This window comes from Colias eurytheme, chromosome 15, assembly GCF_061535395.1.
Source record: "Colias eurytheme isolate Ceu_HAF_F1 chromosome 15, ilColEury1 Martin Lab GWU primary, whole genome shotgun sequence".
NCBI classification, from domain to species: domain Eukaryota; kingdom Metazoa; phylum Arthropoda; class Insecta; order Lepidoptera; family Pieridae; genus Colias; species Colias eurytheme.
This window is the reverse complement of record NC_142994.1, coordinates 1,691,380-1,835,558: the sequence shown is the minus strand read 5'-3', so window position 1 is coordinate 1,835,558 and position 144,179 is coordinate 1,691,380. Positions and strand designations below refer to the sequence as shown.

Below are 144,179 nucleotides of genomic sequence, written 5' to 3'. Positions count from 1 at the left end.
GTTTGACTGCCTTCCATAGTAAATTTTCGTCATTATTTACTCAATAATATATGAGCTCGTTAAATATAGGAGTTTCTGAACACAACATGTAATAAGATGCGCAATAAAAAGCGATATTATTATTATACATTCGCAGCCAACAAAATAGACATGTAAATATATTTTATGAGCTTACATTGCAATCTTAAATTATGTATGTGTGCCATTGAATACAAAGTGTGTATTAGTGTTGATGTATTCTATATTGTGTAGTGTTCTAGATGTTTCTATGTATTCTTTATGGGGATATCAATGCGTGTATTATTTCTTAGGTTGTTTTGTTAGCATTTGAACCACACCGTTTATAATATTATGATATAATATATCGTAAATACCTTTCATATTATGAAAGGTATTTACTGCATTTTAGTTATTGCCTGAACGTTTTTTTTAAGTGGTCGAAGAGATTCTAAATTGAACATGGAATCAATCAAGTAAAAACTTGTTTTTTTCCATTTCATAAAATTCGGATTGAATTTCCAGTTAAAATAGCTGTAGGTTCTTATACAAAATTATTGATGTCTTCCATACCAAAATATGTATTACATACACATTATAATAAACAATGAATATTAACTAATTAATACATCTTAACAGTACTTATCTCAAAATAACAAAACAATATTTCATCCTAATATCAACAAAATCAAAACATTTCCATTCTTCGCTCCACTATTTCAACAACAAACAGATATATTTTCCGGCCATTTCCCACCATGTGGACCCTTTATTTCTATTTATTTCTATTTACTTGCATTCACTTGTTTAATGTTTTGTAAGGTTGGTACTCCATAAATCACTCAGAACAAAAGGCGGCAACAGGAATAAAATGCAAAGGGAAAAAATTTATCTTTTTTTATTCTTTGCGGAATAGAAACGTCGGTATTACTCTTTTATCAGGAAGCCAATGGGTATTTTATTTTCCGTATTCTTTATTAGGACGCTGTTTGCGGTAATAAGCTTAGAGCGTTGATCTTTCTTTTTAAATGGGAAACACGGTGTTTTGTAGTATTGTAAAGTAGAAAGTAATAAACTTCTTGTAGCCGTTTAATCTAATCGCTGCTTTGTCTTTTCTTTGCGGTGTTATTTATAAAAATGGGAGTAAAAAAGAGGTAAATGAAAAAATGAGTCAATGAAAATGAAAAAAAAAAATGAAAAATTATTTATTTCAGCAAAAACACAGTATGTAACAAAACAAAGTTTAACAACATCATATTTTGCTGTCACTTATTATACAATATAATTATTAACTGTAGCTCCCACACTAAGAGAACTTGTGTCGTGGGAGCTGGTACGATTATAAAGAATGGATTTGCTCGTGGTACCGTAATTGTTGATTAAAAAAGATTTAAAATAACTAATTTAAATATAAGATATGAATTGAGTACAACTAATGAACTAAATTTAAAAAATAAATATAAATAAATAGATACCTAACTATATAAATAAATAAAATAAGTTAAATAAGTACATAAATTAAAGTTAAAATAAATAAAATTATATGATACATATACAATAAAATGTAAATAAACAATAATGTATATTAATTTAATGTATTGAGACAAGAAGCTTTTCTGTTTGTGTGTAATTTAATGATTTTAAATAGCATGTAATAACTTTTTTAGCTTTAAAAATAGAAAAACTCTTAATGTTACATTTTAAATTTATTTTATTATATATAAAGATGCCAATGTATGGGTTCATGCGCTTAGCGAATGTTGAGTGTGTAGTTATGTTTGGAATTTTGAAGACACGCTTTTTTACAAGATCTTTGTAATCAACTAAATTTAAGATAGATTTATGGGTGGAAAGAGAGCTATAGAGGATGAAAAGCTGCCGCACCGTCAGAACGTCACTGTCTTTATAAAGTTCAGAGGTTGGGTATCTGAAGGGCTTGCATAACATTGTTTTTAGGACCGCTCGTTGAGCTCTTTCAAGGCCGATAAGTGATGTTTTCGCAGCCCCGCCCCAAGAGTTAATACAATAAGTGATAATGGATTGGCAAAGAGCATAATAAACATTCCTAAGCAGATCAGTTTTAGCAGAATTCCGAATTTTTTTTATTATACCTGAAATTTTACGGACACGATCAGAGAGCAGATGTATGTGACTCTTAAAGTTCAAATTTTCATCCAACATGATACCCAGGTATTTTACCTTTTGAGCTCTTTTAATTGAAAGATTAGCCGTCCCTGTTTGCGGAAACTCTATCATGTCGCATAAAGAGGGTGCCGAAACTGAAGTTTTATGAAAACAAATATAATTGGTTTTATCTACATTTAGTGTTAGTAAATTGCGTTCGAGCCATGAATTAATTTGAGTCATACCTTTTTGAGCGGTAGACACAGCCTCATCCCAATTTTCACCGCAGAATATGACAGCTGTATCGTCTGCGTAGCAGAGAATATCCGCGTTAGATAGAGGGACCTTGTGAATGTCGTCCATATTAAGTATAAATAGGGTGGGGCCTAAGATGCTACCTTGTGGGACTCCAAAATTGACCTCTCTCGTTGAGCTTCTTTGGTCTCCAATTTTAACACACTGAAGCCTTCCCTTCAGATAGCTCTCAAACCACAGAAGTGCGTGGCCTTTGATACCGCATCCATCAAGCTTTCTAAGCAGTAATGGAATAGAAACGGTATCAAATGCCTTTGCAAGGTCGAGAAATACACAAAGACAGCTTCTTCTGCAATCTAAATGCGAAGCAACAATTGACGTGAGGAGGGAGACTGCATCGGCTGTGCTTTTCTTCCGTCTAAAACCAAATTGATGGTTTGAGATTAGGTTATTACTCTCTAAGTATTTAACCAAACGAGAATTTACTATTTTTTCGAGAATTTTTGAGAAGACACCCAATAAAGAAATAGGCCTGTAATTATTCGGGTTGTCACGTTCCCCCGCTTTGTGAATTGGGGATACTGAGGCAATTTTCCAACTATCAGGGAAAATTCCCTGTGATAAACTAAGATTATATATTGAGGTTAGGGGGCCGAGGATCTCTTGACGGATCCGCTTAACCAGTAAATTGTTCAGGCCGTCAATACCCGGAGCTTTGTTGTTCTCCAGTTGCATTATCAAAGATTCCACTTCATGTATGTTAGTTGGTGTCATAAAGAATGAGTTTACGGGAGAATTATTAAAACAAATTGTAGAAGCTAAATCTTCTTGAGTGACTTTAATCTTCTCTAATATCTGTGTTGCGTAAGATTCTCCAATAGAAGTAAAATGTTTGTTGCATGCTTCAAGGGACTGAGAAGGATTTAAACAGTGGATGTTCAAGAGCTCTGACGGTTCTCTTTTAGAAATAGATAAATTACAAATATTCTTTACGGCTTCCCAGGTTTTTTTTGGATTGCCCGCACTAATATGTTTGTTAATATTGTAAGAGTATTGAATGTCAAATGTGATATTATGTCTTGAGTTATTTTAGGGCCTTACTAAATCATAGATTATATAGATTTAAGTAAAACAAAAATACACAGAAATGCTTTTTAAAACAATTCGTAAAAATAAATTTAAAATAGCATTTATGTGAACATGAACAAAAATACAAAAAAATCGTCTACAAGTATGTTAAAACACCGTTTATATGCGGTCCAAAACAATTACTCCTTTCAACTCGTAAATTTTCTTGCTTCGTTAACCGCATTGTTAAATATTTTTAACACTAGCATTGTGGTTTTCTTTTAAAATAAAGTAACAATGCTAGCGCCCCTTTATTTTTCATTTAAATTCAAAACCATGTCGTGTGGAAAGCAAGAAAAGCTAAGAAATTATACGGTTATATCATTATAAATAAACATATAATCTAATTATAAAAATAAGGTTTCGTTTACTGTTCGTGCCATTCAGCTCTGGAACGCCTTGCCGGAAAGTATCCGACGTGCACAAACGCTTAGTTCTTTTAAGTCCCTATTGAAAGCTCATTATCTAGCCATGCAATAGTTGTATTAGTAATAATTTATGTATAATTATAATTTTTGTATATATATATATATATATATATTTATATATATTGTAGTTTGTGTAGTGTATAATACAAGTATATTTATATAACTATGTGGTATCTATGTACAGTATATGTAGTTTATGTAGTATGTAGGCATTTTTTTAAATATATTCTTTCTTTTATTTCTTTTTTGCGCTATCCTTATTCTTCTTCTCACATTTCCTTTCCTACCAGGTTGCCTGGCAGAGATTGCTGTGTAGCAATAAGGCCGCCTATTGTGCAAAATTTTTGTACCTCACTAATTTGTACCAAATTTCCTATATTGTTTTGTACAATGAAGTGTTATAAATAAATAAATAAATAAAATAAGGTATTTAAATTATTTGTTTCATTGTGGATCATCATTAAAAAAACACATGCGCTATAGAAAATAATATATTTGCTTTTGCCAGTGGTTCTTCCATTTTAATTTGTCAAAATTCTGACCACTCTATTCAAAGCAACAATTCCCGCTTCCACTGCAACCAAAAAGCAATTTGCTTAGGTATATCGAATGAATTAAGCAAAGTCAATATAACCTAAATATCATTAACCGTCCGATCTAAACAGTGAGAAATTTCGGCAACTAATCCCTCGAGAGAGGTCGTTAGCCCCACTGCTTCAATTTCGATTCCATGAATAATAATAAGATCTATAACAACGATAATGGCTTGGCTAACTTAAATTAATTGGCTTCGGAATTTACATCCAGGTTTTATATTGGACTTGATGCTAGGAAGTGTTGTTAAATGAAAAGGTTAAAGCGTAATAAGATATTTATGAAGACTCTCTTTCCACAGCTTTTAGAGTTCCGTATCCAAAAGACGAAACGGGACCCCAATACTGACTTCGCTTTCCGTGTGTCTGACCGTCTATAACCAGTATCACGTTCATCTTATAAACCGTGACAAACAGACAATTGAAATTTTCAAAGAAGATTTATTTGATTTGGCATGGTAATGAACTGGATGCGTGACCCGGGTCTGATTAAGGTTTCAGCAGTTGGTATTATGCTAATTTCTACGAAACCCTTAGTCGCGAGTCCAACTCGCACTTACCGATCTTATTACTTCATAATACATATTACATCTCCTTATAACATTATTTTATTTGGCAAAACACACTCTATTATCCGAACAAAAAATGGTCCGTACATTCGACTAATTAATGATACGTCATGTCACGTCATGTAGCTTTGCCCACAAAAATATCGGCTTTTGATGACAAATGTGGTTCAGGCATTGTTTGTGATTGAGCGAAACATACGTCTCCAGGGATCTGCTATAATATATCAATAGTCCGGGAGCCAGCAGCAGATTTTATGACCAAGTTCCTCTCAAGCGGTAATTAGTAAAATGCATCAAAGTAAAGTATTATGAAGCCTCGTGAACGTCAGCTGGAGCTCGGTTGGGGGGAAGAGCGGCTGTAGCCTCCCGTATCAGCTGACGGTTTTTCCACCAAGATACAGCCAGCTGACATATATATTTATCCACAGTTACATATAAGCTATCATCAGGTAAATTTTTGTTTGAGAGGAAATAACGGAAAATAAATTTTTCTTTAAATTTAACTTTCATGTTCGAGACACCAGCTGACGTATAATACACCATGTTGTAACCAGCTGACTATTTTTTTTCGTTGAGATATTGGGTTAGCTACAATTTGACAAATTTTTAGCTGAGAGGAAATGAATGAATGAATGTATTTTTTTTCCTATGTGCGTGGGAGGCTACAACCGCTCACCCCCCCAACCGAGCGCCAGCTGACGTTCACGAGGCTTTATAATACTATACTCTCATGCGTCTGACGAATTATCTCTTGAGAGGAAATAGTTAACCAAATTTTGCACCTGGCTCCCTAACCACAATTTCTTTGGTCTGTCTTTAAAACATTTTTGGATGTTTTTTTTAATAAGAAAATTATTATAGTTATGATGACTGCAATGAATCTTAGATCGGATCGAAACAGTGGACGCTCTTTTAAACGGGAAGACGTATTTACTATTTAACATCTGTTTCTTTGTTTAATAATATTTGGCAACAGAAGTAAACACATGTATGTTTTTCCATTCCTTCTACAAGGAGTCGATTTCACAATTTCTCCATAATATCTGTCCGTAAAATAATGTTCAAATAAGAAAATGAATAGAGTTTAGCTAGATTCAAATCAAACATAACAAACTATTAAATGAAACTCCATCCACAAATATTCTTCGAGATTTCTTAGCTTAACCTAATATCACGGTCACTGAAGATCACGATGCTCATATTTTTCCACAATCGATTCGGGATAGTACAAACAATATAGGTTTTTGATTAAAGAAAGAATAAGCTGTTTACTAGTTACTTGAACAAATGTTTTTATAATTATTAAATAATAAATATTTCAGGACAATTTTCACACACGGCACAATCTGATCCCATACTAAGCTTTCGCTTGTGTAATGGAAACCAGATGGCTAATAAAAATTATATATATAATTTTTAAATAAATACTTATAATAAAGATAATTAACACCCAGACACAGTGCAAACATCTATGTTCATCACACAAATATTTGCCCCGGATGGGAATCGAACCCACGACCTCTGGCTTGGAAGGCAGCTCCACTACCAACCAAGCCAACCGGTCAGCAAAAGCAAGAATGCTATGATTATGTTTAATGGTACCGGAAAATTACAAAATAAACAGATTTTTAATGAACGTTGTAAATTCTTAGGTATGAAAAATGCTTATTCTAATAATACCGACAAATCTCGAGGGTATCTTTAAGAGTATTTTTGCTGAAATTCCAAATTTCCACCTAATCCTTTCCGGGAAGATTATATCGGAGATTAGATTGTTTTGAAATTTTCTTTTGTAATATTGTACTTGCTTTATCATTTTAATCTCTGTTTCTACGTTCTTTATTGAAGGTTCTTATTAGAGACAACGTTGTTTGAAAAAAATATTTTTTCTGGATTATACGAATTGTTGGATTAAATGCTACAATGAATTAATCGCTTTTGAGATCCCATCGCGTCTTTAAACGACGACGTTCACAAAAATGACGGACGTCCTAAATTCGTATCATATTATTTATTTATTTTTTGATATTTTTTTTAATATTTATATGTATCTTCTACGTGTATTATAAGCTAAGAACCATCAACCATCTTAGGTATACGTTTAAAAGCTTATTTTAAGGTAACGTTACTTTTTGAAATTAAGACAAAACCAAACATTGAAGCATCGTACTTACACATTTTATTAAACCTTTAGGTGATGAAACATAAACACGCGTTTTTAAAAGAATGATTAATAGCACACAATTACCCCTAACGTAATATAATTACATACTCCTCTAAAGTACACACTTCAAGGGAATTAGCAGAAGCAATTTCATCGACAGTAATAGCAAGTGAATATGTAATTAGACGTTAAATCGAGTAGCTATTGGTCTTTCGTATCAAGCTGTTTATTTAGTACTCGTACGTGAGGTAATGTAAACATTTGCAGCGGCTATCTTGGTTCTACAGAATTTAGACAAACGGAATTTTTTATTTTCGTTTCGGTTTAAGTAGGTAATACTGGACTATCGTTTTATTTTAGTTATAATTATAAAGTAAAAACTGAATTAGCTAAAATTTTTAGGCGATATTGTAAATAGACCACCTACATTGAAGTATCAGCTTTCAAATAAGAACTGAAACATCAAAATCGGTTCACCCAGTCCAAAGTTTTGAGGTAAACCAACCTTAAAATAATACATAGGAATTGAATACGTCCTCTTTTTTTGAAATTGTTATAAATGATGGGGAACATTGAGTTTAATGAGCTTTATTGCGGAAAGCGCTAATTCATCACAATTGCTTCTATTGCCTAACCTCTTTCTCGACAATTGATGATAAAAAAGTGTATGCGTGTGCAATTGCTCATTTATATATTTAAGTGTCTGAGGGGTGTTGCGGATAAAAATGTTATAAAATCGGTGTATTTTGCGCTCTGCCAATCCCTCCTATCATATTGTATAACTTCTTGGGGAGGAGCACCTAAAACATTTATATTAAAATTAGAAAGAGCCCAGAGAGCTATTCTTAAGGTTGGATCTCACCTACCGTTTTATCATCCAACTACCGCCCTCTACGAAAAATGTGATGTTTTAACAGTTCGTCAACTCTTTGTTCTTCACACAATTCTTAAACAGCACAATTTGCTTGTATATGATTCTCATAAATTTAAAAATATGCGTCGACTAGACAGAATATGTGATCAATTTACCCCTAACACTTCATTCACGCGTCGTTTCTTTTGTTTTCAAGGCAGTCACTTATATAATAAGTTAAACGGTAAATTATGTATTTATCCAATGACGGCAAGTGCTTGTAAATTAATTACCTCAAAATGGCTCAAAAGTCTGGATTATGATTGTACTGAGAACTTAATACGTTGCGCAAATCGCTTTAAGTAATTTTGTAGCAAATTTACATGCAAACTAACAAACAGATTCTACACATAAACGTACACACAAACACACGCACACACACAAACACACACACACACACGCACACACAGCCATACACACACACAACCACATCCCTACTCTTATATTCTACACATAGGGTTATATATTGTTAAATTCGTTATTTTATTTTTTTTTCCTTTTGTTTATTTTTCTCATACATAATTAAATTCTCTAAATTAAGCGGTTCGTTTTGGGGAGTGCCTGGCGATCTGCACTACAGGCTACGGCCTATCGCAGACACCAGTCCTCTTGGTCTATGTTTACGTGCAAATTTTGTTAATATAGTTATAAGGTTTTTGAGGAGAATAAATGATTATTTATATTTATATATTTATATTTATATTGCAGTTGATAGTAAAAAATATTTAGCATTTCCTTGTCTATATCGTTTGAGTATACATTTAACTGACTCTCCTTCTTCAACTCTTCATTAGTACTGTTGATACACATGATCATTTTTGATTAAGGCCTTTAGCGTTGCAGTAATAAAGCAAGGTATTTATCAAGGGCCAATTAAAAATCATTGCTTCTATTACAATCTTATACTCTTCTTCATATAATATACTAGCTGCACTTCGCGGTTTCACCCGCGTGGCTCCGCTGCTGTTGGTCTTAGCGTATATAGCCTTCCTCGATAAATGAGCTATCTAACACGGAAATTTTTTTTCAAATCGGACCAGTAGTTCCTCTGATTAGCGCGTTCAAACAAACAAACTCTTCGGCTTTATAATATTATAAGTATAGATTTTATTCATTTAATATATTTTACAACAATAATGCTTATTAATTGATTAAAAACGGATAAGACCATTGTTATCAGAGGAATGAAGATAGCATTTTGCAGGATATCAGAGTATTTTGCATGCTAAGCGCTCCTTTGACCCACTTCTCTACAGAGTGTTACTGTAAATATAAATTGCGTTTTAAAAAGAAACTTATACAGATTAAACTAACTTAAAATGCAAATTGCCTGCTGAGAACTTAACGGGTAATGGTACAACTAGTCATTTTTAAGCACTAACTATCCGTTAAAAGTTATTCCAAGTTACCGCAACTTATGTTCTTTGTGAGTTCAACTTTTTCTACTGTCTTCGTAGTTTAGGACAAGTTAATTTGGAAAATGTCACTTGGAAGGATAAAAATAGAAATTCATCTTATAAACTCAGAGGCCGAGATAAGAAAAGAAGGTAAAGTGAAAATATCCAAATTAAAAAACTTGGTGAAATTTGTAGTTCTGGATCAAATCACTCTCAACTATTACTTCTATATATTAAAACTGTAGTATTAAGATTTTGTTATTTAAATATTTATGCGTATGCTGTTTTTTTGCTTTAATTGACATTCTGCTTCAATAAAAAATATTACTAGAAAATAACGATATTCCTTCTCGACATTTGCGATATGATTTTAATTGTATTTTTATTTCAGGTGGAGCTGGGTGAAGCAGCTAGCATAAAAAAGTGTTATATCTTACGTACCTAAGCAATCTTTAAAATTATTAAAATTTTCAATAGAATAATATAGTACAGTGCTGTCACCAAATATATGAAAATTTAAGAATGTCGCCCGATACCCTCTGGGGACATGACCGCGGTACGTGATAGATACTCTGCTATATGTAATCCATGTGATATAGTTTACTGGAAAGGGCAAAATAAAATAAGAGATATCTAAACAAAACCTATCCTACTAATATTATAAATGCGAAAGTTTGCGAGGATGGATGTTTGTTACTCTTTCATGCAAATACTACAGAACCGATTACAATGAAATTTAGTATGTAGGTAGCTGAAGACCCAGAATAAAACATAGGCTACTTTTAACCCTGAAATCCCACAGTAACGGGAATTATGCGGGTTTTTCTTTGAAAATGCGGGCGAAGCCGCAGGTAGAAATTTAAGAAAGTTAAGAAATAATATTGTAAAAATCTATATCTACATCTGGAAACGTTATATGCAGCATGGCCTTTCTTATTTATAAATTGCGTGAAAGCCTATTATTACACCTCTTTATAGTGCTTTAAACTATTTTATATATAAAAATTAATCGCAAAATGTGTTGGTAAGCGCATAACTCGAAAACGGCTGAACCGATTTCGATAATTCTTTTTTTATTATATTCCTGGAAGTACGAGGATGGTTCTTATGTAGAGAAAACGTAAACATGTACCACGGGCGAAGCCGGGGCGGACCGCTAGTAGAAAATATTTATGAAAATAATGCACTAAATATACACCATTTCATCTGAACATATAATACGCAAACCTTACAAGATTAAAATTGTAAGTAAACGATTGATAAACATCATACTAAAATTCTCGTCAATAATGTTCCAGAAGATATTGGTTTTCTTGGAAGAAATTTCAATAAATAACTTCAGTTGTAAAAATCACATCTAGTCGGTTTTAAATAAGATAAAACTGATTAGAATACAAGCGCTTTTCTTAGTAATATAAATTTAACGATATGAAAATGGCTTTTATTTATAAAAGAAATGTTCTTTTCCAGGTATTTTTATATCCACGGGTACAATTTCAATGTCGAGCTGTATTTATGATCCTATTTCAGTCACCTCGTTGTTTATTTCTGATAAAATATCAAGTATTTACAGTTTTTTTCTTGTACTCGTTGATAAAAAAGTACAACTAAGAAACAATTTTAACAAAGTAACTTTTACACAAATAACTAACTTAACTTAACTTTAACTTTTTATCACTCGATTAGAATTTTTTTATTCCAAAAAAAACGGACAAATGCGAGTCGGACTCGCGCACGAAGGGTTCCGTACTGTGAAAACCCTTATATATTTTTATTATTCTTAATATATTTTTTGTTATAGCGACAACGGGAACACATTTGTGAAAATTTCAGCTTTCTAGCTATCACGGTTTATGAGATACATCCTGAGACAGACAGACAGCGGAGGCTTAGTAATACGGTCCTCTTTTACCCTTAGGATACGGAACCCTTAAAATACGATATAATATTGCTACCTAATCCTAATAATTATGTTCTTTTAATAACTGCATTTATTATAATTACAATAAGAACACTCCAATTTAACAATAAAATTAAATAATTTGGAAAATCCAAAAGTGCACACCTCATAATTTTTTTTTAATAATTATTTATTAATTATTATTTTTGTTTATTTAATAACAATTAAACCACATCGAATCAGACCCTGAAAAATGAAAGGGTTCTATTCCTGAGCATACTCAAGCGTAAGAGAAAAAAAAAGACTCGATTAGTAAAGTATTTCGGTCGCTATCGTGTTAACAAGAAAAAGGATCCGCACATACAGACACACGGACGTCCAAGACAGAACTTTTTTAAACTGTTTTTTAACTAGTTTAAATAACAAAAATGACATCAAAAATATCATGAATGTTAAAAATAGTGTTTTTTCTTAATATGTGTGTGTATGTATTATCTTACAAGTGCAATGTATGATACATAAAGACATTTTAAGTTTGAAAAATCAGATGTTTTGCGCGAAGCGACAGTAGTACCCACCTCAACGCTTCGCTTATGAGGCGTGCAATAATTACATACACTACTATCATTAATATTAAAGTCAATTACTCCAATTTCTACCCACAGAGGCTTTTTCTGTAAATCGATGGAACCAATTTGTAAATTACCGTAATGAATAAATCGATACTAAAACAATTATACTCGTATGGTCTAGACTCTGTTTTATTAGCCTTTTGGGTATATTAGCTAAAGTGATTACAATTATTGTTACGGCTTCATTAAGTATTTTTATTATTTACATTGTATTCTTATAAGTGCAATAAATCGATGCGATGGAAGCCATGACAATACTAACGACACGATAATATAAAAAAATGATTGGCTGGTTTTTACCAGATTGCATGTAAATTTTCAGAAAAATTTTTTTTTTGTGATAACGATTTATTTTATCTCTTCTCTAAACCATTAAATTATAACCGATATAATTGTAAAACACGTAAAATTCTATCATTATCGGATCAATCCGTACAATCAAACAGATCCAAAAATACACATACACATCATTAGCACGAAAAACGTGAGACCAATGTCAAACAATCGAGTATTCAATCGACCTTGCTACGAGGTAATTAACCTCAAATAAGAAGTACTCGTTGTCAATATCGATAACCAATTAAACGGAATTAATGAACTGACACAATGAAATGAAAATCAAATTACATTTTGTATTCTGCATTGTTGTAGGGCTGGCGCTTACTTAGAATTATTATATTAGTATGAATATAATAATTTTAGACGAGCAGTAAATCCCTAGTCTCTCCTCCCTCCCTAGTTAGATGAAACATTAAATAAATCAGTATACATTATTAAGATAATATTCATTCACATTCACACTTACCTTCGTTGTTATTTTATAAACGTACATATCTACGTGTAGTAGTTAAAGTTTGTCCATCAATACATTGATCAAGAAAGTTATCTTATATTTATTAGATTCAATAGATTTTAAAATAATTTAGGGCAAAATTTAATACATAATTAAATGTTTAATTAATCAAAACGAATATAAGACATTATAAAATTACCTACTAAAATATTATTGATTCATTTCCTCAACAAAATAGGGGTCTTATTTGGCAAATCGATAGTCTTCATATAAATTTCTGCTAAAAGTCGTGCCGTCAATGTTTATTGATTGCGATATGTTTTTTTTGTGCGTAATGTTCAATAATAAGTCATAAGTATGTTAATAGAATATTTTCGAGAGTTAGCGTTTCTAGAAATGTTTAGAATCGACTAATTAATGTGAAACTAAAAAAAAATCGCAAATCTTGCAGCAAATTCATAAAAAAAAATTAACGTTATTTATAAAATTGAAATAAAGTACTAAATGAAGAAGTGACAACCCTGATTTCAATCCCCGATTCAATCGTTCGCTATCATGAGAATATAGTATTTTATTTCTTGATATTGAAGAATTTTAAATAGCTTATTGAAATGTAAGTTGGATTTTATTTAAATATTGAAATTGGTAGCAAGATGTTTTACAAATTTTTGTATGAATTTTTAATACGATATTTCGTCAATCGTTTGAGTTTTGAATAAAGATTAAAGAGATAAGAGCGGAGAAAATTGGAAATAACTATTCAGAAAAACTGTCAATCAGCTCTGGAAAATCTTTTTGATAAAATATAAAAATAAATGACAATATGACTGTAATAAGTACATAAAGTAAAATATTTTTTGGTTTAAAGATTTTTGTTAAAATCAAGCAAGATTTAAAAATACAGTATACGCCGAAAGATTTACACCACTAAAGCGACAGGAATAGATTTTCTTTATCTATAGTATTACAAGAAAAAGCAATTTACAAACGCTTAAATTAAAAGGTAAAATCCTCGTGAAACTCCAAACCACAGTACAAAACAATTAGCATTCATAAATGGCAACTAAAGTACTTAATTTTGGTAATTTTACACACTGTATCATTACATTTTGGAAAACGCGGAGTTAATTTTGCATGTAGGTTTATTAACACAAAATGAGATAATTTGACCTATCGATGTATGTTACTCGTATTGTAACTATATTATTAGCATTAATAGTGAATGTTCTTATCCCTGAGATTACTTTGAAATAAGCCAAAAGACAAAAACAATATAGGTTTTAAGTACCTGACTAAAGTACTTAGGACCTAAATATAAAGTAGAAATTATTTATGCTATAATTTTAATATGTTTAACAATCTGTCAACCTTTCAAGATTTAAGTATTTTATTTATTATTCTCTGTCTAAATTCTGTCAAAAATTGACATTATTTTGTACTTACAACAATTTGCAACTTTCAATCATAAAACGATAATATTTAATTAATAATTGGCACAAAAACATAATACACTACATTGTATAATTAATATTTAAATACATACTAATTCCAAAATGATGTCCTTCTCAAGTCACTCTCTTCTTAAAAGATACGAAAACCCTATTATATATAAAATTTTTATATGAAAAGAAAAAAGACGTAACTACCCAGACTTAAAAATAACATAATAATTCTTCATCGCACTAAAGATCTGAAATAAGGCATAATGTAAAATGAAACTAATCACCACTCTAAGCGATCAATCAAATCAACTTTTATTCGCTACTAACTTCTTCAATTGAAATAAAAAAGTCCTTAAGGACATCACGACACTTTCAAGGTTCATAGAGGTCGAATGTGAAAAGAGAATATCTTAAAAATATATTGTTTAACTGAAATATCAGTATCCTATGATCAATGATTATTCTTCTAAAAGTTTTTAAACGTATTTTCATTTCATTTAATCGAATCTAAAACATCTATTTTAAGTGTATAAAGAAGTCGTGTCTGTTACTTTACATAATATTTTAACTCAAATGATTTTTATTAGAATTTGAAAAGCTACAAAAGATAGAGCTATAGATAAATTAATAATGCATATAAATAAAATTCAAGTGTCGTGTGTCAAATGCGAATAATTAAAAAAAAACGAATGCATGCCTTTAAAAAAAAACAGTCATAATAATATGTTTCAGGATAAAACAAGTAATAACTGCGTTAAAAACAACCGACTTCAAACTTGCACTCGCAACATTTACAAATATGCAGACAAAAATGCTCATAAAATAAAAACTACTGGACCTATCCAAATAAAATTTTTATGGGACCAATTCGACACCATCCCGCATCTAACAAAAAAAGAATCACGTAAATCGGTTCAGAAACCTCGGAGTAATCGGTGTACATACATATATAAAAAAAACAAAAAAAAACATACCGGCCGAATTGATAACCTCCTCCTTTTTTTGAAGTCGGTTAATAAAAATCAGCGAACGAATTATAGGTATAACCAGTACCCTAACAATTTTACTCATATTTTCCAAAAATGATTATAAAAACATATTTATTTTGAACGCAGTCTTGGGCATTAGCTAGTTATAAATAAAGTCTTCTTACCAGTCTAATAAACATAGCCTAGGTTCAGAGCTTCCAACTGTGTAATGTATTACCTCCATCTTGCACCTAATCTCCAAATATCCCGCTATTTATCTACGAAATTCACACCCTAAACACCGTAATAACGCTATCTAATAATAGTTTAATGAAGTGAGTCGATTTCTAAGGTTAGATTAGTTGTTGTTTGGTATTTAGGTTGTGTTTGCCAGGGTTTGTACATATGGTATGTTCTTTAGCATTGTGTATATCGTATAGATATAGTTTAGCTGGATTAATTTAAAGCGGAGAGGTATAATAGAGGGCTTAATAATAAAGTGTTAATATGTACATCACGCCAAATTACAATACAATATAACCTTTACAAACATATCCTTCTAAAAACCTATTGAGTGACGACGATTTCTATAAATAAAAGATTTTAAAACCATTTACAAACACTTAACATTTTCCTAATTTACATATTCAGAAGTGTACCTATAATGCGAAACTATAAATAGAAAAATTTATCTAATAAACGAATAAATTGTACTAAAACATAAAGAAACTATTTAACTGCACTTAAAAGTCACTTCGCATTTGCTGACAATGTTTAAACACAATCTATTTAAACATTTAACGCATTACTTTAATACGTTTAAAAGAAAATTGAATATTCTAAACTCTCCCATTTCACTTTCAATAATTTGCACAAAATCATTTAAAAAAAAAAGTGTGTGCGTGTAACCTTTACGCGCGATTGAAGTAAAACGCACATGTCAATATAACCTTGTTATTGAATATTATAAAATGTCGCAATTGTCAGAAAATTTATTTTTAATTTACTTATTTTAAAAGTAATAAATAAACAAGTATATTTAGAGATTTTCAAAAAATTTTGCAATTTAAAATAATGTTTTTAAAACTGTTGAATTTTTCATTCACTTTGCTATTCACAATTGATCCGTTTGAAAATTTGAAAATAAATAATCCTAATTGATTATGATATTTGCCACTAGCTGGCGTATAAGTCAAGAAGCGTGTAGTATATGACATACACTTACAACCAATCAGAATTATTATTTTTAAATGGCGGAAACTACACAGCGTTACTTCCGTCAGAAAAAAAATCTGAGTTACTCCCTAGTCGCGCCTAAAGAAGTTTTACTTCAATTAAACTTTAATAAATTCATCACAAAGGAACCTAATCGCAATTATTCGATCACCATAAATCATAAATCAACGGGAGATTAATATTTACGAATATTTATCACATCAAAAAGATATTAGTCGAATTTGTACTGACGTTCAGCCATGTTTACTTACATGGAATGACAATGTTGTGATTGATTACAACCAGTACTGGCTTTAATTTCTGAAATAAATCGATCGTGCAAAGCGAGGATTCTATAGAGAAAGACGTGGAAAAACACGCTTATTTTTTGTTAAGCTAAATTGCAAAATTCCTACTTATAAATGCATAAGTAGTAGTGCTTCTTCAGGCCTGAACCACTGACCCATTTGCATGAAATTCGGTACAAATATAGTTGAGACCTGAAATAGGACACTAGATGGTTTTATCCCGGGAATCGCACGAGAGCGGGAACTATCCGGAGTTTCCTTTCAAACAGATCTGATACCTGGTGGTACGTCTGATTGTAAGATATCACCACCGCTTATAAACACACCTGAAAATTTGCAGAGGCCTCTGGCCCTACCTCGACAAATGTAGCAAATGTTTTTTTATTATTTTTTATTGTGAATTGGAAAGCGCTTGACCACGCTGAGCTGTGGTATTAAATGGTACGCGCTTCTCTAGAAGGTACCTGTTCACTCTACGCTTACAGGTAAAACAGCGAGGCACAGCTAGTTTGCTATAAGTATACGAGACTGGTCTTTCAACGAGATTAATAAGATGAAAAAAGACATTGGAAGAGAATGGAACTGTTAGTATTCACAATCCCTTGAGAGTCGATTCTGCCTTCACGTAGCCAATGTTCATTCCCATCGCTTCTTTTCATATTTAAAAATGTTAATTTATAATGTAAGCTGTACCAATAATAAAATTGGATTGTCTGTGTGTTATGTTAAAATGAACGCTTTTTATTAAATGCATAATATGGATTATAATAATAATAAATAAATTTATATAATCTTATATATAAAAATGAATCGCAAAATGTGTTGGTAAGCGCATAACTCGAGAACGGCTGAACCGATTTCGATAATTCTTTTTTTATTATATTCCTTGAAGTACGACGATGGTTCTTATGTAGAGAAAACGTAAATATGTACCACGGGCGAAGCCGGGGCGGACCGCTAGTAATAAATAAATTTATATAAATAAATTTTCTGTCTTTGAAAAAGCTGAACCAATTTTGACGGGACTTTCACTGTCAGATATCTCAGCTCCTTTTTATTTTGGTAACTCACACACAAGTCACAAGGATGAGGTAAATTAGGATAAAAAGGAAAAACTCATTAACGCGGGTAAAACCGTGGGACGCAGCTAGTCTATAATAAAATAAGGCATAAAATCTAATTAACATCGAAAAACACTCGGACGTCTTAAGAATGGTCAAAAGATTATGATCCTAAAAACGGATCGGCTAGTACAATTCCCATGTTAATATTCATGAAATTTAAATTGGATACCTACCAATGACTGTTAAAGCTTTCACAGATTTGAGGTTTGATATCCAGCTTAATTTTAGCAGCCATGATTAGAATTACGGATCACTAGTGTTGGGATAATAAAATGATATCACTTTTAATTACGGTCCTAATGTTGCCAGTAATGGATATTAGTATTATTGCAATTTGCATATAAATATATTAATTAGAATGATTGCGTATTTCAATATTAGTGGTTGTGTCGCTACACTGGATTGATATAATAAATTAGTTGTGTAATAGTGAGTAGGCTGATAAGCTTGCTTCATTAGTTGTTATTGACCAGTTGTATGAAATATCATCTGCCTTCTGGGTTCTGGCAGAATAAACAGCGTCATGAGTCAGCCGACTCATGACATATGCTGAGCCAGGACCCTTTCACAGCCATAACACTTATTAGCAACCTATTTACTTATTTATTTATTATGTATTAAATTGTCATAGTTATGTGTTTTTGTGTTTTTTTATTTGTATTTTTTCTATGTTAAGTATTGTGATTGTCAGTTGTAATAATGTGTTATTTTTGTGAATAAATATTTGTCTATTGTCTATATTTGTCTAAATATACATATTACATTGTATTATTATTGATTATAGCTTACGAAATCTCTCTTAATTTAGCGTCCCTTTAAAGCAAAACATAACGCTGGTTAATTTAATACAGGTAGACAGCCAAATTTCTTGTTATGCCAAAGGGACTGCTCGGGAATGCTCGCTAAGTGCGAGTTGGTAGACCTATCTAACCGTGATCTCTAGACCTCCAGATCCTCGATCATGACCTTCAGCAGATAATATGATGGGATGTAAGTATATGGTATAATTTGTACACAAATAACTCTACTATTTCATTGATTTGAAAGTCTTAAAAAATAAGATAATATATAAAATAAATATAACTAAAGTATCATCTCATTAAATCTAAAATGATGTTTATTCACAGTTCTTTCACAAAACCCAATTAAATAATAACGTAACGCTCTCACTAAAGTTTCCAAGTAAAACCAAGGTATCCAACTAGTATTAAATAGTAGAAGATAGGCGCTCAAGGTGCACCTAATTGTATTTACAGTTGCAGGAAGTGACCTAAATCCTTGCAACGCTTCGGAATTGCATTAACGACGCTCCTGACTTGAATCGTATTCTGGAGTCTTAAAATGCAATATTATTGAACGTTCTAGAACATCTTTACAAAATTGTACTGTAAAATATCGATAGTACATTTTAAATTTTAACTTGTTAAATTAAAACAAGATGTCAGCTATTCCTTTCATGTTTTATTTGTCAAAATATTACTTGTTGGTTGTCTCGACTGACTTCTATATCAACCAGTTAAATCGGTTCTCCCTTTCTGAAACAGAAGTAAAGAAACATATTATATAAACATAATCTTATATACATAGGAACAAAAGCCTATCTTTGTATCGTTAAATCTATAAATATTAATAAGCGGTTGAAAAAATAATAACTACGACAGACACACATTGTATGAAATACAGATTAAATATTCAGCCATCCACCCCCTTTTTATTATAATTACCACACGTCTCCAATATCATTTGTTCTTTAACCGAAACAAGAATATCGCTTTTAAATAGCGCAAGCTGTTAGCACAAGAGAACAAAGCTTCAAAACTGAAATAGGCCAATCGCAGGCACCTGAATGGAAGCACTTAGCCCAATGATCTTACAGATGGAACGTAATGGACTATTCAATGCTATCACTACTGTATTGGTATTAGATAATGTTCTACTGGCTCTACAAAGAAACAACTAGTCACAAGTAAGTAGATAGCTATTTGAAATCTTTTGGAATGAATTTATTGAAAGGCAGCTATATATATACACTGCGCCTAACTATATAAGCAAAGATATAATATGATTTTTGTTAAGCTACTTAAATTAATATTTATTGTGATAAATTCCTTACTAATAACATTCATATTACTATAGCTTACTTATTCAAGAGATGAAAATATTTATAACGTTACCAATAATCAACATAAATTATTGTGTTGCAAAGCTAAATAAAATCGTTAATTTTTAAAATAATTGAATTGTAAAAATTTTATTTACAATGTGCTTGTAAAATAATCGATACTAATATTATAAAGCTGAAAAGTTTGTTTCTTTGTTTGAACTCGCTAATCTCAGAAACTACTGGTCCGATTTGAAAAATTCTTTCGGTGTCAGATAGCCCATTCATCAAGGAAGGCAGGCTATTTAACATCACGCTAAAACCAACAGGAGCGGACTTACGCGGGTGAAACCGTCGAGCGCATCTAGTCTGTAATAAAATGTGACCTTCCTTAATTTCCAGAATTCGTTACATTAACGAGAAGAACTGATAGTATTATACAAATTGAATTGTTGAAAATTTTGCACGTGAACATAAGTCGTTGATTCTTAGAAAATATACTTAGCTATAAGCTACGAGAGTAGGAAACTCTCAGTGTTTCTCCTAATAATAATTAACATCAAAATAGGGCGATGAACTTAAATGTTGTAGTAATGATGAATAAGTATTGTATTAAGAAGCTTTTATGTATTGTATTACGCACATATATTATTATCACTACATAGTATAAAACAAAGTCGCCTTTTCTGTCCCTATGTCCCTATGTATGCTCTGTCTGTCTGTCCCTATTTATACCTACTTACATATTTAAAACTACGAAACGGAATTTGATGTGGTTTTTATAGGTTTTGGTATGTAATTTGTTTAGATTAAGACAAAACGAAGTCGCAATATAAATCAAAATGTAATGAACTGTTTTGTAAAATATTATAATTTTCTTTGCTACTTGCATTTTCTCAACGACACTTTTCAGCTATAAATCTACTATCACTACCACCAATCCCTTAACCTATCAAATCAAGTACTCATCCTTGACTTCAATATCCAATCCTGTCACACAATCAACACTGAAACAATGAAGAATATTCAATATACCATTCTCAATTGTAAAACATGGTGACGAATATAGGCCAGGCGCATTGGTACAGAAATATTTACAGTGCCATCACTGAATACGGTCCTCGAAGTTTAATCTCGTATGAGCCAAATCTGATCGAGATAGTTCCTTGTATTGTTTTATAGATGTTAACAGTTTTATAGTATCGCTTAGTATTCTATTGGTTCTTTTTGGATAGTAACATTATGGATGCTATTTAAGATCACACTATTCATTAAAAGGGATTGTTTTTTTATAGGATTTTTAAGCTATTGCATAGCTTCTATCGCGGGCCTTGAGCGCGTGGACCGAATCCAGAAATTCTGTAACGAAAAAACCTCACGCTCCCCACTCCGACGGGCACGGAGGTGTGGCTTGAAGGCATAGCATGCAATAGCTTTACCGCGGCAGTCCCCGATTGCCACACGTCTTTTTTAAATATTAATGATTGTTATCTAGAAGAAGAGCTAAAACAACTTCTGACAAGTTTTTCACTATATAGAAACTATTTTTCGAGCAATAGATTAATATAAATTAACCTAGTTGTTGCGCGACGAAATCTCGAAAACGGTTCTTATAAAAGCCTAGCTGAATAAAATAATTTGAGCATGACAGTAAATTTTTAAGATAAAAACTTACGTTACAAAATACAATAAAATCATTTAATAAAGCCACTGCTTCATTAAAACAACAAAACATAAATTCCACCCCACGTTTCGAATAGATGAAGATCGGTCACTCCACTACCCATACATTTCGCTGAACAAAATAGAATTGTATATGACGCAATCCCATTTTACTATTCCCCACAAATCCGCTCAGATTTACAACAGACAAGGAAATATTTTTTCACTCACCCTTACCTATATGAACGACTGCGTATAAATTTTCAATGGAACTCACATATTTTCATAGATTCCAGAATATTCGAATATATTGTAGCGCACAATTCGTTTCCTTGATACTGTTCCGTTGAGTATTGTTACGTTTTTTGTAAGTTATTTTTTCCGGAATGTATGAGGTGGAAGCTTAATTGAATTAGCGTATGTTTTATGTTTATTCACTTAGTAACACACAATTCTATTTTAATATTGTAAAGTAAAATAATTTCGAAGAAAATCTAAAACTTTATAATATCATTTAATTTACTTAATATATTTAATTAATATCATTTTGTTATACAGTATGGGGCATATTCATTTTTTATATTATAGGTATTCTCGTTAATAAGTTTTTTACAAAGTATATACCTACTTCAAGGTAATTAGAAGCTTAACCGGACGTAGTACATTATACGAATATGAGAAAATGACAATTATAATATCCAAAAATTATAATACAAATTAGTACCAACCGTTAACCGAATTTATATGAAACTAGCGGTCCGCCCCGGCTTCGCCCGTGGTACATATTTACGTTTTCTCTACATAAAAACCATTTTCGTACTTCAAGGAATATAATAAAAAAAAAATTATCGAAATCGGTTCAGCCGTTCTCGAGTTATGCGCTTACCAACACATTTTGCGATTCATTTTTATATATAAGAAGAAGATTATACCAAGAGACATATTCCCATGTCAACCATACCCTGAGGGAAATGTTCTATGTCACTCTTTGCACATAAACATCCTATGTAGGTACTTGTCTATTTTATACATACACCAAAAAGGCTTGTTTTGTACAAACTACTACGGAAAAATATAATGTAGTTTACGTTATTGTGAACATTGTACACGTGTTGCAATGGATGTTTCACTTTTTTATTCTTTCTTGGATAAGTTCTTTAATATTGTCATACAAGAATTTTATGTGGACGAACCATTTTCAAACTATGAAAGATTACCTAAAGTTAATGCTATCGTAACTCGATTGATACAAAATCTTACGATTTGCATTATCTATAGCTAATATTCAAAATCAGCTATTAGATTTGGATATGCAATTTTTATATCTAACAATATTACCACTTCTGATCATATTATAATAAGTTGAACAATCTTAACACTAAATTGACTCTAAAACCTCTCTCAATGCAACACTAATATTATTCAAAGCAAACACAGGTTTCCATCACGAACATTCACTCAATCAGCACTCTACATTTCAAATAAAATAACCATATTTTTCAATAAAAATTAAACGAGCACGCACAATCGTAAAATCAGTTCCCGTTCAAATAGCAATAAGTAGCGACAGCAAAACTGACGCTACATTTCAAATAAAAATCGTCAAGTGCGAGTTGAAATCGCGACACTAAAGGTTCCGTACAAGCAAAGAACAACTGAAAAAAATAGACACCCATCTAATAAATGACGTTTTTTTATTATTTGTTGTTATAGTGCTAACAGAAATATTCCATCTCTTAAAATATCCACTATAATATGATATCTATCACGAAATAAAGCATGGTGACAGACGAATTGACAGCGAAGTCTCATGGGCCCTCTACACTACAAGCAGCGTTGGCCCAACAAATGATCATCAATGTTTGCCGCCATTACGGCGATTATAAAAGCACACATGATGACCGATCCGATATAATTACCGATCCAATATTATTACCGATATTATTTTCATTTAGGGCGTCTACAAGTCTACAGTCTGTGTAGACTGTAGACTTGACTTCATGATAGTGTTATCATGATTGCCTTTTTACCTTTTGAGTACGGAACCCTAAAAATCTGCATTTTGTTTGTCATCAACATCACAACTAAAAGCGTATTTTTTGTTCATACAGCGTGAGTCACTTTTAATTGTGTTACAGCTGTTATTATATAGAATGTACATAGTTATCTTTTTAAAAATGAATCTCAAATGAAATACTGTCAGCGTTTTGTAATATTTTTTTTACTTTTAGTCGTTGTTATTTCATAAAAGCAGCATAATCACTCTTGTTTCAGAACATGTGACGTGAACAGATAACTAAAATACTTTGTCAGATACGTTTATTTGGAATTTAATGACATACTTATTTACTTCATAAACTAGGAAAAAAAAATAATAGGCTAAAATAATACTAACTAGGCTTAGGAATTAATATTTTACATTTATACTTAGTACATTATCTGTACATAAAAATAAAATATTTAATTAACCCTTAAAGCTTTTCTGTCACTTTTTTAGTACATGTACTTATTGCTGTGTAAATCTTGAACGTTCCGAAAAATCTAGAAAATTGACTACGTTGGAGAAAGTACGATAACAATCCTTTATTTTTCTCCTACATGCCAATTATAGAGAACATTTCGTTCGTGTGCTAGGTGACTGTTGAATTTAGTGATTCCCGGAATTAGTGATGGTTTGTGTTTCTGGTCAATAATAGATTTAATTAAATAGTTTCCATGTTTGATTGCTATTGATTTAACTTTCAGGTGAGATAAACTGTTGTTTTTGCTCTAAAGATTATGAAATATTCAAATAATTCTATGACAAAATATTCGAAATATAGCTGGTCCGTTTTTTGGGACAGTGCCGTAGATACAGGTAACTAAGAACCCATTGGCATGTCCCAAGAAACGGACGTTGCCATGATTCGTACTTTAATAAAATATCACTTTTATGGGAATTTCTTGCTTTAGAGTCTTTAATTATATGTAGAATTATTTTTAATTAAGTTCAAAATGACGAATATAATCTAAGACCAGTTAAATCTGTTGGATCGACAATAGAACCGGGAGTTTCTCGACCTCCACATGCATTTCGTCTAAATGTCCTAATCATCGGCCAAATATCACTTCACATTTTAGAAAAACCATTATTATTTGTAATAAATGAAACCAAAGGTTGCTTGACACGAAATAATAAATGTTATTTAACATTCCACACAACTAAATAGTGTGATTGAGCTCGAGAAGGCTCAATTATCATTTGTTAGGTATTTAGTTAAAATTAAAGAATTTTTTGTTATAATAGATAGTGAAAATACTGTGATACAATAAAACAATAAAATGCTACTTGAAATTGTTTTCAATTGTGTTATATTAGGTGAATTTTATTTTTTTTCATTCTTATTTTATAAGCTGTATGACAGCGTTGTCCGTTTTTTGAGACAGCAATGAAGACGGGGTTCTTGGCAAAGGCCGTTTTAACGGACATCCTGAAAAACCTACTTACAGAAAATTTGTTTTATTTTTTTCCTTACTATAGTATTTTTTAATCAATAACTATCACTAAAACCAATTCAGGTCAATCTGGGTACATTATTTCAGGGCTTGCCGTGTTAAGGGTTAATTATTATTTTCAAAGTGAACTTGCGCTTCCAACCGTGAAATAGTTACTCCTTGCTTCTTTTAGCCAAAATATTAATGTACCGCAGTAAACTATTCACAGCGCAATATACGAGATACTGAAACTTGTAATAAACATCTTCCACGTCCAATATTTCATCCGAGCCAAAGGGTGAAGATTAAAACTGCTTCATTAAAATAGCCTCTTGTATAGAAAATTAAACCGCGCCGTAAAATTTTTAATGAACCATTATTTTAACGGAAAAGTTACAAAGTTCCCACTAAGAGCGCAAGCTTTTTATTAAAACGTGTTTTAACTGTAGTAAGCCTTGTTTTATTATGTTTTTTAATTAATGTGAACTGATACTGCTTAATAACGCATGTAAAAATTTTGCGATATCTTTTTTATGTGTAATATCATAAAAAGTCGTTGAACATGACACTTTTTAGTTTTAAATTGTATTCAAAGGGTGAGGGATTCGCGTTTAAAGAGTATTGTGTTTCAGGAATAATAATTACAAGACAAAATGTGCGCTTTATTTGTATTTTTTAATACAACGTTTGCCAATACCAATTATTATCGGCAATTAAACTATTAACTTTTAGTGTAGCTGTGTGTAGGGAGATGAAATTAAAGATAGCGGCCAATTAAATTTTATATTTCTTCTAAATTACACAAAAATATACTATATAATTTTATTAACTACAATACGTGGGTCGGTGGCGAGAGTTACGGGACAACTCAGGGGCGACGCTATGTGACTGTGCGACGCGACCGAAAATCTTGCGTCAGCACAGCACCTACAAACTAAATGTTAAAAACATTATTAGTGTTTGTATATAACGTACATAATATTATAACACGTACTGTACTTTGCAGAAAGATTTGAGTTACTTTTTATAGTAAAAATGAATCATGAAGAAACGAAAATTATTTATATAGAGTTCTCACAAATATAATTTGACCGCCTCCTTGGTACTGTTGTAACGCGTGAGCGTAAACTGAGGAGTCCTGGGCTCTATACCAAATGGAGACGGAAAAAAGTCTAGGACTCGCAGGACAAAGAAGGTTGATCACCTAGGTACTTAACCCGAAAGAAAATCGATCAGTGAAACAGATATATGAAATACATCTGCCCCATACCCCATGGAGACACGGTACTTCTCTTTCTCACAAATAAAGAAAACTAACTACCTCTTTTCCATAAATATGAATTTTAATGTCACATAAATTAAAATTCATATTTCTGACCCTATAATATATTATAGGGAATTTATTTTCTAAGCTCTCATATGATGTTCCTATCAAAAGCATTGCGACCACGGATTCCAAACGGTGACTTTTGAAGGATATTTCTTTCGTTCTTAGACACTCCATTGCATTTGTCCATATCGGAGGTAAGGCAAGAACTATAAGCGATTTCCATATAAATAATACAATGGTATAGAAAAAGACAGTGAATAAAACGATATATAAATAAAACGATATCAAATTAATCTTTTTATTTTAATATTAATGATTTTTTTTCAAATACATATCAGTATTAAATATTATATTACTAGAACTAACTTTTATCACTTATAGCACACCCCGGACACTCCATACAAAATGATCGTTTTGACAGTCACACTGTAGAGACTGCAAATGTGTGTGTTAACGCTTTATGGTTGGCACATTTGTGACTAGCGTAAAAAAAAAATTCGCGTTTTTCTGATGAAATATATCCGTAAACAGCACAATATCTAACCATTTTCTACGAAAAACGATAATCACAAATCCAAAATAATAAAATTACTTTAAGTCATTTTGATTAATGTTGTCAATCTTCGTTGCGTATCGTCCTTGCAGAAAAATATGGCCCATTTTATGTCTGATCGCGCGGGGGTGAGGTAAGTTTAATTTTGGCGGGAGGCGGAGAGTGTCCGTTCTGTAGCGTTTAGCTACTATTATGTATTCTGTGCTTATAGTAAAAAATCTAAAAAAGACAATAATCGACTGAAACATCTTAAAAAACTTAATCGATAAAAACTTTTTTCTTTATTACGTTCTCTTACTGTGTAATTTTACTTTTTACCCGATATTTTTTACTTGTCTTTTAAACGTAGATCGAAAATAGCGGATTTTTTTTGTAATCCATTTCAAATTAATTGCTTCAATTCATACAGATGATCGCTTTGTAATCTTCACGATTCTGTTGGTAACAAGGATAAACTTGTTTAATTATATTTTTTGATGAAACATTTTCAATATTTCAACGAATAATTTATTAACATTGTAACGGATATTCCTATTTCCTACTAATATTATAAATGATGAGAAAGTTACTCTGTATGCCTGTCTCTTCTTCACGCCTAAACCACTGAAACTATATGGATGATAATATTTGATACTATGATAGTTTAAAACCTGAAGAAGAACATATTATTATAATACAACTGGGAACTTTGCGGACTTTTCTTCGAATTTTTAACCCAATATTATCACAAATTTAAAACCGACTTAAACTTTCCTATTTAATTACTCTATTTATTAAAAAAACGCACCAAAACCGTTGCGTAGTTTTCAAACTCAAACTCAAACTTTATTCAATTAGACTTCTTATAAAATCACTTTTGAATAGTCATAACATTTTTTACATTTACCACCGACTCGGAAAGCAGTATATATGGAGAAGAACCGGCAAGAAACTCCATAGTTACTCTTTTAAAATCATATCAATATTTTAAAGATTTAAGCATCCAAAAGGACACAGGGACAGAGAAAGCGACTTTGTTTTATACCATGTATTGATATAGTGATTTATACCTCTACTTCATACACCACGTGACATAGGCACAGAAACACCAAATTTTAATAACATAAGCCACCGCTTATGCCTGAAACCTATACCACATTATTACCATATCGTAGCCAGGTGTGGGAATAACTGAGTCGTCGCAATGCAGAGGGATCTCATACAGAATATCATAACATTGTGCTGGCCAGGGACGGAAATCAAAAAGTTTGTGCCACCAAATGTTTATTTTGCTATAATAAATTTAAAACTTGGTCTCAAATTTGTGATATAATGTGATACGAATTCTATATAGGTCACAAAGTTGTATGTTGTACATATTATAAGTTGAAAAAGGCTTTATGACTGTCGATGTGTATGCTATTCTATATAATATTATTATGTATTTATGACAGATAGTATACAATCTTTATCAATTAAAACAGCTTTGTTATACCTTGATTTTTTTCTTTTTTTTCATTATTATTGAATCGAGATGTGGCTGGTAAAAATACGATGGGCATGATTGGTGGCATAGGCAATAAATACCCATAGAAGAATAGCCTATGCAAAAGATACACAGAATGCAATCATCGTAGAAGAATATAGGTATCCATTTCAAATGTTTCCAATTCGGATTATTTATAAATATGCAATGGGTCATCTCAGATATGTATTGTTATTTTATTTTCATATTACATAGCAGATTTTTCGAATGTATGTTTCATCGCAAAATGTGCAATATGCGCACAGGTGTGAGCCGTTAAAATAAAAATGAATTTCCACCGGCAATCCTAGCGTGTTTATTTTGCGTTTTTTTATGGTAACAAGTGTATGGCCAATCTAAATTTCGATAACAGAGCAAAAAAATTTACAGAGATGGTAAATTCTACCGAAGTACCTATCGAAATTAACATCCTATTACAATACATAAAAAGGACCCTTAAATAAACTTTAGCCTATTTTCATCTAAAATGCGACTTTTTCACACACCTGTTTTGAATCACACCCTTAAGATCAGTAAGGAGTTCAAATAAAACAATAAGGACCGTTTCACTACAGATAATTATGTTCTGTAAAACATAGCTTAGCTACTTTAATATAAAAAAAACACGTCGAAAAGGTGTTAAACAGTCAGTGACTTTTTCAGAATGGTAGTAAGCTGCTAAATAAATTAATAAGAAAAAGACGTGTGGCACTCGGGGACTGCCGCGGTAAAGCTATTGCGTAGCATGCCTTCAAGCCACACCTCCGCGCCCGTCGGAGTGGGGAGCGTGAGGTTTTTCGTTACGCAATTTCTGGATACGGTCCCCGCGCTCAAGGCCCGCGATAGAAGCTATGCAATAGCTTAATAAAATAAACTGGCCACATATAATTCTCTTACAGTCAACAGTTACCGTTTCGAACGAATCTGACCATTCCATATCTCTTATAAGCACTGTTCCAATCAATACCACTGTTTCACACATCGTCATTACCCTGCCACAAGCGACTCCACGACACTGAATATCTATTCCTCCCGCCATAAATATTCAACTAGCTGGAGATGAAGTAACAGTTTTCAGTGCAGTTATATTTTATTCTCACTCCAGCCACTTGTTAGGGAACGTGACATTTACGGATGATTCATATTTTATGATCATCCCGTTATAGGGGCATATCTTTTTGATAATTAAAAGTACTACGGAAGAAATGGTTTTGTTAGTGTGAATTTTTATTTAGTTCGTCGTAGTTCATATATAATTCAGCTCTACATATAATATTATGTTTGTAAAAGTAGCTCTGTTGTATTTTTTCGTAAACCACTGAAGTGATTTTTATTATATATTATTATATTTGATACAGACATAAACTCGAGACTCTTTTTATAAAAAAAAAATATTAATTATACAAAATACTCTATCATTTATAACAGTTGTTACATAATTATTATATACTTTCTTGTCTTAAATTACTATAACAAGATGTCCTCAATACTATTTTGGTTGGCTGTACACTTGCATTGGACTGGATGTTTATTATCTAATATCTAATATATATTATAAAGGCGAAAGTTTGTAAGGATGTATGGATGTATGGATGTATTGATGTTTGTTACTCTTTCACGTAAAAACTACTGAACCGATTACAATGAAATTTAGCACACATATAGAGGGTAACTTGGATTAACACATAGGATAGTTTTTATCCCGGAAATCCCACGGGAACGGGAACTATGTGGGTTTTCCTTTGCAAACGCGGGCAAAGCCGCGGGCGGAAATCTAGTTTACTATACATACACCTAAGGTCAACAACCGATACTAGAAGATAATATTTTTGATTAAAGTTTTTTTCATTACTCAATGTTCTTTATTGATCCAAACAAAATGAATTCTTTAAATAACACCATCTATCTATTCAATACTAACCATCCGAGTCGAATAGCATGCTAAAACACTATGAAAACAAATTTCAAGGGTCATAAATTCAAGTGATTGCTCACTGCGATCCAAACTATGCAGTATCTTGGCAGAATACTTTTAATTTTCGCCAAGAGTTCGAAGGAAATGCAGCGTTCTTGATTCAACAATACCTTAAGTTTGTGCCAAAAAAGTTCCCTCTCCGAACCATTGCGTTGCTTCGTTAACCCGAATGGTACTACTTAGGAGATTGGAGATAAATTATAAAAGAGTACTCGACTCTCGGATTTATTAGAGCGTTAGTTTGTTCCGCCTTTCGTCTATTTAAACCGGCTACTCACCTACCTGCAGCAGGGGCAATATTGGAATTGCACCCTTAATTGGCTCCTTAATTGTATTCTGTATAGGCAAGCAGGGGCAATTTAGAGAACATATGAAATTGCTCCGACCGCCATGCAAACGAGATTGTTCCAATATTGCCCCTGCGGCAGGTACATGAGTAGCAAGCTTTAGTGTTTGGCTCCTGATCGGTGAATACGATATGCATTTTTGTTGTTTTTTACTTCATTTGCATTTCGGTAAGTTTATTCATGCGATTACCATAATAATAAAGTTTGTAAATATTCGTGGAGGGAGGCGGAGCAGTCATTGTATTTCCGATATATGATAGTGTACGTTGCAGATTCGATGGTCATGCAGAAAGCGTACAAATAAAAAATTTGAGCATGATTTTTGTTAAAAGAAGTATTAATGGCGAAAGAGACTATACATTTAAATAAAGATGAACATTATATTATGTTTCGTTAACAATTTGTTTCTAAATCTATACTAATATTATAAAGCTGAAGAGTTTGTTTGTTTGAACGCGCTAATCTCGGAAACTACTGGTCCGATTTGAAAAATTCTTTCGTTGTTAGATAGCTCATTTATCGAGGTAGGTATGTATCATCACGCTACGACCAACAGGAGTGGAGCCACGGGGGTGAAACCGCGCGGAGCAGCTAGTTTGGTATAGAGCATTAATCATACTATTATTATGTGAAATAATTATCGCGTACAAAAAGACAGAAATATAATAATATAATACACTAATAACATTATCTATTGTGACGTCAATCAGATGTGAATCTGCGATTGAAAGCTATTCATTTACATGGACGTCAGATAACTGATTTTGACCTCAGGTCATGACCTTATGTACTAATGAGTTAATAGATAATATTGCACTAAATTATAGCATTGGGAACAATGGAGCCTTGTAATTGAAGCTGGTACAATTAATCGTCATGACTTACTTCATGACAATTAGAATAATAGTTTTATCTATATAAGCATTTATTTAAATAATATAATATTATATAGTATGTTTATCAGCCATCTTGTATCCATAAAACAAACGAAAGCTGTATGGGATCTGGGGCCTTAGACAAAGTAACAATTAAAAAACGATAACGAAGTTAGAAAAGGCAAAAATGTATGGGATTGACATACGCCGCGTTAGATCACGTGGTCTATCTAATGTCAATCCCATACATTTTTCCTTTTCTAACTTCGTTATCGTTTTTTAATTGTTACTTTGTCTAAGGCCCCAGGTCGTGCCGTGTGTGAAAATTGTCCTGAAATATGAATTTATTATTTATTTATTTTAATAATTTAGAACGGTTTTCATATTATGTGAAGAGTTCAAAAATATCGAATTCCGTAAGTTAATATTTGACTATTATTTATTATTGAATAGAAAATGCAGGTTCTCACTGAAAGTTGTGGACACTTAATTAACCACAACTAAAAAGAAAAGTTTTACATTCGAACAATGGCAGTTGCAAAGAAAAAAATTACTCATTCATTTTCTGGGACTGGCGTTGGATACCAAACAAACTTGAAGAAAAGAGCTAAACTTAGAACGTTTTGAAAGCTATTTAATAATGTACGTTATCCTTTACTGCATAATTATTAAACATATTTTCCCCCGCGGCGTTTCTCGCATCGATTTTACCTTTTCGTACTACCTTCGCTTCATTTTCCCATGCATTATTCCTGAATGAATATTTAAAATGCTTTTTTTTAATTATTGCGACAAAACTTGTGCTTACTTTTATTATTATTTTAATTCTTATTTACTTAAAATGAGTAGATATATTATAATGTTAAAACTTTACCGTATTTACGGTGCCTTTATATAAAGTGACTAGCTGCTCCGCGCGGTTTCACCCCCGTGGCTCCACCCCTGTTGGTCGTAGCGTGATGACATATAGCCTATAACCTTCCTCGATAAATGGGCTATCTAACACCGAAAGAATTTTTCAAATCGGACCAGTAGTTCCCGAGATTAGCGCGTTCAAACAAACAAACAAACTCTTCAGCTTTATAATATTAGTATAGATATAAATTTATAAAGTGATATAAACTTTAAAATTAAAATGAAACGGAATCATTTATACCTGATATATTATTAGAGGGCTTGACAAGAAATGTATTAATAGCGATTTATTAATAATATAATATAGTATTTATATAGCAGATATTGGATTATTTAACACAAACAATACTACAATTTCACCCACTTCTACAATTACAAGGCTTCACATTAGAAATAGATTTCTATCTATATTAATAAATGGTTTCCAGTGTGCTTTGTTCAATCGAACAATTTATAACTATTGGAATAAAGCGGTTATTAATAACGTTTGACTAAAAGCTTAACTATTATCGTATTCTCTTTAAGCAACTGTAATACACGTCAATATCTGATTATGAAGGTAATTGAATATTACCCCCTAACTACCGTGTTATTTGCAAATCGTTGGTCTTTATAGTTGAACACTTATTGGTTTTATAGTACACTTTTAAGACCTATTATCGTGTTCCTAGTAAAATGTTTGTTTCATGAGTGCATTGCAGTTTGTACTGTAAGCAAAGATTGTTTGAAGTGCATTTTAATTGTTATGATTCTATAGACTGATTTATTTGCTTAAGCAACATAATTAGCAAGCTTTCTCATACTTTACTAGCCTAATCTCGCGGCTTCGCATGCAGTGAAACCGAATATAAATGCCGCTCATATTACATAACATGTGTGCGTTTTACAGAACATAATCTACATTTATGACAAATTTGATTGAGATCAGTTTCGCTGACTTTGGGTGAAACTATAACCTTGAAGACTTCCACTATCTTAAAAGTAGTAGCACAGGTAGTAGGATTACATTGTAACATGGATTACATTATAAGTCTACAAAACAACCGATCCCATTGCTATTATATCCTCACATACATAATTATAGGAACAGTAGTTTATCTTTTTAGTCCTGAAAATAAGCTAAAATTCCGTCACGTGTGCCCTTAAAAAGACAAAATATATCATTAAAAGACTCCATTTGTAACCGTATATCTGAAGTCATTCTTGGAGTCGATATATCTCGATTTAATGACGTGGAAATGAAATATATTGATTCTCGGCTCACAGAGTTAATATATTATTCGACCTTTGATTTGAACAAATCACTTTCTGTAATACGTTTTTATGATTAATAACAGGGTAAATATGGTTTAGCATTTCTAAATGTAAAGATTGTTTTTACTCAACTTATCCCTCACAAAAGGTTTTGGAAATTAATCAAAGTATGTTCGTTCATTTGTTTTTCCAGACGAAAATATTAAATATTCACAAACATTATTGCTACGTTTGTAGTACTATAATAACACAAATAATGAGGATAATAACCAGGTAGTAGTAGTTTTCATCACAATTTGTTTTAAATGATTAGAAGCTTTACATAATTTTATATATACTAACCTAATCTTAATCTTAATACTATTATAAAGGCGAAAGTTTGTATGGATGTATGGATGTTTGTTACTCTTTCACGTAAAAACTACTGAACCGATTACAATGAAATTTAGCACACATGTAGAGGGTAACTTGGATTAACACATAGGATAGGATTTATCCCGGAAATCCTACGGGAACAGGAACTATGCGGGTTTTCCTTTGAAAACGCGGGCGAAGCCGCGGGCGAAAATCTAGTAAATATTATATGCGATACATTGATTACCTACATAACAAGGCTGTAGTACCCTTAATCAGGTATTATTATGAATATGATATCGCTTTAGTCTTACAGATCCTTTATTGCACGAACTGACTTGTATTTCTATCAAGTAACTTAGCAGTACCGTTTGCAAGAGTTCAATTCATTAACATATCTTAGAAATTCAATTACCCCCCAGCATTCACAGTGACCGTTATGCGCTTACGGATCGTGAGCAGTAATGGATTGGCCAGCCTCATCATTCAGGCTAATGGTTCCCAATTTAACATTCGATGCCCGCAGATCCTAGCACATTGATTCGTACTCTAAGTCAAGAACCACATATATCTTGGAAATTTCGGGCGTTTTAATAGACTTGACGGTGTGATGGAAATGTACATTTTCGGTTTGGTCTCATTTGTGAATTGGTAGTCTGTTTTTAAATGATCAGTTTTGGAAGACTTTTAATATATTATGTCCTGTGGGAAATTATGTTATAGTTATGGTTTAAAATGGCAGGTCATAATATTGTAAAGGTATTTGATGTCAACTATATTGATCTGGCTATAATTTTACTAATTATCGTGTCGTGATTTTATTCTTGTAACTTTAATATTTCAACGAGGAAGTTCAATTCTAAGTAGGCGTACGGAACATTTTCTTTACATGATTTTAAGTTACCAATGAAATAAAATATCCAATATAAGTAAGTAGTCAAAAATTTTAATGACACATTTTCAACACGCAGTTATAAAGCACAAAGGAAGTAAGCCGAAATAAATTTATATCGAGATTCCCAGAAAAAATAAATGATCAAGCTTTAAATCTCTTTCCATTCACAAAATTTATACACACTGTTTTAAAATAGACCACTATTTTAAATCTCAATTTATCCAAAGCATTTAAACTACATTCATTGACTGAAGCCCGTTTTGTAAACACAATCCTAATTAAGCACTACCACGTTGTGGCAAGATTCCTAATTATTCGATATCTGCAGGTAATAGACCAAGCCTGGAGTAACAATATTGTTCATGCTAATCTAGGACGTATGCCCAGGTGTTTAGGGCTATAATTTTGTGATATAATTTGACGTGTGAAACGCACTATGTATTAACACCTATCATATTAAGATTAGCATAAAGGGATTTCTTGTTTATTCAGAGTATGTATGATATTTAGGTTAGTTCGGATAGAGGGCGCTCGTGTAGATAAATAGATATGGAAGCAGATTGTTATACTGTTGGTTTGACTTCTCTATTTGTATTTGGGTTTCGTGTAATTGACTTATGCCTTCAATACTATATGTTTACTGCATGCATATAAATTTTCAAGTATATGTAGTAGTTTGTGCAATGCATAAAATGCGACGTATGGTTATCCATTTTCTCAGGTTGGAAGTGATGGGTTTAAGCTGTTGTTAGAGTCTTCATAAGCTCTATAATCAATTTGCATTTTTCAATTTATATAAATTCATTTCTGTATCAAAATTAAAATATATATAATTAATAAAATAGTCATAAAATAGTACATGGAATATGCCTATTTGCTTTGACTCTATGTAAAGTTCAAATTACTTATAACATAAGTTGGGTGTTAGTGTAATAAAAAGTGCCTTATATATATGAGATTTTGATGCAAAAGTAGATTTATATTAATTCTTACGTAAATAAAATAATCTATTAAGAGTGTATAATAATTACATCCCATCTAGGAAAAGTCAATACAGCAATAATAAGCCCATCAAACACTCCAAATATAATACAACCAACCTGTTTTTATCTCCTTATGATTACTATAGAATTGCTCAAAGTATTAACGTCCATTCACGACTCAGAAGATCACAATTGGCGTAATAGCTTCATCACTGCTAAATGAACACGAAACCTTAAATCTCGTGAACTTTATGCCAAAGGACTAAGGTACAAATTCGCATAGCAAACCACAATAACTCCCAAGACAATAGACAATTATCCGAATAGTAAATCGAATAACGATCCGAAGGAATTGTAATAGAAAACGAGATATCGATGAAATTATTATTTCGTGGCTCCGGCGATGTTATCTTTCGACAGCCTTCAATAACTTTGAATGAGAGAAATGTGATTTTCATAATCGCTGTTTGATGAATCCAAAGTTATTATAAGGATTTATAATAACTGTTTAATTCATAGCCTTAAAATATTTGGGCCATTTTATTTTTCATTTAAAACATTTGAATCGAAATCTGAAAAACAGTTCGGATTTCTATGTAATCTCTTTTACTTTTATAGTTATTTAATTCAATACTTTTTTATTCCATTCAACTTTGTCAAAATAAGCCAAATATTTTCAATACGACCGAATCATTACGATATTAAATTTTAAAACACTCTTTATAATGAATTATGTAAATTCTTATCTTATAATGAATGCATGTTTTTGCTTCTTTATTAATTAAATAAAGCGTTTTATTTCATCAATAAATTAAATGGCACAATTACATTATTCATATTAAAGCCGTTCAACTCCATTTTTTGATCTCTTGATTGTCTCTTTACAATTCGTTTAAGTCGATATAATTTATATGATAAAGAAATTTATGAAAGGTAATTTACCAAACTACTTCAAAATAATATTGCTCCGGAATCATCGCCCAATAAATAAAATACATAAATAAAACACCAAGGGACGAGATAGTTTATAACTTTCATTGTCTCACGCTCGAACCAATAATAACTTACCTAATCAATTTTCCCGTGTGTTATGGTGAAACTTTTCTGTAACCATAAAAAAGAAAGGTAAATGGTTCTACGATAATTGAAAGATATCTCATATTGTTCGAAAGTTTGGACATAACGTCACCGATGATAAAAATAAATAACTTTGTTCTTGTGTCTTAAATTAATCCTATTTGTTAGGAACGTTGGTAAATACCTCACAAGTGTGAGGACAAAATAAAGTTCAATCTTTCTGGCATATTCATTCTACTAAGTACTTATCCTACTTATAGGTATTATAAGTGCGAAATTTTATATGAGGATGGATTGGTGGATGGATGGATGGATGTTTGTTACTCTTTCACGTAAATACTGCTCAACCGATTACAATGAAATTTGGTAGGTATGTAAGTAGCTGAAGACCCAGAATAAGATATAGCCTACATTTTATCTCGGGCATCCCTCAGGAACAGGAACTATACGGGTTTTTCTTTGAAAACGCAGGAATAATATAATAAAGAAACTCACTTGCATACATTGTTGTTGTGTTGTGAAGTCCCGTGTCCCCGTAGTGGGGTAGGGGGCAGATGCATTATTCATACATCTGTTTCACTGATCGATTTTCTTTAGGGACAAGTAGGTGATCAGCCTTCTGTGTCCTGCCAGACCGAGACATTTTTTTTTCGTCTCGACCGGGAATCGAACCCAGGACCCCTCGGTTCTACGCTCACGCGTGTACAACTGTACCAAGGAGGCGGCCTGTCACTTGCATACATACAAGTACATAAATCTAAAAAAAATACATCTATAAGAGCAATTATTATTAAATTTGATAAAAAAATACACGTGTAAATTTTATAGCATAATATGAGATTACATACAACTTTTATTTGATCTGATTTGCTAATAGGATTTTCATCTTTTATGGGCATTAATAGGGTTGTAAATAACTATTAAGGTTTTGCTTACGCTATACTTTAGTCCTAGTTATAAATGTTTAATCTATACTACTAATATTATAATCTAAAGAGTTTGTTTGATTGTTTGAACGCGCTCATCTCAGGAATTACTGGCCCGATTTGAAAAATTATTTTGGTGTAATAGCCCATTCATCGAGAAAGGCATAGGATATCATCACGCTAAGACCAACAGGAGTGGAGCAATGCGGGTGAGACCGCGAAGGACAGCTCGTCTTTTCTAAAATTAAAATAGTTTTTTTACGTTACTAGAATTTTAACTTATTATATTTTAACATAGTAATAATATAACGTAAAATTTATGTGTGATTTTTGTGATCATATTTTTTTTATTTAAGCTAATTAAATATTAATAATGCATTGTAAAAAACCTATAGCTTTACCTATAACTTACCAAATCTATAACATATTCACTTCTTTGTCAAGATTTTGTTTGTAAGATATTTGGTTTAATTTTTCCTGAATTTTGACTAATTATAATGTTTATCGCTTACTAAATAACTTTGTTCAATACCTTTATTTTGTTTGGACTTACATAGCATTCATAAAATTTCATTACTACCCATAAAAAATCCCTTACCCCACCGGATTAGCAAACCGATAAAGAAAATCGAATTCGTTAACAACACCTATAAAGACAATCGCCCCGTGCGTAAACAGCCTAACTTCCGAAGTCTCTTACGTAAATTGGATCTGTGAATAGATATCAGTGATTGAATTAGCCGCTTCATCGACGATATCTGTTACAACGGTTATTCGATCGCTCTGTGTGAAATAGCCTAAGTGGGAAATTGTTTCTGCAGACAAAGGAAATATGGTTGTTTTTCATGCTGTTTTGCTATCGTGGTGGAATTTCATTTTGATATTTCGTGTATTTAAGAATATTTCGTTTTCTCTTTTGTGTTTTTATAGTAGGTACCTTAGACGTAGGTAGGTCTAGACTATCGGAAAAATTCAATGTTATTATTTAAAACTAGCGGTCCGCCCCGGTTTCGCCCGTGGTACATATTTCGCAATAAGTGTTCTTTCTCAGGGTCTAAAGATTATTTGTGCCAAATTTCATCAAAATCGGTCCAGTAGTTTATGCGTGAAAACCAATACATACATACATACATACATAAATACAAACCTTTCCTCTTTATAATATTAGTATACGTATAGATATATCTATCACCACTGCTCCAATCGGTGAAGGAATACTTTACGACGATTCCAGCTGTAATTTTTTTATTTATTCATTTGGAGAACACACATGTACAATTACAATAATAATAATATAACATTATCGTTTTGGTTTTTAAATCGTAATGTAATTGATTACAATTACTTAAAAGTTTACGCTCGTGTGCTGTTGGACACCATGCTGCATAATACCTTGAAATCTCATGGGCGGCAAGAAATCACACAGAATTTTATGATGTGCATTCATGAAAATAGATATCATTATGGTGAAATAGTATAGTAGTAGAGTAAACCTACCAAATGGGTAAGCATTCAATAAATAAGTTGTCTGAAAAAAATTGTCTTTTTTATTATTACGTAAATAAATGTATTATTAGAATACTACATTAATTTACTAGGAAAACTTGAAAACAAGCTTTTTTTTTCTAAAATTGTCGATTTTCAATTATTTAGTTAATCACAATATCTTTTGTATGAAACATTTACATAAGAAACTTTTCCGAATTATCCACTAAACACAGATAATCAAAGGCATAAAGATTATGAAGATTTTGGTAAAAATACAACATGTAACGAAAATAGATGTTTGAACCCATATTTACGACTCACTGGTTTATGATAACTGGCGTCTTTGATCGTAAATTCGCTGATCGAGTGAATGTCGACGGTAAATGTAAATATTTAGCTCGCTTCGTGAAAAAAAAAGATACTTTGGTTTGGCAAAATCAGTTCTGTTTACCCCTTATTACTGTTTACTTACAAATCTTTGGAATTATTTGGTACACGAAAAGGATTTATTCAAATAAGCATTTTAGTGTGAATTTTTCTATAAATGAGCAAACGTCAGATCTTGCCTCAAATACTATCTACAAAGCAGCGATATCTCTAGTCTTGTAATAGAAATACATATCTGTAAAGTAACATAATAAAAAAAATACGTAGACTACTCCATATATTTTATTGTTTGATAAAGTCTGCAGTTAAGACTGTTAAAGCTAGGTTCATCACATATTTTTCCCTTATTTGTATTGTTTTCTTAAAATTCATTGGTACTATAATTCACATTGTACAAGGTATATAGGTGTGTAGTAGGTGATACTATTAATTCGTTTGACGTTACCTGATTCATTACTATTTAATCATAAATATGACTACAATATCTATGTATTATCTATGATGAAAAATGAAATTCAATGTAATGTAAAAAAACAAATTCAACTTACACGTAATTTATACCTACTTTAAGAATTTAAAGAATTAGATTTGAGATTTAATTCCATGCAAATGTTGAAATTCAGGATTTCGAAAAGTTTAAAAGGAATGCGGTCAATGCAGTTTGTGGAATAAAAATCGAGTTTTACTCCTTGTATTCCATGTCTGAAAGAAAAAATTATATGTACCAATTTGCCGAGAATCAATTAAGGTCAATTTAAAACGAATAAAAACGAACTTTTAATATTATTAAGCCTTCATCGTTATTTAATTTATATTTTAAATCAAATACAATAAAGTAAATCCTGAATTTTACTTGTATTAAAACATTTCCAGATATCACGTTTTGAAGGACCTTTCATGTCACGTGAAAGAAACTTTGTGTCGAAATTTTACGGGAATATAAAACTTTTCAAGTGTTACAATATTCATTTGAAATTGTTGCCACAGACTCAATGTAACAAAAAGTTCATGACAGACAAGGGACTAATATATTTGATCTGATTCTTAACATTATTGATACCTACACACACAAAAAGGACCGATTAAAAAGTTTTAAAATTATAGCAAAACTTCAAGAATACGCTATTTTTATAAGGTTATTTTTTAAACTGAATACTTAATACTTATTCATTGTGTTTAAGATAACATAACCAAAACCATGGGCATAAATAAGATTATACTTATTTTGTAGAACTATGACCCCTTAAAACTTACGAGACATATTATAATACTAGATTTCCGCCCGCGGCTTCGCCCGCGTTTGCAAAGGAAAACCCGCATAGTTCCCGTTCCCGTGGGATTTCCGGGATAAAAACTATCCTATATGTTAATCCAAGTTACCCTCTATATGTGTGCTAAATTTCATTGTAATCGGTTCAGTAGTTTTTACGTGAAAGAGTAACAAACATCCATACATCCATACATCCATACATCCATACATCCTTAGAAACTTTCGCCTTTATAATAGTATTAAGATGTATGTATTTCACATCTGTTTGTCCGTTCAACTGTTGTAGGTATATTCATCTAGATTCTAGAAGATCAGCCTTCTCAACTCTGCAACTTTAAGACTTAATAATCACATCCAATAGGAATCGAATTTACACTGCACTACAGATTGCTAAATAATTGCCGACTGTATCAAAAGTTATTGGATATATGTATAAAAAGTTATTGTTATTGGATAATTCCACAGAGCGTAGTCATTTTTAACCGACTTCAAAAAAAGGAGGAGGTTATCAATTCGGCCGGTATGTTTTTTTTTTATGTATGTACACCGATTACTCCGAGATTTCTGAATCGATTTACGTGATTCTTTTTTTGTTCGATGCGGGATGGTGTCGAATTGGTCCCATAAAAATTTTATTCGGATAGGCCCAGTAGTTTTTATTTTATGAGCATTTTTGTCTGTATTTGTAAATGTTGCAAGTACAAGTTTGAAGTCGGTTGTTTTTAACGCAGTTATGTAAGCTCATACTATACGCACCTTTCAATCATAATAATTATCACAAGAAGACCATCTCCCGTACTCTCGTATCTCAAGACTCCTGAATTATTCCCTTTGTTAAAAGTAATTTCGAGTTGTAATTGGCATACTTTAATATTCAAAGAGTACTGGGTAACAAAGCCGTCATTTCGAATTAAATTATATACTACAAGCTTATATACAACAATATAATCCCACTTATAAATGTGAAAATTCGTATGTTTGGATGTTAATTGTGGTATTAAATTTGATGTAAATTAACCCGAATTAATACAATCTTTATATATAAAAATGAATCGCAAAATGTGTTGGTAAGCGCATAACTCGAGAACGGCTGAACCGATTTCGATAATTCTTTTTTTATTATATTCCTTGAAGTACGAGGATGGTTTTTATGTAGAGAAAACGTAAATATGTACCACGGGCGAAGCCGGGGCGGACCGCTAGTACAATAATAATTTTCTGCTCGAGTAAAGTCGTGAACTCATGCGTCACTGAGTTCAACATTTAGCCAGCTTTTAAGTTTCAAGATTGATAACATAAAGTAAATTTTCTTCAGTTGTTGGACTTAGTTTTTAACTAACATATTTTTATATTAACCTGTCTATATTTTATGAATTATTTTATCTTATAAATTTATTAACGGCAAAACAAATTTATTACTATTATTTTCTAATCCTATTAAATACAATGAGAAACTATAAGACATTTTAAACAATAGCATTGTCATTCCGTTGATGGAATACTTGCTTGGTATAAAATATAATATTAGTCCAAGGTTACATCTATTTATAATATAATTATTTCATGTTTTTGTTTTTAAACGTATTGTGTACCTACTTAATTTAATGAAAATGAATAATTCTCAAATAACGACGATTAATAATTATTAGACTAAGGGCTGATTTTTCAATCCTCGGTTAAAACTTATTCATCGAAAACCATTTCAAAAAAAAATTGTAATTGTCCGTATTTGACAGTATACAGTTGACATTTTAATAATATGTTCGTGTAATACTTTATTGGACGAATAAATTTTAACCAAGCATTGAAAAATCGGCCCTAAGATTTAGGTCTCCTGTGAAGATTTGCAATTAATTTAGTCTCGGTTTGGCTAACACAAAGGGCTAATAGAAAGTAACAAGGACTTCAAAACTATAGTTATAATATTTTCCATTTTCAAAATTTAATCCATTTTGATAAAATTTGAATGGAACCTACTACACAGATCAAAACAAAGAAAAAAATTCGGTAAATACTGAAGAAACTTTATTCTTTTTGAAGTTTATCAAACAGCTTAGAACAGATTTCCTTATAATAAAACACGTGCTAACTGTAATAATATTTTCTCTATATCTTATAAAATATTTTAAAGCATTTCTTATGAATACTCCATATAGATTATAAGTGAGCTACAGCGCTTTTGAGAAATGTTATAGTTCATATTATATAATAATAGCTTAGCTCTTGAGTGTTCGTTATTTATCATGTTATTATGTGTAAGCCATAATGCTGCTCGGTTACAAGCTCGATTATTAAAAAGTACTTACCTATTTAAATAATCCGTTGTATCTATTTTATGTTATTAGTATAGACGCAGATAGAACAACGTGCAAATTAAATTTTATTTAAAGAAATAAAGATAAAACGCCCACAAAATTTTACACCGCCCACATTTAGAATCTAACACCAAGCTGCTACGAAACGGCTACGAAATGGCTACGAAAATTAGTGAACTCTACTACGGCTACGATAAAGGTGCTACGAATACAGACCACGTAGACATCATCCTGACGCGGCATAAATAACAAGTTGACCTAGAAAATCTAGGCAAATTACCGTAAAATACCTTCCAACACTTTTTACCGTATAATTACGTATAAATAATCTAGCTATACTTAACGGGGCGTATATATAGGGGTTATATTAATAAGTGAAATAAAATTGAAATAATTGAGTACTTAAACCACCTTTAACATTTGCTATGACTTTAAGTATAATGACTTTACGGATAGATATAGGTATTTAGTAAGAAATTATACATTGCTGAAATATGCAAAAATCAACGTTTAACACATTAGTGTGTTAAACGTTGATTTTTGCATATTATACTGCATATTGCATATAATTACTAGATAGCTCTTTGAAGTCTATAGTAGGTATTCGTAACGTCAATAATAAATAACAATTAGAGATATTTACAGGATTGTAGGAAGAAAATGAAACACAATTAAGTTTATAATGTATTTTATTTAAAATTATAATTAATACACATTCACTTAATTACATAATAATGATGTTGTTTGTTTGTTTGCAGTGTGGGACGGCCTTCAACGAGGTGGACAGACGACCTGATCAAAGTGGCGGGGAGCCACTGGAGTCAGGCTGCTGGTGATCGGTCGTTATAGAAATCTTTGGGGCAAGATTTCCCCACTATAAAAAAAAGGCCTATGTCCTGCAGTGGACGTCCTGAAAGGGTGGAATGATGATGATGATAATGTTGTTAATACGTAATTTGGTAAATCATGTTTAAACATAGCCCATAGCCTACTTTTTAATACCGAGGAGAACAAATTTACCTGTTATACGATTAAAATATTTATTATTCTTGTATACTGCCGACTCATCTAGGTGAAATAAATCTTGATGCATATCACTTCTCTACAGAGTTAAAATAAATCGTAAATCCATTTCGAGTGTTAGTAAAACTACCAAAATTTTAAGAGCACTCCTACATTTTAAAACTGGAACCGTTTTTTATATTTTGCGGTTCGAAAGGATTTCTAAAAAGTTTAGTTGAATAGATAAATATTTGAATTTCGAGTTTGAATGCATGCTAGTTGATATTTGTGTTAAAAATTAAACACGAAAGTTAAGGTGCTTCAGGGGTTTTTGTATACGAACTTAAATTGGGTTCACTGTCATTTCAAGGACCTTTGAGAGGTTACGTGGTACTAATTTAACCGTGTCACTCGCAAATGTCGGCAGTTGTCAGTCCACTGGTATAGTTGTAGACAGGTTAATCTATTTTATGTTCCCCTGGTAGGTTTTTATATATTCATAATTATTTTCGGTTTACAAGTGACTTAACTTTCTGAAAAAGTTCGAGTTGTTAAAGCTTAAATGGCAGTAGTGTGACTTATTATTTTTTTGTTTTTTTTTTTTAAATATTCAAAACTTTACCATTTTTAATTCGAAATGTGTTCGTTAGTCCTTATGCGTCCTTTATAAGCTATTTTACATCTCTTTTCAGCTCGTCTACATGGCGTTTTTATTTTTTGAACAAAATATTTTATTATACACCAGATTTAACTATATAATTTAGCATTTTTACAACCACATTAATGTAGCTAACCCGTGAGCGTAGAACCGGGGGGTCCTAGGTTCGATTCTCGGTGGAGACGAAGAAAGAAAAATGTCTCAGTCTGGCAGGACACAGAAGGCTTGATAACCTACTTGTCCCTAAAGAAAATCGATCAGTGAAACAGATGTACCTATGCATAATGCATCTGCCCCATACCCCACTAGGGGTCACGGGACTTCACTTAAAAATCCGGTAATTAATTAAAACATATTATCCTTAAATAAACTAATCACATGCTTCTATATCTACCTACCTATATCTCTTCATACTCAACTCCGTCTATTCACATAACCTAGAACTCATAATATTCCCGTAATTTAATAAGTAAATAATATTAAACGTGCATTCTACTGGAGCTCGTCTATTGCACGCCTCATAAGCGAAGCGTTGAGGTGGGTACTACTGTCACTTCGCGCAAAACATCTGATTTTTCAAACTTAAAATGTCTTTATGTATCATACATTGCACTTGTAAGATAATACATACACACACATATAAAGAAAAAACACTATTTTTAACGTTCATGATATTTTTGATGTCATTTTTGTTATTTAAACTAGTTAAAAAACAGTTTAAAAAAGTTCTGTCTTGGACGTCCGTGTGTCTGTATGTGCGGATCCTTTTTCTTGTTAACACGATAGCGACCGAAATACTTTACTAATCGAGTCTTTTTTTTTCTCTTACGCTTGAGTATGCTCAGGAATAGAACCCTTTCATTTTTCAGGGTCTGATTCGATGTGGTTTAATTGTTATTAAATAAACAAAAATAATAATTAATAAATATTTATTAAAAAAATATTATGAGGCGTGCACTTTTGGATTTTCCAAACTATTTACCTATTCACCTTAAGTTTTCCCATCACGCGCCTTCGTCAAAATTCTCATACGGTTTGATCGCGATATTAGGACAGTGTAAAACAAATGAGACATCCGTATAGGGAATTAGGTGTTCTGGATAGTGCATTTAATCGTTGCCTTATTTTGCTAGTTTATTATTTCTCATCTGCGCACTTACGTTTCAGCTGCGGTCACAATGTTGATGACAAATATTAGCTGCAGTAAAGTAATTGTTTATGATAACGTACGAATTATACATCTGAACAATAGGTAGGTACTGCAGCTGTGCTGGGCCGGCCGTCTGGCTTCCTAAACGGACCTTGTTACTGTTACCTCCGCAGGGCAACACAACCAGAGTTATACAACACATAATAGTTACCTTCTCCAGTTATAAATACCTACATTTCGTGTTCAAATCGCAAAATACTTACAAAATTAATAAATGACACTCTTCTTATACCAAAAAAAGTGAAAATATTAAAAAAAAATTAAATGATACCTACTGGCTATTCTAGTATTATACATCCGTGTGCAGGTAAGTGGGACTTCGCTCACGTCCGTCAGGTTGAGTCCGGAATTGTAAGCAGCTACGCACAAATGTAATGTTTTCATTCTAAACTAAATCTAACTCAAAATTACCTTTTATTTTCTACTTTCGGGAAATCGAATAAATGTATCTACATACTTTTTTTGTATGAAAGGTTAAGCTCAATTATAAAAACTTACGAAAAAAATATTGTTAATATTGCATTGTAAAGATTTATTGACACATATCATCGCAAAAAGAACTGAATCGATTTTGATAGATTTTTACGAATTGTTTAGAGTAGATAACCATATAAGGCTATTCACCCAGCCAATTGCGCGAATTTAAACTAGACATAAATTTTACCTAAGAATAAATAAGAATTATACGTAATATTTACCACATTACTGAACCAATATATGGATATTAAGCTTTCTATTTAATTTCATTCAGTAGATTTCGATACATTTTGTATGAAATGAAGAAATTGAGTCATAAATAGACTACCAGCTATAACACTAATGAGTTAAAACTCAACTTGACATTCAATACAATTTAACTCATATGTGGATTACGGTTTTATCGTCAATCGATCAAACTGTTATCTGTTAAAGTCCAAACTTCCAATAAAATTAATTACAAAAACGTATATACTGAATCGAAAATAATTTAATGATTCATGTTATTTAGTCCATATTCTTGTGATGATTACATTTCACACGCACGTCGGAGAACAATACAAATGATGACTGTTAATTTGAATAAGGATCATATACGAGCCTGAAACATGTTTGAAATATCATCTCAAGATGAATTAACCCTTCACTGCTTGAGAGCACGTTCCTATCATAACATAATATTTGCAACTGACAGTGAACCGTCAATTGAAAATTTGCGCAACCAATGAAGTACATAGACAATCAGCTGATTTATTCTCATAGCCACGGCAGAGGCGGTCAATAATTTAGCTTGGTAATTCAAGAGAGTCGGTCCGACGCATCTATTATTCAATTTGAAGTCCAAAACTCTCGGGAACGGTAATGCATTCGAAAATGTTCTCTAATTCGATCCCAGCACGGTTTCTCTTTGATTGATTGATGAATGGAATTGTTTATTTCCCTTTCGATTTTTATAAGAATTTATTGATAGTTCGCAACTGTTGATCGCGTGAGCTGGGTCGTGGATGATCTGTTTCTATGAGGGTTAAATGTCGTTATGGTTTCTTGAGGATGTGTAATGTTTCTTCTTTTCTATGGAAATTTAAACAATACATATTTATTAATAGTTGTAGTATCTTAAACAATTTATGGTATTACGTCACTCGCTATCGAGATATAATTCAATTTACATAACTACGGTTAAATAAGAATAAAATGTACCTATTCAACACTTACCTTACTAATAAAATAATATAATATCTCGAAGAAGATTATGTATCTTAATATCCAAAAGGAAAATATCTTGTTATATTCTTAACGTAACACAAAGAAAATGAAAATTTTCTTAGATGTGGGATATAAGTAATATGAAAACGTACATTTAATTCAACCTTCAGTGGTATTTAGTATTTTAAATGTTCTTATTTTTCCTACAGACATCACAAGAACGAAATATAATATTTTTGAATAAGCGATGTTCATAAAAGTTCGAGCAAGTTAATATTAAGAATAAAAATAAGATAGAAAGAATTCTTATTTGATATTTTGCTTTGAGAATTAGGAATAAATAACGGTAGACTTGTTATCTTCATGTCGAGGAGTCAATAAAATATTGTAGAAACATAAAAACTAGTTTTATGTTTCATGGAAGTGAATATATTATTTTCTTCTCATGTCAGTTAGTAGGTAATAAAATAACGATGCGCGTGTTTGTGCCAAAAATGTATTTTTTTGTTTTGTACTTTAATATCTGCTTCTGCTGATATGAGTATGAGATAGTGGAACATCATAAAAGTTAAGTATTTTCAGCGAATACGAAAGGCTTACAGAAAAAAAACTGTAATAAACAAAGTTTATGAGGAATGATGTGTGCGTTTGTTACTTTTTCACGCAAATAAACCGATGACCATGAAATTAAGATTATGAGAATTAAGTACACATATAGAGGGTAACTTGGATTAACACATAGGATAGGTTTTATCCCGGAAATCCCACGGGAACGGGGCATAGTTCCCGTTCCCGTGGGTTTTTCTTTGAAAACGCGGGCGAAGCCGCGGGCGGAAAGCTAGTTGTATATGGATTGGAAATTTGTATTGTTAGGAAAAACATTACATAAATAGGACTAAAACAATATTTTCCTATAATAATTGCATACTCATTTATAAGAAAAATGAATATTGTTGTTACCTTAGTTTCAGATCATCTTGCGAAGTTTTAACTAGAGCAGACAACTTGTTTAAAGTTAAAACAAGATTTCAACGTTTAGGTTTTAAAAGTTTTTATTTAATATTAACTGTTTTACTGCTTCAGGAGATGACTTGATGTACGTTTTATCTTTTTTACTATCTTACTAAGGATTTATTTTGATTATTTGATAGTATATACTAGTAAATAGATAACTGCTGGTTATCAAACTACTGTTTCATATCGGAAAAAGATCAGATACTACAACGTTTAAAAAGATTATTATCTATGTGGCAAACATGTTTTATGATGATTCAAAAGCGCTTTTTATAGAAGTCTAGATGAATCAAATGTTTGTTTGTATTTTTCGTATAATTAGTAGTTCATATTAAAAAATATTGTCAGTAGTTGTAAGGTATCTTCTGTGTTACAACTGTATTAAAGTGTGAAATAAATAAATTAAGACATGGTAGATACTATATATTTTTTAAGGTGCTTTTTTCATAAAAAGGTGATAAATAAAACAAACAAATACACAACGACCCTTCAATTTATTAAGAAATCTCACAATAAAAGTCTTGATTGGATCTTATCCATAGATGGCGTATGCACAGCGAACGTGTACTTATCTAATGCGTACAAATATTTACAATGGCCCTTATTCCTGTACGGATGCTGTGTGCTGCGGTCTGCGTAAATGTGCTCAGTTTTTTTAATTAGTAAATTGTTATAGAAAAGAAAAACACATTTTTAGCTTAATTTTTATAATTTTACGATTTGCTAATGTTTAAGTGAACAAATACAGTGCAAGTCCACTTTTTAAAGTAGGTACAAACAACATAAAAATAATTGAACAGAAATTTAAAATAATGATTGAAGCTCTCTCTATATTTCAACGTAACATTAAGTACAATTCAATATACGTTGAAATTGTTGAATTTTATATTTTTTGTTTTTATGGCATTCAAATGCTTTATAAATATAAATTTATAAAGAATAGAAAAAATTCGATCACGAGGCGGGAAACAGGATGCGGGTTCGAGTCCCGCCTCGTGATCGAATTTTTTCTATTCTTTATAAATTTATGTTGAAATTGTTGTTCACTTGAACGTAGCAAAAAAAAAATCAAGTTGAAAATCGAACTTTCGATCTAGTTTTATTATTAAACAGATGTCTATATTTGAATGTATACTTTTACTATAAGTAAATAATAATAATAATATGAACACATATTAAAAGAACAGATTTATTAAGACCGCAGCAAAGCGAGCTTATAGTTAATACAACAATCGGATTCTATGAGTGTGATTGTTCAATATGGATGCATTTACTTATAAATTATATTAGTTTATACTATAAGGGCCGATTTTTCAATGCTTGGATAAAACTTATTCGTCGAATAATGTATAAAACTACCATTTTAAAAACTTATTCTAATTGCCCGTATTTGACAGTTTACGTGACATTTTAATATAACGTGTAATTAGGGCATGCAGAACCGGATCCGGTTCCAAGTTTCTGAAACCCGGTTCCAAATCGAGCTCAGAACCGGGTAGAACCGGGTTACCCGGTTCTTTTATAATACTTCGGAAAAAATACTAAATTAAACAAAAGTAACTGTAAAAGTACCTGATAGGCCTTTTATTTTACGCGGCTTGTGTCTTATTTTATTTAATTAATAAAGAAACAAAATTTCAATACTTCTCTTTATTTATCAGTCTTATAATTAAAGTACCTTGGCCCTTAGTCAAACGTCAGTATCGCCAAGGAATAGAAATTGCTAACGCTAATTATTGACATAAGCTCATGATATTTTGGTAATGGTTCGGTCAAACTACCAACGACGATGACGACCACGACCAAAATTCAAATCTTGCCAAAATTTATTCAAAATAAAATATTTAAATCTCCCGTCATTACGGTACTCAGAAAAAAATTAATTCGAGGTCAATTAATAAAAGAATAGTTTTTTTTTTGCGATTTTCGCCGAGACGGTAAGTTTATCATACAATCACCTGGAACCAAAATTGTACATCATAAAATTATCTATAAAAAAGGTTAAATACATTTTTTCCTAGGAGCTACCGTTTCTACGAAAAACCTATTTTTTTATCCATTGATCTCGAAAAAATTTTTTTAATTGTGTTTTGCACAATTTATTTAATTTCGACTGGATGAAAATTTTGTTCGTGGTCGTCGTCGTCGTTGGTAGTGTGACCGAATCCTTAGGCAAAACATCATACGCTTATGTCAATTTGTATCGATAGCGTATTCTATTCCTTAGCGTTTTGACGGTTGTCTCGGCGCTCTTGTTATCATAATCTTCTCTTCTTCTTCTTATATATAAAAATGAATCGCAAAATGTGTTGGTAAGCGCATAACTCGAGAACGGCTGAACCGATTTCGATAATTCTTTTTTTATTATATTCCTTGAAGTACGAGGATTGTTTTTATGTGGAGAAAACGTAAATATGTACCACGGGCGAAGCCGGGGCGGACCGCTAGTCTTATCTTATATATAAAAATGAATCGCAAAATGTGTTGGTAAGCGCATAACTCGAGAACGGCTGAACCGATTTCGATAATTCTTTTTTTATTATATTCCTTGAAGTAAGAGGATGGTTTTTATGTAAAGAAAACGTAAATATGTACCACGGGCGAAGCCGGGGCGGACCGCTAGTATCACATAAAAACATGAAAAGTACACAGCTGTAGGTTTTGAGTCCCATGCGAATGTCGAAATTTGCGAAAATTTTCAGCATTTACGGCTGTATCTTTTGATGCGTTGGCTTGTGAGTTCGACTTTTTCACATAAAAGGGACCGAAGACTTGAGTATTCGATATAAATTTCAGCTTGATACCAAAAACAAAAACATGACTGGATCATTATATGAATCAGTAAAATTAACAGCTTTTCAAATTCACGAGAAATCTAATAAAAATATTTCTGTAGCCTAATTTTTGTCATTTTCGAAGCCTAATTTTTTTTGGTAATACAACCGTAGGAAACTTATAGCATCTAAGGTTAGACAACCAATCGGAGCCACGCTTGAGGCGTGGCACGAAAATTCGCGATGCACGTGAGTCTGACGTTGCCAGATACAATAAATTTGTTAAAACTTAAAATAATGCAGCAAAATATAAATAATACTTTATATTTTAATATTTTGGTCGGAACCGGGAGAACCGGGTTTCATACTATTCAGACCCGGTTCTCAAGATCATCAAAAAACCCGGGTTTACCCGGGTTTTTCGGAACCGGGTAAACCCGGGTGCATGCCCTACGTGTAATACTTTATTGGACGGATAAGTTTTATCCAAGCATTGAAAAATCGGCCCTAAATATACAATTGTATTACTTAAATTAGTTGAATTTGTTCTATTCAAGAATTTAAAGACATTGATTTAGATGGAGTGTAAAATAAAACTTTTAATCGATGTTACCTTTGAACTTTTATGGAATTATTTTCAAGGACAATTTTAATTAGTTACAATTTTAATTTCAAATACTAGATTTTTTAATGAATAAGGGCGAATCATAAGACATAATATTGTCATATAAATACAATTATAGAATTGATAACAAAACTCAAGGTAATTGGTTACCCTGTGTAGGGAATTACCCCTTTTTAAAAACAAAATATTATATTATTTGTACATAATATATACGTATATCGTTTTAATTTCATTTAAGTGGATTATCCACGTTTCAACTTTGAATTTTATGGAAAAAAGCGAAATTGCTGTTGTACTTATGTGCTTTTAGCTTTAACTTTTTTTTAATGCTAAAAAATATTATTCAAAGTTTTTTTACGAACATTGAAATAAAAAGCGAACTAAGCACCTTGTGATAAATAAAAAAAAACACCGCTTCAGTTTTCGCTTTTATTTCAATTATTAAATAAAATTAAAATAGCTCTTAATCATAACTGAGTAATTTTTGTCTTATTTCTTTACATAAATTAATAAATAAAAATGTTACTTACAGCATTTTTGCTTTCTTCCGTCATAATATATTATCTAATTATGAATTGCATTCATATGAAGCGTAGAAGTTAGACTAATTTTTACATTTTCGTTTATTTGGTTTGTTAACATTTCGTTGCTGACTGTACTTTTTCAATCACAATATTTAAAAACTTTGGTATATTTTCCATACAATACATTGTTTTATGTTTAAGTATGATAAGTAAGGCGTTCAAACATAATGAATAAACCATATTGTTTAGAAATTAAATACTTATTAACGGATTTTACAATTTATGGCTAAGTTTGTCCACGTTCGCTGTAAATATTTGAAATGTTAGAATAATTAATAAAATTGAGTTTAAAATCCGTTAAAAAAGTATTTAATTTTTACATGAAATAAACACAATGAATATTTTTCTAAACTTTATGACAAGAACAAATAAACTATAATTATTTTATCCCTTTCTAATTATATATTTCATGGAATATAATTCCGACAACATTGAATCTCCATTGCATTGTTCAAACAAGCATTACAATTGTTATGAAATAAATAGTTGAATATTTAATAATTTTTACTCAAAGCGTTATTTATATTAGAAACAGACAAACTATTTATAACACATGTCAGATACATTCTATACAGATTTCCACATTTGCTGTTGTTTTAAATTTTATTTTATTTATTTAAGCTTTGAAATAAATAAACTAATATAAAATCAAACTAAAAATAAAAAATAGGTAGTAATTTTCAGAAACATTTAATAATCGGGAATATTCTGAACCTCATAAATATTAATATATTATAATAATATTTAAATATATTATCCATCGATTAAGCCTTAAGCTTAGGCCCTTACATAACCCTACAGTTTATACAATCATTATGTACACTTAATAATTAATATCGATAAGAAAAATACTTTGAAAATATCGATAAATTACGTAATAGAGCTGTACAATTCGATAACTAACACGATAAATACGTAAGTCGTATAAGCTCTTGCTTAGTGAATATGACGAGGAATTTACAATGTAGGTAAATAATATTATGAAGCCTTATAACCTATTGAAGATTCTAGTAGAGATATTTTGTTAGTTAGAACAGTTTCCTTTTTAGTAGTTGTAGAAATTAAATGTCTTGGGTTCGTGAAAAATAAATAAAGCCGAAGCTGGTATAAAAGGCTTAAGCGCATCACACACAGTGAAGATACTATAATATTTTATGACAAGATTCTCTAATATAAAATATTACAGTATCTTAAGGTATCCGGTATCAGCGTTCTGACCATCATTTTTCTTTTTGTCATTGCGTACTAAGACCGTTGTAGAACCGCCATCCTGTTACAAATGTCCCGAAATTTTGTGTCAGTGTTTCGGGTCATTTGTAACAGGATGGCGGTTCAAATGATTAAAATGATGAATTCACCGTGTGTGATGCGCTTTATTCTTAGTTATTCAAAGAAAATATAAATAATGAAACTAATATCTAATATGAAAATAATACCACAGTATTACCATTATTTCCTACAGTAAGGAATCGCCTTTGATGTCGCGCGATGCCGCCGCCAGCGTAGGTACTTACGCTGCCACACGAAAATACGCTAGGGTTGCAACAAATGGGAAATAAAACAATTGTGATTATGAATATTATGATGAAATCTTTATTCATATATGTACATTCAAAATAATTGCGATTATTAAATCTGATGTAATTATTTGTTCATAAATATATAATTATAGATATTGCACTGCTAAATATTATTTACGTGGACACTTTATTTTTGGATGTTCTTAATTGTATATTATAACATTTGACTAAGTAATGCATTCGCATTGGGATGTACAATCTGATTAGAAAATAACGAGGACAACATATTATATACATAGCTTTGATTTTAATTCAACAGATACAATTAATACAATCTTTCTGAAATATTGTTTCCTTCTGGGATTTCAATGTAGATTTACATCCGTAAACCGAACAGTTTGTGCGCGCCATAATAGAATATGTAAGTACCTATGTATAATAAAATTATTACACAAAAAATACGACTGCGTCATCCTTTCGCGCTAGGTAAAGCAAACTAAGCGTGTTTGCTTTACGCGGCCCGCGTCGCCCGACCCCCGCCAGTTCCCCTCCGTTTCTCTGCACAAGTACATTCGTCGCACTACTGTAGGAAATAATGGTAATACTGTGATAATACCATAAAGCTTCTAATGTAAGACAAGGCATATCTATAAACCTTATATCAAGAAACTTTTATGATAAAATTAACGTATCAATACATGAACATTATTTGAAAATTACATACTTATACATTTTGCTAAGAAACTTCTAAATAAAAGCTTCTAAACAATCTAAATCGAACATCCTCGTCATATCTACTAAGCATCTAAAACAATAAATTCCTTTGGTGAAACATACATCTATAAAAAAACACTAAATACACCAAAAAAGTATATTACAAACATAAATTGCGAATTCCACTATATTGTAACGAAAATTTATACATCAATAAGTTTGTGAATTATCTAATACATTTAATTTTAGACACCGCCTTTGGAAATGACTAGAGATCGAAACCTCAGCTGCAAAAAACCTGAAATTAGAAAAATTATTTAATGTCACGATATCTGTGTTGTAAAAGAAAAAGATACTTTTTTTAATGTCTGACTTGAATCGACTTAATTTTCAAGGAATATTAATTAATACTATTTTGTAAAAACCAAAGTCGCTTATTTATAAGCAAACTATTTAATTTGGGAATCGAATTGACAATGAAATGAAAATGATCGTTACTAAAATTAATATATTTAAATGAGTAAGTAGTACCTACTACCTAGTTACTACTAAATTGTGTGAAAAATACATTTTTCTTGAAGTCTTGCTGTTACAGACAAAGTAATTAAAAGAACAATACTGGAAACAAATATTTTATTTATTACGGTTTTTAGTAAAACCGACTAAGGAATATTCCTTACGTTGTAAGCTTCAATTAATTGATTGATATTATATGTTCTACTATGAAATATATCTATTTATATCAGTTCTTGTAAATACTATTAACTTTTACTATTAATATATTACTTAATTATTTAAAAATGCCTTTATAGTGTTACATCTAAAAAAGCAGTGTTTGCATACAAATTGGGGCTAAGTTTAGTGTTGAATCATTGCTAATTGAGACACTCATGTTGGCCTCAATCGTGACGTCATTAGCCGCAAGTTTTGCTCAACTCTGCTTCTTGTTTAATTAATGGTGTGTTATTAATCAAGATATAAATATATTGATATAGGACATATATTGAACGTATAATACATAAGGGTAAAAGAAGATTTTTTTTTTTAGTTTCAAATGTGTTAAGTATTATTTACGATAAATTCTTGAATTAAAAAGAAAGAGTGCAAGTCTGACGAAAAAGTAAAAAAATAATAACAAAGGAAAATTAAACAGTTGACACGGAATTATTAATATTATAAAAAAGAAAGCAGAAGAAATATTTACGAGAATTAAAATACGTATTTCATGTCATTGTCAATTCATTAAAATGAAAATAAATAAAATGATTTGAATTTTTTTTCTGAGGAACATGAAGTATTCAAATATATCTTATTAAATAATATTAAAATATACCTACCTACGCACAATTTAAAATACTTCATAAATCATATTACAAATAACATATTTTAGACATAATTACCTCTTGAACGGCGTCTGGTCTATGATAAACAGATCTGTGCAATGACAGGCATGAATATGATCGACAAAGCTGAATAGATTGTGGAACCTGAAACAAATATAATAATTACATATTTATATTTTATACGATGCATGTGCTTTAAAATATAGACAATAGCTAATATCTATAGCCCTGGACTTTAGAGCAACTAAAGTCAAACAATATAATATGTAATTAATTTCAAATTTTTTGAATTTGTACCTAAAAAAAATCTGTAAAAAGGAATAATCTCACGATGCATGTAAAGATAAAAATGTATATATGTGTCTGAAATAAATAAATAATGTCAAACAATACAAAAGTCCAACCTCACAAATAACATAACAATTACGTCCCTCTAAACTGCATTTCCCTCTATTATTATGACCATAATATTCAATTCAGTTACAAATCGGAACGGATTTAACATATTAAGTCCTTCGATGTTTAAGGTGATGAATTAATTTTTCTAACATTTACGGCCCTTTTTAAACCTTCGTAATTTTTATATTATTAAAGTTGTCGTGATGAAAATTCTTGACAAGAAAGTTCAATAGTAACACAATACGTCTACCGTTTTAGAAACATGATTCCATGATATTTTCTCGATAGAAAAAAAATACAAAGTTCTCATTGTTATTTTTTTTTAATCTCTGGCATCTTCAAAATAACAAACGTAAAGTTACGACTTTTTGGATATTAACTATAAAATATACAACCTATACGTCTACCGTGTTAGAATTTTGAAATATGCGATGGTTTTGAAATAAACAAGAAATACTTGAAATTAGCGCCTGACCAGCCAATATAGCGAGAGCCGCCCTGTACCTTCCTACCCCGATCGCTGCACGAGTCATTCCCGCTACGGCCGTCACACGGGGAACTTGTGTCGCTCGCGCAATCGTAAAAAAGGGTGACAACACGATAAGACAAAATGAGACAAATGGGGACAATAAAGAAAATAAGAAGAAGAAACATAAAGGTTGGAGGAAAAAGAATGCTTACAATTGGAACAAATTAATGAAGTAAGTTGGTTTTATTTTAAATTTGATGATAATTGTATTATAGACGATGTTTGATATGTACCCCTGTTTTAAGTACATAACGAATGTGTAAGATTTTTTCATTTATAGCATAAATAATCTTTTCAGAAATCTGGAATCCAGAAGGAAAATAAACCCACTGATTGTTCACAATGTGAACCCACTCCTTCGTAAGTACCTTTATTCAGTCAAAAATGTATGTTATCAACGCTCTACTGGTTTTATCGCATGATTCCATTTTTAGCAAAAAGCAACAAAGTGCAAAGAAATAAAAAATCATGGTGAACTTAGTGGAAGTATGGTGGACGTAATATGGAATTATGGAACAGGAGCTCGTTGGAGTAGTATTATAATTTAAAAAAATACGAAAAAATTTCAAGAATTTCTTAGTAAGTGGTAGATAAGTATGTTGTATAAAGAATTTGATGTTGATATTTATTTCATTTATACTTACTACACCTGTGCGGGAAATTGCTTAGTACTAAAACCGGTTTATATTAATATTTACATAGTAATGTGAGTTTTCATTTCGAAAAATTTTGTGTAAGTATATTAAATTGAGTTCCTGGGTGATCTGGAAACACAATTGGGCCCGGAGGATGGCGCTGCAGTCACTCCTCCTAATCACATGAACCGATTTGGATGAATATTTGTGTGCACATTTCATTGTTGTGGGATGATTGGTTGATTCGTTTTCACATTAGCTAATATTATGTATTTTTGTTGTTAGAAAGTAAACTTAATTTAATGTTTATAATACATTATTATTGGTATAAATAAGCCAGTGTTCGTCTCACATTGCTGTACCTGCCTACCTATCCTACCAGGGCCTAACTTTGTTCTGGCTATTTTATTTTGATTATTTGTAATGAATAATTACAATTATAATAGAGTGCAAAAAATAAATACATGCGTCAATATATTTTGTGTTTTTTTTAAACAATTTTTTTACTTAAAAAAATATCATTCCGACCGCGGCTTTGCCCGCGTGGAATTAGGTTATATCGTGAATCCTGTTTTATCCCACAGAAGTGTTCAGTTCGGATAAAAAGTATCCTATGTGTAAATCCAGGCAATTAGCTATATTTTATCAAAATTGGTAATGTAGTCTTGACGTGATTAAGTAACAACTAACAAAAAAATATACAAATTAACATCCAAAGTTTCGCATCAGTTTTACTGTATTAGCGATATCTTCCACTCTTGACTTTGACTGAGAAGAATTAGGGTTTATAACTTCTTTCAGAAATAGTACCTTTCATTTCTGGGCATGATGTAATATAGCTACGTCAGCATCAAATTCTATCTAAATCAATTCAGTAGTCCGCGTAATTAGGTACGTTTTCATTTTTTCAGAGTAACAATATTTTTTGTTATTTTAAAGATTATTTATAACCTGTATTATTTTGTAATAAAGTAAACATTACGAAATAATAATAATTAATAATTATTAATAATGTCTAAGTAGTTCTTAAAAAGAAGATAATTTTGTGTTTATAAGCAAGAAAATAAAACCAATAAATCAACAATTAAATATATATGTATAACAATATTATAACTGTATGACGACTCCATACATGTTTGTGCCGAGTCGGCCAGCGGCAGCGCGGCGAGTTTGCAAGAATGACTTCGCGCACACCCGCGTTCGCGATAGCGAGCTATTAGACTCCGCCCGCCAAGCAGTGGATTTTTTTTTGTGTATCGTCTTAACGGAAACGCATTCAGTGGAGAGGATTAACGTACGTAAATTGGACAATATGTGAAATCGCATTTGACATGGAAGAATCGAGATTATGTTTTTTAAGTGGAATTACTATCAAGTTCAAAGGTTATTATTTCATAGATTTGGCTATGCGTTTAGATAAATTTATTTTAAGGTAAAAATTTAATATGTAAAGTTAATTATGGTGGAAGTTAAATCTATACTAATACTAGCGGTCCGCCCCGGCTTCGCCCGTGGTACCTACTTGTTTAAACTATCCTATCTCACAAGTTGGATCGAACTGCAGATGGTGTGCGAATTTTATTATAATCGGTTAAGTGGTTTAGGAGTCCATTGAGGACAAACATTGTGACACGAGATTTATATATATTAATTATTAAGATTATAAAGCTGAAGAGTTTTTTTGTTTGTTTGAACGCGCTAATCTCAGGAACTGTGGAACAGTGTTTGGTAGCCCATTTATCGAGGAAGGCTATAAGGCTGTATATCATCACGCTAAGACCAACAGCCACGCGGATGAAACCGCGGGGCGCAATTAGTCATTGATAAGATTGATGCAATGTTTATGGTCAAGAGTTATTTGTTCATGTATTAATTATATGCGGTGTGATATACAGGGTGAAGATAAATAGGGTAGACGAAAAATGAAAATAATATACTACTTTGCTTTCATCGAATTTAATGACTTTACAGGTAAATGATAAAACTACTTCAAAAGTGCTTCTAGAAGTACTATTAAATAAATAAATGTTTGAGTTTAATCAAAAAGTATTTAGTAAATATCTCGATTTCTATTTACGCAGAAGAACTAATAATAATTATGCACATTACCTTTAAATTTGAATTTGAACTCCAAACTAAAACATTAATACTTGGACAAATTCAACAATAAATATCCTAATTCAATAGATAGAAATTAACATTAATTGGAAATATACTTAAGCGAAATCTTCCTTAAGCTTGTTTTGATTTAATCACAGAATTGATTGTTCAAATATAATCGACACCGTTTCTGAGATATTATACTGTTTGACTTAGCCATTGAGATGGATTAAAAGATTTCAATTTGAATTCGTTGGATTGATGTCTTGTTGAGATAGGGTTATTTAAATTAAAATTGAGAATGTATTGTTTCATTGGTTTCAAGTATATAAATAGCATTTGATATTTTGGTTTTATGGCATTCAAATGCTTTTTAGAAATTTTACCCCAACAGTATTATAATAAAAAAAAAATGAGTGCGTGTACTAGTGTACACACGTGTAACTTCTATATGACCTTATTTTTTCAAAAAATAATTTTCTATATGCAACTTTACAAAAATACGTCAAATCACGCGTAGGGATAAGAAAAAGATGGCGCGTAACGAAAAAATGTCACGCGTAACGAAAAAATGTTACAAAAATTTTTTTTCCAACCCCGATAAAGAAGTTTCACTTCAATAAAATTAACCCGTAAGTCAGTCAGAAAGTTTACTGGATGTATTTTTGTTAGTCTTTTACGATATAGGTACAATAAATTACCCCTAAATATTAAAATAAATTATTAATCCAGTATAGAATATTATACAGTTTAACAAAATGAATCGGTTCATAGTTTTTTCTGTGTACACTTATGCTGTTCACTGAATTTCAAAGAGATTCGTTGCATTTTAATAATTATTGGTTTTATAATTATATTCCATTTTTTTACAGGAGGAAAAACGTTTGCAATAATATAATTTGTTTATATCACTGTAGCTCTGGGTGTGATATTTAATTACCTTTAGTTTTTCAAATTAATAACATCACACGAACTTTATTAATGCGCTGATATGTTTACCTCAATACAAAAACAAGTTTATATCGGATGATAAATTATTATGCTTTTGTTATGTTTAATTAAACTTTAATGTTTGTAGAATCTGCTGTATCATGCAATAGAATGAATGACATAAGTACAATTTCGAACTTCAAATAAAAACATAATTTTTCATCTTTGTTCTTTAAATTCTAAATCTCTAACAAAGTAATCAGCTATAGCATCTACTAACGCAGAGTATTAAAAATATTACAATTATAAATATGATAATAGTAAACATAATGCATTTACCAATAATCACTTATAATACCACAAGAGCTTCAAAATTATCGGGTATTTTCCGATAGGTTCGTTGCAAACAAATGAAGGAGTCAAGTTTTTAGTCAAGGTTAAAAAATCAATTTTTCCTGAAAAACTTGACGACTTTATTTGTTTGCAGGGAACCTTGAGGGAAATGCCAGATAATTTTGAAGCTCGTGTGGTATTCGGGAGATTATTTTTCCGTCCCAAATGTCGGCCAATAATTTCACAATTGAATTGAACCTGTCAGTTTGACGTCAACGACCAGAGAAAATTTTCAAAAAATTATCAGTATAGTGCCACAAACTTATCTGACCCGGTGACAGTGTCACTGATGTCGCTTTCTTTTATATAAACAAAATATTCCGTATGAAAAGTCTGTGAAAATGTGACATTTCAAAATGGCGACACGTAGTTCCAGTTTTTGCCACCGGGTCAGATAAGTTTGTGGCACTGTATATGTGTATACTATACCATGTAGGTTGTACCACGTGACGTCGAATGGTGCAATTCTATTGGTCGATATTTGGGTCGGAAAAATAATCAATGTAATTAATACAAAAACTAACTATTTAAAACAAAATAATTACCTCTAGACCCGACGGCTGCCGCTAACTGCATGTCAGCTGCGGTTGGCATTTCTGGCGTTGTACTTATGGGACCTGAGAACAATGCGTTTGTTTAGTTTCTTACACAATGAAAACTAATAATTTATACTGAATATATAACGTATCAAATATTTTATTTATTAATGTACAAAAATTCAAACATATCCAATTAACTGTTCGAACGTAAAAACATAAAGAAACATTCATGTAAAAGCATAATATGATGTGAAATATCTATATTGTGTATATCTAAAAAAAACTTAATCCGATGTCCCTACAAAGTATTAAACCAAGTAGCTTCTCGATGTCTGTCTGTCTATACCTGTGTATACTGTATACTTAAATCGTTAAAACTATACAGCGGATTTTGTTGCAGTTTTTTAAAAATGGACATACTATTCTATGGTTCAAAAGGATGGTTATAGTACCTGTATAATTTGTTAAGTTTAAGACAACGTGGGCGAAGCCGCAGGCAGAAAGCTAGTAGCTATATAATAAATTTCGAAACGAAAAACCTCATACGCGTTTTTATAATTTTAAACATTATTCGACGTTCCCCATCACTTTCTAAACGTACCAAAATCCGCCCTATAACGTCAACACTCGACCCTGAATACTCCTTGCTATATTTACAGCGTAAACTCTCCTAATTGTTAAGGAAGTAAATGAGTGACATCTACTTATCACCTGGGACGTGTCGCCTCCTCACTTTATTCTTATCTCGAGTAATCTAGTTAAAATTGTGAAATTTCCACGTTTTTCCTTTTAATTACTAAACGTTTAAGGAAAGATTTAATTCAACAGAATATTAAGAGTCTATGAAATTTCAGAATGTTTTCTCTTCAGTTAACATGTTTTATCTTAACATATTTTGCATGTATACTTGTATGTGACTCCTATAGACTCGATTTTCAGCCACTTTAAACGGATGAGAAATCAAAACGAATTTGGTGACATTACCATAATTTTAGTTGACTTTGTCGTATTGAATTGTATGTTTTTAACTATAATACTATTATTTAATATGTTTATTGCCTACTTACGATGAAAAAAACATCTCTATTAGGATATTTTTCTTTGTATATAAGCAATATTCCTTTGCCGCCTATCCGCCTTTTCGTGCATATGTGCCCGTGTGTTATTATTGTATAAAATTATAGTCTAAGTTTGTTTGCCCTGGTATGTATGTACAATAAAGCATAAATAAATAAATAAATATTACTTGCGAAAAAAAGGTACTGTATTATTCTAATTAATGAAACCCCATTCGGAACATTGTATTGATTCTGGCTTGTAATCTATACGCTTCCGAAACAAATATTGACAGTTGAATACAGATTCAAAGCACGCTTATTCACTAATTAAATGATGAATCGAAGCCCTATCAAATGACTGAATGAGAAGACTTTATGAAAAATTAATTAAATATTTTTAATTTTGTGCGGAAGCTTGAAAAGGTGTTGTGTAGTTAATGGCTTTTTGAAAAGAAAATTGGTTGTAAAGACCCTCGTTTTTAACTCGTAATCAAGGTTTTTTTTAAATAGGTGCATTATGTCGACATTCCGATACGGCGACAATATAGTAAAATACTATTTATTTATTGTTAAAAATTAAAATAATGTTAGTTTAAATTTTTGGTTTCGAAGTATGTTTTTAAATTCTTGAAATCATGAAAGAAAAAGCACAAACATCCTTTGTGTACATTTTTACGTAAAGTCACATCTGAAACTTCGTTCCAACAAAACGGTTCTAAACATTCTTGTAAAAGCAACACAATATCACAACTAGCTCATAAATAAAACTTGTCAACAACGTAAACATTAATTACAAAGGCACATTTCCCTCCCTTCCAAGAGGATTTTTCCAACAATAGCTTTAACGAAGCATAAAATTATTCGAGAGCACTGCAGGAAATGTGCCATCCACCCAACAGTTTAGATAGCCTGGACAAACTTGGCTCTGATAAAAAGCTTTAATGTTCCCGCAGCAATTTATACCCGAAATTGTTATTTTCATGCCTACCTTGAAAAATATATTTCCTTATTCTTTCGCTTTAATGAGCTATAAAGCGCTTAAATTGCTCGTCTTAAATAAACAAACATCTTTGTGGTTCTGTCGCCGACGTTATCCCGCGACTTTAAATTTTCATTTACGTAAAAACAGGGAATTGCGCTTTTATTGTGGTAACAATTGTTGCCCGGTAAAATGTAATGACGGGATTTGTTTGTTATTAAAACATTTTATGTTTATTAATCTGTTGTATAACGTGCATTGTAATTTATTATACAGGATCGTGAGGATAATCGCCACGTGCACGTGATAATAAAAATTCTGCATAGTCTATCATTATGATTGTATTGTAAAGGCGGGTTCACACAGAGCAAGCAGCCTCACGAGGAAATTGCTTCGCGAATTAGCTTGTAAATGATTAATTAAAGTTACGTAAATAATTAGCTATAGTATCAATCTTAAGCTTAAAAGAATACTGATTAAAATTAATATATCTAAACATTAGATAAAGCTTTTGAAAGGACAAGTTTAAAAACACAAATTCGAATACAACGATACAATGCCTTCAAATCGCCCAGATTGAATCTTCCGCCAAATTTTCACAATTCCCTCAAGATCCGTCCCAGTAAAATTTCATGCTTCCACCGTGAGACATTTCTTAATTCCTTACCTGGATAACAAATAGCTTCTTTCCTAAACGCATACTTCGCTTGCGGTATCCTCATCATGCAGATAATATTGGCAGGAGAACACATCTAGTAAAATCAATCCTTCTTCCACTTCTAAAAGCTTTTCCTTACCTCGATAATATATAGCTTCTTTCCTAACTGCACACTTCGCCTGCAATATCCTCATCATGCAGATAATATTGGTAGGAGAACGCAAGTATCTAGTTAAGTCAAGCCTTCTTCCACTTCTAAAAGCTTTTTCTTACCTGGATAATAAATAGCTTCTTTCCTAACCGCATACTTCGCTTGCGGTATCCTCAAAGTGCAGATGAACTCAACAGAAGAAAGCAAGTATATATCTAGTAGTGTCACTACTACTTCCACAGCTAGGAACAGTCACTTACCTGGATAATAAATAGCTTCTTTCCTAACCGCATACTTCGCTTGCGGTATCCTCAAAGTGCAGATGAACTCAACAGAAGAAAGCAAGTATATATCTAGTAGTGTCACTACTACTTCCACAGCTAGGAACAGTCACTTACCTGGATAATAAATAGCTTCTTTCCTAACCGCACACTTCGCTTGCGATTTCCTTATCATGCAGATAATATTAGTAGGAGAACGCAAGTATACATCTAGTTAAGTCAATCCTTCTTCCACTTCTAAAAGCTTTTCCTTACCTGGATAATAAATAGCTTCTTTCCTAACCGCGTACTTCGCTTGCGGTATCCTCAAAGTGCAGATGAACTCGGCAGGAGAAGGCAGGTCTGCATCCAGTAACGTCACGGAAGCGACGGCGGAGTACCTGCCGTTAACCAGTTTTAACCGGTGAGCTACGCCGTCTAAACGCCTGGAAGAAATATTTGTTTGAATGTTTTGTAGGTATATGTATAAGATTGTGAAGCTATTATTTGGAAGGATAGGTACCTATATTTTTCAGTTACTATAGTATGTTTTACATGGTTGAAAGAATGTTGTTATGTTCAAATTCGGTGTAGATTTTTTCGTATTCATGATATCTGTTTCATGTGCAAATAATTTTCTAAATTTAAATAATATTGTAATTATTATTTTACAAATACTAAACAACGCATATCATGTTTATAGATATATCGAAACATAACCAAATTACAAACCCACTAAATCATCAACGTATATTAATAACCATATTAACTGCACAACATTGATAAATAAATCGGCTAGATATCACCAAAATAATTGCAGCAAGGGAATAATAATTACATATAATTCCATAAATTTATTGCTCTCATACGTAGCGGAAGGCGTGATATATCATGTGGGTTATGAAAACGACGTTTAATAAAGTAATTTTGTAGGTGGGCCTTGGCAGCGCCCCAGGTGACAAAAGCTCTTACTTTTAATCACCGATGCTTTGCCAAATACCCTCGAAAACTCATTTCTTTATTAATCTTAACCTAGTTCTGGGAATCACGAAAGAAATCCTTTTATACCGCTGAATTGTAGTTTCGTATCGAATTTTATAAGATGTTTGTTACGGGTCAAATGATCAAAAGTGCTGGGTAATCGAAACTCGGTTCTATTTCACAATGGAAGACAATAGAATTAAGTACCTAAGATTTGAATTAAATGAAGTACAGAAGACGCAGAAAAATATGTCTCATGGGTATAATAATATGTACGAAAAATGTCTATAATAGTGCCTAGTGGAATAAGTAAGAACGTATTATTAATGTATACAAAGATGTTTATTGTAATAAATTCATCCTGGTATTTGAAATGCGTCCAATTTGTCCTATTCTTATGTAATGGTTTAATGGTTCCGTAGCACAAATACGGATACTCACTCAAATATAAAATGCCATAAATAAGCTTACCTATATTATACTTGGTATTGAAGGCAATACACTAAATAACACGTAGACGTAAATAGCAACTTTTGCTTCAATTACCTTGCCAATAAAAAAGTGACTACGAATAAAACTTTAACTAAATAAATTTCGCACAACCCTATATGGACTAAAAAAATGTTGAGCTGTTTTTGTTTTCAGTCCCGACTAAAACACGGTAATACTTTTAGTGACTTAGATTTATTTTCCAAGGCTAGCGTATGATTTACATAATGCTTTGAACGTGAACAAGCTACTATGATTATAATCAAGTATGAAATCATTTGAAATAAAAACTTGCAACGTGATGAATGCATATGAATAGAGAGGTATATAATTAAAGAATTTCACTATGAAGGTGTCGGCTTCATTTAATGTACAAACAGACTAGTATTTGCATTCAAACATAAAAAGCAAACTCGCGTCAAAGAAGTTGAGTGAATTTATTTGATATGCACCATAATGAGTTTTGTGAACCTATGTTGTTAGTTTGTCTTTGCATAAAGACTTAAACTACTAAATGTATTGTTGTTTTATTCATAATTATTTTCAATTTAGTAAATGTCTTCATCCGATGTTATTTATCCTTCATACAGAAGTGACTAAGAGCTTATTTATTCTTTTTAATTAACAATACTCAATAGTACGTTTATCTGTTACATTTTAACAACCCATTGCACAAATTTAGATGTAAGTAGGAATGAATATAATGAAAAACCCAAGGTCGAAAAAACCCAAGGGGGTTTAAACTGCGTGTGAAACCGCGGAACACAGCTCCTAATTAAAATATAGTAGCAGTAGGTACTTAATTAAAGTAGTATACCTACGTACATAAAATACATTACTCGTGTGCGTATAGTTAATCTCCAACACGTTACTGTAAATGTCGTACACATTGCGTAACTTAGTTGTAAAATTTACTTACAGGTAACAATATGACCCAATTTCAGAACGGTTCCACATTACGCAACTCTGAACTAAAGCCTTCAAATCCGACACAGGTGTTTATTTTCCAAGCCAATAAACACGATCGGACTAAATGGAGTGTCAAATTATTTCCACATTTATGCAAATAGTTACAGGTAAATTAGCTTGGAGAAATTTTTGCATATGTAGTGGTGTGTATATTACTCAGATCTTAGAGCGCGTTTCCACTATATCGTTCTGACTTCTGGCCTATACAAAAATGTTTCGATATCCTAACATTACTATTTAATTTTATACTTATTCCTAGCAACACTTTTGTTTTCAATAAAAACAAGTTTTTATTTGAAAGAAAATGGTTTTGACTTTATAAAAAAAAATATATCATTCAATTTCACGTCCTTGAGCAAACGACAAGGCGACTACCGTGAAACAATAAAATATCGTGTCCATAATAATTTGTTTCATAATTAATATTTGACCATAATAATTACGAAACAAAACAAATAAATAAATCGTCACTTGATAGTGGAAAGTGGAAACACGCACAAAACCAGAATAAACCAGTTTACGCTGTCCGCAGGTGCCACGTGCAGTCGTTTGGTACCGTGAACATAAAGCACACATTTCATTCAAAAATTATAATTATTACGTATAGACCGGGAGATATTGACACAAAATTTCGAGTCATTTGTAACAGGATGGCGGTTCTACAGGGGTCTTAGTACGCAATGACAAAAAGAAATAGTTTGGAAAATCCAAAAGTGCACGCCTCATAATTTTTTTTTAATAATTATTTATTAATTATTATTTTTGTTTATTTAATAACAATTAAACCACATCGAATCAGACCCTGAAAAATAAAAGGGTTCTATTCCTGAGCATACTCAAGCGTAAGAGAAAAAAAAAGACTCGATTAGTAAAGTATTTCGGTCGCTATCGTGTTAACAAGAAAATCCTCCGCACATACAGACACACGGACGTCCAAGACAGAACTTTTTTAAACTGTTTTTTAACTAGTTTAAATAACAAAAATGACATCAAAAATATCATGAATGTTAAAAATAGTGTTTTTTCTTAATATGTGTGTGTATGTATTATCTTACAAGTGCAATGTATGATACATAAAGACATTTTAAGTTTGAAAAATCAGATGTTTTGCGCGAAGTGACAGTAGTACCCACCTCAACGCTTCGCTTATGAGGCGTGCAAAACGATGGTGTGAACACTGGTACCGGCGGCTTAGTCGCGTAGGCGTTAGTCGAACTCGTCGGAAAAATAGCGAAAGTCAAACGATTTGTAACACAAAAATTTTAGAATTTACCGATAGCCCATAAAAAAGAAGTAGGCGGTAGTGTCATGCCATACTTTTCCGGTGTGACTTACAGCTCGCCATACCGACGCGAATGTGTTGATTAAAAAAAAAACAATTCAACCATTTGTACCAGGCTAACTTTTGCACAGGTAACCATCGTCGTGCAGCTATTTACGAAAATCGCCATGCCATACTTTTCGGACGATTCCAAATGGTCGCCATACCGCCGAAAATCTGCAAAAATTTTTTTTTTCGCCAAACTTTTTGTACCAGTATTGCATTTGGATTTTTGGAGAGTATTTGATAAAATGTGACCATTATTATATTTACCATACTTCTAGTAGGGGGAAAAAGTGCTGCCATACTTAAAAAATTAATTTAGTATTAATTTATATAAGTGAAGATTTCCACCACCTAGATCTTTGAAATTTTGTATTTATATTCGTTGAACCTCAAACTTACAGGAAAAATTAGTGCCATACTGTTACTAATCGTTCAAAATACGAATAAAATCTTACAATAAAAAAAAATCTTATACACATTCGCCACCTCCCACAGGTATGGCATTATCACACTTCTATTTATAATCATTCAGGAGTTGTTGAAAAAAAAATTTAGGGTGGTACAAATGGTTCGGCGAAAAAAAAAATTTGCAGATTTTCGGCGGTATGGCGACCATTTGGAATCGTCCGAAAAGTATGGCATGGCGATTTTCGTAAATGGCTGCACGACGATGGTTACCTGTGCAAAAGTTAGCCTGGTACAAATGGTTGAATTGTTTTTTTTTAAATCAACACATTCGCGTCGGTATGGCGGGCTGTAAGTCACACCGGAAAAGTATGGCATGACACTACCGCCTACTTCTTTTTTATGGGCTATCGGTAAATTCTAAAATTTTTGTGTTACAAATTGTTTGACTTCGCTATTTTTCCGACGAGTTCGACTAACGCCTACGTGACTAAGCCGCCGGTACCAGCGTTCACACCATCGTTTTTCTTTTTGTCATTGCGTACTAAGACCCCTGTAGAACCGCCATCCTGTTACAAATGACTCGAAATTTTGTGTCAATATCTCCCGGTCTAGTTAATGTAAAAGTTATACGTATGTTAAATGTGCAAATATTAAAATAAAGTCTCATCTTTTTCAGAGGAGAAACACATATAGTTTAATTTAAAATCCCTTATATATATATAAAATAAAAACTAAAAATAAAATGTTGTTTTATTTTATTTGCTGACCATACACTACTACAAACGCAAAAATTTCTCCAAGCTAATTTACCTGTATAAGCATTTAAAAGCCAAATTGGTGCGTTTCGTTCGGAAACGGCAATAAAATTGGGGGTTCAATTTATGAAAGGCTGTTCATGATCGGAACGGGCTGTATAATCGGATTGAATCACTATGGAACTAATATTTATGATGTACTATTTAAAAAAAATACCTAAATATATAACAAAATCTTTACATTCTACAAGATACGGTCGTCAAATAAATCATTTAGATTTTTATGCACGCTCGACGTCTTGTAAATTCATCCGATTTACGCAAAATATGTGACATATCTCTTATATAAAATTCTCGTGTCACAATGTTAGTCTGCATACTCCTCCGAAACGGGTGGACCGATTCTCATGAAATTTTCTGTGAATATCGGGTAAGTCTGAGAATCGGCCAACATCTATTTCTCATATGTACCACGGGCGAAGCCGGGGCGGGCCGCTAGTATATAAAAATAAGTCGGGTTTTCCTTCCTGACGCTATAACTCCAGAATGCACGAACCGTTTTCCACGGTTTTGCATTCGTTGGAAAGGTCTCGGGCTCCGTGAGGTTTATAGCAAAGAAAAGGTGTCTCTGGTGGCGAAACGGAGTTCGCCCGTTTTGCTAGTATGTGATATTTAAATAATATGTGACTAACTTATCATACAATAATAATTAGCGATACCTTGATTATATTTTATGGAAACATTGCGGTACTGATTATTATTAATACGGTCCGCGAAGTTAATTTACTATTTATCTACAACTAATAAATAATTACGTTTGTGCCACGCCTCTTCACTGTTTTATGTTGTCTCTAAATAAACAAAACAACGTTTAATTCAAACTACTTATTTTTATTTTCGTTTATTATTATTTCACCACTAATAATGCCACCTATGTAAAAAAATATAAAATTATGCAGGTACATAGGTGATTATGATTATTATTTTCATTTATATCGATATATAGTTTTAATAATAAAGTAATTATAAGGAATAAAAAAAATCTATCGCCGATTCGATCCGCCTCGTGTTCGTTCGTTTTTTTCTATTCTTTAAAAATTTCTCGATATCTATACATTCCCTCATTTAAACAATAATAATAATATTAACTCTCAAGTACCATTGTTTATAATCAAAACAGTTTATCTCAAAAGCAATTCTAGTCCAACCCTTTAGAGTACATTATGCAAGAGCGTGACAAGCATGCAAAATTATAGATTTTCTACCGTCAAGATAGCAGATTACCTTAATAGGGGGGATTGCCCGTCACCCCTTCCTTAAAAAGATATAGTATTAATGCAACCGCACTGCGCAATGCGGTTCTACTGCAATTTTAAGGGTTTTTAGTAAGGAATTATTAAGATGAGGTTTTTGGGAGGGAACGGCATGCTGTTTACAGCAGATAGTTTGATTTATTATGACGTTATTATAGGATATGTAAACATTTATGGAAATGTATAGATGAAGCATAGAGAACACACGAAAAATAACTGACACATTTTAAATGAGCTCACGTTTCTGTCTTTATAGTTTAAAATGTTTTACTTATTTATGAAGCTACCTGCGAATTCCCATATTGAAGAGATTTATTGATCTAGAGTATCACTTTAATACTAGGTATAGTAAAATATTAAATTTTACTGCTCTATATTGCTTTATGAACAATATCGAAAACTTTTCCACTAGCGGTTGAAAATAACTTTTCACACTAAAATCAAAGCCTTTAAATATCTCGTTTGCATATTGCGTCGATTCAAACGAAGTTATATATATGTCAAATATTTCCATACAATATAAAAAGTATTCAAGTATATAACAGTATAGTATATAGTATATAACAGTTTTCCCAATGATTCATACCCAGAAAATGATTTTATAATAAGTACTTAATTGTTTTTTAACAAATAACTAAACCGCCTTCAAATCGTCAGAAAACCAAACGAAATCCTTTATAAAAATTATCAAAATCGGTTCACCCCGTCAGAAGTACTGAGGTAATAAACCTAAAAAATACAGTCGAATTGAGAAGCACCTCCATTTTTTGCATGCAAGCATCCTCCTTTTTTGAAGCCGGTTGAAAATGTTAGCATAGTTACTGATGGTAGTATGTAAAGGAAAATGTCATCCCATGAATTCCTACGGAGCGCTTATTACGGTCTCATTATGAAGCTAATTAAAATAGCATGGTTAAGTAATCTCATATACCTTAATTTCGATACAGGAGGTCATACAGGCATTCCTCCAGCGGTATGCTTTGCTATAATTTGCTTTATCTGCTATATTGGCTTGTAAATAGGAACAGTGTAATCTCGTGTAAAGGACAGGCAAAATTATCAAATTTCTCTTACATTATTTAGCTAAATTAGATAGCTCCTTGGGAGGTATTTTAATTATAGCACCACCTACACATATTTTTGAAAGAACAAGATTTTGCGTAAATCGGATGAATTTACAAGACGTCGAGCGTGCATAAAAATCTAAATGATTTATTTGACGACCGTATCTTGTAGAATGTAAAGATTTCATTATATATATTTAGGTATTTTTTTAAATAAAGTATTAAAAATAACTTGTATTCAGAGGATATATTTAAGAGAAGTGAGTAGAAGCTCGATGGGTCAAGCCTTCGGACTTCAATCTAAAAGTCGGGATATCGACAAATAGCTTATACGAATTGAATTGAGTTTATTTACATTTCAACTGCAGATTATTCACATAGGTAATTACTCCCACCACTAAAGAAAAACATCGTAAGGGAACCAATCCAAAAACCAAAAAGTTCGATGACCTATATGACATCCGCCATTCGCCATCATACCTACTGGATTACGACCTTCCAGGAGGCCTGTCTCTTGATAGAAGATTTACATCACGTCTTACATCAATTATTATGGATATTAATTAAATTATGAAGTCTACCGTCTAATCAGTTAAGTTTTCCCCCGTTTATCTTTAGTTTTCCCTGTATTTCAAACAATATTGTATACCATTTCATATCTTAAAGTTCAAAGGATTTTGGACACAATTAATATTTTATCGCGACGTATTTTTCCACTACAACAGGCTGTGGTCTGCTTTTTAATTCGTTTCATCCTGTCTGTTACAGTTAAATTCCATATATTTACATTCTAATCGTTTAGTACAAGCCTCTTAGTCCATAATCGTCAGTTAATCCGATTCACAATAATCTGATTACCCTTGGCCGTACGGTAGAATATATAATAATGATATAGAATCTCAGCGATTCGCGGTTGACTGGATTTGTTTCAAAGCCAAATATCTCGACTCGTTCATTGTTAATAATTACATATTATGTTAGTTGACCATGGGATAATAGTTATTCTTGTCTCAAGGAACGGGATGAAACACAATTTATCAAAGTTATGCTGTCTAAAGTGTACAATGGATAACATTTGAAATATTTTACCTTCAAATGTGAATTACTAAATTAGATACTTTGAATTTTATAGAATATATCCTATTTATTTAAGAATTAAAAAAGATAAATATTCGTATGATGCTTTATCGTATCCTTTATTTTATGAGCTTCACATGAAAGCAATATATTCATTCAACCTTAAAAAAATTAAACTTAAAATTAACATTGCACCTAATATCTTTATGACTTATTTTTTGCAGAAAAAACTACTTACCTCTCAGGCGTCGCGAGCGTGAGGTTCGGCGCGGGGAAGGCACCGTCCGCCGCGCAGATGACATTCACGGTGTCATCGTCAGTCTTGTTTTGTATGAGACGGAAATTCGTCTCGGGCACTGCAAGGTTGTATGGGATTAATAAAAAGTTGTATATAAAGAAAATAAATAAGCATTGTAGCAGATGCCGTACAAAATCCAATGACCAAATTTACCCCGGACATTGTCGGAAAATAAAAATAATTAATCACGACTTTGTGGACCACCATTTTTGTACGTCATCTGTGTCATAAGGTGTCATAATATTTCAATACTGCTTATAATCCATTATTCCGCAACGCCGTACAAAAATTATGGAGACAAGGGGAAAAAATCTCTATCTGTACTTTCGAATTCTCATCTGCAATCAGGTGGACAGCTTACAAGTGACGGCATAGTGCTGAATTTTATTATTTTATGCTCTTATATCGTTCTAGATAGGTCACCTGGTGGTTCAAATGACCCATAACTTTTTCAACATGGGCCTGTAGTCATGTTAGTGAACTTTTTTAGCAGATCAAAAAAAAATGTGAGTTCTTATCGCGTGCAGTTGAGTTCTACAGTTCCTGATACTTTTTAGAAATAGTTCTGGCGTTTTAACTTAAAAAACGACATTTGAAAAAATGATCTGCCAACTTCCCGTAGCAGATCATTTTTAGCAGATCAAAAAAAAATGTGAGTTCTTATCGCGTGCAGTTGAGTTCTACAGTTCCTGATACTTTTTAGAAATAGTTCTGGCGTTTTTACCTTAACAAACGACATTTGAAAAAACCCGACCTGGACCCAGCTTAACGTGATGCTAAGACGTAATGCTACGACGTGATGCTACGACGTGATGCTACGACGTGATGCTACGGCGTGATGCTACGCTGTGATGCTACGGCGTGATGCTACGGCATGTGTTACGGCGTGATGTTACGCTGTGATGCTACGGCATGATGCTACGGTGTGATGCTACGGTGTGATGCTACGGCATGATGCTACGGCGTGATGCTACGGCATGATGCTACGGCATGATGTTACGGCGTGATGCTACGGCGTGATGCTACGGCGTGATGCTACGGCGTGATGCTACGGCGTAATGCTACGACGTGATGCTACGGCGTGATGCTATGGCGTGATGCTACGGCATGATGCTACGGCATGAAGCTACGGCATGATGCTACGGCGTGATGCTACGGCGTGATGCTACGGCGTGATGCTACGGCATGATGCTACGGCGTAATGCTACGGCGTGATGCTACGGTGTAATGCTACGGCGTGATGCTACGGCATGATACTACGGCGTTTTGCTACGGCGTGATGAAATATGACATAAATAATTTCTAGTGTTTCATTTTACGCGAGTATTTCTAAAAAGTATCAGGAACTGTAGAACTCAACTGCACGCGATAAGAACTCACATTTTTTTTTTGATCTGCTAAAAATGATCTGCTACGGGAAGTTGGCAGATTATTTTTTCAAATGTCGTTTTTTAAGGTAAAAACGCCAGAACTATTTCTAAAAAGTATCAGGAACTGTAGAACTCAACTGCACGCGATAAGAACTCACATTTTTTTTGATCTGCTAAAAATTATCTACTACGGCAAGTTGGCAGATCATTTTTTCAAATGTCGTTTTTTAAGGTAAAAACGCCAGAACTATTTCTAAAAAGTATCAGGAACTGTAGAACTCAACTGCACGCGATAAGAACTCACATTTTTTTTTTGATCTGCTAAAAATGATCTGCTACGGGAAGTTGGCAGATCATTTTTTCAAATGTCGTTTTTTAAGGTAAAACGCCAAAACTATTTCTAAAAAGTATCAGGAACTGTAGAACTCAACTGCACGCGATAAGAACTCATATTTTTTTTTGATCTGCTAAAAATGATTTGCTAAGTTCATTAACATCCTGTAGTCTAAGATGGTTCATTTTATGTACATTGTATATAATTGAATACCGTCCAAATATACATTTTCTTACTGTTTAACCACTACCTATATTTAATATACTATTATCATGATTGAACAGCCTGCCCAATAGAAACTACAATAAATCGACGTAAATTTGTTGAAAGAATGAATAAGTAATATTAATGATGTTATCATGACGTAATAGTATGGAGTTCTACATGATGAAAAATCTAGTAATGTCAATCAACCGATGAACATCAATTTTGTTCATATAATACCTATTAGAATCATTAGTTTCTTATACTTTCAAAGAGAAAAGATTTTTTTTCCTATTTACAAATGTAAATTTCGTTGCACAGCTATATTGCAGCAATTGTTGCATGTTGAGAGATATAATCGGCAACTTGGCAGCTATACCTACTATTGCAGCAAGAAATTGTCAAAAAACTAGCCCGTTTTCGTTTAACCTTTATAATTTTTATATCGGTAGGATAACTAATGAAGTGTGAACATGCATGCGATAAACAAACTTTATGTAACAGCAAAAACAATTTCCGTCCAACTGTCTCTGGTATCCCATTTTTATTTAACTTTTAAGCCGAATTAGCCTTTGTTGCGAACTTTTGCTGCCGTTTTCGGTTTTAATTCTACTTGTTTGGCTTAATGTTACTTACATTTTTGTGTTAAAACTTTAGTTTTTTGCCCCAAAACGTTTGAGGTTTTAGTGGACTCTTTTAAAGTCAAACCTAGTTTATATACCTATATTTTATGTGCAATTTAAACTTTTAATATGCGCCAAGTCTAGAGATTTTGTTCGCAAATATTATTTTGTAAATTTGTCATTGTTAACGTTGTTTAAGTATTTTGTGTAGGTAACCTACAGCTTTTCAAGAAACTAATGTACCTACGTACTTTGAATTATATTTATAGCAAATTGTTTAAATAAACATTATTACCTCATATACTACCTACTGATAAAGTGATAATACATTTACCAAAAAATTCATGATCGACACATTATCACGCAGTAAATCAAAACATGCACAAATAAACTCCTTTATTAGCATCAACTTCTCAACTTCGATAATATAAGTTGCCGTAAAAATCGTGCCGTAAATTTTCAAACTGTCAAAAAGTTTAGGGCGAATGCAGGCACATATATAAAAATATTATGCACGGTGGGTACAGGTAGATTTATTGTGATGGCCTGATTTTGAACGGATGTTTTGTCCGTACTTTTGATAATATTAAAAATTCCCTGCAAATATGCTGATGAAATATTTTCTTCGTACGTAGTGAATTGAGTGACTCTAATTTCGATTTCTTTTGCGATGTAAATTATTCATTTTGAGAAAATGTTCATGACTATTTCGATCACGAAAAGTTATGACCTACTTACATTTATAATCTACGGATAGTAATTGATATACCTAACTTACAAGAGGCATTTTAACTGCAAATCTGGATATTTTCTGTAGTTCATATATCGTAATTGTGGACCAAAAGTTTTCACATCATAATCATGATGTTGGTCTATAAAGTATGTAGGTATAGTATCATTCGGTTTATAAAACATTTTTTGCACTACTACTTAGAAGAAAGAATTACTTCTAGAGTACGAAGAAAACTAAAATTATATTATAATCAACGCTCTATTAAGAATTACTTCTAGAGTACGAAGAAAACTAAAATTATATTATAATCAACGCTCTATTACTAAAAAAAAACGTGAGGCACTGCCGCGGTAAAGCTATTGCATGTTATGCCTTCAAGCCACACCTCCGCGCCTGTCGGAGTGGGGAGCGTGAGGTTTTTTCGTTACGGAATTTCTGGATTCGGTCCCCGCGCTCAAGGCCTGCGATAGAAGCTATGCAATAGCTTAAAAATATTCAACACTCGAGACAAAATAATTTCCAAAAACTTACAACAATCAGGACGTTTTTCCACCTTTCCGATCCTCAATTAAATTAGAACGTAATTTTGGAAATGCTTATAATATGAATGCGTCATTCATTTAGTTCATTCCCGCGCTTAATTTAGAAAATGCTTCTGAATAATATGAGTAGGTACAGAGAATGCTTCTATTCATGTAAACCGTCATAATGTAGAATGGTATTAAGTACAAGCCTACATACTTAATCTACATACCTACCTATGTACTTTGGCAAACTTATAGTCCCAAGAAAATTATTAAATAATAGCTAATAGTTGTAAAATACCTACTAACTTTCCTAGGACATATCGTATACCTATTCATTATAGGTACCGTAAATATATCAATTCATTCAATATTTCCAATGCTGCGCTAATACAGATATAATAATAATAAAATAGTTTATTTATAAACAAAATTAGGAAGACAAAAGACTACCTACGCATTAGGTAGGTAGATACTTAATAATATTATTTAGTTAAAGTATACATACCTAATTACATATTTAAATGTTTGCAACTCACCACATCGTGCTTTTAAATCACAATATATCCAAAATTACAGCTGATTTTTTCAAACTTATTTATATTTTCACTTAAAAATTCTCATCTGATGAGCTGTTGGCACGACACAAATTTTTATTCAATTCGCGCGCCTAATTTGAATATCGAACGCGTTCTAGCATTAATGACGAAACTACGTTCTTAATTCAAATTGTATTGGTGCCAGCAAATTGATAAACGATAAAGAGGTTATTTATATTTTAATATTTGAATTAATAAAAATGCTTTTAGGGACATTTCAATATTCGGTGAATAATTTGCTGATTATTATTAGAACGATTAAACGTTGTAATATTTAAGTATGATTTTTTTTTGTTGTTACCTACGATTTTGTTTTTTTTCAGTGGCAACCTTGGCTGATTTTTTTATTTTTTTTACGTCAGAGCAGACAAAGGGCCAGGATAAACTTATAAGAGTCTACAAAAAGGCCGTAAAACTAAGGGAATATGATATTTGCAATTTCCTTCCGTATCGGAATCCATACAAGGAGGCATAAAAAGAGATGCGAAGCGGATAGCAGATGCTGGCCCGGATAAAATTTGCTTAGCCTTACAAAAACATGGGTTGTGGTGCGAAATATGGAATGTTAATAAATATCACCTGGCGTCGATCTTGTTTTTGAAATGGTTAGGTTTAATATGATTTTTATAATAAAAAAAATGTATTGATCAATTATGGTGTTTACTAGTTTTAAAAATGGAATGTTATTGTGTAATATCAAATTTAATTTGCAAAATATTAATTTTCAATGAAATAAATATTAATATTCTAAGAAAAAAAAAATCGTAGAATATTTTGAATATGCAACATTACACACTCGGCATTTTATCAAACCATAAAATAACATAACAATTGTGCCATAAATCAGGCAATGCCATAAGGCAGAGGGCAAAGACAATCGTCTTTCCTACTATCAAAAGTATAACGTATTTGGCTAATATTGGCATACAGATTATATTTGACGAAACAACAATTTACTATAATACAGTTTGTAATATTTGCCTAATAACTAACCCAGTCAGCTTATAACTTGCAGAATACTTGAAGCTATAGGGTAGTAGGTACGTGTCATGCGGTAAGTAAAACGTTTTACGAGCGGACGAAATATGAAATTCGGTCGCCATATAACTTTACTATGTTTTGTTTTACAATGTCTAGTCAACTTTTATCGATTCCAATTTGTTTCTGATATTGAAATGTGTGTCAGCGTTTTAAAAAATGGAACTCGGTGTTCTAGAAATTTCGATGTTTTATAATTTTAATAACCAAGACTGCTTGTAATGTGTTGTTATTATGATTCGAATTTCATTTTGATAAGTGATTTGATAAAAAGAATGTTTCTCTGACTTATTGGCTACAAGGTTTGAGAGTTGCTTTTACAAACTAACCGATTCTTAAATATAAATTTGCAAAAATATAATATTTTATAATACTCGTGCTACCAAAGATACGGTTAAATTTATTGACATTATCTTTAACAAAGTACTTACTTGTACAAGTACATCATCTTTATATTATGACTGCAATTTTGCGTACCTATTGGAGGTTTTTATAAACTAAGAATTATACTATACTATAGTTAGAGCAGGCTCCAAGGAGATGTTCGTTTACAAAAATAGCGGACCTAAATCTGACTTCTGATATATATTGTATAGATCCCAGACATCCTATAGACCGATGTTGCCAACCAGTTTTGTGGTACCCCTCCCCGCACCCCGGTTATTAAATATGGCATACAAAGAAAAAAATAAAAATTTCCAAAACATGCCGTTTGGGGTATCAAATGAAAGAGCTTATTGAGTAGATCACGAATATATAGTATACTATAACATTTCTTACACTTTCTCTAAGATTTTTTAGAAAATTTACGAAAATGCTCCATTTTTGAGTTAACTTTAAACCACTATAGATTGAAAACTCATGAATATATTTTTTAAATTATTATTTTAAATAATTAACAATAGTCCATTGTTTACGATTCAATAGTTCGTAATATAATATAAGTGAGCTATGTGGTGGATTTGATGACCCCACAAAATGTTTTAAATTGCAAGGCGCAACTTTCACTGAAGTTAACGATTTGAAATCTAATCACACAGAAGCTGATTCAAGAATGTTCTGCCATATTTTTCATTCTGTCAAACACAACGACAGTGACACCGATATTTTTGTATTAGGCCTTTATTTCTGGCATAAACTTGAAAATATACTCGCCATCTTTGAATGCTCCCCCCACTCCCCCATGCAACTATTTTACTATACGAACTATTGAATCGTAAACAATGGACTATTGTTAATTATTTAAAATTATAATCTATACTAATATTATAAAGAGGAAAAGTTTGTAAGTATGTATGTATGTATGTATGTATGGTTTTCACGCAAAAACTACTGGACCGATTTCAAAAATTCTTTCACCATTAGAAAGCTGCATCTTTACTGAGCAACATAGGCTATATTGCATTTTCAAAAAAATTAGAGATCCTTGCCAAAAATGCAATAATGTAACCCAAGGTGTAAAAAAATCCTCAATAAAACTTCTGTCATCGCGTGCGCTGCGGAATCTATTGAAGATAGAACAAAAAAATGTTCTACGGTATTATAGAATGGATCAATATCTACAAGAAAGTCCGCGATACCATTTGTCCATCTTCAGTAGTTATGTTACTACAACAACTTTTTTACGTTTTCAAAGTAAATAGAAGTGCCGACAGTAATCAAACCATGTTATCCATACACATATATTAATCCTTATCCCATTAAATGATGTTTTATTATAGACTGTTTCAATACCAGCAAAATACTTTTTAAATGAAAAGAATTGGATATTCCATTCCAAAGATATAACGAATTTTTAAAAGTGTCAATCTACAGAAAATAGTAGGTATACTGTTCGAGCAGGCCGTAGTGCGGGGGTCACGGAGGAATTCTACCAATATGCGTCTTGACGGAACACAGTGGGGTTTTGGTCGGTAGGAATCCGACATAACCCACGGCCCCTCCCCCGGAGGCCGTGGGATTCTATGAAAGATTTCCCCACTAAAACAAAAAAAGGCCATAGTGCGGGACGGGGTAAAGGTGATTTTCATGTGATTAAAAATTAAACCTATAGTCCGACCTATAGTAGACTTTTCACTGTAACGATATCGCTATATATGTGGGTGAAACCGCAGGGCATTGCTAGTGCATTTATATAATGAAGCACATATAGTGCCAATTTTGTATTATAATCTTCATTGGGTAGAGTAAATTATAAACAAATCTTAAATCATTTAAGGATTACAATTATTTAATAAAACTTATATATTTCTGCACCTGACTTACATGTATACGTACACAAATTGAAACTAATTCGTCTTAAAATGCTTTATTGACATACAATACAATCAATAGTGATTGAGGTCTCTGTTTGGACTGACGTCATAATTCATGGTTGGACAAAACATTTGCTGAGGTTGTTGAATTGTCTATGATTGATTAAATATTTGTAACTTCCTCATATATTCACGCTCGATACGAAAAAGTTACGTAATGATCAATATTTAACGCCATGTTAAATAAGTTTTCTTGGAGAACACCGTTTCGTGATAGTAGAGACAATTAAAAACCACGATACCATAACAAGAGCGCGAACTTTTCTCATATCAGATCTTTTCTGCTAACACGGAAAGTTTTCGTGTCAGTATTGTCGGCACAACGTATAAAACTTGAAGTATAAGAAAAGCAAGATTGTAACGCCAAATAAAACGATATTATTAGCAACGTGTTTTTTATGAAAGAAAGTCTGTTATTCTAAATTAATAACGTAATTGCTAGTATACCTAATTAGCTTATCTAGGTGATAATTTATAAAGAACTAGCGGTCCGCCCGCGGCTTCGCCCGCGTAGTCAAAGAAAAACCCGCATAGTTCCCGTTCCCGTGGGATTTCCGGGATTGCGTCATTTTCCCGGTATAAAAAGTAGCCTATGTCTGTCTGTATGTTACTCGATCACGCCTAAACTACTGAACCAATTTGCATGAAATTATTGGTATGGAGATATTTTGATACCCGAGAAAGGACATAGGCTACCTTTTATTGCGAAATATGTACCACGGGCGAAGCCGGGGTGGACCACTAGTCTATCTACACTAATATTATAAAGAGGAAAACTTTGTTTGTTTGTTTGATTGATTGTAATGAATAGGCTCATAAACTACTGGACCGATTTTAAAAATTCTTTCACCATTCGCAAGCTACATTATCCACGAGTAACATAGGCTAGGTTTTATCCCGGAAATCCCACGGGAACGGGAACTATGCGGGTTTTTCTTTGAAAACGCGGGCGAAGCCGCAGGCGGAAAGCTAGTCTACACTAATATTATAAAGAGGAAAACTTTGTTTGTTTGTTTGTTTGATTGTAATGAATAGGCTCATAAACTACTGGACCGATTTTAAAAATTCTTTCACCATTCGAAAGCTACATTATCCACGAGTAGCATAGGCTAGGTTTTATCCCGGAAATCCCACGGGAACGGGAACTATGCGGGTTTTTCTTTGAAAACGCGGGCGAAGCCGCAGGCGGAAAGCTAGTTTAAAAAATATATTCATGAGTTTTCAATCTATAGTGGTTTAAAGTTAACTCAAAAATGGAGCATTTTCGTAAATTTTCTAAAAAATCTTAGAGAAAGTGTAAGCTCTTTCATTTGATACCCCACACGGCATGTTTCGGAAATTTTTATTTTTTTCTTTGTATGCCATATTTAATTACCGGGGTGCGGGGAGGGAGACCACAAAACTGGTTGGCAACATCTGTCTATAGGATGTCTGGGATCTATACAATATATATCAGAAGTCAGATTTAGGTCCGCTATTTTTGCAAACGAACATCTCCTTGGAGCCTGCTCTAAGTATAGTATAGAGACAGACGCTTTATCTTGTATTTTTTTGTCATTCTATCTGTTATGTCGTTTCTGTAATAAATTTTGCTTTAATCTATGCATACTTTATTCAAGACTATGTAACTTCTAAAGCTTTATAATATTACATCGGTTCCAGGCTCGCTCCATTAGTTTAATGAATTAAGTTTCCAACATATGAGCATGGTTTTAAACTTATGCTTTCCTTCAGTTTTACTTGACGCTTACTCCGTTGCTCGTGTAATAATTAAATATTTAATGTTGTTCTTTGGAAGGAAGTGAATCTGCGGAGTTTCATAGTTGATTAATATTTCATAATTTATGTATTATGCATGGAAATGGAGATTTTAAGGGATGGTGATGGGAAATGGATGAAATTTTAATGTCACTTTTGAAAAAGCAATAAAGGTACAAATAAACACATATAGGGTAACGGCACCAGTGGTCAGCCAGGCACCAGTGATCAGCCTATTGCGTTGTTTATTGGCCCTAAATATCGCTGTAATCAAAATAACCAAATCACGCGCACTTAAATAGAAGCTCTGTTTCGTTATTGGTTCATGCATCACGCGATAGGAGCAGCAGGGGGTCAGGGGAGAGAAGTAAACACGTTCGTACAGGTGCTGTCCGCCGACAAGAGCAAAAGTGTCATGTCTGCAATATTTTTTGTTTCACGTGGTGCTCTTTTGAAAGGTGAGAAATAACATATTTTAGTATGAAATGTGATTGTGTTTTATAGATAATAACTTTATAGATTACTTAGAGCATTTAATTTTATGAAATTTGATAAAAAATATTGTGTTTTTACTTAAAAATATGAGGGGCTGACCATTGGATACTGATTTTTTATGAAAGATCCAATGGCCAGCCCCTGGGGCTGATAACTGGGATTATTCCTAATTGTTAGAAAACCCAGTGGTCAGCCGCATTTCAAAATATTTTTTTCAAGCGGCTGACCACTGGGTCTCAATCTGTGGTCTCAATGATGCAGTATTCAGCCACGATGTTATTGAAATAATATTTTAAGTATAAATGCGAATGTTTGTGTTTAAATATATAAGTAATACTTCATGTTAGTTAAGTTTTACCTGAAATAATGGTATTATGTGTATTCATATCCAACAGTTATTATTGTTCCCTTTTTTTCTAGCTAAAAATGCCACCAAGACAAAAGTATCCTCCAGAGAAATCCTCCGAAAGAGATCCTCCTGTGGTTGATTATAATTATATATATTGTGGATTATAGAGACATCAATAATATTATAAACTAATATCGCTGATTTTTTTAAAAAGAATTATTGCTGTTTTTATGATAAATAATAAGAAATTCCTAGAAAATAAGAAGACACAAAGAGATTGTAATACATAGTATGTTTAAAATAATATTTGTATTATGTACGATATATTTTTTTTGTGCTAAGTGAATCGTTGCTATAAAAATGTGATTAATATAGTTGATTTTGATATAACATTGTTTATTTTGATCTCATAATTAGTTATACTTACTAAAGGCTGAACACTGGGTTCAACAAGGCTGTTTATTGGTTTTTAGAGGCTGTTCACTGGGACACTGGGCCATTTTTTGTTTAAAATTAATTATATATTTTACTAAGAGAATTATTGTTTTTGATAAACGCTGATTCGAAACTACAATAAACAATAAATCCATACATGTTGTACGTTTTTTTATTCGACGATTGTTGTAGAAATGGCAATTGTCAAAACTTCAAAAAGCTGTTATGAGGCTGACCACTGGTGCCGTTACCCTATATATTAATTTTTGTCCTATTGAGACTATGTTTAAAATCAAGAAGATCAATATTTTCAAGGTACTTAATTTAATTTTTTTTATTCTACCCTCTCTGTTTTTATTGACCCTCGCGTTAACCACTGTACCAAGGAAGCAGTCCAAAATTTAACTTATGTTGCAAAAATTCAAATCTATTTTATTTTTCAAATAAAACTCTTGCGAAGCGAGAAGGAGGTGCAGAGGAAAAATATGAATACTAGCTCACATTAGCGTAGGTAACGTTCACGACAGGAAGGCAAATGAGCGGAACTGTCGCTTGATAGAAACCCCGCACATAAGTAGAAATAAATTACTTTATACGTATAACATTTTATTTCTCTAGGCAAAAGCTGGACCTCTGTGTCTTAGAGCTGAAGCCAATGTTTCTCTTGCTTAGTATGCAAAAAGTCACCATTGAGATTTTTGATTGAATTATTTCTTTGCTTTTTGTTCCGATGCGATCAGAATTTGTACCTATGTGAAATTTTAACAAAAATATTAGGACAATATGTATATTATATCCTCACAAAAGGAAGGTAGCCTTTGAAATAAGCCAGACTATATACATACGAAATATCTCTATGCCATAAAATTTCAACCATATCCGATTAAACAGTACAAACTATTTAAAATAAAAATAAATAGTTTAATAAACATGGCAATCCTATTATTATTTATTTATTGAAATTATTCTTACAAATTATTACAATAACTTAAGTCTAAGTCCCACAAAACTGCACATGCACCTAATCACTACAAACTCTCGTATTTATAATACCAATATTTAAAACACACAGAAAGCAATCAGGAAACTCAACAATATACGCCGCTCCAACGTCAATACATCATAAACATGTGGCCAAATGGATTTTAATTAAGTCTTCGCACTAATGGACCAAGTTAAATAGGTCAGCCTGCAACTTACGTTCCAGCTTGATTAGGGATTAACTCTGAACTCGGTTCAATTTCGTGGGATTAAGATAAAAAGCAATGTAGACTTTATCAAGATGTTCTTTGTTTTAGGTTATGATGAGTAAGATTGGGGAATGATGGCGCTGATCTAGTGCTAGTTTTGGAGAATTTAATCTGTATTTTTTGGTCTCTGCGTCTGAGTTACGCTATGGTTAATAGGCCGTATTACGACCTCATATTCCCAGGCAATTTACGCCGTGAATTGAACTGATTGGCAAATTCATATATGTAATAACATAAGTAACCAAGGCTGGATAATGCAATCATAATATGAATTTGCTAGTCAGTTCAATTCACAGCGTAAACTGACTGGGAAGAAGAGGTCATAATACGGCCTCAGTTCATACTTTTCACAGCTGCCAATCTCGATTGACACTAGTTCACTAAAGCAGGCACCGCGACAGTTTTACGTGTTATGCAAAAGGGGGTGCATATTTCATCTGTGTAGTAAGAAATTATATCGTAAAACCTTCCTTGAAAACCACGCTATCCATAAAAGAAAACATTATGTAAATCGCTGCAGAAGTTTTTTGTGTTTATCACCAAGTCACCAACGGACAGATAGACATGGCGCTTTTGTTTTATAAAATATCCACTTATACTTCACAGTATGTTAGGTACCTAAATGTTTTATTATTTATCAACTGGCTATTTATAGGAACCTTATTTAGATATGTCCACTATATTTCTATGTTAATATTGTTCCAGTATTTAAATAACAAATTACCTTTTATGTGCTTTATGTAAATTAGAGGTTTATTATAATGAAAGTACAAATATCATGTGGCGTCATTAGTAGATAATTTAAAGTGAATATTAATAATTAAAATACGTTTTATTATTTAATTATCAATCTATTATAGTTGTCATAAATGTTGATAGAATTTTTGCGGCTATATAATATGGCAGCTCGCCATATCAGTTTAATTATTATAATCCTAACTATAATTTTAATGTAAATTTAGCTCAACGTTTACAAACATTTTCATTTTTTTACAGATAACAAAATCATTTTACAAATGCATGCTACGATAAATTATAGAAACTTATACCACTTCGATCCAAGTAGAGTCACAACTAATTAAAAATACTGGATATTCTATTCACTTTAATGGATAGATTTTTGCGATTACATTATATTTTCACAATGAATTTTCCTACTTATAACCTATCTACAATAATAATTAGGGTCAAAATTTAAACACCTGAATACCATCAGAAATCAATTCTGCAACAGAACGTTGTTAATATTATGATAGTAATAAACAAAAAAAGCACTCACCGAAAACAATCATTTGTTTCGTCCTAGACTCCTCCTCCATGAAGGTAGACACCACACACGTGTAGTCCCCAGATATATCTGTATTTGGTTTCACTATCCTCAACGCTCTATGCATCTTTAGAGGATCATTCGAAGCCCGATACGAGAGATCTACTCGACCCCGTAGGATGCCCATATCCTGTGGCTTCTGGGTAGCAATCCATTGGTATACAGGCCTAGCTTTGTTCTTAAAGAACCACTTCACCATCAGACCTGAAGTGTCGTTACCGTATGTGTAATCACAGTCTAATATCACCGCGTCTTGCACACCATATTGTATTATTTCGGGCACTACCACTTTCACTATTTTCACTGCGTGCAGTCCTGTAACAAAGGAAGGTAATATAAACATTTTATCAATGAAAAATCTAAATAATATTCACCTATATATTATTACATTTTATCATTAGAATAATATTTGGCTTATACGCATTTAGTGCATATTTCGTTTCTTTATTATTATGGACTAAATGCTATAATTATTTTATCGTTTTTTGATTTACCTACTTATTAACTTCAATAGCTATAGTAGAAGTAGTAGGTATATAGATTTAGTAACTTCAGTAGCTATAGGTAATGCATAAAATCATTTTAAACAATGCATTTATAAATCGATCATAAACTTATTTTTGCAGCAAAACTAATTAAACTAACGTTGTTAATTTCATTAGTTCATTACTTCTAATTTAGGTCAAATAAACATGAAATGAAAGAAACATACCTATTGCTAATTAAGTTTAACTTTTATAACTAAAGTTGAACATAAAGTTTAAAACATTATAATCACCGGTACAGCATTTCTTAAGGAGTTGCAAACTAAATCAAAACCTGGTTTTGTTACAAGAATAACAAGTCCTTTCAAAATATTGTTCAAGAAACTTTGTATATTTCTTACTCAAATTAATTGACTTATGAACTTTATTCTACTGTTTATTGACAATGCCAAATACGTTGGCGAATAATTTCATATAATTAATTTCGATTGTTTATTTTAGATTTTGTTAACTCCTGTACTAACATGCTAGGTTTTATAATAGATAGTATCTGTGAGTTTTGCATAGATAAAATGGATGATCAAATTTCGATTGGGTTATTAAATTAAAATTGTTAATATAGTTAAAGTTTTTTACCTAGTTTTGTTATCCTATCACACATACCTAATAAGGATTTTTTTTCATATTAAATCCCATTGTTCAGTCTCATTGCTAAATAACGTATCTACTTCTATCCTATTAATTGAAAGAACAAAGGTAGGGTTTACAAGGAAAACGACTCAAATTAATGAACCGAGCTTTTCATTCTATTTAATTGTTAAAGATCAAGATTCATTTATAATTAGTATTGTAAGGTAAGTGAAAAAGAACCTTTATTAAACAAATCGCGTTAAGTATACCTAATAAATCCGTTTTATCACAGACGATACAAGATTTTTTTATATTTAGTCAATTGTTTCTGCTTCAAAATTAGAAAAATAATTGTAATTTAATACAATACATACTAAATACTAATAATAATATCAATGTAATCCCATCTATTAATGCTATATTCTATGCTTTGCTATGCATGCTATGACAATAAACAATTAAAACTCTTATTTTACACCTTATATCTTATTTTAATCTCTTATTTTAAACACACCCAAAGAGGCTAATCTATATATATATAAAATTCAAAGGTGACTGATATAGTGATCTATCAATGCACAGCCCAAACCACTGGACGTATCGGGCTGAAATTTGGCATGCAGGTAGATGTCGTAACGTAGGCGTCCCCTAAGAAAGGATTTTAGAAAATTCATCCCCTAAGGGGGTAAAATAGGGGATGAAAGTTTGTACGATGAAAATTTATCTTTTCCACGCAGGCGAAGCTGCGGGCAACAGCTAGTTAAATATAAATTAGGTTAGCAGAAGTCAAATTAAATGACGTCTTAAATACTGTCTTCAAGCAAAACAGCAAAATACTTCATAGCTATAGAACATTATGTACTTCTCAAATTAGATTTTTTTAATACATAGCTTTAGGTACCGAATATTGTTGGTAATGTCATCAGCATTAAAGAAATTCGCAGGCAGTAGTTTGTGTATATGGTAATACCACTTAAATATTCTGTTGGTTTGTGTTTTATCATACGTCACAGGTTATTTCAGTGATCGAACCAGAACTTAAAAGAAAAGGACGGTCTATTAAAAATCTACCACTGGAGAGGATAAAAAATAGTATTTATTTGTAAAAACAAAGTATTAGTAATTTATTCCTTCTCCTATTTTTTAAAACCATGGTGTAATTAAAAGCCTATTATATAACACGCTTTAATGATAAACTTCAGAAGGACAATAGATAAGGCCAAGTTTAAACCTCTGTACTAAAGATAAACCATGACTTTATAGTCTTTGTTTAAACCAGATCCAATTACATTTTTGTAATAATACGGATCATGTCTTACAAGCATCTTATTTAGCAAACATTCCCGTGTCACAGATAATAAATTAATGGAGGATGTCTGAAGACGGCTAAACCGTTTTGTCATTCTTGCACCAGTCATGTCTTAATTGCGAAAACCATTCGTAGTCTCATCCAATTTTAATTCTGACAGTGTGACAAGGGGCTTGAATATTCAAATCACGTTAGTATATAGATAGACTATAGAGCTCTATTTCTATATGATAATGTAACACGTGTAATATATTGGGAAAATCAATAATGCTCTTACTCGTTTCGAGTCAAAGAAAGCTCTTCCTACTCGACAGATATACCATGTGCTTAACCATTAGACATGTAAGTGATATATTATATTATATTGTATAGGATATATTGTAAAATAGTGTAAAGTCTCTATTGAGATTAGCTGCCGAAGCGTGACCATTAGGTAACTAGGTACTCGGACAAGGGAAATTTAAATTTTTGGTATTCAATATAAGATATACTTATATCTCAAATCATTTCAATATCTATCTATATGTATGTAGATATAAGATAGAAATTGAAAGTAAAAAACATGATACCTACGTCGTAGCAAGGTATTTTCTCACATGATTTAAACTTCTCAATTAATTTATGTAGGCGACATAGAAATAATTTAAAATGTTTTATCTAGTACTTATAAAAATTAACTAACAACCGTCACTAATTCCACAGTAACGCATTTCACAATAGAAATGACACTGCAGTAAAGTTCGCTAACAAGGTGAATGTCACATATGCGAAGCTAGGGTCAGTGGACGAGGGAACGGACTCGAAGACCTTTATTTGGAGCCCTGTAGCTATCATCACAATAGTTTAATTCATTTGAAATAATAAGAAGACATAGATCTAAGATATATTTATGTTGTAGTATCTAGATTGACCCATATTTATTATTAGCTGTGCCCTGCGGTTTTACATGCATTGCTTAGCTCCTGTTGGTCTTAGGTTGATGATATAGCCTTTCTCGATAAATGGGCTATCTAACACCGAAAGAATTTTTCAAATCGGAACAGTTGTTCTTGAGATTAGTGCGTTCAAACAAACAAACTCTTCAGCTTTATAAAATTAGTATATAGATGTATTTACTATATGGAGGAAATAGGTAGAAAGGTTCAGTTTATATGTGGGTAGATAAAGGAAAACATTTATTTACCTTTAAAAATCAAAACATTTTTTTATAAAGTGTTTCCTATAACCCGAAGCAGAGCTATGAAAACTCATTTATATTGAAACAAAAATACGTAAAGCTGTTTGAATAATTCGTATTATTTATTATTTGAATTGTTTGCAAGTAAATAATACAAAGATTGATCGTTGTATCTAGGTTATTTTAAATAAATTTTTATTCTAGTGTCGAACAATTATTTATAAGTTAAAAAAGTTAATAGCTAAATATATTTTAATAGCAAAAATATTCAAACACTTCAGCTTTAATGCCGCGTCTAGACTATCATAAAACAAAAAAAATATTCAATTTCTCAAGCGTCTACAACAAATCCGGGCCCTTGAGTGTCGTCCAGACGACAGTCCGGTCCATTCCAATTTTCCTACGTTACTATAGTGTCAGCGTCTTAACTTTCTAGTGGCAGAAGTGTCAGGTGCTTAGCGGTTAGCTGTCGACTTGTTAGAAATGTTATTCTAAATTGTCTAGACCGTGTTGAAATGTCACATGGCAGACATTTTAGAAATGCAAAACATTTCTCGCCGCTATCAAAATAGGCAAAGTTTTGAATGCCTTTTCAAATATGTTATGAAACAAAGGCTTTCAAAACGTTTAACTTTTGTATGAAATGTTAACAAAGAGACGTAGCAAGATGGTTTTAGGTGTTATACGAGAGGTTGAAAAGGTTATCTGTTGTGTTGTTCTTTATAAAGTTCTGAGAGATTTTCAAAAGGCATATCATACGCGGGTTTTAAACCGAGTTTTGTGATGTTGGTGTTACTAACGTTTTAAAAAATATTTCTACTGGTAAGAAGAAATATTTACAATTAGTTTAATGGATATAATTTGTTCTAGGGTAATTTTGGCACATACCTAAGAAAATTTGTATGAAATGTAACCCTCATCTTTATATTTTGAAGATGACAATGATAAACGGGATATAATAATTTATGTATGAATAGACCGCAAATATTATGTTGCCTATTTCAAAAGGTCCTCACAAATTTCTTAAAACTCATCTCGTACTGTAATTTAACCTAAAAATAACAAATATTACAAACAATAGATATTCTCAATGCTTAAGACAATTGAAAATACGTTTTCGTTTCCAATAATATATCGTGTTTCGTTCAAAATATATCATGAAATCCGCATTCTTTATCGAAAACATCGATGTATTTTATCCGCAGAGCCACGTTCACAAATCACCAGTCCATACAAACAATCGTTACAATTTACGGTGTCATAATTCTTAACCATATCTACGCTAAAACCGACGCAAGGAATATATTCAGTACCTGTACTACGTCAGCTCCATACATCGCCTACAAATTGTGTACCATATACATTGCTCGCTTCGCATGACACGAGTGTTATCTAGGTCGTTAGTGCCTTACGATGTACGCGTGTTTATCCAAGTTTACGGTTTTGTAGAGACACGGCAAGTCTAGTAATTAAGGCTTAGTAGCAGTACGGATAAGGCATGCGTTAATTCGGAGACCCGCTATTTTATGAGCGTAAGTATATTTGGGAAGCGAAGGCTATTTGGTCTAAAACATAATTTAACTTATTTAATAATTTTAGTTAAATACTAAATTTCCAGATTATTTAATAATGGTTCATCAAAAGTCAAAACCAAAACCAACACAATTTGAAGGATTCAAAACACCATTTGACATCGGAATGTTAATCAAAACAGCAAAAATGGCGTCGTGTTGGGAACTGCAAAACGAATCCAATGCAAACAGTACTAACCTGAAAGTTTGCAATCCCCGAGTACACGCTTTGTACATCAGAAACTCAATTCGGTCCAAAACTGTTATATTTTACGTGTTTATATAATTTTATTTCGATTTTTGTTAAACATGAAATAACGTGGACGCAAGCGGGAAAGCTTTGTTAGTAAAATTGTAAGTTCCTTACGTAGGTACCTGATTCAATAGGTATAAAATTGCATTCATTGTCATCATAAACATTAACCCAATTTTCTAATTTGGCACCATTGAGATATACATATGGAGACGACACCGCCTACATCACTAATTATGTTCCGCTCAACATAAGCCATATGGCTTAACTGCACGCTCATTTTTTATTTGTTTTAAAGTGAAACGCATCAAATATGCCTTCGTGTGTGTTAAGATATTGCACAAATAATAAAAATAATACGGAAAAGTGCAAAGGAATAAATTTTCATCGGTAAGTACCTAACTAGATAATAATTTTTAAAACTTAGTTAGAGCAAAAAAATGGCGCACAGATTTTGTTCGTGGTGTCTCCTCCATATGTAGTAATATTATCTCAATGTTTGGCACCCAAATTTTCAAAAAATAACCTACGAATTTAACGATAGATTTCTTAATCTTAAATGTATGTGCGATTCGATTTGTGTTATAGACAATGTATAGAATCTATTATTTTCCTTACATACCGTCTTCCCTACGTTATTATATTCAATCATCTGCTAAATAACTCAAAGACGTGTAATGATTATAAATTTAGAAAACATCTTCTTATTTGGCTTAATGAAAAAAACTTCTATACCATAAGGAGTTCATGGAAAGTTCAACCCGAACGGACCATTAACTCCTTTATGGTAATTATTTTTGCATGCTTGTATTGGCTGAACATGTTTGTGCTTTATTAATATAATTGTATCACCATTGAATACCATGTTTAAAGCAAAATAGAGATTTTATGTTATTTTGTTAATAGCTGTTGAAAACATTGTTATTCAACAACATATCTACTTGACTCAAGTCAGAACACACTACACATAGTGGTGTAACTGCATAAAAATGGAGCAAGTCATATTTTGACGTCAAATAAACGTTCTTAACCCTCGGGTGCTCGAACGAAATTAAATATAAATAACATGGAAGGGTTGCGAGGGTAACGGAATCGAATTAAAAAATAATATACGCTTTATAACTCTGCGATCGGGAGTTTCTGAGGCGGTCCATAAATAGAAAGCTTCTTTGAATTCTAAGACACGGATATTCGTTAGGAAATAAGTGTAAAGAAGTAATCCTTACTAATATTATAAATGCGAAATTGTAACTCTGTCTGTCTGTCTGTTACTCAATCACGCCTAAACTACTGAACCAATTTGCATGAAATTTGGTATGGAGATATTTTGATACCCGAGAAAGGACATAGGCTACCTTTTATTGCGAAATATGTACCACGGGCGAAGCCGGGGCGGACCACTAGTATTATATATAGCGAATACTGTGGCGGGAATTGAGAGAAGCTTCTAGTAAGAACTAAGAAGAGCTGTAATCTTGGAAGGTTTTGGTAGGAATGAGTATGCTTCATTATGTAATACACATCTTTGTTGTTTGTTGTATTGTTTGAATTATCAAACGCTTTCATTAGGAAGCGTTAAATTTGATTTAGAATTTACAGCTTTGTCGGTTTTTCGTACAATTTATAGGTCGATATTTACAGTTAGCCTTGCTTTGTCTTATATTATTAAGTGTCTATAAAAATAAACTCTCTGATTGTTTTTAAATTTTATATGTCATAATAATTTATTATTAAGTAAATTACAAAAATTGGGATGTTAAAATACAATAAACTATCAGGTACTATCTACCTACATTTCAAACAATGAATTTAAAGACAACTGTATACCTAGTGAATAGTAGCATGTTTCTTTTATGGTAGAGCAAGTAAACGCAATATGAGTTGACATTTAAAAATCTATATCATACAAGTTCCGACCTTTTAAAACATACCTATACAGTATACATATAGGCCTCTAGACTGCCCTAATTTCGTATAGAAACGTTTCAAGAAATATTCTTGAAATTTGCGTTCAAACCAAATAAATAAAACCTTATTGCTAAGTGAATCAATAAAAAATCTTCTGCAAATAGATTCTAATGGAATTTCCGTTTACATAGCGGATGACATGAAATAGGTCACTTTAAAATTAGGTTGTTTGGTCACTCCATTATCGTACAGAGTTGAAAAGCGTATGCTTTTAAGGAACACTTAAAAATTCGGTTTAAAATAACAAAACTTTGTTTTTTGTTCAACAATATACAATGATTTAAAACATAAAATCACTTTATGTTAAAAGGACTTACTGAGGCACATGAATGAGTTTAAAATGTTGATTTTCAAACAAATGATAAAATATATATTTATTTTTCTTTCAGTGGAAATTGCGAATTAAAGGGGTAAAAAATGCATCACGAAATGTGTGAATTGAAAATAAAAGACATTAATAGCGTGAGTCTTAGCTTTGTGAACATTTAATAAACAAAATTATTCTTATTTATATTTTTTAACTAAAAGCAAAATTGCTTATAATGACTTTGTTTAGATACAAATTAGTTTATTTAACTATTTTTTTGTTTAAATAGGTTGACTATAATGAAATCCTAACTGATATAATTTTTAACTATATAAATGAATTTTAGGCATTCAAATAAACATATAGGTATCTACATAATATTCATATAAAATAGTAATAGCATAATAGACTCCCTACTCCTAGCAGTGTAGTAGATACGCATTGAAATTCTCATTTCTTACGTTTTATTAGAATCGAGCATGCCTAAAGAATTTCGTCACGCTCAGCAAGGGGTCAGTATTAGATGGACATTATAATGGTTTTATATGGACATGTACTCAAGTAGTCCACACATCTTTTTATCTCTCATTTATAAATAACTCAACGCTCATCCCGGCTCCACGTGGACTAGGATATAAACAAATTAAATATATAGCATATGTTACTAAAACTTTATTATGGTCAGAGAATTTTTAAGACTGCTTAAGAAGTTATGTAACGTGGTAAAGACAAAAAAATGTTAGTACACATTTTATACAGACAGAAAATTATTTAGCATCTGCTCAATTTCGTTCAACATACCTTCAGCTTAATGTTATTTTAAATTGCTTTTTTACAAAATTACATGCAACTTTGATAACAATTAAATACATTCCCAAACTAAAAAGGCTTATTGCAACCCCACGTAATGACTGTTTACTAAACATTTCGCTTTTACACAGTTTTTTGCGGAATACACGACACATGTCAGGTAAATGTAGGTCGCTAGCAGTGCCTGAGAGTCGCATACATAAATTGTCCTAGGCATGACTGCGGTCTGTATTTTAATGTTTATATAACCTACTTGTCTGTGCAATAGTTTTTGTAAGAACAACGGAACAGTTGCCTAAAAGAAATAACTCTAATTAGAATTTGGATATTGTTGTTAGTAGACGTTATTAAGAAGTAAGTAATGAATTTTCCTATGTACATAAAAACAATCGTTATAAGTACCTTAAACTCTTATAATAGCTATAGACGATAAAATAACGATGCTGTATTCTATCTAACATATTTTCTAGGTACCTTTGTTAAATAGTGATCGTTGCATTCTATCTTTATTATATTTAGTTCTGTTAGGACAGCTAAAGCAGCGCCACTAGATATTAAAACTAGAGTTTCTGCAATCACCAAGCACACTGCTACAATAAATAAGGCGCTATCTGTTAGAGTCCTGCGTTTGACTCTCAAGCGGACTTTGAACCCATGACCTCTCAACGCTAAGTACTATAATGCTAAAGGCTTTGCCAAATAGAACGCGCACTTAGCGCGCGTCAGATTGGTAACCTGACGCCGCGGTAGGATGCCGAATTGTATTGTACTACATGGTAATATATTGACAGAGTAACAACGACCGCGCGTTCTATTTGACAAAGCCAGTAGTGCGTAGTGCGTCTCGTGCATCTCGGCGTCATAACGCATTCGTCTTCTGTATGACAAGGCCAATATCGCGTAGAAGAATACATCTGAGCATCATAGCACGGCGTCAGTTTAGCGTTCTGACGCGCGCTAACTACGCGTTCTATCTAACAACACCTTAATGCTAAAAGCAACATTACATTCAGCATCCACTAATTTAAAGCGGCAAATCTAGCCCTGACACGGTTCTGTATAAACGGTAACGTCACGACAAAACTACTAAATTATACAAGCGTTTAATATCACCGGAACCCTCCAACTATCTGTCTTCCCAACGAAAACAGAATTTGTATGAAGAAGTCGTAATAAATTTGGCTGTATTTTTGTTGACTCTAGCTTGCGGTTATACCGGCGCGGGGTTAAAGGACGTAAGTTTATAAACCCACGGTTTCCAGACGTAGGTACTTAGGTGATAATATATTTTTTTTTATCAGTCAAGTATAGGTACAGTTGAATCATCGTGCATCGTGACGAAATATTTTTGTGGTAGGTAGGTAAACGTTTATGGTAAATGGAAAATGGTGAAAATTAACACATCAATATCAAAACATACAAACAATTATATAACATTGCATTACCTACTTCTATATTTAATTGTTGTAAATTTCGTTAATTATATATCATAACAACGATAATGATTATAACTTTTGTTAAACAATTATTAAATTCATCCAAATACCACGTTACACATTTTAATAGTTTTCCCAAAAAAAACTCCATGTTGTATTCCATAACAGAATTGTATCCAAAACGGTATCGAGTTTCAAAACTTGTTCCACGAAATTGGACTGAAACTATTTGTGTGAATAGTTCAAACGTTTACTGTATCGATGTGCATTTAAATGTTGGCAAGCCTATTGTCTTGTTTACAATATACCGCAGTTGTATAAAATAATAGCGTTATATTTAACTAGCTGACTTCGTAAATGTTCTGTTAGGCCACCGTAATAGTGTAGGTAAATGTAGTTAATGACCTATTCTCAGGTGTAACGAGTATACCCAAAAAATGTCAATAGAATCGATCAAGGATTCTAAAAATTGTGTTGACAAACACTGGCACTAGATTGTTTTATAATTTATAAGGTTTAGAACCTTTTACACGCATTTAAATTGAATGGTATGTTTTTATAAAAAAACTACTCGAAGTCTGCATGAGTAAAATCTAAAATTTATATCCCACAAACCGACCTTTGACGCAAAACATAAAATATCTGCCACTATGCTCCCGCAATTCGTCTCCGTAAAAGCGCAGTCCTTTAAAAATCACATTTACATAATTTCGATAGACAAAAAGAATCACGGGGAAGTGAAAATTTGCGAGCGTAAAACGTAGGAATAAAATTTAAATAATGAGACCCGGCACACGATAAATGTGAGTGAAGCGATCGTAACTGTCACGCGCACACCGCTAAAAACTCTGATATTAATAACTGCTGGTATTTAAGCTTACATTTGGGAATATAGGTTAAGTATGGTGATATAGCGGGACGTCAAGTTGCGGGATAAAGTTGTATGGAAGATGTTTGTCATGTCTAAGAGGTAAGACTAGATAATTTGGTACCTGTAACTTCAGACAAGTGATAGCCGGGAAAGTGTCTGAATGCGCTAATGTAAACTATCTCTATATCAAATTTTATAGATAGGTACATGTGTGTGGAGTATCAAACCTCTATTTAACAAACATCAAGCAAAGCTGGTTTGTAAAAAAAAATCAACTATTCTAACGTACGTACGATCATAAACTGTACATTTACGAGATGAATTATGCATCATTGATAGTAAGATAAGATAGTGTTCAACGTACTACAAGATAACTAAGGAAACCTTCACCATTCCTCTATCTCTTACTAAGTATATATGCGTAATGTTTAATAACCCATCAAGCAATCATTATAGATAACATCGCACATAATGCAACATCAAAATACACATAATGTAGAATGAAATACTCATAACATCACAGAACATAAAACAGATATCTTATCCCATAAAAACCGATATCCCGTTCGAACGAACATCAATAAATCAAGACATGTTCGATGCATTTTGTACGAGGCGATTGAAATTTTACTATTTCAGTGTTTTACTAGACATAAAGAAACAGTATTTCCATACATGGATACAGAAATACATTTGTTTGTAGAAAATTATAGTTAAAAATATGGAATTCAGGATTATTCATATCATATCTGCAGTATTCTATAGAAACTACATTTCAGGGCAATATGATGAAATGAAGTCTTCTAATAGTAGTCTGGTTGAAACAAAAAACATAATATAAAGTTTGAACTTACCTCTAAAAAAATCCAATTGTATTGGAAATAATTACGACGAAATAAAATTGCGACATAGTTTAAGAAACAACACATTACTTTACCGTCCCTGTTATATAATTTATAACATTGGATATCTTACAAGCATTGCTTAAGGAAACGACGAAAAACCCCTAAGCCAAAATTAAAAAGATATTATTCTTTAATCAGCCGGACATGGTATCATTGTAGAAATTTATTTTTAATTAATTTAAAAGAACAAAGTAGCGCTTGCTTCACAAAAATATTGTTCTGCGAGATGAAAACGCGTCGAATGTAGGTCAGCCCATCCTGAAGTAACTTACAAAGATGTGAACTGGGCTGAGTTACAGACAAAGGCGTCATATGCATTGAGAACCAAGATCCAGGGGATCCGAAACCTTTGAAAGAACCAATCCGCGTAATGTGTTCTTGTGTTAGGATGAATGTAGGATTTGTTAGAATACTGGGATTGTAGATTTTAGAAGTTGCGTGTATTTGGTCTCTAAATATGAGCATCAATTGATGTAGACCTATAAAATTAAATTAAATTGAAGTAAATGTACCCTCAAATGTTTTAACTTTCAAAACTCAAACTCGATCATTTATTTATTCAATTAGACTTCATCTAGAAGAACTTTAGAATCGTCATAACATATTTACGATAAAATTATGGAATTTAATAATTTATTTTAGGCGTTTAACGTGGTCGAAGTCGAGGGCTTAAGCTTGTGGAAAATATGCATTAATTCATTGTGAATTATTATTTTTACCCTTGAAGCTATGATAGTTCTTACGTAAGAGCTTCTAGTAATTTATCGTCAAATGAGTTAGTGCATATTAAAGTATCTACTCTATAAAAGTTTCATACCTTACCTATCTAACTTGGTCGACTATTCTGACGCTCTACCACTATATTTAATCGTATAATACCTTTACCTCAACGGCTCATATACGTTGCTATTGCTACGATTAATCAAATTTCTTCCACCTTCAACAATAACGTATGATATTAAGCTAATTTACTTCGTTAACCCATATAGCACTTTATATTCTCTATTGAATAGTAATTTATCATTTTAATAATAATCACGACTCGACAAAAAAATTTTCGTTCTTTGTCCTAAAGTTTATACTATTATTTTCCAGTTAGTTATGCACAAAAACGAAAAGAAAATACCTTTTTTCGGTATAAAGTTTGCTTTTGTGATAGTTATAATAATAATACTCATTTTTCAATTTTTTCATAAATTTTAATTGATTTTAATATTTTTAAAAAGACCGTTCGGTGAGAGTGGGATATTAACGTTTACACTGTGCCGCTAGATGGCACCCGAGTGATAAACAACCATCAGGTATTATTTACAAGCCCAGAATAACTTAAAATGTCGTCACGAAAGTGCAAATACGATGCTGATGCATTTTGTTTTATATGTGGTCAATTTATTAAAGTTCGAGACGTGAAATATGAACTAAAGACATCTCACGTTCTCTGTGAAGCCTATGAAGCATATTTTGACTGTCCTGTACGGAATCAAGATAAGCCATGGGCTCCACATGTTGCTTGTAGATATTGTAAAAGGTGTTTGGAAGGTAAGGCAAATTCCAATTACAAATTTTAAGGCCATGGGCTGCAGGATGTCATTAAAAGTACATATGCTGCATGCTCATTTGGATAAATTTAAAAACAATATGGGAGCCTATTCCGAAGAGCAAGGAGAACGTTTCCATCAGGACATCATGAATTTTGAACAACGCTATCAAGGCCAATACAATGAAAACATGATGGGCGACTATATTTGGGGTTTATTGAGAGAAAGTAGCTATGAACATAAAAGAAAAAGTAAAAGTGTGCACTTTTAAGTTATTTTCCACTTTTCTGTAAGCTAATTTGATAGTAAAACTTAATAAAAATAATAAACATTTTTATTTCAATAGTTTTATTTTCAATCAAAAATTAAAATCCAAGATTTTTAAATATTTCCTTCAATCAGTCTTCTAAGCACAAAAGCAAAGTTTTTCATGCCATATATTTTTTTTCCGTCTAATTACGACCTAAACTACGAAATTTAATGCTTTGCAAACAAAGTCAAATTTCATGGTGACCCGTTGTAATTGCTGTTGTCTCTAGCATATTTCATTACTATAAGTAACTTATGTAGGTAGGTAATTCATTCTCAAACTAGAATTACACTTTGAGCTACTAGTAGATAGATATCCAATAACTACAACAGTAGTTTGTAGTCCCATTATTTGAATTGAATTATAAATATTAAATATAATTATATCTGAATACATCTCAAACTTATGAGTATATCTATGTGTATAATAATCTACTACTACTAATTTACGTTTTCCGAGATAAAATATAGCCTATACGGATTCGGAAAAATCCCTCTAAGTAATGGTAATTTTGATGCAGTCGATGCAGTAGATGAGCCTATTCAATTATTAGGTACATACAAAAATACAAAGGTTTCCTCTTTATAATATTACCTAGTATAGATAATGAACTAAATGTTAAAAACATGTACTTAATGACGTTTCAAAAGTGCTTCTAGAAGAAGTCTAATTGAATAAATAAATGTTTGAGATGTTTGAGTTTGAACATAAACAGAATTATAACTAATATCTGTGAAAACAAATAAATAAGGGACCCATTCTCACGCCAAATAAAATAAAGTCTACTATCCGCTCCCGCTTACAATCTATCCACAACTGAAAGTAGTACCATGTAATTTTCTTGTGATCTCAAAATGCCCGCGGCCCGGGGCTTCAGCGTCTTTGTTATTATCTATTTGCACTTTTTGCTTAATTAAATTAGCGAATGTGCCGAATCTTATGATGATAGAGTAAGTGAAGTCCCTTGTCCCCTAGTGGGGTATGGGGGCAGATGCATACCTACATCTGTTTAACTGATCGATTTTATTTCTGGACAAGTAGGTGATGAGCCTTCTAGTCCTGCCATTGTTTTGTTTCCACCGGGAATCGAACCCAGGACACCTCGGTACTACGCTCAAGCGTTAAGCACTGTACCAAGGACAGACAATTATTAGGTAGGTAGTTACTTATTGCAACGGGCATGCACTTTATTTATAACCTACTTGCGTAACAACGTTTGCAATGCGTTTCTATGTGAAAATGGTTCAAACCAATTGCCATAAAGGAAGTGTTAATTTGTATGAAATTATATATAAACGTTTACACTATTTTATAGTTAAAGTACCCATTTCCGGAGCAAAATAGATTATTCTTTCTTTTCTTAATTCTAAAATTGCACTGACGTCGATATCGATACACACTAATATTTAGTAGAAAGTGTATTAATTGAGTTCCAATAAGATAAAAAAAAATATTAATACTAATAAAAACTAATGTAAAACTCAATAATATACATCTTTTGCTAGAACTACGCTTTTTCCTAGAGATTAAATAAATATTCCTACTAACACAGACCGAACATCAACATGAGTCCTAAATCCTAATTATACATGCCTCTTAGCCTTAGCTTCTAACCTAATATGTGCTCTAGGCAATACATAATAATAAGTCAAAGAATAAAGCTAATCCTCCATACTGTCCTTTCACAGAAGACATTGTTTCTCTAATGAATCGACGACAATATTACGCGGTATTCAGGGATTTTCATACTTTTATGATTCTTGATTTATACGTAGAATTATACACAATATCTCTTTACCGTTTTTTCTTCGTAATAAGTGGTGATATATTTTATCTGCTTCATGTAACAAAATGTCCTAAAATTTCAGTCTTATAATAATACGTGATTTTTCACGCGGGTTCGTCCGCGAGTGAAACCGAGCGGCATAGCTTGTTTTAAATACTTATCTTATACACACGATATTAAAATCTATTAAGCAAAAATAAACAATAACTACGCAAATATCCAAGCCGTGAGCAAACTCAATGAATATATTATCATGCAAATAGAGCTTCCTGTGAGCTAACATTATTAAACAGTTCATCCATACATACAAAAGATACTCATCCATACATCCATTCAACGTCAAATTTATCTATTCAATCAAAATTATTGACCATCCAAAACAATTTCAAAAATTTTATGCTACATGAGTACATGGCACATCTCAGAGGTCTTCAATCTTCATATTATAATGTAATAGATATACCTACCTACCTTATATACGCGAAACACAAAAAAATGAATTTCAATTTGAATTTGAAATAAAACAACGTGTAAAACATGTAAGAATCACGATCAAACACATATTTTGTATCACTGCAATCTGTATATTCTTCTTTGCAATAGTATTTACCATTTGGTATGGAAACAAAGTTTTGCATGATTGCCGTTATACTGCTGTGCGATATTACATTGTGTTGCGAGCGAATAAAGATGCAAATTGCGTGATGGATTGTGGGAATTTGGTGTGCTTTGTTCACGATGTGCTTGTACATAATGATGGATTTTGAATTCTTATTTAAATAAGGTAAGATATGAACTAAATGTTCGAAGCTGAAGTCTTAGGTCTCAAATGAAACTTCTTTCGCAAGATTCAAAGATACCAAAATCGAAGCCTTACTCCATGACGTGACGGCGTGTGCGACCGTGAAATTTTATTCTCATTTCGCCTAAAAAGTTTAACATCAAAAAATCTCAAACAGATAGGTAACACTTTTGGAAGATGTTAAAATCAAGTGTATCAGCAATGTTCTTTTACATTCATAAATTTAGATTTTATATTGGATATCAGTTGGTAATATAATAAATTATTAAAACCATCCGTCTTGCCCGTTTAAAACCCTTGCACCATGATTACGTATTCAAATTCCTCCAAACATGACTTCCATTACAGCGGTGAATCAACAAAATAACTCTAAAAAGGGGTAGTCATCCATAATGTTGACCTTCATGTATCAAATGTCGAGCGCTTTCAGCTAAATTTGACACGGCACAATACCATTACCTAGCTTCAATACATTCTTTAAATATTGGGGTCAATGGAGTAGGTATAAGTATGCAAGTTTTTGCATACCTACAAGAAATAGCGCGAAATATGGCTAAAATGTTAGTAATGAACGAGTATGAAACAATACCTAATGATTTCTCTAATGACATATTTAAATGCATAAGGTTGAATGGATATTTGTTTCTCAATAGATTCAGAATGTTAAGTACTAAGTTGTACATACTTAAAACCGGCCAAGTGCGAGTCGGGCTCGCGCACAAAGGGTTCCGTAGCAGCAAATATAATAAATTACAGTTAAATCAACCTATCTCAAAAACTATAAGAGATACTTTGATCAAACCAAAAATCGTTGAAAGAGTTAATTAGCATGCATCACCTCTATTTTTTTTAGAATTTTATACCCCGTAGTTATAAAAATAGAGGGGGGGGGACATACTTTTTACGACTTTGAGAGCTGATATCTCAAAAACCGTTCACTTTAAGAAAAATGTTTTTTAGAAAACTTTATATCATTTTAAAAGACCTTTCCATTGATACCCCACACGGGTATGTACATCGAAAAAAAAAATTTCATCCCTCAGTTACATGTATGGGGGGCCCCACCCCCAATTCTTTTTTTTACTATTTAGTGTCATATTTTTGTAGCGGTTCATACAACACATATTCCCATCAAATTTCATCACTGTAGTACTTATAGTTTCCGAGTAAATCGGCTGTGACAGACGGACAGACGGACAGACGGACAGACGGACATGACGAAACTATAAGGGTTCCGTTTTTGCCATTTTGGCTACGGAACCCTAAAAAATGCTCAACTGTAGGTATGAAGTAGTACTTTGTATCGACAATAACACATTTAACCGTTTTTATTTAAATTTAACCCACCACGCCCATAAAATTAAATTTTTAAAAGCGTAGTAATCTTAATTAATTTGGAGAAGCGCAAAGTGGACCAAAGTACCCGATACATACGAAAAGCGGTCATTATTTAAAAAATTAATTAAAACTACAAACTTTCGAGCAGTCTTTTTACTTCTTTTAACTTCGGGCCATTTATATTACCCAATGTTCGGTTACAGATTTTCCTGCTGAGGTCGATTGTGCGGAAAGAATGTTTTAAATTATTTTAAATGCATAGTAACTTGTATTTAATAATTTTATTTATATAGAGATTTACATTTGAATATGTAATAACTCGCTGTGTCTTTCTGCCCCTTTGTATTCCTAGATCTTTTAAACTACGCAACAGATTTGGTTGCGATTTTTATAGGAAGAGTGATTACAGAGGAAGGTTTATAAATATTCAATACATACCTATTATACATAGAATTGAAGCCGCGCGAAGCCAGGACGTATAGCTAGTAATAAACGTATCAGATGAAGACAGAAAATTAAGTTTATGTAGGTAGATGTGAAAACGCGAACAAGCGAAACAACAACAAAAGCAATATTCCATATACTTCAAAATGAGTTGTTTATATTATAGATAGATGTATCTACAATTATTATATAATATAAAATTTACGCGAACAAGCGAAACAACAACAAAAGCAATCCATACTAATATTATAAATGCGAAAGTAACTCTGTCTGTCTGTCTGTTACTCAATCACGCCTAAACTACTGAACCAATTTGCATGTGGTATGGAGATATTTTGAATTTTGATACCTGAGAAAGGACATTTTATTGCGAAATATGGACCACAGGCGAAGCCAGGGCGGACCACTTGTATTCTATATACTTCAAAATGAGTTGGTTGTAGTATAGATAGACGTATCTAAAATTTTCCATTCAATTTCTTCTCAAAGGCACGACAACGTTTCATATTAAATCAACATTGCGAAAGCATCTCGACAATATATTTCATACAGCCTTGAACTTTACGATCTCCAGTGTCATAAATACGAATTCTGGTTTATAGTATCTATATCTATATAACTATTATATAAATAGAAGGACCCAATATCGGACAAAAGAAATAGTACGCTAGAGGCTTATCGAAGCTTCGTGGGCAGCGAGAAATCGTAAAATTCATTGGATGACTTCCATATAGTGATTGGAGTGTTATTGATAAATTGACGTTTGATGGACGAACGAAATTGTTCTGGAAATGAGATGTCTTCACTACATAGTATAAAACAAAGTCGCATTCTCTGTCCCTATTTCCCTATGTCCCTATGTCCCTTTGTACGCTTAGATCTTTGAAACTATGCAACGGATTTTGATGCGGTTTTTTTTAATAGATAGAGTGATTCAAGAGGAAGGTTTATATGTATAATAACATCCATTAAATAGTGGAGAAGTACTGTTATTTTTGAGGTTTCTAATGTGATGTCGTAAATAATTACATTTCTTCCGCTTACATTGCAAACGCAGGTTGAACCCTACGAGTTTTATCAAAATAATGTACTAAGTATTGTACACATTGAAAAGGTCTACAGAAAAGTCCGCGATGGCATATGTCTATCTCTTATGGATAACCCACAATAACTTTTTTTTGTCATTTACTTTTTACGACAAATAATGGCTAATTTTCGAAGCGATTTTAAATTTTTAACCAATACAGCATTAATCCTTAACCAATTAAATACCTTGAATACATTGTTCATTTAATATAGATCTATATGGCCCTTTACACCGTATGATTTAAGTGAATATTTTCGAAGATATTACAGATTTAAAAATTGCGGGACGTACCGTTTGCGGCGGTACCGGCCGGCCGGGCCGCTATGTTTTTATGTACAACGTTAAAAGTTTTTCTGTAGTGTATTTAGTATCAGCATTGCACCCGTGCGAAGCCGGGGCGGGTCGCTAGTATATATTATAAAGGCGAAAGTTTGTAAGGATGTATGGATGTATGGATGTTTGTTACTCTTTCACGTAAAAACTACTGAACCGATTACAATGAAATTTAGCACACATATAGAGGGTAACTTGGATTAACACATAGGATAGTTTTTATCCCGGAAATCCCACGGGAACGGGAACTATGCGAGTTTTCCTTTGCAAACGCGGGCGAAGCCGCAGGCGGAAATCTAGTCAAGTATAAAGCAATGTCTATCCTTATTACAAAAACACGGACTAACTAAAACGCGGATCTTACGTATTAAAATCATGGTCTAGGTAAGTAAAAGTCTTATTACGAAACATTTTAGCGTTAAAACATACCACAAGGACTGAAGGACAATAGATTGTACAAGTTAAAATCTCTTGTGTCCATGACTTATAATATAAATAGACCAGACTATAAGCTGCTATAGTCTGGTCTATTTAAGTTTTTGTAAAGTCGTTATTTATTCATATATTTAAAAAAAACCCGATCATTAAACCCTGGTATGAGAATCAGCCCTGATGAATGAATAGAATTTAATTTATTTTGGTAGAAACTTTTCAATATTGGATGTTTAAAATACAATTTTACAGTCTGTTGAACTAAATGTTTGAAAGTCACAAGCAGTGCCCTCTCTTATTAGAAGCTCTTATATTATTATACCTATTAGGTAACGTTTGATTAATGCACAATGCACATATTTAAGGGCTTGGTCTAGTAGTGCAAACAAATGCATCCTGTCATCCTATATGTAAATAATACAAATGTACTAAGGGAAAGTTGCTCCACTTAATTTTTAAAAATTAAATCATTCGTATAATTTAATATTCGTAATAAGTACCAAAAATGACAATTTGAAACAATTTTCGTGAAAATTACACCGGGTGATTTTTTTTTATCAGTACACAAAATTTGCGAATACTTTCTATGGATATCTTCAACTTCATGTTTATATAACTGATCAACTTTTACAAAGAAATTTGGACGAAATATAAAAAAAATAAGCTTTCCATACCAAATGCATAACTCTATACATTTTTTTCGACCTAAGTTTCTTAGTGAAAGTTATTCATGGTTTAACTAATAAAACGGATAAACAAATTTTGTATTTAATAAAAAAAATGTAATGTTTGTGTTAAAAAATTATAAAATAGAAAAATACGCAAATGAAAACAAAAGATATTTATTACTGACTAGCTTCCGCCCGCGACTCCGTCCGCGCGGATGTCAGTCTTCGCGTCTTCTACAGATTTATTATATTATGTATAATATATAGATTAATATTGATAAACCTAATAAATCTTTTGCTAGCATTCTGATGCTTTATCGGTTGCACTGGATTAATCTCTTTTTTTTCAATCGCTTGAATGATATAGGATGGGTCCTTGATGGGCATCGAATGCTGAAGTCTCGAATCAATCAATTCTGACAGTAGGCAATTTATGTAAAATCTTGATAATGGTCCATCATTTTATTTTGCCTAAACGTTACATACTTTTTTATATATTCTATTTTTAACGAATGATTCACTCCAGTCCAAACAGCAAATAAGCAGACTTCTGCTTCTGCAACGTTTAGTTGTCCCTGAATTTGAAAAAATAGTCATGATTCTTATCTATGACAAAAGTGTTATTTTTTGCATTGTATTTCAAATATTAAATTTTTTTTAACCGCATCTTCCGCATTCATGTCTTTTGCCGGAATTAGACATTTAACTTCTACTAGTCCCATTTTCCCTTTTTGATATGGGAGTGTATAAAGTAAATTTTTTAGATATTTCTCGTTATACTTTTAAAAAGTTATTATTGTCATTTTGCTCATTAGGTAAAGTAATTTCGATATCAGTTTTAAGTTTTTTGATACCTGCAATAATAACGTCATAATCGCCTGCACATACTTATCGATTACACCCTGTATACAATCCACCATCCACATTCATAATGTTTTCCTGTCCTCCTCTCCTTTACGCTGTTCACCGATACATTTTAAATGAGTAAATCTGCTACCACTGAAGGATGTTTCATTGTGATCAGCAAATTTTCACCACTGTTGTCGATTATTTGTTTTTCATTTTTAATCAGCAATTGGGAATTATCAGTTTTGTTTTTTGCAGATTGGTGATGTACCCTAACAATACGTCGAAAAGGGAAAGCATCAACGAATTATCGTTTTCGTCCTCTTTTTTTATTCTTCGCGTCTCTGTTACTTCTGTTTGTTTAGTTCTCAACCCCACTGAATTTTCTATGTTATTGTGATCTTCCATTACATCTGAGTATTGATGATGTGATGATAATCCATTCGTTTTAATATTGGTACTTAGAGTTGGTAGACTAAACTAGAAATGGTGGACTAAATTTGTCAGCGCGTCTGTAAGATCAGAATATAAAACCAACATCCTGTATTTAAGTTACAAAATTAATAATCAAACAACATGCCGCTACGTTGAAAATGACTAGAAGAAAAAATTAAAACACCTCGGATCCCCGTATGGGGATTTCCCCGGATGAACTTGGGAAGTTCAAGTTCTCAATACAAGTTTATATTATATTTCGTATTTCTCAAACGAAAAATAAACATTTTTGGAACTTCAAAAAAATTATATTATAAGAAAATTTATGAGCTTACTTTAGTTTTAAAGAAATATACATCCCTTTACTGACACCCCGTAAAATAAAGAAATTGTTACCTTTGCAATCTATTTGGTTTCATTAACTTTATGTTCGAAGATAATTTTTTTTCTAGTAGTTACACGCGTATTTTTTTCGTTTATTTTCCATATCGAAATCAAATGTTTAAAAATACGAATATTTGCACAAAACTAAGATAAAAATAATCAATTAACAAAAATATTAAATTTAATGAAGTAGAGCAACTTTCACTTCGGTATGAAGGAAAATCGAGCGTAGAGCACACGTCAGAACGCTCCGGCCCAAGGAGCGCGACTAAAGAAATTCGCTAGGATTTTTACTTATTATTTTAAATATTTTTTTAATATTTAAAGAATTATCAAAATTCAAAAAAAAATTTTTTAAAGGATTAATACTCATTGGTCTTCAACCAACTCGAATAAATTAATGGAAAAAATAACTTTTAGCAGTATTTATCAATCGATTTTGTAAGGCAAAAAATGGGAAATTTGATGAATTTATAACGTCCTAATTAAGAAAATCATAAGTTTTTCGGCAATTGTATTCAGCAGTTTTTAATAACGACTATATAAGGATAATAATGCGCTGATCAGATTGTGTAAATTGTAATCGGTTGCAACGTAGTGAGTGCACAAACTTAGCTCGAAATGTCTTTGGGGGAAATAGACTTATCTTGAAGGCCTGATTAAGGTAACATAAAGTAACTTTATAAATGTGAAAAAATTCACGCGCATTGCGTATATAACACTAATTGATAAACAAGAAAAAAAAATTCAGTTTATCATTTCATTAGCCGGGAAAAAATTGTCAAATAACTTGTTGAAAACGCAATTTTGCTAGACTGCAGCCTTAATGACTAATAATATTGAAGAATTTTTTAATCAGAACCAATGACTTAAACATGTTTTTTTTTGTTATTTATTCATACCTGCAAATATATTATTTTATATAAAAAATGAAGGTAGAAATACAACACAAGCAGCATAAAGAAAACATTTCTTGCTGCGACATAGAAGTCACAAATTAAGTCAAAAGTAATTTAATTTACTAAACCCGTGAAAATGACTTAATTTACATTCAAATAGGGTTTCAGGCAAGCTTAAATGTTAGGTCATAAGAGTTTTTTACCTTCAGTATGCGGTCGAGTATGGCTGCTTAATAATGACGTCATCACATCGCGTGATAAGTACCTCGTTTCGTTGCATTACTAGTGAGTATACCTCTTTAGCTATATGAAATCTGTATAATATTGTAGGAAAATTACTAGTGAATATACCTCTTTAATTATCCGTATTAGTTATAATATTGTATGAAAAATTATTTGGTAATAAAGGTTTATTTTCAAAATTTAATTGATTAATAGATTTAATTGATGTTGTCGAAAGTATTAATGATAAAAATAATGGTATTCTCTACTTTTCTTTTCAATTAAATTATTTCCTTGCTTCGTTCAAGAATAGTTTGGTTCAGAATATACGAATAATTTTTACCTCGGTAAATATAGAGGTTCTTATTGAGCCTACACTATATTTTCAGCAGGCTTGATATTTTTATAGGTCTATCTTTTGTTTGTAGGTGAGAGGTCAAATGTCAACAATCTAAAAATTCTCTATTCCCATGTGGAAGAAAGGACGTGTGTACTTGCCTTTTATTAGAGACTAGCTGTGCACCGCGGTTTCATCAGCAGTGTTCCCCTCCGGTCTTAGCGTGATGATAATTGTGATTGTGATGTTGATTATATCTGTGCAATACCATAGGTCTACAACATATGAAAAATATATGTAACCTTAATTTAGTTGCAAACGTACGAGATCATTCCATACAAATAATTCGTCTTTCTTAAGTGAGTTCTGAATAACTTCTTTATGCCAATCCGTACCAGTCAGAATGACTCGCCATCTCTATTGCAATCATCCATATTGTAGATAAATTGAGATTAACCAAACTGCTGATACTATAGTACCTATTGCAAAATTTGTATTTGTTTTACAAACTGTGCTCCGTGGTTTTACCCGTATTACTCCGATACTTTTGGCCTTAGCGTGACGATAATTATATATAGGACATATTATATAATAGATAATTACGTCGTTAAAGTGTTGTGCATGAGCCCACGATTTTTCTTATTAGGTGCGACCAATCTTTGACAATGTAGGTAGGTACCATAGACGAAACCGGAGTGCACAGTTAGAAAATAAAAAAGGCAAAGGTCTTTATATTTCTCCGATGTTCAATAGATGTCTATTAAGTTGATAAGAGGTCACAATGTAATTTACATCGATTTGTGTAGGTTAGGTCACCTTCAATGAAGGTAAGAATTCGTTAATTTATATGTGTAAATTTAAAACACTATTTAATATACCTATTTTTATGATACTGTTTGTAGAAATACAGTCATAACGGACCGTATTTTCCAAAAATATAACTTGATAAAACGTGACCTTATTTTGATAACATTAAAATTATCTTCTCGCAGCGAATATAAACAAAATTACTGAAACATGGTCGAAGATTTATTAAATTAAGGCCCTGTATTATAACTATGTTAAAAATAAATATTATTTACTGCTTAAATATAAGGCATCGGTTAATCGGCTTTGAGCTAACGCATGAGTTAATAGTTAATACGCAATAGTTAAATATTTCATGAAACACTCTATATAATATATTATTAGAGGGAATATTGGAAAGGTTAAAATAAGGATTTAATATTAATTTGAGATCAATATAGACCGGGAAATGTATTTTCCTATGTCTAATATTAGATAGGTATATACATGTAATGTTATTAAGGACAATTGTGGAAAGGTAGGTAAGGTAATTAATAATTATTAGTATGCCTAGTTTTGATTAATGAATTTGCTAATTTTATAATGGCAAGAAAAGATAATATATGAGCCCCGTCTCTACCTGGGTCGACTTGACAGGACATTGTTTTAATTTTTTTATACCTTATGTCACTCAGGAATAATGTAGCACTACACATATATAGGTAACACACAACACTATATAAAAAAGAATATTACAGCGAAAGCAGTTGCCAGCTTTGTATCATGCTTTAAATACATTTACTCATTTAACGTAGGTACTCAAACAGCAAAATACCCATTCAAAGTCCGATTTTCTGCTTTCAAAAGGATCCCACAAGATCACGCTTCATGGACACCCTAGCTTCAACTCAAGACTTCAAGTGATTACCATCACGTCCCGTTTCCATGGCAGTTGAAATTCCATTCGACGAATGATGAAACTCACTGCGGCATTACCGAAAATGACAAGGCATGACTGTGCGCTACCCGCTAAGTAATTACATGCACGTTATATTCTGAAGCTTAACATACTTCTCAGGTGGTGGATATGGGTTTTGTTATTTTGGGATTATTAATTTTATATACCTTAATATTTTGTGAGATATTTATGAGCTGCTTGGCAATATTGTTTACTATTTTGGTAGCTTTCTTGAATGTTTCTAAATATTTTATATAGGATACTAGGACCGTAAAATAGTTTAAAGTCCTTCTTATAATAACGACTTACACCTAAATTGATCCGCATAGTATAATTTGTTTAGTAGATTGTTCTATTTAAAAACAATATGAACTTTATTAAGATAGCAGGTAAATATGATGTAGTCATTTAAAGTACAATACCAAATCGTTTAAAATTTAACGCAATAGTTAAAGTTATTAGCAAGTTGCTATACAAGTTAGAGAATATATTATGAGAAAGTTATAAACGAAAAAATAATTCTTAAATACTCAAAACTCATGGTTACCATCTCCATAACGTACAAACTGAAAGCTTTTAAAATCAAAAGGCTGTGTTGTTAATTTTATAATTAACAGATACGTTTAAAATTAATGCGGAAATATATGTGACTCGCTTACTCGACAATTTTCATATTTTAATTCATATTCACTTATGCTTTATTGTTTAACGTTACAGATTTTATGATTTAAGCACTTATTTATAGTCGTATTTTTTAAGTTCACTCTGAATTAAGATTTCTATAAAAATAATGTAAAAAAAGTAGGTAATGATTGACAGATCATTGTAATAAGTGACTTGATCAACTTTTAGAGAACTTACGAAGATAGGTAACGACTAACGAGATATCCAAATTGCATCACTTATGTACTGAAGTACCTACCTCATATTAAGATATCTAAGATAACTATTTACAAAAACGTTTCAATAAAAAGAAAGTTATTAAATACCCACATATTATCTATTCTATATTTTCTCAAAGTAACAAAGGAATTACAAAATAAACGTTCAAATTAATAAACATAAAGCTATCTTATCGGGTGATGTAAATTTTGTTCCGACACGATAAACCGCTTAGCCAAAGGTTTTAGATTAATTGACCAGTTTTTAGCTGCCAAGAACTGAATTATAAATTAGAAAGATAGTGAATGCTATATTTGATGAATAATTTATTGTTTTTTTTTATTTATTTTTTTATAATAGAGGGTAGAAATTATAAGACAATGGATATGATTTTAACTTATTAGAAAAATTGAGGTGTAATTTTTAATGGTAGTGATTTTGGTGTATTTAATGAAATTATGGACAAATTCTAATGAATTTCTTCTGTTCGATAAAATAAAATAATTACCTACGTTAAAAAACAACCCTGCTTGAAACAATAATAAGTTGACGGGGAAATTTTGTCTGATTGGATACCGCCGACAATTCAGCTAATAATAGTCATTATTTCTTCTGAAAAATAGATATAGTATGAATATTCTGTAACACTATACTATGACTATCACGAACGAATAATGATAGAGTGTATGCACGACTGATGTATTACTTCTTATTGATTGCCCATGTGTCCATTAGCGAATAAAACTTGCTACAAGAGTAACTAGATTCAGGCCAGATATTTTGTTTCATTTTTCGAGTACGCTTGGTTTACATTTCTGCAGCTTTTTATTCCTTTTTCAGCGTCAGTACACAGGTCAGCTATGTCCTATTTAGTTATTGCACTATTCATAAAGAGGAGTTGCTTTTTCGTTAAAAATTTATGTTATATCTACTATAAGCTTAATTGTATGTAAGGGAGTAAGGTGTCGGTAGAATAAGATATTATGGAAATCACAGACTACAATAGGAATTATCAAATACAGATTATAACATAGTAAACAAGGATTTTAAGAAAATAAGTCAAATATGGGGTTACACAATACGTACAAATTTAAAGTATCACTGATTGATGAGATAACAATACTGTAAAATCATTACTTGAATCTTTGCTCAGGTTGATAAAAATATACCGATTACAAAGTGAAAAGAAGTATTTTAATGGTAAAGATTTTCATTAAAGCGACAATTTTAACCGTCCACGGCTTGACGTAAAAATGCAAGGTGCAATCATTAATGCGTGTAACTGTTGGTAGGAACAAAGTAAGGTATTTACTCAAAGCGGTCTCGTAAAATAGAGCGGTCGAAATTGTTGGACGGTCCACTGCACAGTTCGGGCAGATTGGGTCACCCGTGTGTGACATGTTTCCAATAGAGCATTGAATGGTCTTTACACGATCCGATATCGGATCGTGTGGTGTGAAGGATTTTGTTGCGATTTGTCGTTGTGAGATCTTTTTAATAGATTATATATATAGATATAGGAAGTTACATGTTTTAGAGGTATCTCTTTGGGTACAATATTTTCAGGCTTACTAATAATGGCTTTGATAGATAAGTAGGGAAATTGATTAAGATCTTTTGAAAAATAATAAATGTAGGTACATTTACATATAATATATTCACACTATAAAACTGAGATTGAGTATATATTTGAATACGAGGTATTTGTTGACAAAGAAATGTTGCTAACTAATAACTAACATACGAACTCAAAAACCAAATCAAGTAAGCATTCCTTTAACCGCATCCCGCCAACATTGATTCTCGAAACTTCGAAACATGCAAATCAGCGTATACATAACTAGCTGGGAACTTATCGACAGATTTTTATCTCAAAACTTTAACTTGGTAACGAGTCCATACCCACAAATTCTGAGATCTCGACCTTATGTATTTTGGCTTACGCGCACCGAATACAAACTAACTTAGCCAAACTTTGCCGCTATAAATGCTAAAAGTCGCGATAAGAAGTTATCTGTACCACGCAGTATAGAAAATTTCGAGCAATTCGGGGCTTTACAAAAATCGGCCTTGAATATGATATGCGGTTGAAGTGTTGGGAGAAATTTTGGTCGTGTTTATTCATATTTAGGTCGAAGCTTATATTAGGTGAACATCGTAGGTATTAACTTCATGTAATCTAGACAGAAGGCTTAGATATTCCACGTGTAGGTAATTTAATAAGATATTCGAAGATATATTATCAAATGTTCTATTAACTACTTGGTTAAAAACATGTTTCTTTAGAAGTGGTATATACCTAAAGATAGACGATATATAACCGACATAATATTATATACCGTAAAATCAAATTAAAATTTGATACTGCGTTGTTACCTATTATTAGTGTAGAAGAAAGAAGACCTTGCTTAAGGCCTATCAAGGGTACAGAAATAAATAGTTGCAATTACTATCTAAACTTAGAATCATATTGCAGATCTTCGCAATGCAGAACTAGCACAAACACATTTTCCAGCAATCATAGCCCTAAATACCGTACTGCATTCGAAAAATGGTCCCAAACATTTACATAACCGTCTAAACGATGGTCTAAGAGCACATTTATCAGAGTCTTATCCATTATTCAACAATATACCGCTTACAAGTCGCACGTGATCCTGGCATGCGCCCAAAGATAATACGCGGTTTAACGAAATTTGCTATCATATTTCTAGTTGAGATTTTTCGCTGGAGCTCCTCCTTTTAATATTTCTCGTGTGTATTGAAGTGGGAGCAGCTTTGTTTTACGTGTTTTATATGGACTGGGTTAAGCAATGAGTGGAAATAAAATGTTTACAATGAAAAATAAAACAAGGCGCAAATATTATAAACTGCTATGAATTCTGAATCACTACGAAGTTGCTTCTCGCTGTCTGTCTGTACCTATGTATGCTTAGATCTTTAAAACTAGGCAACTGATTTTATTGGTAGTTTTTTTTTTCAAGGGGAAGATTAATATTACATAACATGCATACAATATGTACCCATGCGAAGCTGTGGCGAGTCACTAAATTATATAAGCAAAACATCAGAACTTCGCAGAATTATTGTCCTAAATATTCCGCCGAGAACACACGGAAGTCATTAGTAGATATCAGCTTTGTGACTTATGGTTATAATATACCTACGGACTAGATAAGGCATCAAACTGTTATCACAGTCACAATCAATCAAGTTCTTCAACTTGAAAGAAACGAGTCTCTTGTTAATTCTTTTGAAGTCGAGTTAGATTATCAGCATTAGATATCTATAGTAATATTATACCATTTATTGAGGAAGGCTTTATATATGATCATTGATCACGCTAAGAACAATAGGAGTAGAGCACTGCGGGTAAAACCGCGGGCCACAGCTAGTCATGAATTAAGGTAAATTGTTAAACAAAATTAATTTAATATTTGTAAGACTGAGATTGATATTGAATATAAGAAATAATATTTTTCACAAAGCTATATGTAATATAGAAATTTTTGCTTTTTCCTTATCACACTCTATTTTAACATTTTAATCAAAACTGAAATGTGCTTTTAGCTCCAAACATAATTAAATTCAACGCCAAAGGAATAGGCTCTCACATAAATAAATTATTATAATTATTGAATGGTATTTACTATTCCGTCTATATTATTTTCAAAAATATACTTCGGTATAAGATTGAATGCCATCTAGGTGGTAGGAGCCAAGTATTTGTCCACCTCATTTCTCCTTTTGTCTTACGGTCTTACTAATAAAATGTTACCCATTCGCTATGCAATGGATTAGTTATTGCAATAACCTGTCTTGTTTTTATGAATGACGTTTCATGTGAGCAAGAGCAGGACACAGCTATGGTAGGAAATGGTTGAAATTTATCCATTGTTTAACTTTTTATTAGTAGGGCCGTTTGTCTTTAAGAGATGTGTACTCTTTTTGAATTTGTGTATATCGTTATTACCTACTTGGAAACATCGACGACCTAAGCTATGTGTTAATTATCCTACAGATTCTCAGAAATTTAGTAATTAACAGCGCTTTAAAGCCAATCCTACTGCAAGTATTTAACAATCTAGCTCCTCCTCCTCCACTTAGCATCTACTTAGAATCAAACCCAGCAAAAAGCTTCGTGCGAACAAACATACCTGTCCAAATCTTATAGCCATTATTTATAACACGCAACTCAACGCGACAGTCCGTGAACTAACATTTTATTGTGACTTTGTTCATTGGCTGGAAACCTTTTTACGTCCGGAGTGAAGTGAGGCGTATAGAAAACATTTGGGACTCCACGTAAAGTTATTGAAACGGGATTGAGCTTTGAACGTATTTTTTTAGGGTATTAAATCTTTGCAATATATTAGAGTAGAAGTTCAAAGGATCTAGGTTGTGTGGTGAAAACATTTGACAATCAAATAAAAGCCTTTTGGTGCCTACCTGTAGTATTATCACAAAAACAGGCTTTCAATAACGTTTTCAATACAATTTTAATGACGATAAAATAAATGGTGAAAGCAATAGATGTTGCTTGCTAAACGTATTGAAATCAATAAAGTTTGTTATCTACCTATCTTTAGTTCTTCTTACCAATAACATAATTTTTAAGGTACATATTGCTCTTTAAGTAAATATCAAATGTCCGGACAAATGTCCACGCTAAGAAGAAGAAAAATGTTTCGAGAATAACTAAATATAAATAGGAACTTAACAGACATTTAATTAATTATTCTGATTTCTATAAACTAGATATAGATAATATACCTAGATAAAATGTAAAATATCTCCCTCGTTGTTTTTGGACCGTTCAGAGAAACCTAGCACGAATAAATACAATCCAATTTTCATTAAATAGAAGAAAACTGATAATAGATTCATAATCCTGGAAGAAAAACTTTCTCATTCGTGGAAACAGTTTTAAACAGTTCTACAGTTTCTGTGAAGCTCGTTGATTAATTAATATCATTATTTTTTTATTTATTTAAGGGGAATTCGTAAGTTGATATTGTTACTACTGGATATTTTCCTGTGCACTTTTATTCGTTTTTCTGTAAGTTAATAATCAATAAAATGCTACAAATATTTTCCCGCTAATAGTCAAAACTTTTAGGAAGGATACGGAACTCTTTTTTCCGGGTAAACAAAGCTTTAAGGAAGCATATAATTGCATTAACCCATTGACCACCGAGCGGCCCGATCGGGCCGAGACACAATAGATTTTCTATTGTGTCTGTGATCCGAGGACTGACGGATTAAAATATACGAACTAAGAAGACGTGTTAGCAGAACTAGCAACGGAGCAGCCACTTGACGTTACGTAGTCACCGACCATAAAAACGAGTAACACAAGCAGTGTTATAGATGCTGGAATGATAGATTCTGGTAAAAGTGGAAGCGGAAAATAATTCTCAATATTGACAAACATTCATAACATTCAACAACTTAATGAAGTCCCGTCTCTTTCTTCTTAAGCCTCTTTTCTTAAGTATCCAATTACATAACCCAGAACCCACGATGGTCATTAGTTATACCAAAATACATACAATTACGAAGCAAGCTAAAATTCCCTAACAATTTATAGCCATCCTTATTGAATCTATGAAAGGTACATACAGATAAACGTGATATGTTTGTTTAGGCCGGAAGAGTGAGGGCCAAAGATAAGGTTTTAATTGTCTCGTCTTGTAGTATTGTTGACCCTTGAACGGTTAGGGTGCGGATACATAGGCGTTTTAGTGACAGTTTTTAAGGTCACAGCAAGGGTGTGAATACACTTATGGAAACTTTACATTTTACGCGTGTATTATATATTGAGGAATGATTTGACCTAAATTATTAATCAGCATGAAATCAGTTATTCTTCGATCGTTAAATTATATTGTAAACAAATTTAAGTAATTTCATCACATTTTTATACTACTGTAATTTATCGATGTTTTCGTATAGGTATATAGACGAGGGATTTTAATTTTGTAAAAACAAAACCTTAATTAGGTATTTTAATCAAAAACAATAATTATAAATGAGCATAATATTTCCGTATTAAATTTAAACTGTAGTTTATCTTCATATTAAATTTAAAGTTCCTAGATTCAGCCCACGGCTACGTTCGTGGTATCCGGGTAAAAAGTAGACTTAGTATTCCAGACTATAATTTATCTGCATACTAAATTTCAACAAAATCCATTGAGCAGTTTTTGTGTTTTAGAATTAGTGCTTTCTCATTTATATTAGACACTAACTTTAGCACGTGACATGGTACCTGGATATCGCTATATACCTAAGAAGCTTTTATATTAATACTAAGTCTACAATATCTACGTATATAGTACATCTCTCTCTCTCTCTCTCTTCAGCCTTTCTCCGTCCACTGTTGGACATAGGCCTCTCCTAAGGCACGCCTTTGGCTCGGTCTTAGCCTGGGGATTCTTCGCACCCCCTGTTCTACCGTTACCTCGACCGCCGCCGTAGCCGGGAATAGTAGAACTACCGGGAACTAGGGGCCGTGGTTGAATTTGACAAGCCATTGGAGGTAAATGCCCATAGTCGCCACGCTGGGCATGCGGGTTGGCGACCGCAGAGCATAGCCTCTTCTCACCGGTGATGCTGCTGCCCATTACTGGCGTAACCTATTTAACTATGCCACTTTTTGGATGGTTATACCGCCATCAATCGGTCGTCAGAGCCTCATCCGTTATAATATAGTACCTACATATATAGGTATAATATTTTAACCATATTGTTCTGTATAAAACAGTTTCTAACGTGTTTACATCAAGACTCTTTTCAGTTATAATATCATTGGTTACTTTTACCACCCTGAGGATTATAATATATTGGTATATAATCCTCAGGTTGGTAGAAGTTGTTATAAAAAAATATCACTAAAAGTGTGATTGTGCCTAGGAATCTAATACCAGCAATTCCATCAACAAGTATCAATCCAAATTACAATTGTTATGTTTGTAAATAAATCCTATTTCTATGACTTCACACATAATAACAACATGCTTGAACCTACTTCTTATTTATAAGCCTATAATCGTATATTATTACGTAAAGCTGACGTTCTCATACATAACATAGTGTATAAAAGATCGATTTAGTGCAATTGCTTCTTGCATAATTAATTCTCACTACCTTAATGGACGCGTGCGTTAGTATCGTATCGTTTTAGTTACAATTTTGTGAATTGGATGGAAGAAATTATTTAGAAACTAGCTGCGCTCCGCGGTTTCACCCGCGTGGCTCGGCTCCTGTTGGTCTTAGCGTGATGATATAATAATAGCTATCCTCGATGAATGGGCTATCTAACACCGAAATAATTTTTCAAATCGGACCAGTAGCTCCTGAGATTAGCGCGTTCAAACAAACAAACCCTTCAGCTTTATAATATTATAGTATAGATTTGAGCACTATAATATAAAGTCGTTAGTCGTAAACGTTCATTGAATGGAAATCATAAAAAAACATACGATGATTGATAATATGATGATTCTATTGGAAACAAGTAATTATATCTTATTAATCACTTTTTGTATTTAGTGTTGTCAGTCGTTCGTAATATTGAACTATTTTTTCACTCGGAATCATTTAAGGCATACCTATTGTTTTACTACATTAGATAAACTGATACAATATAAAAGACGAGCAAAACAAAATAACATATTCTTCTTCAACACCCAATAACAATAACCATCAAATATTTACTCTCACAAAAGAACCATTTAAAAAATGGACGACATTTAATAAATGTAGCATTCATTTTATAAAAGGGGATGAAAGTCAAGTCCTTATCATTCTCGAACAGGACGAGTTCAAGTGTTTAATAGTGACGGTTGCATTTCAAAGATATTATTGTACCCAATCTAATTGGTTCATGCTCTATTTCTTTTCTTATAGAGTTTAATTCAATTTTGATGAAAATTTGACACACTTAACCACACTTTTACAAAAATTTTGACTAAGCTATCTACTATCCCAAAGTGGAACAGTTAGGTTGTATAGGTCTAGGTTCCATTTTATGTAGGTATTTCATCATTATGGAAATAAAATATTTGGTTATACTGTGTTTGAATTTACTAGAATATGCCAATATAGAACCAATTGAAATGAAATAATATTTTAAAGGATTCAAACCAAAATTCCTTACCTTACCTATAAGATAAATATACGAATGAACACTAAAAACTATCAAAATAACGCACTCCTTATAAGTCGACAAAGGCTTTAAGCGAGACTAAAATTTCAAGGTCGCGTCATGGCAATACCGTCACGTCATGGAGGAAGGCGACGATTTTGGTATCTTTGAATCTTGCCAGAAAAGTTTCCGTTCTGACACGTGTGCTCGGCACTCACGCTCTTTTTTGTGGCAAAAATAAAACTTGAAGGTAATGAATTGGAAATTTCCACGGACATCAGCTGACGCGTGCCCAGGTGCAAGTCCATATGGAAAGCTTATACAAAATAATAAAAGAGAGCGTATGTACCGAGCGCACGTGTCAGAAGTGAAACTTCCATGGCAATATAAATCGTCGCCTTACTCCTTGACGTGACGGTATTGCCATGACGCGACCTTGAAATTTAACTCTCAACGCGCCTAAAGAAGTTTCACTTCAAAACTATATAATCAGTCTTGCAAAATATAATTAATTATAAAAACCAAGTAGCCTTTTAGTAAAATATTCCACAGTGGGCCAACTGTACGTAGCTTTTGTTATTACTGCAAGGCTGATTTACGTAATATAAAGGAAGTCATAAAAACGAGAAGAAAGTATAGAACAAAGTGGCTCGCTCGTATATTTTCTTAATATTTCTTTAAGTAGCTTTGGCTTTTGCAGAATGTCTTATGAAAATATATCTTAGTTTCTAGCGAAAGTTTAATGTAGACGTATTACTTGTTAATAACTTTATATGACTTTTTATGAAAAGTTCTATAAATCTACAAGTCATACAATTTTGTGGAAAACAAAAGTATTGCAATGAATTAAATGTTCTTCTCAGTCACATTTTATTTGAAGTTACCTTAATGCAAATAATAATCATCATTTCCTCCACCCAAGTTAAAAAAAAATAAAAAAGGTATTTATTTAAAAACCCATGTTCACAATTTTCCCCTATTCATATATAAAAATAAGAAATATAAATGCACAAACAGGATAATTAATTCAAGCGGCTAGTTTAACGCGCTCGTGTGAAATGCAATATTATCAGAGCATCAAATAATTCAATTAATATTTAAATTAACACCTGCATATGCTTCAAATTATGATAACGCTAAGTTGAACTTTAATAACCTTTGGCGCAATGGTAGAGTTAGTATTGAGGTATAATAGAGCATTTGTTTGGTTCGATTCGAGTGAAGTAACTAAAATAAATCGGTCTCATTGGGTACGATTAAGAAATTATATAGTTTAATCTATACTAATATTATAAAGCTGAAGAGTTTGTTTGAACGCGCTAATATCAGGAACTGGTCCGATTTGAAAATTTCTTTCGGTGTTAGATAGCCCATTTATCGAGGAAGGCTGTAAGGCTATAATATCATCCCGTTTAGACCAACAGGAGCGGAGCAATGCAGGTGAAACCGCGGAGCACAGCTAGTTATAACATAATAATACAGGTAGTTCTTGTACGCAAAGCCCTGAGGTGCTGTTGTTAAGATATACTACCATAATGGGTTGAAATTTGCTTAGTTCAGTTTGTAACGTTAACTATATTAATTTCTACGCTCATAAAATTACTATTCCATATTATTTTGTCTTTTTTATGACCAGTAGGGAAGCCCAATAAAATGTTATGGTAAACACGTGTGTGTAGAGCTTGAGTTAAATTACTCATATTAAAAAAAAATATCTTGGTCTGGCATCGCACAGGAAGTTGATCACTTGCCCGTAAAGAAAATCGATCTGGAACAGGTGCGCAATGCATCTGCCCTATATCGAATAAGATGGCATGGGACATCTCATTTTATATGCAAATACTAGTATCCTGGGCATTAGAAAGTTCTAGTATATCCTATTGACATTTGGATAAAAATAGTAGAAGGAACTCGATCAGTAAGGCAATTGTATGTAGCTAAGCAAAGTATTGCTAAGTAAGGACGTGTGATCACGTCCTTACTTAGCAATCACAGTTCGTATCCTTCGACAGGATAAAAATTACCTTTAGACACATCATTACTTATTGCAATTACCAAAAAATGACACGCGAATCAATACATTCCATTAGATCCGACAAACATGCTCTAAAATAAAAGCCGAAGCGATTTTTCAGAGCACTCACGTTAATGGAACACGAAGAAAGAACCGCCAACATTTCGGCTCTCACCTGAAGCCATTTACGGCATTTTCAGAACTTGAGCACACTCAATTATGCACTTGCTAAGCGTTCTCATGTCTACTTCCGCTAAGTTGATAAGTCAAGGACTATGAAGCCGACTTGCATAACTTAGGAATCTTACATTGTAGTTAATGTTTAAGTTTTAAGTTGGTGTAGCGCTATTTTGTCTATACTCAAGGGGAACAGAATTTCGGCTAACTACTCCGCAAGGACTGCTTTAATTATATTCTAGATGATAACATTTGAGGAACTTTTCGAAGTATCTTGTCGGCTTATTTCTGAAGGTATAATTTTAAAATCTTATTAAATTATTTAATATTTAATAAAAGCAAGAGACCTGAGTTAAGTCAAATAAGATGAGAATCATCAAAACCAGAAAATATAGATAAATTTATTTCTATCACATTATTACTACACTATAGGTAGGTATTAACACAATTCACTAATAACGATTTAAACACACAAAAATGCAACCTTAATCATTATAACATCCCATCGATCCCATTAGACAACATAATATCAAAAAGTACGATGCGCGTTCATAAAAAGGCCATCCAATTTCACATGAACATAATTCACCACCCTTATGTAAAACCTTCGATATCACAAGTTTTATATGAGAGATTGTACCCAGATAACGGGCACAATCTTGTTTTGGCAAACTTGGAAACCTTTCAAAGTGTTTGGTGTACAAATAAAACGATTGTCAGTTGGTCGTTATGAAGTTAGGATAGTATTGAATCCATAGGGATATCTGTTTTTCCTTTAAGATCTCTTTGCGAAATAGAATGGAACTGAACTTTTAAGGTGAGGTAGGTATTTTGTGTTTGAATAAATAATTGAACTATCTCCAAAGATACGTCAACATAAAAAGCAAATATCTACCTACAATACCTACGCTACCTGTAATAAGATAATTTAGGAATTAAAAAAATGTATGTTTCAGGAACAATGATTGTTATGAAGCGTAAGGAGTTGACTAGCGTAGACTGTATAAAATATTGAACAAATTCACTTAAACATAGGTTGGTAACGAATTAAATTTTCCGGTAAATTATGCTCGACACTTCTAGGTTACACGATTCCTAATTTGCAAACAATATGTTAATAAAAGATCGTTGTTTCAATTGAGAATATTTTAATTTAGGTCTATATCTACCAATGTGCCAGAATTCAAATCAAAATACCTACAAATTAAAATTAAATATTATTTACAAAATTTCGTTTGGTAACTAAGTACAACTTTCACTTAAAAAACATCTTAAGAGCTTTCTATTCCAACAACTTCTCATTTAGCTGTATCAATTCTGAAAACCGTTTAGCGTTTTAATAAATAAAACCTCTTATATTATTTATCATACCCGAAAAATGGATTTATCGTAAAATGTATCGAATTAGGGCTGTAAGTACGATAAATCTATAATCTTCTTTACGCGGATCATAATCCGTTGATGGCTTTCCTTTGTCGCGGTTTATCGGAAGATAGGCGCCTATACATTACTTGATGTTTGATAAATAAATTGAGATTCGCTTTCACACAAATTTGTATTTTATTGAGCGGTAAAATTTTAATTTTTAACGCTTTAGGGAATATTATTAAATCAAGATTAATAGGTGTTTAAACGAAAAGTGCACAGATCATATCACATCACGTTTTAGAATTAAGCAATATTGAATTAATTTACTTACTTTAGTTGTATAAAACATCCTCATTAACTACATTTATCTTTAGTTTTTCTTATAATGCTGTGTACATCTATATTAATAGGGTCAAGCATTAGAATATTCTTACTTTGTATTTATTTTTAAGGAATGATGTATGCGCGATCTGTCGATGTACCCAAATAAATAAATAAATAGGAGTTTGTATATTAGTAGTTACCTGTTACGTACGTGTACTTATGAAGAATGTTCTAGCCGTCTAGCGGGACGCGAATGTTTATCTTTAGTAGGTATTTTTTGTCATAATAGAAAAGAATTGAAGAATACTGAAAAATAACATTTTTGACAATATTTGTTTTATACCGATGCATCGATAATAATTTTTGGCAGTAATTACAGTGACCTAAGAATATTTATAATTGCAAAAGAAATAAACACCGAAATGTCCCTTAAAAATCTATTAAAAATTTTACCGATAGATAACAAGTTAACCGTTTTAATACAACAATAACCCTTCGAAACAAAACGTTACATTTAAGCCGGGAAAAGGAAACGGCCGGCGCAAGCGGACCATAACCAAACCATTAGCTTCCTTCTGCCCCTAAAGTCTAAACTTACCATTAAAACAAGCGAAAAACGACAGAAATAAGATGCATATATGCGTAAAAGCATACTTTGCTTCCTTACGTCGAACCATTTCAAAACACCATAACACTGAAATCACTCGATACGTTTACAATGACGTAACAAAGTTGAAGCACTAAAAAGACGTCCGCTCTCAGCGGCGCACGGCATTCGACTGAGGCCAAAAGCTCTTCGAGGGTGGCGGGGGCGGGCAGGGTTGTTTTGTATCTCGCATTTCCTTTCGAGTATTTCGTTCCGACCACGTGTCGCTAGTCAATTTTCGTCCCAATAAACGTTACTGTTTTTATGGCAGTCGTTAACTACATTATTAGTTTGTATTTGATGTCGATTGGTGCTACTTTAGTGCGTAATTACAAGTAGCTTTTTAATTTTAATGGCTCGTGGTTAAAGGGTGGTTTATTTTTATGTTTCTTTTATTTGCGTTTATTGGTACTTTTGGATTTTGTGCAATCGTATAACGTATGTTAGTGTTTTGCTTTTGTATGCTACGCACGAATTGTTAATGTGAAGTGCACTTTTGTACACATTTCAATTATTATTTAAGTAGGTACTTTGTTGACTGAAATTTACCAATTTAGATGCTGCTGTTAATGTTACTTATATACCTAATGAGATTAGGTAGGTAGGTATATTTTCAATTTTTAATTTTTAAACTCATTTGATTTAATTGTTAAATTGTATTTTTATTCGCGTTTCTTTGTCATAAATTAGTTTGCTAAGCAACGTGTAAACATCTCGTTAGCAGATCGAAATAAACCGCTTGCCTGGAAGAGATCACTTATATGTGGTGAAGCCGAAATACGTTGTACTGTTCCTTTTTTGTAAGCATTTTTATACAAATGTATTAAAGTGTGAAATAAATAAATAAACGTCAAACACAAACTTCACACACTGGCTAAAATTTAAGGCGAAACGTCACTGGAGATAGTGAAACTCGCGTTAGCTTGTCAGCGTGCAAGTTGGTATCAGATGAGAGACTTCGGAAGTTGGTCGAGTTTTATGAAGTGCCGCGGGCTGAAAGCGGGATTTATACGTATTGGGATGTATTGGACGTGTGAGCAATGGCTTTTAGACGTTTGTATTCTTCTTTATTTTGTACTAGCTGTGCCCCGCGGTTTTACCCGCATTGCTCCTTCTTAGCGTGATGTTATAGAGCCTTCATGTTGACACGACGTGGTAATATTCGTGCAATATTTTGAAGTAAATCAAAAGAGCGTACTCCTACCTTAAAGGCCGGCAACGCCGCGGTGAAGCGTCCAGGTGACGCGTCTGCTCTGTTGCCTCGTCTTATATAAAAAAAAATCCATCCATTTTTGAGTTTAGCCCGGACATGCATACAGACAAAGTAATCAAGTATCAAGTAAGTACATAATACCTAGTTCCCGTGCAACAAGTAAACAAACTCCAGCTTCATATTACCATCACAACACGTATTAACATAGTAAAGATTACCGAATTAAAGTCGGGTTCAATCTCCAGGGTCTAAAACACTTACTGATTCATATCGTTTATACACAGGAGGTTCGAATTTGTAAATTGATCATACCAGTTATCTGGGTCAAGCGTGCCTTGTAATAGTTTTGGTGAGAACTTCTGTGTGATGACATATTATGTATTGAATTAAGAATTATTAATATGGATAAAAGAGTTCGGTATAGTTAAAAACTTAATTGTAAGTATAATTTTAATTAGGTACTCGTTTATTTTTAACCGACTTAAAAAAGGAGTAAGTCGATTTCGAGGAGGAGTCGTCAATTCGGCCGGTAAGTAAATATAATGTTTTTAATAGTTAATGACTGTTATTTGAAAATGATTATTTTCAAAAAAAACCTAAGTTCCTGAAGAAGGAGGTACCATTCCAAATTCTAAAATGTGAAAATGTTGGATAGAGATCCAACACATAGAAATCTAAATAACAAGACACATAGAAGTGCTATAATGTCATAATTCGTATGAAAACCGCTGTCGCCAAAATCAACACATTCAAACCGAAAGCTAAACAGTACACACAAGTAAACTATGTCTTTTAATGGACAGCTTGATTTTAGTGAAAACTAACTTATCTAATAAATTAAGCTTTTGAATATGTATCCTAACGCACGAATTTTTACGGTTTATTTTAGAATAACATCCCTAAGTATATGAGACTTTTTGCTCCAATACGAATAAACGTGATAATAAGAATGGTCGACTGTGTCATTCATTGTTATTTCGATTACTATGGTGACACTAGTAATACTTGTAAATATTCTATAATTTTAAGGAAAAACGGCATTATTTCTAAAAAAAAATATTTTCCGATGAAATATTATTCCTTTATAAGTATAATTACAACTTGTGGAAGAATTTCCGCAATGGGAATTGCTGAAACACACCATGTATACACTCATACGTCTCCAGAGCAACTGAACAGTGACGAATGCAACTGGTGATGTGCAAATCACCTGAGTGGCGACAAGGTCACGCACGCTTACGACTTCTAGTGTCTTGTTATTTAGATTTCTATGGATCCAACACAATTAAGTCAGTTTAGTAACATATGAAAAAAAAAACAGACGAATTGAGATCCTAAGCCGTTTTATCAACTTTGACTGAAAATATAATTCAGACACCCTTTTATTAATACATTATACAATATAGTATATACATATTTTTTTAATTTAAAAACAGAAAACTCGTATGCCATACACAGTACACAGTACGAGAACATTACAAAAGGAAAGACAATAATACAAATTATGAATAAACTTATACAGAAACGTACTAAATATGAAATTCATTGCGACACACGGTTATTTTGAGTGCATTTCCTTGTTGAAGCTGGAAGGGTTACATTGCATATTCAAGGAAAATTTAAAAATATTTGCCGTTCACGACAGGGCTTCTAGAAATTTCTATATAACGTTTGATATTTTCTCGAATACTTATTCTAAAAGGTTTTTTGTTGTGAATTTCTCGAAGTAAAAAGTATTTAAAAATAAAAGTGTAGGTACCTATTATTCAATTAAAAGAAGAAAAGTTAGTCAAAATTAACTTAGTCAACGAGTATTTATTTAAATAAAAGACTCATTAAGTTGAATTTGTATACCTATTACAAACAGCGTAAAAACATTATCAAATATGTACATCAATATCGATCAAGGACTTTCGAGAGAAAGACGTGTGGCACTCGGGGACTGCCGCGGTAAAGCTATTGCATATCATGCCTTCAAGCCACGCCTCCGTGTCCGTTGGAGACGCCGCGCGCAAGGCCCGCGATAGAAGCTATGCAATAGCATAATAAAGCCTCGCGTATCAAACCCAAAACTTTTAAAGCCACAGGATTAAACGGTACCTGTACCAACACATAAACAAAACACATTTAATGTTTACATTCAATATCAGCCACTCGTACATTCGCAGCTAAGTGAAGTATGAAACTAAAAGCCTTTTTGAACGCCGACAAACAAACGCAACCCTTAATCCCAAAGCACAACTTCTGCAAAAACTTTCACAAAGTAAGCCTATAGAGTTAGTTCATACAGGTCCTCCTTTAACACTAGGTAATTCAACCTACAATTATGACATTAACGTCTATAGGTGTTTGGATAAAATGCCTTTACAAATTACGTCTGGTTTTTATGAATTGTTTATTATGCAAAATCTTGAGTCTTACGCAAGTGCGTTGTTTATTTTTTTCATGATTTAATTATGTCTAGCTTTTAATTGCTCCTAGATGTTGTTTATAATTCTTACAGAGTTTAAAAACAATAATGAAATATTCTTAGCATACATTAAGTAAGTACCTACTAAATAATTTAAACATCCTATTCCTTCTTCCCTTCTGTGACTATAGATGCATGCATATATGCATGATCACATCTGATTCCGTGATCGATTAGAATAATCAATATGGGCAAGTATGTCGTTCAGCATTTGTTTCATCTGCCTTTCAAAAGCCTCGAAATAAATTACTATAATTATATTACCATACCTACTTAATTAATTGTAATTATTAAAATCAGTTTTATTAATTCAAAATCTGTATAATATAGACAGGCGTGTTTCGTGTTCCTATCAAAAAATACTGCGAGTATTCTTTCGGGCAAGGGATCCTTGATAATTTTACGTTTTCCCATCCTTACACAGAAATAAATCCATATGTGACATTTATACGGAGTCAGAGTTATTGCGGGGCTCCATTATGTAATATAGAATAAAAGGTTTCCGGCTAATATCATGAAGCGATTTCAAAAGGAGCGGTCCCATGTGGCCTTACAGCGGCCCTTTGATATATAATCAGTAACAGATTCTGTCTTATTGTTATTATCATGCCTATCGATTTTTTGAACGAAAAGGGTTAAGGTGTGACATCTTTATAATGTTTTAGATAAGTGCATAATTTGGTAGCTGTTTATTGTTGTCTGTTATAGAACTGTGTAATGTATTTTAAATTTACATATTTTTATTGAAACGAAGTTCCTTATCGCGCGTTGTGATAAAGTCAGAGTTGTGATAAAGTCTTTAGCTTTGCTAGCCGGAAAAAATTCTTACGAAAAGTTGTGACGACACTTTTTGCTAGAGTTGTAAGCCGTGCGGCGTGCGCGTGGTTCTCTGTCAGTCTCTCTCTAACTTAACACTTCGTTCCATCCGGATGTCCCTTGACATCATCCGCTCAAGTTTTTTTTAATATCCGAATAGCACGCACAGACGCAGAGAAATTAGATTCAATAATTCTCCGACCTCCGTTACATATCTTTAACTCTCCTAACAGTTTCTTTCAAAGCATTGAGTCTTTTTTCTTATCATAAATTTCCAATATTCGTCACTTAAAAAAAGTATAGCTGCTCTATAAATATAAAACATTGGTAATACACAATACACATATCGACGTTAACATTTACAAACTATGTCACTTATACCTTCATATCGCAACCCTATTACAAATGAACTGCTAAAGCATTCAACGTCCGCAGATAACTCAATACCAGTCTCCGTGAAGTTTTACAAGAATGTGAATATCCTAGAACTGCTGGAATAGTTAATATGCTAATAAATATTATGTTAAGGTAAGTATAAAATAAAATTATTAAATACTTCAGAAGTAGGAGGAGGTCATTGCTCTTTAAATAATAAAGATTATAAAAAAGTAGGAGGAGGTAGTTTACAAATACTAATTTTTGTAACCGCCAAGCCGCGTAACATTTCAGTTTCCTCGTGACTTTAGAATAAATAATGTATAGTGAATAAATCGCGTTTAAGTTTTGACAAACAACTTTATTTTCTCAAAATATATTAAAAAAGAGAAAGAAAATAAACAGTCCAGAATTATGCTTTAAGTAGAGTACCATAAACGAGGATTACTTATAGGTCAGCAAGCCCAAAACACGGTTCGAAGATATTGCTGAGGATAAAACTTATAATTTAGGTACGATGTAACTGCTCTCCACAGTTTTAATAATGACAAAAAATATACCTAATCACAATATAAGGAACATGCTCTTGAGAAAGTATCATAATTTTCTTTGAAGTCTTTGTGTACAGGTAAATTCTTTCTGCAACATATACAAGCGAATACCATTCAATTGGTACTAAAATACTAAACGTATATATTCGTAATTCGATAACAAAACGGCTCATATAGCCTATATTATGTTAAATGGTGCCCAAATATAAAATGGTGCCTATTATCGTAACTCACACTGATGCGGTCCACTCCGGAGCTATTAAGTTTTGTAAATGATCATGGTTTGAATTTGGGCCTTGGTGAATAAAATCAGTCATGTTGATATTATTTCAACTGTTTGTAGTTAACAGTTGAATGACCCTTAGTGTATTTATGTTATTGTTTCAAATTTGAGTTCTCTAATAAGGTCCTTTAAGTGCATGAAGGTCGCAGACAGTAGAATAAACCTCGGCTGTGAACTTAAAACCACTTAAAAATTTAATCTGATCATCCCTTTTTGATTATTATTTATATTTTAATTTAAGTTTCCAGTGTTCATTTCATTTAATACAAACTCAAACTCAAACCAACTCAAACATTTATTTATTCAATTAGACTTCTTTTAATTACAATAAATAATATATTTGACTTCTTTAACATTTCTTGCACGTATTTCCCGATTGTAGTAGCTAAAGATCAAAACATATTGATCCGAATAGTTTTTTTTTCGAATCGTTATTTGCTTAACTGATTTCACTTCACTATTATTGACATTCTTTTGAACCAAGACGTGAAACAAATTATAATCCAAAAATACTCATTGTATAAAACACAAGAATTAATAAGTACTGTCACACTGAAATTGCTTGCTTTGATTATTATTAATGTAATAAACACGTGATACATTAACTAAATTAAAAACATCAATATTGAAAATCAATTTAACGCCATTTAAGGCAGCTATTATGGAACTCGAAGGATTATTTCAACGCCATGTAGCTATTAGGGGCCATTAGATCGTTTCACAAAAATTGCTTTTAGTGTCACCATTAGTACCATACCTACAATTTCTGTTACAGTTTAGTAAATATAATGCATAGCTGTAGTATGTTATTTATTATGATAGAAGTAATGTTCTTTTAAATCTATATATATAAAACTCAAAAAGTGACTGATATAGTGATCTATCAACGCACAGCCCAAACCACTGGACGTATCGGGCTGAAATTTGGCATGCAGGTAAATGTCATAACGTAGGCGTCCCCTAAGACAGGATTTTAGAAAATTCATCCCCTAAAGGGGTAAAATAGGGGATAGAAGTTCGTATGAAACTTTTTATTCCTTGGATGTATTTGCATGAAATTTAGCACACATATAGAGGGTAACTTGGGTAAACACATAGCATAGGTTTATCCCGGAAATCCCACGGGAACGAGAACTATGCGGGTTTTTCTTTGAGAACGCGGGCGAAGCCGCGGGCGGAAAGCTAGTATTTAATAATACCTTAATAATTTAATAATACCTTCAAATCAGATTGCTACAGTCATTGCAGAAAAATTTGTACCTAACTTAGATTAAGCTGATAGTATTCTTGTTTTAATGTACCTATATTACGCATAATAATAAAGTCTCTGTAATTTCATCACACAATGTTTTAACAAACGAGGAATGGTACGTCATTTTCATATTTTTCATTTCTTTTAGGTGAAAATTGATCTCACAGAAACGTGCGTGGTTTCTGTGAGAAATTATAAAACTTGTATAAAGCAAACATAATATCCTAAAACGAACATTTACTTAACCTTCATAAACTTTTTTATTCAATAAAAATATCAAACCCATATCAAACGTAACAAAATGTATAATGACTCCTTTGTGTATTAAAATAAAAGTATCCTTGCTTAGAGATACTTCAAATATGGATCGTTTCGATTGCAAGTGCCCAAAGATTGAATTTAAATGCTATTTCAAATAGAAACATTGAATTTGCGGTATTATTCTGTAACTATTGACAATTAATCGAAATAAAACTATTTGTATTTATTTAACGTTTCAACAAAATTGTAAAGTTCACCTTATTTTTATGAGTGAGAAAAGATTTGTTTCTTTGTATGCTTGTGTTATGATATAACCACAGACTATATAACTCTAAAACTATATTTTGATCGACTAGAAACTATGTTATTCATGAGAGTAATATTTTATGTCCCCTTTTATCGGCGAAGCTCACTTTATGTGTTAAAAAATCACAGGATTTTTAATTGATGATATTATTAAATAAATTATTATTCAGTATTTCGACGGTATAAAATTCTCAGAAATACGATATGGTTACTTTTTATCCACAGATTGTTCTCTACTACATTTAAAGCTTTGTATTTCTTAACTTATTTGAAATGTAGCCGAATTGTGAATAGTTAATATTTATTTAGAATGAATATGCATGTGAAATTCTGTGAAGGGACAAATATATTCAACTTCTATTCATTAATCGATATCTTTAATAGTTTTTCTTTAAATTTGTCTTCTCTGTTATTAAACTCTATCAATACCTCTACTTTTTTTAAGAAACGAAATAAGAGCTTGTTATTTTGTGTGTTATAATATATCATCAATCAAATCATAACATAACATTTATTTAGGTGTGATTAAGGATCATATTAATCTGAACGATGATATAAAGACTTACTGATAATTACATTTCAGTTTAATCTAACCCTGCATTTTTTAATTTTTTTTTATTCACAGATTTCCCAGAATAGGGCAGTATTATCCGGTCGGTGACAGTGGCGCCCCCTGCATACATTGTCCGGATTTGAACGATCGTGACCCCACATACGACTATGAACTTTGTTTCTGTGGCTTTTCGCTTGGAACTCTTTGAAAAATGACGCTCACTTTCCAAACAGTATTTGAATACTGCAGGGTTTTATTCCGCGACAACTTTGGTTTCTATTCCCGATTGATAAAACAGGAACTAAATATTATATAACAATTTTAAGTAATGTATATTTATTTTAAAAACCAAATATTAGTTACAAGGTATGATAGTTTTACGAAGGACGATAAAAAAACGTATTGAATATAGACGTTAGTTATGAAGCATCTTTCGCCATAGAATTCCAACTTTCTATATAGGTAGGTACCATAATTAATAGTGGTTAATTATACTTTTCGGGATAATTAACCACAGTGCAACCACTGCACCTATGCAATGGTTATGTTGATTATGTTGTAAATTATTATGTGTTAAACATTGTGTTTCTGTTACATACCGACGGATTTTAATATACCATGCTCAATGTATTTGTATCTACTTGAAAACAAAAGAAACAAAAACATGATAATAATCTAATGTCTTAATGTTAGTCTAGGAATGATGTAACAAGTGAAACGTGACTGTTCCCCAGATTAGTGCGTTCAACTATACTAACTCTTAAGCTATCTAATAACACTAAGCAGATCTGCTTTACCCAACACGTTTTTAACTAGAATTGACGATAATTGGAAGCTATTCGACATTAGCATGCATATAAGTATTCTTAACCAGATAATGCTACTAACCGTTCGTGATCAGCAAACTAATCTCAGTACTCAATTTACAACGTCTTGATTGCCCTCAATCAGATCTAGGTCAAGCCATTCACTCCAATCTAGACTTCAGTCCATTACTGTTAACCAGTAGCTTTGGCTTGCGTTAACAATCAATCTTATAATCAAACACTATTAAGGAACAATGCAGCTTTGAGGTAACATCCATTTTACAAGAGGTAAATCTTAAGTTCTTCTATTGGTTGCAATGGGGAGATTAAAAACGTGTTCACCGACCTTTCTGATTGAAATCTGCGAATAAGTTTACTCTGTAACAGCGCGGGCATATGATTATTAAGGTTTCATTATCAACCTATTTATTATCTGCAGCCTGGATTTTTTCAAAACTAAAAACATTTATTTCCTTTATTCATTCAGACCTTCTTCCGCCAACAATAAGAAAGCTAAGAACACCATATTTATCGTAATGTGTGGCATAAGCAGGGCTTAATCTTCTTATATATAAAAATGAATCGCAAAATGTGTTGGTAAGCGCATAACTCGAGAACGGCTAAACCGATTTCGATAATTCTTTTTTTATTATATTCCTTGAAGTACGAGGATGGTTCTTATGTAAAGAAAACGTAAATATTATGTACCACGGGCGAAGCCGGGGCGGACCGCTAGTAAGATATAATTAATTAACACTGGGGTAAATAAAGCGTCAAAAGAAAATACAGCAAATTGCATAAAGTCACGACATTTTACGCACAACCACTTTCCAACATACAAAGTATGTTTTCTTTAATACTAGAGTTTTTAATTCTTATAAAGTACACATCAGCCACTATGAGGCAGGTGATTAGTCCGCCCGCGGCTTCGTTTGCACGCATTTCATGTTATGGCGTGACAGCATGACGTTTCCATCTACTATTTAACTCACATCACGCTTCAAGGTCAAGTCTACCACTTTTCCATTTTCTTTGAAAGCATAGATCAGAAATATCAAAATTGGTTCTGTGTTTCTAGTTTGACAGAGTTATCTTCGCATTTATAATAATATTACTCACCCTGATTCCGTTAACGATGAAATTTTTGAAATTTTTCTTTCTATTTTCAGTCAGTCAGCAAGAAAGCTTAGATTAACACAATTTTGAAATTCGTTCTTTAGTTATAAGTGTAACTAATACCACTTTCTTTTGCGTAGGCATACAGATAGTCATTAAAAATATAGTAGGCATACAAATACTCATAGATTGGCTTATTGTTGCTTACTTTCGGGTTGATCAAATACTACATTGAATTCATCTGATAATTATTATACATACAAGTAGCCATAATGTATCAGTTCGTAGACACGTTTAAAAACAAGAACATTATTTATAACAAAGTTTTATTAAAACAAAAACAAACAAAGAGGCCCGAAAAGACTAACCTAAATTTATGTTTCCGTGCTATTTAAAATTTAGGTCAAATAGCATTCGGTTCGTTTCACGGTGAGCATTTTAAACGGATATTGTTTAAATTTCAATTCACACAATCAGCAAATATATTATTATCAAATTTTGTGTTCATGACAGAAATTTCCACATAACATACCTAATTTTTTCCATTAGACCATAATACCTATTTTTTTCAAGTCCTGAATCAGTTGCCATAGAACCCTGTGATGGCGTGTGCCTTTAAAAAAAAAAGAACACTAGCTTATGGTTGAAGGAACCTGCTCGCTTTTATATTAGCTAAAAATACTTCTTTTCTTAAATTCTTTCCACATTCCAAATGCTCAATTTAATCCATATCTGGCAGACACTCATTCGCAAATGGCTCATTAAAGAATGATTACGTGAAGACTCATGACGGTGAAGTTAATCCTTAAAATATTAGTTGAGCGCAAAGTTTTGTATCACGAAGGAAAGTTTGTGAGTTAACTGGTACCGGTTGTTGACTTTCCTCTCGGATGTTTGTGCTGATCGTTGAGACTTGGAGTGATGATAAATTATTATACTGTGTGCTTCTCACATCTACATATAGACTCTAATCTTCTGCTTAACTTTTTACCTACCTCCTTTGGTTATATTGTATTAACATATTCTGCTGGTAGCCTAGACGATCTTGTAAGTGAAAAGGCTGCCTTTTGTGTTGTATGTTTTATGTTTTTATTGTACCTATTTTTGAATGAATGAAAACGCTTTATTGTACACCATTACAAACAGAAGAGAGACATGCACAAATGGCGGCCTTGTGGCTTTAGTAGCCATCTCTCCCAGGCAACCAGCCACAAGATAGGTAAAAATATAAAATCATGACAGAGGGACTTTTTTATGTAGAGTAGATAAAGAGTTTAAAATAAAATGAAATAACTAAGCTTGCTTGTATGGAGTTATATTTTATAGAACGTCTGGACGGGATCTAAAAATTATTTTTTTTGGTAGAGACATTATTCATACATTATTCCTAAAGGTATATTTCATACGTTATCCTCCGTGGTAAGCAGTTGCTGTTCGCATAACGTTAGGATATCATTTGTATGTAGAAGAAGGAATAGAAGACCTTGATTGTTACTAATATTCTCCTTTTTGGAGATGTTATTTTATGAAGAAGACACAATACGCGTACGTTTTTTTTCTTGGGAAGTGTAGTCTCAATTTGAAATACGCTTTTAAATTCAAAAGCTATTTCCCTCAAAAAAATCAAAACTGTTTCCAGTCCAGCGATCTCATTTCGATAAGTTGACCCTTATCTGTTGTCAATGCGACACAATATTTGTGTTATAGATACAAAATAGAGAAGCCACACTACGAACGGTTTGCCGAAGGAAATGTACGTCTATTGTGGGCCTCGGGTTTTCATATAATGAGGGATATCGTATTGAATCCTGAACAGGTCATTGTGAACATTCATATAAACGAACATTCATATTATACGTATGTTATCTGATATTCCGTTTGGCAAAAGGTTCACCTTTTCCGATGGAATTATTACGTCTAAATATAAATCAATCTCGTCTCCCATTCAGTCACGGGCCATGTTAATCTTATTTTCTTGTGGCAAAAAGTAATTGAATTAAATTATGTTCACAGGTATTTATTGATCTTGGAATTTTGGTACAAAAATACCTGAATGGTATTTTATGTATGTTTTTATTTTTATATAGACTGCTATAATATTATTAGATGAGAATGTTCACCAAATAAATACATAACGCGCAAAAACCTACTTAAGGTATAAATTTCGCGGTAGGTACAATGTACGTCAAAGATAGAATTAAACTACTTCTAAAATTTTTAGCATCTTTTCGATTTATGAATGTGAACTGTATCAATAATATAAATTTATATATTACTAGCGGTCCGCCCCGGCTTCGCCCGTGGTACATATGAAAAATAGATGTTGGCCGATTTTCAGACTTACCCGATATGCACAGAAAATTTCATGAGAATCGGTCCACCCGTTTCGGAGGAGTATGCAGACTAACATTGTGACACGAGAATTTTATATATAAGATATATTTCTTTCTACAGGATATTAAAATCATTGACGGGCTTCTTTATAAATTACAAGAAGCTATCTCACAAAAAAGATATTCTCAACTTCAATAATTATTACCCCTCTTCCTGAATATTACTTCTTATACCCAACATCATTATTTGAACACAGTAAATTATTTTTTCTTCAAATACGTCATAATGATTAGTTTCAAAATATAATTTGTCACAGACACTCAATCGTTAATTATTCACCAGTGTAAATGTCAATTGCTTAAATGTCAAACATGGAGGAATCGATGGGAAAGTTCAGAGTTCAATTCGTTTAAAACCAATCCACCTTTGTTACTAGGACAAGTAGTACATGGTATTTTGGAAACTTTCTTTATGGTTCTGATATAGTTAAAATATATTTGTCATTACAAAAATTACGTACAAGTTGTATATGACAAACCACAGCTTATAAGTATTTTTTATTAAATTATATGCACTAGTATTTTTATTAAATTATATATACTAGCTGCTCTCTGGGGTTTCACCCGCATGGCTCTGCTCCTGTTGGTCTTAGCTTGATGATAGCTTATAGCCTTCCTCGATGAATGGGCTATATAAACGCGAAAGCTTGTAAGTATGCTTTTTACCCTGTCTCGTAAAATCAGCTCATTGGAATCGAAATTTTATAAAATTTTAGTCTGAACTAGCACAAAATACCGTTTATAAGGTCTTTGCACTAGCGTCTAGCATGCATTCATTAATTGATCGACCATTCAGCGTTTCTTAAAATATTCTTATTTCCCTACGCATTATATTCTATTACATAAAAGATCTGACAATTTTATTTCATCAATAATACGAAATGTTATTCAGATTATTGCCTGTAATAGGGGACAATGCTGGGGCTAATCAAAGTGGAAGAAAAACACGTTTGTTTATTTGATCCGAGCCTTTGTATAATATTACATACATGGATAAACAGATAATATAATATTATTTTTGTTATATAATATATTTTGGTATTTGTTTATATTTGTCGCTCATAGATTTTACTTACTTACTAAATATATTACCTATTGAAAAAGCTTATTTTACAAACTACGTATTTTGAATGTTTTGCTGATTAAATTATCCGTGAACAATTTTCTGGAAAAAATACTGGAGTGATATTTATCGCACATAATATTATTAAAATAGGTAAAATAATCTATTTGTTTAGTATAATCTTCTTATATATAAAAATGAATCGCAAAATGTGTTGGTAAGCGCATAACTCGAGAACGGCTGAACCGATTTCGATAATTCTTTTTTTATTATATTCCTTGAAGTACGAGGATGGTTTTTATGTAGAGAAAACGTGAATATGTACCACGGGCGAAGCCGGGGCGGACCGCTAGTTTAATATAAAAATATATTAGTTACTTCTTGTGCAATATTATTTGACTGTTCTTTTATGTTTCAATTTTACTAAAAATAAATAATGAACATGAAGTACGTAATTAATACATAACTGATAATGATAAAAACCTATATTATGTTTATCAGATACCTGAAGTAATGATAAATAGCAATTCTTCCACCCCAGATACCTGCGTTATAAAAACATCTTTCTAATAAATATTAAAAAGGACATCACAGAAAATGATTACCGGGCTGACCTCATAAAAATGTAACAAATTGTGATCTTCTACTACAAAGGGGAGATAATTTGTTTCTTCCTTTGAGATTTTTACGTCACGTTATAAATATATAGCAATTTTCTTTACTTACCTTATGTACGGTTTATGAATGCACACAAAAGGTTTAAGATGTACCTTTAAATTTGATTGTATAAGTTCTAAATTAATTGAAAATTGGTCGTAATTGGTCAATCGGCTCACGAATCAATTAAATCATTTTATCAAGTTTGATAGAGGGGAGTACACAAATGCAATGTATTGGTCTTCGATAAAATTTCATTAAATTAGCTGATGTAATACATACAATTTTCTAATATTTGGGTGTGAGCCAATTAACTTTACAATACCTGCTGAATTTCTATTCAAATAAAAAATAAACAATTTTGTGACTTGTAATTTAATTGAAACAAATTACATGTTTGAAATTTACACGCTTCACTACATAGTATAAAACAAAGTCGTTTTTTCTGTCCCTATGTCCCTTTGTACGCTTAAATCTTTAAAAGCACCCAACGGATTTTGATGCGGTTTTTTTATAAGTAGATTGATTCAGGAGAAAGTTTTTAGTAAATAATTTATAAGGTTTTAGACAATGCGGGCGATGCCGCGGGCGTTATGCTAGTTAAATGTAAATACGTTCTTTCTCTACCACGGAATAATGGGTTGGATTATTCAGGGCTAGATGTAAGATTTGAAAAAATAAAACTACTTAGTACCTCCGATGTTTGAAAACCTTACAAAACCTAGCAGAACAGTATGAAAATAAAAACAACGCGCTACCAAAGAGGCTTCCACTAAAACAACAATAAGTCTCAAGTCGCTTTGAAGTCATAACGTCTTCAATCATTTGTTTGTATCAAACATTGGATTTGGCCGGTTGCCAAGACAGTGCCGGCTGTTAGCGAGTTAATTGTATGTTGCACATTAATTACTGCGGATCTGTATTATCATTATAGATGGATTGCTATGCCCATGAGGGTTATAATGCACGTGACGCAATCATAATGTACAGTGCTTATACTTTTAGCTATGGAGGAATCTAAATAACTGGGATGTCTAGGCGATTTGTTTTATCAACTACTTACTAGCTTTCCGCTTGCGGCTTCACTCGCTTTGTCTAAAACCTAATCTTATCTTATAAAAAAAGTGTGTGCGTGTAACCTTTACGCGCGATTGAAGTAAAACGCACATGTCAATATAACCTTGTTATTGAATATTATAAAATGTCGCAATTGTCAGAAACTTTATTTTTAATTTACTTATTTTAAAAGTAATAAATAAACAAGTATATTTAGAGATTTTCAAAAAATTTTGCAATTTAAAATAATGTTTTTAAAACTGTTGAATTTTTCATTCACTTTGCTATTCACAATTGATCCGTTTGAAAATTTGAAAATAAATAATCCTAATTGATTATGATATTTGCCACTAGCTGGCGTATAAGTCAAGAAGCGTGTAGTATATGACATATACTTACAACCAATCAGAATTATTATTTTTAAATGGCGGAAACTACACAGCGTTACTTCCGTCAGAAAAAAAATCTGAGTTACTCCCTAGTCGCGCCTAAAGAAGTTTTACTTCAAAAAAAACGTATCAAAATATGTGGTGTAGTTTTAAAGAAGATTAAAGATGCACAGAGACAGCGGGAAGCAACTTTGTTTTATACGATGTAGTTATACTTTAAGAGCTTTTCATTTTCCCAGTTTCCGATATAGCCCAGTTGACATAACTGTCTTCTTAATAGTGCCTTTCTAAGAATCTTATTTACAGAGGATCCTTCTATTAATAAATACAGCAAGTATGGAAGAAATAAAATAGTGTGTTCCCTTGTGATGAAATGTCTCATTCTGTTGAACTACAAAGTACTATAAAATATGATAGTGGTAAACTTTTTAAACCGAATTTAATTTACATTATTTCTGTATCTAAACCTTAAGCTTTGATGGTTTTATTTTTTTATTATCTGCCGACAAAAATATTTCTGATAATCCAGCTTCATGATCAAATTGTTTCTAATCTTTAAAAATCTTAAATCTTATACTCACTTATAAAATATGCTCATCTGCCTTTGTCTGTCCTAGTGGTAACACTTTTGCTCCCAAACATTTACTTCTACATACGTGAAATTCCCCTTCAAACCAATACAAATCACAATATTATTCCAACTGGAACACGCAGGCTATTAAGCCCAAATGAACGGGATCGCAATGTATCAGTTTTTCAGCCATGCAGGCAGTGCCGTGGCCGTATTTCGCACGTTATTGGCGATTAATATGTCCCCGACGACACTACAGCGACTAAACCTTTAAAGATGGGACATGCAGGCAATATAGGTGCCGGCGCGACTAATGTATGAGATTACTGCGACCTAGTGAACTCGTAATTTGAAATTTAAAATAGGTTTCGTTTATGAATCGCAGTGTAACATACGCATGATATGCAATGCTAACTGACACTTTTTGCTGTCGAGCTCGATAATTATTATATTTTAACAATCTCAAATTCAACCTATGTTTTATTTTGTAGATATGCCTCAGGATTGTAGGATTCCAGCTTCAATGTATATACCTAGTATTCTTCGATTTAAGCGTGAAAATAGATTTATCAGTTTACCTGAAAATTATCTACAAGACCACTGCTCCAACGATGACGTCCAAATTCTTAAAACTAAGAAGTAGGACGATATAATATTACTGTGTCATCTTTATTCTTAAACTAGCGGTCCGCCCCGGCTTCGCCCGTGGTACATGTTTACGTTTTCTCTACATAAGAACCATCCTCGTACTTCAAGGAATATAATAAAAAAGAATTATCGAAATCGGTTCAGCCGTTCTCGAGTTATGCGCTTACCAACACATTTTGCGATTCATTTTTATATATATGTATAAAGAAAGAAGATATCATCGATACTTCTGATTATTCTTAAAATCAATTATTATAAACCGATCAAAAAGTTAAAAGAAATTATCACGTCTATAATAAATGAATTTAAATTATTATTTACTTAAACCTATCACCTATCACTTACACAATAATCTTTATATATAAAAATGAATCGCAAAATGTGTTGGTAAGCGCATAACTCGAGAACGGCTGAACCGATTTCGATAATTCTTTTTTTATTATATTCCTTGAAGTACGAGGATGGTTCTTATGTAGAGAAAACGTAAACATGTACCACGGGCGAAGCCGGGGCGGACCGCTAGTAGAATATAAATGTGAATATTAAAAAAAAATTATAACATAAATCAGAATGCCATTTTTACAAAATTTATAACAGTATGAAATTTTTCCAAGTATAAAATTTTTAGTGACGCTCGAACTAACTTTATTTAAATTTTGATAACTTATTTTAAGAACTATTTTTGGAACAATATTATTGTTGAATGTAAACTAAATTTTACTGATCTAATTTTAAAAATTTATTTAGCAAATATTTTGTTAAATTTGATGACCTCAGTAGTGCAATGGTTATTCATCTGAACTAAATGCTTTCATGACGGCACAGATAAAAAATTTCATTGTATCAAAATTATACAATCAAGTTTTATCTCATCTCTCACTTTGATATGTAATACAACATTAAAACACACAATACATTACACATAATTATACTATATACAGTGTTGTGTTAAATGTTGTTGTTTGCTCTTCAGGTTACATTTTGTTTGCAAAAAATACTTCCCAAATGCATAGATGCATTCCCATCACACCCACAAACGGATATCACGTCCATTGATTCGCCAAATACATACTGAATCATAACTA

The 144,179-nt window shown here is 32.2% G+C and overlaps 1 protein-coding gene and 1 long non-coding RNA gene across 3 annotated transcripts; one reads left to right on the top strand and one right to left on the bottom strand.

The window, feature by feature from the left end:
- Positions 1–55,418: 55,418 nt before the first annotated feature.
- Positions 55,419–126,348, bottom strand: LOC149902132 (uncharacterized). Its single transcript, XM_090110351.1, has 7 exons — positions 126,268–126,348; positions 87,381–87,743; positions 74,015–74,132; positions 65,670–65,839; positions 62,294–62,365; positions 56,820–56,906; positions 55,419–55,717 (listed from the first exon to the last, which is right to left on the bottom strand). Exons 1-6 carry the CDS (start codon positions 126,344–126,346, stop codon positions 56,839–56,841), a joined length of 870 nt encoding a protein of 289 aa, XP_089966477.1. The 5' UTR covers positions 126,347–126,348; the 3' UTR covers positions 55,419–55,717; positions 56,820–56,838.
- LOC149902133 (uncharacterized) lies at positions 57,296–58,800 on the top strand. Of its 2 annotated transcripts, XR_016457536.1 has the most exons (3): positions 57,296–57,862; positions 57,989–58,050; positions 58,125–58,800. It is a non-coding gene; the product is annotated as an uncharacterized LOC149902133 (long non-coding RNA). The 2 variants fall into 2 exon arrangements; XR_016457535.1 differs by having other exon boundaries at positions 57,989–58,800.
- Positions 126,349–144,179: the final 17,831 nt, after the last annotated feature.

What these genes read in the sequence shown, in the direction of transcription:
- LOC149902132 (XM_090110351.1), bottom strand. Translation starts at nt 126,346, where the DNA reads ATGGTTCGACGTAAGGAAGCAAAGTATGCTTTTACGCATATATGCATC. An exon ending in GAAACAAATGATTGTTTTCG is followed by an intron (nt 74,133 to 87,380) that starts GTGAGTGCTTTT and finishes ACAACCTTGCAG; the next exon opens with TGCCCGAGACGAATTTCCGT. An exon ending in ACGCTCGCGACGCCTGAGAG is followed by an intron (nt 65,840 to 74,014) that starts GTAAGTAGTTTT and finishes TATTTCTTCCAG; the next exon opens with GCGTTTAGACGGCGTAGCTC.